The 139,545-nt window shown below is 45.9% G+C and overlaps 5 protein-coding genes, 3 long non-coding RNA genes and 42 other non-coding genes across 50 annotated transcripts; 2 read left to right on the plus strand and 48 right to left on the minus strand.

The window, feature by feature from the left end:
• Window positions 1-15,441: 15,441 nt before the first annotated feature.
• On the minus strand, window positions 15,442-19,531 carry LOC135387746 (THAP domain-containing protein 1-like). Its single transcript, XM_064616846.1, has 5 exons — window positions 19,458-19,531; window positions 16,400-16,592; window positions 15,962-16,171; window positions 15,865-15,903; window positions 15,442-15,495 (listed from the first exon to the last, which is right to left on the minus strand). Exons 1-5 carry the CDS (start codon window positions 19,529-19,531, stop codon window positions 15,442-15,444), a joined length of 570 nt encoding a protein of 189 aa, XP_064472916.1.
• Window positions 19,532-22,692: 3,161 nt separating this feature from the next.
• LOC135371221 (uncharacterized) lies at window positions 22,693-23,890 on the minus strand. Its single transcript, XR_010415536.1, has 6 exons — window positions 23,811-23,890; window positions 23,702-23,726; window positions 23,593-23,635; window positions 23,459-23,503; window positions 23,342-23,390; window positions 22,693-23,276 (listed from the first exon to the last, which is right to left on the minus strand). It is a non-coding gene; the product is annotated as an uncharacterized LOC135371221 (long non-coding RNA).
• Window positions 23,891-26,554: 2,664 nt separating this feature from the next.
• On the minus strand, window positions 26,555-26,626 carry Trnah-gug (transfer RNA histidin (anticodon GUG)). The gene has a single exon. It is a non-coding gene; the product is annotated as a tRNA-His (tRNA).
• A 127-nt stretch (window positions 26,627-26,753) lies between these two features.
• On the minus strand, window positions 26,754-26,825 carry Trnah-gug (transfer RNA histidin (anticodon GUG)). Its single transcript has one exon. It is a non-coding gene; the product is annotated as a tRNA-His (tRNA).
• A 127-nt stretch (window positions 26,826-26,952) lies between these two features.
• On the minus strand, window positions 26,953-27,024 carry Trnah-gug (transfer RNA histidin (anticodon GUG)). Its single transcript has one exon. It is a non-coding gene; the product is annotated as a tRNA-His (tRNA).
• Window positions 27,025-27,151: 127 nt separating this feature from the next.
• Window positions 27,152-27,223, minus strand: Trnah-gug (transfer RNA histidin (anticodon GUG)). The gene has a single exon. It is a non-coding gene; the product is annotated as a tRNA-His (tRNA).
• Window positions 27,224-38,982: 11,759 nt separating this feature from the next.
• On the minus strand, window positions 38,983-39,054 carry Trnah-gug (transfer RNA histidin (anticodon GUG)). Its single transcript has one exon. It is a non-coding gene; the product is annotated as a tRNA-His (tRNA).
• Window positions 39,055-39,181: 127 nt separating this feature from the next.
• Trnah-gug (transfer RNA histidin (anticodon GUG)) lies at window positions 39,182-39,253 on the minus strand. The gene has a single exon. It is a non-coding gene; the product is annotated as a tRNA-His (tRNA).
• Window positions 39,254-39,380: 127 nt separating this feature from the next.
• Window positions 39,381-39,452, minus strand: Trnah-gug (transfer RNA histidin (anticodon GUG)). Its single transcript has one exon. It is a non-coding gene; the product is annotated as a tRNA-His (tRNA).
• A 126-nt stretch (window positions 39,453-39,578) lies between these two features.
• On the minus strand, window positions 39,579-39,650 carry Trnah-gug (transfer RNA histidin (anticodon GUG)). The gene has a single exon. It is a non-coding gene; the product is annotated as a tRNA-His (tRNA).
• A 127-nt stretch (window positions 39,651-39,777) lies between these two features.
• Trnah-gug (transfer RNA histidin (anticodon GUG)) lies at window positions 39,778-39,849 on the minus strand. The gene has a single exon. It is a non-coding gene; the product is annotated as a tRNA-His (tRNA).
• A 781-nt stretch (window positions 39,850-40,630) lies between these two features.
• Window positions 40,631-40,702, minus strand: Trnah-gug (transfer RNA histidin (anticodon GUG)). Its single transcript has one exon. It is a non-coding gene; the product is annotated as a tRNA-His (tRNA).
• A 127-nt stretch (window positions 40,703-40,829) lies between these two features.
• Window positions 40,830-40,901, minus strand: Trnah-gug (transfer RNA histidin (anticodon GUG)). Its single transcript has one exon. It is a non-coding gene; the product is annotated as a tRNA-His (tRNA).
• A 5,404-nt stretch (window positions 40,902-46,305) lies between these two features.
• Window positions 46,306-46,377, minus strand: Trnah-gug (transfer RNA histidin (anticodon GUG)). The gene has a single exon. It is a non-coding gene; the product is annotated as a tRNA-His (tRNA).
• A 781-nt stretch (window positions 46,378-47,158) lies between these two features.
• On the minus strand, window positions 47,159-47,230 carry Trnah-gug (transfer RNA histidin (anticodon GUG)). The gene has a single exon. It is a non-coding gene; the product is annotated as a tRNA-His (tRNA).
• A 1,177-nt stretch (window positions 47,231-48,407) lies between these two features.
• Trnah-gug (transfer RNA histidin (anticodon GUG)) lies at window positions 48,408-48,479 on the minus strand. The gene has a single exon. It is a non-coding gene; the product is annotated as a tRNA-His (tRNA).
• A 127-nt stretch (window positions 48,480-48,606) lies between these two features.
• On the minus strand, window positions 48,607-48,678 carry Trnah-gug (transfer RNA histidin (anticodon GUG)). Its single transcript has one exon. It is a non-coding gene; the product is annotated as a tRNA-His (tRNA).
• Window positions 48,679-48,805: 127 nt separating this feature from the next.
• Window positions 48,806-48,877, minus strand: Trnah-gug (transfer RNA histidin (anticodon GUG)). The gene has a single exon. It is a non-coding gene; the product is annotated as a tRNA-His (tRNA).
• Window positions 48,878-49,658: 781 nt separating this feature from the next.
• Trnah-gug (transfer RNA histidin (anticodon GUG)) lies at window positions 49,659-49,730 on the minus strand. Its single transcript has one exon. It is a non-coding gene; the product is annotated as a tRNA-His (tRNA).
• Window positions 49,731-49,857: 127 nt separating this feature from the next.
• Trnah-gug (transfer RNA histidin (anticodon GUG)) lies at window positions 49,858-49,929 on the minus strand. Its single transcript has one exon. It is a non-coding gene; the product is annotated as a tRNA-His (tRNA).
• A 127-nt stretch (window positions 49,930-50,056) lies between these two features.
• On the minus strand, window positions 50,057-50,128 carry Trnah-gug (transfer RNA histidin (anticodon GUG)). Its single transcript has one exon. It is a non-coding gene; the product is annotated as a tRNA-His (tRNA).
• Window positions 50,129-50,909: 781 nt separating this feature from the next.
• On the minus strand, window positions 50,910-50,981 carry Trnah-gug (transfer RNA histidin (anticodon GUG)). Its single transcript has one exon. It is a non-coding gene; the product is annotated as a tRNA-His (tRNA).
• A 326-nt stretch (window positions 50,982-51,307) lies between these two features.
• Trnah-gug (transfer RNA histidin (anticodon GUG)) lies at window positions 51,308-51,379 on the minus strand. Its single transcript has one exon. It is a non-coding gene; the product is annotated as a tRNA-His (tRNA).
• Window positions 51,380-52,158: 779 nt separating this feature from the next.
• Window positions 52,159-52,230, minus strand: Trnah-gug (transfer RNA histidin (anticodon GUG)). The gene has a single exon. It is a non-coding gene; the product is annotated as a tRNA-His (tRNA).
• Window positions 52,231-53,674: 1,444 nt separating this feature from the next.
• Trnah-gug (transfer RNA histidin (anticodon GUG)) lies at window positions 53,675-53,746 on the minus strand. The gene has a single exon. It is a non-coding gene; the product is annotated as a tRNA-His (tRNA).
• Window positions 53,747-53,873: 127 nt separating this feature from the next.
• Trnah-gug (transfer RNA histidin (anticodon GUG)) lies at window positions 53,874-53,945 on the minus strand. Its single transcript has one exon. It is a non-coding gene; the product is annotated as a tRNA-His (tRNA).
• A 779-nt stretch (window positions 53,946-54,724) lies between these two features.
• Window positions 54,725-54,796, minus strand: Trnah-gug (transfer RNA histidin (anticodon GUG)). Its single transcript has one exon. It is a non-coding gene; the product is annotated as a tRNA-His (tRNA).
• Window positions 54,797-54,921: 125 nt separating this feature from the next.
• On the minus strand, window positions 54,922-54,993 carry Trnah-gug (transfer RNA histidin (anticodon GUG)). Its single transcript has one exon. It is a non-coding gene; the product is annotated as a tRNA-His (tRNA).
• A 326-nt stretch (window positions 54,994-55,319) lies between these two features.
• On the minus strand, window positions 55,320-55,391 carry Trnah-gug (transfer RNA histidin (anticodon GUG)). Its single transcript has one exon. It is a non-coding gene; the product is annotated as a tRNA-His (tRNA).
• Window positions 55,392-55,518: 127 nt separating this feature from the next.
• On the minus strand, window positions 55,519-55,590 carry Trnah-gug (transfer RNA histidin (anticodon GUG)). Its single transcript has one exon. It is a non-coding gene; the product is annotated as a tRNA-His (tRNA).
• Window positions 55,591-55,916: 326 nt separating this feature from the next.
• On the minus strand, window positions 55,917-55,988 carry Trnah-gug (transfer RNA histidin (anticodon GUG)). The gene has a single exon. It is a non-coding gene; the product is annotated as a tRNA-His (tRNA).
• Window positions 55,989-56,115: 127 nt separating this feature from the next.
• Trnah-gug (transfer RNA histidin (anticodon GUG)) lies at window positions 56,116-56,187 on the minus strand. Its single transcript has one exon. It is a non-coding gene; the product is annotated as a tRNA-His (tRNA).
• A 127-nt stretch (window positions 56,188-56,314) lies between these two features.
• On the minus strand, window positions 56,315-56,386 carry Trnah-gug (transfer RNA histidin (anticodon GUG)). Its single transcript has one exon. It is a non-coding gene; the product is annotated as a tRNA-His (tRNA).
• Window positions 56,387-56,712: 326 nt separating this feature from the next.
• Trnah-gug (transfer RNA histidin (anticodon GUG)) lies at window positions 56,713-56,784 on the minus strand. Its single transcript has one exon. It is a non-coding gene; the product is annotated as a tRNA-His (tRNA).
• Window positions 56,785-57,110: 326 nt separating this feature from the next.
• On the minus strand, window positions 57,111-57,182 carry Trnah-gug (transfer RNA histidin (anticodon GUG)). The gene has a single exon. It is a non-coding gene; the product is annotated as a tRNA-His (tRNA).
• Window positions 57,183-57,309: 127 nt separating this feature from the next.
• Window positions 57,310-57,381, minus strand: Trnah-gug (transfer RNA histidin (anticodon GUG)). The gene has a single exon. It is a non-coding gene; the product is annotated as a tRNA-His (tRNA).
• A 127-nt stretch (window positions 57,382-57,508) lies between these two features.
• Window positions 57,509-57,580, minus strand: Trnah-gug (transfer RNA histidin (anticodon GUG)). The gene has a single exon. It is a non-coding gene; the product is annotated as a tRNA-His (tRNA).
• Window positions 57,581-57,706: 126 nt separating this feature from the next.
• On the minus strand, window positions 57,707-57,778 carry Trnah-gug (transfer RNA histidin (anticodon GUG)). The gene has a single exon. It is a non-coding gene; the product is annotated as a tRNA-His (tRNA).
• Window positions 57,779-59,250: 1,472 nt separating this feature from the next.
• Window positions 59,251-59,322, minus strand: Trnah-gug (transfer RNA histidin (anticodon GUG)). Its single transcript has one exon. It is a non-coding gene; the product is annotated as a tRNA-His (tRNA).
• A 127-nt stretch (window positions 59,323-59,449) lies between these two features.
• On the minus strand, window positions 59,450-59,521 carry Trnah-gug (transfer RNA histidin (anticodon GUG)). Its single transcript has one exon. It is a non-coding gene; the product is annotated as a tRNA-His (tRNA).
• A 126-nt stretch (window positions 59,522-59,647) lies between these two features.
• On the minus strand, window positions 59,648-59,719 carry Trnah-gug (transfer RNA histidin (anticodon GUG)). Its single transcript has one exon. It is a non-coding gene; the product is annotated as a tRNA-His (tRNA).
• A 127-nt stretch (window positions 59,720-59,846) lies between these two features.
• On the minus strand, window positions 59,847-59,918 carry Trnah-gug (transfer RNA histidin (anticodon GUG)). Its single transcript has one exon. It is a non-coding gene; the product is annotated as a tRNA-His (tRNA).
• Window positions 59,919-60,244: 326 nt separating this feature from the next.
• On the minus strand, window positions 60,245-60,316 carry Trnah-gug (transfer RNA histidin (anticodon GUG)). Its single transcript has one exon. It is a non-coding gene; the product is annotated as a tRNA-His (tRNA).
• Window positions 60,317-61,854: 1,538 nt separating this feature from the next.
• On the minus strand, window positions 61,855-61,926 carry Trnah-gug (transfer RNA histidin (anticodon GUG)). The gene has a single exon. It is a non-coding gene; the product is annotated as a tRNA-His (tRNA).
• A 9,293-nt stretch (window positions 61,927-71,219) lies between these two features.
• LOC135371226 (uncharacterized) lies at window positions 71,220-72,419 on the plus strand. Its single transcript, XR_010415537.1, has 3 exons — window positions 71,220-71,440; window positions 72,241-72,306; window positions 72,365-72,419. It is a non-coding gene; the product is annotated as an uncharacterized LOC135371226 (long non-coding RNA).
• A 71-nt stretch (window positions 72,420-72,490) lies between these two features.
• Window positions 72,491-73,477, plus strand: LOC135371232 (uncharacterized). Its single transcript, XR_010415540.1, has 3 exons — window positions 72,491-72,761; window positions 72,831-72,899; window positions 73,041-73,477. It is a non-coding gene; the product is annotated as an uncharacterized LOC135371232 (long non-coding RNA).
• Window positions 73,478-77,660: 4,183 nt separating this feature from the next.
• On the minus strand, window positions 77,661-79,475 carry LOC135371239 (uncharacterized). Its single transcript, XM_064605316.1, has 4 exons — window positions 79,125-79,475; window positions 78,816-79,037; window positions 78,425-78,577; window positions 77,661-77,759 (listed from the first exon to the last, which is right to left on the minus strand). The coding sequence occupies exons 1-3, from the start codon at window positions 79,298-79,300 to the stop codon at window positions 78,430-78,432; spliced, it is 546 nt and encodes a 181-aa protein (XP_064461386.1). The 5' UTR covers window positions 79,301-79,475; the 3' UTR covers window positions 77,661-77,759; window positions 78,425-78,429.
• Window positions 79,476-88,382: 8,907 nt separating this feature from the next.
• Window positions 88,383-89,813, minus strand: LOC135387761 (TNF receptor-associated factor 2-like). The gene has a single exon (XM_064616868.1). It carries the CDS (start codon window positions 89,811-89,813, stop codon window positions 88,383-88,385), a length of 1,431 nt encoding a protein of 476 aa, XP_064472938.1.
• A 23,104-nt stretch (window positions 89,814-112,917) lies between these two features.
• LOC135371249 (uncharacterized) lies at window positions 112,918-116,062 on the minus strand. The gene is made up of 5 exons (XM_064605329.1): window positions 115,092-116,062; window positions 114,478-114,684; window positions 113,933-114,386; window positions 113,489-113,664; window positions 112,918-113,414 (listed from the first exon to the last, which is right to left on the minus strand). Exons 1-5 carry the CDS (start codon window positions 115,217-115,219, stop codon window positions 112,943-112,945), a joined length of 1,437 nt encoding a protein of 478 aa, XP_064461399.1. The 5' UTR covers window positions 115,220-116,062; the 3' UTR covers window positions 112,918-112,942.
• A 180-nt stretch (window positions 116,063-116,242) lies between these two features.
• On the minus strand, window positions 116,243-117,955 carry LOC135371253 (TNF receptor-associated factor 3-like). The gene has a single exon (XM_064605342.1). It carries the CDS (start codon window positions 117,800-117,802, stop codon window positions 116,372-116,374), a length of 1,431 nt encoding a protein of 476 aa, XP_064461412.1. The 5' UTR covers window positions 117,803-117,955; the 3' UTR covers window positions 116,243-116,371.
• Window positions 117,956-139,545: the final 21,590 nt, after the last annotated feature.

Raw genomic sequence — 139,545 nt, forward strand, 5'->3', positions numbered from 1 at the left:
GAGTGCAGCGATTGCTTCCTCAATCCTCCAATCAGAAGTCTTTCCGTCCGGCTCGCAGCCCGACCGGTTCTGGCTGTTGCTGACTTCTGCTTTCCATACTGGCCTGTACCGGCTACCCCTCACTTCTATGTCTACTAGCTTTCGTGCACGTCGTAAAGTTATTCCGTGATTCCCAAACAACTGTGAAAAAGTGTCGTAATGAACACATTTATTTATACTGACACAATCGGCAGGTTGACACATATACATGCACTGAGCGTACTGAGTCCATTGTGTAGCACTTCCTAGCACACTGGAACAAAGTTCAAACTTGCAAAATATGCATATCGACACAGCTTATTCCCAGTAACGAACAACTGTCACATACTTGCGCACAATCGCCTGATAATCATGTCCTTGCCTGCTACACGTCAAACATAAAATGTTGCTTCATTAATCGTATTTTCTTGTCACCGCTATGCAGATCTGACGGCGCTCGAACATGTTCATCGAGCCACAGAATTCACGAGAACACTTCAGTTTGAAATCCGATTGGCTCTTCGTAGACCGATGCTTGTGGCGAGAAACAGTACAACACGATCAAAGGCACCATAATACATGGATAAAACAGCGATCGGCGAACGCACTTGCCTCCCAACGAAAGACACCGCCAACGCGGCGCCCACCGTTCAGATTTCAAATGAAACCGCCGAAGGAGAACGCAGCACGCAGGCGAGGAAGCGCGAAGTGCCGTTTTCAAATTCTGGCAACCAATCCGGACACGCTTGTGGCGTCCGACCAATAGAGAGGCACGGATTGCTTCGTGCGCAGTAACACGCATTTTGATACAGATTTTGCGAGAGCTGTGGGGGGCTGCTTGAGTTGCCTGCGGAGGAGTGCAACACGCTTAGATCGTTTTCCTTTATGCCCAACAATAGACCTCTCCCTGTTTGTAAATAAATGACGTCATAGTGTTCGACAGCGCAAAAATTTGGTAGAATTGAACTACGCTCGAAGCTAGAGGTGAACAAGGTCGCGCCCGAAAGCCACAGTCTTGAGGGGATTACGACATGGCCCCTTGAATGAATGAGACCCTCGGTCCTACTTTTCTTTCAATGGGAGACAGCGAACAAGTGCCCGTTCGTGGAACCCAGCCGTCCTTCCGCTTTGTTTCGGTTTCAGTCTGTCTACAATATGTCATGATGACGTTTCTCTGGTAGAGGTTTATTTGAACGCTTTGCATCTTGCCCCCTGTGGGCGCACAATGGTTCAGCTTTATTTCAATGGCAGCAGTTCTTATTTCCTGAATAAAATACTGACACTCATTGAATATCACGTTTTATGGCAAAATATGCCATGAAGGAACCGGAGAGAAAGCAAGAAAATGTGTGGACGTGAGTGAAAAGCGAGTTAAAAGCAGGGTGTCGAACCGCAAACAATACGGGTTCGGTTCGGGTATGGGTTCGCGTTGCTTTGATTTCGTTCCGGTTCAGTTCCCGTTCGGCCATGCCAAAAATCGAACCGGTTCGCAAACCGGTTCTCAACCTCGAACCGGTTCACGAACCGGTTCAACGCTTCTATTTTATATGTTCCATAAAACTGCTTCTATCAGGAGATGCGTGGCTAATAGGGTACCGCCGTTGTCTGCATTGACGTTTTTAGCGGTCAGGTTTTAGCGAGAGAAAGGAGAAATGGATGAAGCGTCGTAGACCTGCTACTTTCTGTTCCTAAAATCTCTTTTTTCACACGCACAGTGCCAGCAAGATACACTTAAAGGAAGCCTGATAAGATGGATAGCGTTACATAGACGACGGTACTTGCCGGCAGACTACATTCGCAGCGTGAATCGATCTGAAACCGTACGGAAGCATGTCGAAAATAAGCCAGCCAGCCTTAATCTGTCCGAGCTCACAGCAGTGTACTAGTTAATCCACAACACAAAGGCAAAGGCAAGACAAAGGCAAAGGCAACAGGCGACACAACTGCACTACCAATAAGCAGAACTGCATTTACTTTTCAAACCACGACCAATTAAACAGGCACTGTTCTGCGTACGCCGCTTCTCCACTTCTCATGTTTCTAACTTGTGTAATTTTTACTGCTCGCGTGTAAAGGGAAATGTTGGGAGCTTACTTAATCACATATTCGTTCTATAGAGCTACATAACTGGCGTACTCCATTCCTGTTTCATTCGTCCGCTTGGCGCCTCGTCTCTGAAGAGTAGACGCCGCAGCGCGTGCGTGGGGCGCTAGACACGGCGCTCACAAGGACAACTGCGCTTCAGCGTGTTAAAAAGACGCTGAGAGTATACTTACTATATGTCCTCGTTTGTCTGCTAGGTGATAATTTCCGAAATTAATGATGTGGACGTGTGATGATGATACCAATGTGTCTTCGTTCTGGGATTGAGAGAAACTCTTATGCTGACTTCTTTTATGTCCGAACCGTTTTGTTGCGAACCGGTTACCGCTATTATTTTTTACGGTTCTGCTTCGGTTCGGATTCAACAGTGTCATGAAAATTTCGGTTCGGGTTCGGGTACGGTTCCGGCAAAATTAACGGTTCGGGTACGGTTTTCGGGTCGGGTTCGGTTCGACACCCTGGTTAAAAGTAACCTGGAACTTAACTTAAGTTACTTTGACAAAGTTACCAAAAAAAGGAACGAGTTCCTCTGAAAGTTACCACGGCGCAAAAGTACCGAGTTACGTTACAAGTTACCAAAAAAAGGAACTTAGTTACAGTAACGAGTTACTTGTAACGAGTTACCTCGAACTCTGATTTTACGAGCTGCTGCGTACCGAACGATCCATAGACGCTGTATGTGTCGCATAACCTCTTCCTCAATTGCTGCCTTTCGCCATATTTCAAATGATTTCGACGGGAGATATACGACGTCATTGTTGTCCAAACCGAAACCGCCGAAACCATGCATCCACGTGGTCCGGCGAGGTGTGACCTCCTCGTCGTTCACAGTTGGCTGAGAGGATTGGATGGCGATGACGTAAGCCCACTTCGAAGGCAGCGGTCACGCCCTGCTATTTTTGTCTGATAACTGCGCCCCCGTTGTACTGAATACGGTTAAAAGTCGATGTGTGTACGATAGTGATGCATCATGAGAACGGTTTCCTGCAGAGTACTCGGAATTCTCGAAAATAATTTCATGGTCCCTTTAATTACCTATAGTAAGAGCTCAGTGTTCAGGTTAAAGTGAATGAAAATATTTTGTTTCCATTTTGCAACGATGCTGATATTATTTGAAATAATGTCCTCGCTTTTAGGTATTAGACCGGAATTATGACGTTAAAATTGGATTGGGGAAATCATATGAATGACATTTCTTCAAGGGCAATGCGCAAGTTGTGTATACTGAGGCGAAAACTTAACAATGCCCCAGTTAACGTAAAACTATTCGCTTACAAATTTATAATAAGGCAGCCATGAAATATGAAAGTGGTCCCTAAAAAGGCTTCATTGTTTAAGTGAAAAATATACAAAAGCCTGCCATAGGGCTCATATTCTATGTGCACAATAAACTAGTATCACTAATTTAATTAAGACGTAGAGCACTAGAAAAACGCAGAATGCTTAATGGACTTCTTTAAAATTTATAAGCATGACTTGGGTATCGATGAAGAATAGTACTGGTACCTAAATTACAGGGAATATAATTAACATTAGTCCATCAGTGCACGTTAAAACCCTTCCGCCAGGCAGAGCAAGTTTTCATGCATACTAAAAACACCGAAGGAACGGAACGCACTGCCTGCTGACTTGATGGATTAATTAATTCATGAAAGAAAAATGGTTACAGAGAGGCACTCATTACGATCGCCTGTCTTCGTTTTGGAATGCTGCTTCCTGTTCTAAAGCTCTTGAAGCCTTAACATGAAACTGATTTGGGCAGAAGCTCGTGTTATGTGGCTCGTGCATTGACGTCGTATCCTGAACATACAGGGTGCCCCACCGAAAAAGGACCAGGAACTAAAAAAAAAACAAGAAGAAAAAAAAACGGAGTGCTGAACACAAATGGAACCAACTGTACGTGTTTGGCAGTTGTGTGGTCTATCCAAAAATATTCTTTTCATCGCCCCTTGTTAATTAATTAGCAGAAACTAATTTTCTAACTTTTTAATTATAAAAGCTACGAAATTGTTCCAATGAGAACATCTGATCTCTTCGGTCGCCTGATACCAAAGCCGATCGCCGTTCGATAGATCGTCCGCAAAAAATTGGTGAAGGAACACCATGTTTTTTCTTTATTTTATTCATTGCGCATCTATATAGAGACGCGTCTTTCCTTCACCCCTAAAACGAGACGATGAAAGAGCACACTATCGACTCTATCGTCCTGGAAAAAGATTAAAAGGAAACAGAAAATGCAACCCAAGATAAGGGCAGTTGCGATAGAGTCACCCGATACATTTTTTTGTTTTGTTTCCGCAAGTTAAAACTCATCTACGACGCATGAGGCGGCGCTATGCTCCTTCCCCATGTCACGCTATGGATGAAGGAAATACGCGTCTTCGAAGATGCGCAATGAACAAAATAAAGAAACAAAAGTGTATTCCTTAACGTTTTTTCTTTTTTAGGACGATATATCGAACGGATTTTTGTTCTGAAAACTCAGCATCATCCGGCTTCGATGGTCTGAACACAAAAATACTAAAAAGTACGAAGTTCACATCATGTTACTTCCTTACAGATATTTTCAACCAATCTCTCTCAAGTGGGGAGGTGCCTAGGGACTGGAGAATTTGTAAAGTTATTCCTCTCCATAAAGGTGGTTCTAGAACTAGTCCGCTTAACTACCGCCCTATATCAATCATAAGTACCCCATGCAAACTATTAGAGCACGTGATCTTTTCGAACCTTACGGATTTCCTAGAATCCCGCTCTTTTTTCTTCCCTTTCCAACACGGTTCCCGTCGCGGCTATTCGTGTACCACTCAACTTGCATCGTTCATACACGACCTTCATTTTCATCTTGATAAGGGTATAAGCAGTGACGTTATCTTCCTGGACTTTAAAAAAAAGCATTCGATAAAGTTCCTCACAGCAGACTGCTTGCTAAACTATCCCCAAGCAGCACAATGTACCGAAAGTCGAGTGCAATAGGGGTGGACGGTATGTGTCTTATCAGTGTTCCTTAGTTACACCAGTTTGTTCAAGGCCTTCCACCTACTCGTCCACCCCTATTGCACTCGACTTTCAGTACATTGTGCTGCTTGGGTCTCAACTAAATCTACCGGACAATCTAATGCAGTGGTTGTCAAATTATCTCCTCTCACGGATGCAATATACACATGTTAACAATTATTCTTCCTCTCCTGTTAAGTCAGGCGTTCCTCAAGGCTCTGTCCTGGGGCCTTTACTATTTCTCATATACATTAATGACATTTCACATAGCCTCAGCTCCACAGTTCGCCTTTTTGCCGACGACTGCGTCATTTACAGACACATGAATAATCCAGCTGATCGAACACTTCTACAGAACGATCTTCAAGCTGTGGAGTCCTGGTGCTCCACATGGCTGATGCCACTTAATCTGTCTAAATGCACATACCTTCACGTTGGGAAACATCAAGATGTCTTCCCATACACACTCAGCGGCACACCTATCACTAACAGTTCATGTCATAAGTACTTCGGTCTTCACATTACGTCAATCCTCCAATGGCATGCTCACATTAACCATGTTATCAATGATTTGAACCGATGTCTAGGGTACCTCAGACGCAATCTCCGTCATGCACCTCCCCAAGCGAAGCGTTTGGCGTATACAACGCTCACCCGTCCAAAACTGGAATTCGCCTCATGTACCTGGCATCCTCACCAATCCTTCCTGTCTCGATCCATCGAATCCGTCCAAAATCGTGCGGCTCGATTCATCGCCAATGACTACTCCTCTTCCACTAGCGTCACCGGTCTGAAATGCAGTTTTGACCTCGACCCTTCAGAGCACCGCCGAACTACTCAAACTCTAGATTTATTTCATAACCTTTTCCAGTCTTCTGTACCCCTAACCTTCCACATTCGCCAAGCTCATTATACGAGCAGGCGTGTCAACCATTCCTACAAGTGCGAGCCATTTTTCTGTCACATAAACGGATTCTTTCACTCCGTCTACCCGCGCGCCATCTAACTGCGGCACTCATTGCCCGAGGGAACGGCATCCATCCATTCATCCTTCAAATCTGCAGCAGCGCATCACCTTTCCTCGCAGCGAAACTAATCATCTTATTTTGTACCTTAAATTTTGCACTTGTCTGGACTGTTTGGCCTCCCAGTCACATTGTTTATTCATTATTGTTACTGTTATTATCGTGATTGTTGTTATAATTTTCTTTGTATTCCCTTCACCCATGTAATGCCGTCTGGCCTTTGGGTTGCTAACAATGAACAAATAAATAAATAAATAAAAACTGCTTTGGTATCAGGCGACCGAAGAGGTCAGACGTTCGCATTGGAACAACTTCGTAGCTTTTATAATTAAAAAGTAAGAAAATTAATTACCGCTAATTAACAAGGGGCGATGAAAAAAATTTTGGATAGACCACACAACTGACAAACACGTACAGTTGGTTCCATTTGTGTCTAGCGCTCAGTTTTTTTAGCCCCTGGTCCTTTTGCGGTGGGACACCCTGTATATGGTTTGTAACCTATTGTAGGTACGTAAGTAGGAGTGAGGTCCATTCAAACAGCTCTGTCGAGACGTGAACCTTTACTGACAACAACTTTCAAAATACAGCGTTCCACCACAACTCGGTACACGCCCACTGCACCTGGCGCGCCACAGATATCCCGGTCGCGATAAGCCGCGCATCGACGCTGACGATGACGGCGGGATGCTGACGCGCTGACGATGACAGACATCTGTACGCCGCTACACCATGAAGCATTTTGTGCAGATTTTAAGTACTCCAGCACAAAACATATGTTAAGTGTCTTCTGTACCTGGGGGTAAGCGCGAATAATGTACACTTATCTGCGCAAAACAGAGCTATATGAGGGCATTGCCGAGCACATTTACAACGAATTCAGCGAGGACTGTTTATATGCTCTGGCGGACAGCGCGTTTGCAACGTCGGCAACAATGAACTTGTGCCTTCGTTCCATTTTCCTTTCCACTAATGGCGAGCGAAGGCGCATCACCTGGAGCTGCGTCCACGAGGCCTCGTGTCTTTGGGCCGCAACTGTCTCGTGAGCGCATGGAGGCGCTAATCTCACACCTAGAAGCCAACAGGTTCTTGGCAAATCCCGCGGACGATATGTCCGGGCGTCCGCGTGGCGGTGGGGGCCTTGAGGCGAGCCTTGGCTGACACCCTCAACCAGGGTCAGTCATACCGCCGCACGGCCCAGCAGTGGCGGACGGTGTGGCTGAATAAGCGCCGCCCCATCAAGCTAAAATATTCAGTGTGGAAGGTCGCGTGCACCAGGACCGGCAACGTGAAGACTTCCGAGGACGCCGTTGGTGAGTTCACCGACATCGACGCGCGTGCTCTGCAGCTCCTGGAGGCTTGCAGAGTGGAGAGCTTTTCATCCAACCGACGTCCCCCCAGCGGCCTCGTAAGTGTCGTTTTGTAGCTGTGTGTATTTGATAGTTTTCGTCGACGCGATATTTTTTGTAATGATATATGTTACCGCAACCAGTGCAGGCGTCCCGAGCCTGACCCAACGCAGCCCAGCTCGTCATCAGCGTCACGTCCGTCGTCGGAGCCGCTTCCGAGCACGTCATCGTCGTCGGCGCCCAGTACATCTGGATGTTGTGGAGGATGTCGAGTCGGACGAGGAGGACTGGTCCCTTCCATCAGTGGAACCTCCCCGACATAGCTTGACAGGTGACAGTATTTTGAGGATATTCCACGTCCTTTTTATTCTGACTATATAGAAAACAAACACACACACTCTATGCTAAATGATGTAGGGCATTTTTTAACGCAGACAATTCTTTTCGCAGCCTCCCCTGACAGCCCACTGCGTCCCCAGCCTGGTCGACTGCACGCTCGCATTGACGAGTTGACGGCTGGGGCCGCGCAGGACACCCGCACAATGGGCCGTGTCCTAGAGGTCCTCGACGGCATTGGGACGGCCGTTACCGCCTCCCTACGCCAACAAGAGGTCCATCAGCAGCAGGTAATCATTTGCATCGCGTGCGTAATGATGTTTGTGTGTGTGTGTGTGTGTCGCCGGCTGCACGCAGGGATTGATTAATTAATTAATGGCTGCGGTCGCGCAGCATACCCAGGCCATGGAGAGGGTAGTGGCGGGCCTGGACAACGTCGCGGCGGCTATCCTCGCCTCTGTACGCCAGCAAGAGGATCACCAGCTACGGGTAATCATTTGCATCACATACCTTATGACGTGTCTTGGGTATCCTCTAACACTGCATCACATGGTTAAAGAACGAAGCCATGTTCCGGGCCTTCCTGGCTGCCCTGGCTAAGAAAGCGACTCCACGTCAGGGAACGTAACTACGCACCACGGCGCGGAGACGTGTATATAGTGTATGTAATGTATACAGTGTATATAATGTATATAGTATATATCATGTATATAGCGCCGAGCTCAAGAGTCCCAAGTAGGACGAGACGGCCGTCCTCGGCTGGGAGTGCACGATCAGCTGGTAAACATAGGCACAGCCACGTGCAGCCAGCACAGAGCATACTCTCTATGCCGACCCAAGATTGTGTTACTTCCCTGCGTCGGGCTGAAGAGTCCCAAGTAGGACGAAACGGCCGTCCTCGGCTAGGAGCGCACGATCAACTTGCAAGCATAGTGCATATATAGTATAGTATACAGTGTACATATGTATACAGTCTAAACTCGTTATCCTCACTTTGTGACCGGTTTTCTAGGGTGCCGTTTTTTCCCCATAGAAACACCATGTAACTCACCCTCGTTATTATGACAACTCGTTAACCCAAGTGTGACCGAAATTTTGAGGACTGACCAAGAAGAACACGTGTATTCTGCCCTCGTTATTATGACCGCCGACTGTTGACCTCGTCGACCATGAACAAAGTTTCGAGAACGAACGGCGGAAAGCCCCGGTGTTCTGTCCCAATTGTGACCACCGACTGTTGACCCCGCGGCTTTTGTGATCCACCATATCAGTGGCCCCGTGTGACGCATAGGTGGACAATGTCGTACAAAGCACACCCCCGTCTTTAGACTTCGTTAGTGAGTCATAGTCTTGCACCGAAAGCAGCGCTTAAAAGGCCAGGACGTTTCCTCCCTTGACCATTGCGTTTATCGTGCATACGGGCAACGCGATGAGCATGGCTGGAAACAAGCGCAAGCGGACAGAGCTGACTGCAGGGACGAAGAAGCATTCAAAATGTGCATGCTATTTGTAACGCAATAGAGAGTGGAGAGCTTGCAAATCGAAAGTGCTACGAAACAGACAGTTCTGACGGATTTCTTTCGAAACTAAATTGTAAATCAGCAACTGAATCGTCTTCGTTTTAGTACAGCATGTAGCAGTAGATGCACACAGGTGTATGTGTGTGTGTGGGGGGGGGGGGGGCGTTTTTTCCGTGTGTTTCTCGTTAATATGACAATTTCGCTTTATGACCAAAATCCGCGGGAACGGACTTGGTCATATTAACGAGTTTAGACTGTACGTGGTTGAAAAACATCTGCGCGAGAATGGAATGGAGAAAGAATTAAGCTGGTGGAGTGGATTGAATGATTCGCTGCATACTCTACAACTTTCCAATTTACGTCTTTGCTCTCATAGCAGTAATTAAAAAGGTAATTAGATATTCAAACTAAATTGATTAATGAGACGCAATGAATTAAAAATTACTGGTCAACGAAGCGTACGAGTGTAAACAACCACCCGTTGGTCCCGACGGCGTAGAGCGCCTCTTTTTAAAACTTTGTCGAACTGAGGTGGGATCAACATGACCTATGGACAGAGAAATCCCGCTTACTCGTCCACGTGACGTAGCAACCAAGAGTCAGCCAATCCGGGTGGTGTTTTCAAGGGCGGTGACCAATCACGAACGCCCTTTCAGCGGTCGTAGCCGTGGAGACGAACCACCGTCGTCTGCCAGTATAGTGATGAAACGTCCTCGCGTACTAAATGGGAACACTTTAAAATAAAGCGCAATATGGTCCCATATTTTCCGCAAGACTGCTTTTCTGGAAAGCGTGTTGCACTCTTTGTCTACAGATTCAGGCCTACGGGTTTCAAATTGGCTGCGATCATTTGGCGAGTTGTTGATTTCGCAGAACACCGATTCGCAGTATCAGACGATTTCTGACTTTATATGTCCACGTAGCAAAGGAGGGAGAGGAGGCAATGGGCATGCCTTCTGTAGGTAATGTTGGTTGAGACACCATGTATTTGTATATACTGAATTGTAAATAAATTTCTCAGTTGCTGCTTCCCGTTAATTCAGTACCTGTCTTTCGTTTCTTTTGGGCTGTGTATATAGCCCGTGGATATGTATGCAGACCATAGTGTAAACAGGGTGTGCGACGAGAACATAGCGGCCATTTTGGTTTTGCTCCCCCTCTATGAAAGCGCGAGTGCCCCTCTCAATCTTGTACGGTGCATTCTTTTGTTCAAAGAGGAGCAATTTCTTTGCCGCGGCACTTTCGATGAGTCGTACTGCCAGACGGAAACAGACGTTCCCCAAAAAGTTTTACCGAAAGCAGACATAGGGCTCGTACGGTTAATAATAATAATTGGAGGTTTACGTCGCGAGGCAACTGAGATCATGAGCGACGCCACAACGGTCGGTCTGTGGATTGCTTTTGCCCACCTGAGGGTTCTTTAACGTGCGATGAAAGCTCATCACACGGCACCCGTATTTAACGTCCCCCGCGGAAGACGGCGTGTCTATGCAACTTGTACCCTGCCACCAAGTTGCTGGCGTCCTCGGCCGGGTTCGAACCCGCGATATCGGGATCAGAAGGCGAACACGCTACCGACTGAGCCACCGAGGCCGGTAGGGCTCGTATGGTCTTACCACACATATTTGCGATACGTATGCGCAGTATCTGTTGTATGGCATTGTCTGACAAATTCAGTGCATTAAAAAGCCCGTAGAAGGAATACCAAAGTCATTCAGGCACGAATCAAGAGGAAGAGTTCCATGTCGCTCTCAGGTTAGGACCTGTTTCTTAGAAGCCGTAGCTACGTTGTTTTGTCTGCTGACTCCATATGTGAGGGTGATCTTCGGGGGTTTCAGTTGTTCCATTAAAATTTTCTTAAAGTCTGAGTACTCTTCCCCTCGTGTGTGCGTTGTTCTGGCTTGTTTCGCAATCTTAAAACGTGTAACGTAATAAGGTGCTGGAAAGCAACGAGAATTCTTGATATTGTGAAATGAGACAACGTTTTCAAGTGCTTTTATTATTAGTTGCAATAAAGCGACATGTATTATGGAGAGACACGTCGCAACAAAGCCTACAACTATTCACCGCAATTTCAGCATGTGCCTGCCGTGGCAGACTTTACAGACACGCGCGAATGATAACTGCGAATTGATAATTCGTGACTTTACGTCTCGAAACTGCTGTAATCATGATAGCGACGTCACAGTGGTCGCATCTGTGGTTTAATTTTGCCCACCTGCTAATGCTACAAGGAGCGCAGTATTTAACGTCCCTCGCAGAAGACGGCGTGCTGAGCAACTTGTACCTCGCCACGGAGCTTCCAGCGTCCTCGGTCGGGTTGGAACACGCGACTCTGGGATCAGAACAACTCCGAACTATGAAAGGAATAGCGTGGAGACGTGGCTCATAATATGCGGGTGCTTTTCACCATTGTGCAGTGCATACTCTTGCGCAAAATAAACTACCCGATGACGCTCGACTCCAACAAGTAGCGCCTAGGTGGGAGGCGCGCTGACTCAGTTACCGAGATACTGCTTCGATCCATCTAACATCTTCTTTGATAATGAAGGGTTCGCAGTCATTATTTATGTTGATTTACGCGCAAGGTGTTCAAAAGAGCGACACGGCAAATGAGCAGATATCCGCCATGCGCTAACTCTCGACTCTGAGCATACGATGCGGGCTTAGCATGCTAAGCTTCCGCGCCAAGACCGCGGTGTCTCGTGTTCGAATCCCGACGACGGCTATGATGTCGACGGTTCCTGCGGGGTATGCCACAGACAACTTCAGACAAGAATATCCTCCCTGTTTCCTTAGTAGTCGGCGAAGCACGCAGGCTGTTGCTATGGTGGTCGGTCGAGTAGCATGGGAATTCACTGGCAAAGCAGGACCACCTGAGCGAGAACGAGACACGTTAATTTAAAAGACCAAAGCAAGAGGAGAAAACCAACCTCATACAACCCCAAAGTTAGAGACGCGGCCAGCGCTGCTTACGCTCGCCACAGGTCATCAATTAACTGTGCTCGAACCGCAGCACCTGCCTCGTAAGTGTCTGTTTCGCGAGGGGGCACAGGATGGCTAGTGGAATCGTCGCTCGCCTCGCCGTCATCGAGGTCATCTTCACGTTGGGCATCAGCGGGGGGCACGCGCCAGTGCATGCAGGTGTTATGAAGCACTGCGCAAGCCACCACAATGTTGGATGCCCTATGGGGGCTGTAGTGTAGACCCCTGTAGCGCTGCAGACATCGGAACCTAGCCTTAAGGAGGCCGATGCGCCTTTCAACTGTGCTGCGTGCACATCGGTGTCGACGGCTCCTGTTCGCCTGGCAAAGGAGTCAAGAGCCAGGGCTCCAGCTTCTCCAAGACAGTGGACGGGAAAACACGAGTTGACCGTCGACTTTGACGAGTACGGGCAGGAAGAAACGGCAGAGTCGGCCGTCGGCGATCGTCCGAGGCCTCATCCAGCGCCCAGTCTGGACGGGAAAACACGAGTTCACCGTCGATTTTGACGACTACGGACACAGTGGACTAAAAGTCTCTCTGGACAAGTGGCCCTTTTTTTCTACAGTCCATTAAGTTTCTTGGCTTCGTCATGCCAAGTGAAGGTCATCGTCCAGACCCCGACAAAGCTTCTGCTATGAGTCGTATCCCAACTCCTCGCACTCAGAAGCAAGTTCTCTCGTGGGTTCAAACTGCCAGCTTCTACCGTCGCTTCATCAAGGACTTCGCTAACATTGCCGCCCCCCTGCAGGCCCTTATTAAGTCCAAGATATTCTACTGGAGCCCCGAGTGTGAAGAGGCATTCCAAACGATACGCAGGGCCCTCACGGAGCCTCCACTTCTTGCACATTTTGATGCCAGCGCCCCTACAACAGTAACCACGGATGCGTCAGGCTCTGCCATAGATGCAGTGCTTTCTCAGATACACCACAACAAAGAAGTTATCAGCTATGCCAGCCGCGCCCTCACGCTAGACGAGTGCAACCTACACAGCAACGTGTGGGAATGTATAGCCGTTCACTGGGCCATTACAGCGAAGTTTCGGCATTATTTCTTTGGCCGAAAATTCATCCTCATAACAGACAATTGGACGGTAGCATGCCTGACAAAAAGTGTAAAGCCTTCTCGCAGATTCACTTCTATGATAATGGAACTGGTTGAGTTTGACTTTTCTGTTCAACACCGCCCTGGTCGGCAGAACGTGGTGGCAGATCACTTGTCTCGTTTGTCATGTGCTGCCACACAGTCCTCTCAGTCCCTCTCTACAATGCAGCAGGAAGATCCTGAATGCCACGCAATTCTTCAGGACCTTTCCAATGAAGAGGAATCGTCAGAGTTCAGCGTCATAGTCAACATTTTGTACCGTCGCACTTCGCAAGGCGTATATGTCATTGTCGCCCCAGCAGCACTACGCCCTGCCGTTTTTCAAGCGCTGCATGACTCTGCAGGACATTTCGGTACACAGCGAACACTTCAAAAGGTGCAAGCCCGCTACTGGTGGCCGAACATGGAACAATCAGTCGAAAGTTATGTGTCATCGTGCCAAATCTGTCAGCAGTACAATCGCCCGACATCACGCAATGTCGGTCACCTTGGCAGGATGCCGACGTCTGACGTCCCTTTCTCAAACATTGCCATTGACCACGTCACCATGCCGCCCAGCTCGTCTGCTGCAAGTGCATTTTAAACGTCATTGACTTTGCAACTTGCTTCATTGCACCAGCTGCAGTTAACTCCACTTCAGCACAGGACGTTATAAAGCACTTGCATCACGTGTTTTATACCTATGGTACATCAGACCACTGCCTCTCCAGCCACGGCTCAGCCTTTGAGTCGAAAGAGTTCAAGCGTTCCACTGTGTAGAGCTTCACTAGTCCACAGCATATGGGCCAGAAGGTAATGGCCTTGTCGAAAGATGCAATGGCACTCTCCTCTCGGTCTTACGCAAAATCTGCGCTCTACAACCCCTATCCTGGCCCAAGAAACTTCACGAAGCTGCCTTCGCTATCAACACATCAGTGAACTCAAGCACGAGCTTCACTCCATTTCAGCTGTTGTTTGGCTGTGTGCATAAGATACCTCTACAGCTCCATCGCCCCACTAAGCAATCGAACTTTGCTGAACACATACTGGATGTTGCGACGCAACGGTCCGAAGCAGCCGCTAATTCCGAAGCAGCCCAGGCTTCACGGCAAGAAATCTATGACCGCAGCCACCGCAACTTCAGTGTTGGTGACCTTGTGTGGGTCAAACGCCAAGTACTCATGCCACGTGGAAAACTGTCACCTCGTTTTAACGGTGTGTACCGTTTCGTGGAACAGCTGACCCCAGCACACCTCAAAGCTCTTCATGTGTCAAGTTATGGGCCACGACTCTTGAACCAGCCACGAACGGTGCATGTGTCACAGATCAAGGCATACAACCCCCCCGTGTCGCCATTCCAGAACCCAACCACGACACACAACCGGCAGATCTTGGAGACACTCAGGCTTCTTCATTGCCTTCTCATTCGAGCAGCGAGCACCGCCCTCAACGTTCCAGGAGATGCCCATCTCATCTTCAGGACTATGAACTTTATTAGTCTTTCGTGCAGCATTTTGCACTTTGCGTCTCGACCAAGAGACTTGGTCTTTTTAAGCACCGGAGGGATGTGAGATTGTACAACTAGACAGACTCAGCCGAATAGCTCACACAGACGCACACAGAATCGGCACGCAAGGATCAGATAACGAGAGCAGACAGGCATCCGGTATTTTGAACACCTGTGGTCGCTCTTAGCGCGCTCTCAGGTTTCCGGACGGCCGATGAGAGAATCAGTTAGCGTCTCGGCCTCGAGGTATTAGGCACGAGCCATATGTACTCTTTAAGTAAACTGTTAAAGTAAACTGTTCCCCTGCCTCAACTCATAGGTGTCACATCAAAAGTAGCACCTGGTTGTAACTCATGTGCAACGTAGGATTTAGGTTTAGGATTATTGCTCTCTTCATGAACAGCTCTGGTCAGTTTTTAATGTCGCACACTATATACACGTGACATGCAAGCCAGGCAGGCACCGAATGTGTAAGTGCACGACAGGCACAATGCATCTGTGGTTCATTTGTTTATGCTGCTGAGGCTTCACATTGAAGTTGTGGTAGGTGGCTTAGTAGTGAAGCCTGAGCTGTTGATTCCCTACACACGATTATGAGTAAGAGCATAACACCTTGGGTCTAACTTCTGTACAGCCTGAAAAAACGAACCATGACACACTTGGAGAAGACAAAGGGATACCAGTGTTTGGGCAACCACTGCCACAGAGCAAGTGGCTCAATTCTGAGTAAGACCTAGTGGTTAACTGGGGATGACAATGAATAGGAAGCTTGCTAAACAACTCAAGGACTAGCATGGGATACAGTTCATCTTTCACTCCACTAAGTGTAAGCAAGACTGAGAAATTGATTTATCGTATAAAACAAATAAAAACATGAAGGCAGCACAAACCCATAACGATTTACTCGTGAAACAAACTGTGCGGTTAATGTTAAAAAAAATGATACCTACCACAGCAGACACAACAGGTGTGCTTGTAGTTCCGTCTACCTGCAACGGCATACTATTGTTCGGCATCACATTTGAAAGCTTTCAAATATGTGCTCACATGGGTTCGCTCTGGTGTCTTTGGTTCGAGCAGGCCCACATCCATTGGCTCTTGAGTGTCAGATCCAGGCATGCTCACTTCAATCTCCTCCTGTGTGTCAGGCTCAGGCAGGCTCACGTGAATTTGCTCTTGTGTGCCGGGTTCAGGCGTGCACACGCCTATTGGTTCTTGCCCGCTAGGTTCCCGTCTGGCTGGCAAGTCATGCTCCTGCTGACGTGACAACTAACGAGTTGTATTTACCAGACTTTTAAACACCAAAGACACAAAAGAACTGGTGAACGTATTCTGTGGTCAAAGGGCCTGACCTCGAGCAAATATATACTTGACAAATTTGACCGCTAACATGTCCCTTGCATTCATTCCCTTCGTACCCAAGCTCTGGGCCCATAGTGTGGCTATATGCAATTGACTATCGACCATGATTATAGCGAAACGTACCTGGTGAACCTGAACCGACGGATGTGCGACAGGAACGGAACCCTCCCGCAGGCGCACGCGTGTTAGCGACGTTCTGTCGAAGTCCTCGTTCCTGAAGTGTTTTGAGCACACTCGGCTGTACTTCGTTGGCACCCAGACCGGTCTCCCGATGGCATTCACCCATTGCAATCCTAAGGACTCGTCTCGGGGAAAGCTAAAACGTACCGCCGAGAACAAACAAAGGCAACAATGTGAGACGAATCACGACGAATCGAAACCCAAAGCACAGGAGTATATACATACATACATAAACATTTTATTTCTATCAGTAGATGGGAGGAGTCGAGGCTAAAAGCCGAAGGGCTTGAGACTTACTATACCTACTGGTGGTACGTTATGCCAGATTCTTTACTTGCAAACTCTGAACGATTAGCGCAACCGGAATAACAACACACTACCATGGCCTGTCACAGAAGTGGCATATGTGGCAAGCAAATGCAATTCAATAGCCAAGCACGCGAAGTCAAAGCGGACGTCGAAAGCGGCGAAGCAGATGACACGGATCAGCTGAGACGGAGAAACAAACCATAATAAAGAAAACCAGCCAAGCCGAGATATGATTGGGCGATAGTTCCGTGACGTTGAACACAACAAGATGGCGGTTTTGCGTAAAGGTACCGCTAGGGGGTAGTTACAAAAAAGGCGGCTTTCTGGCCCCCCTGTGCCGCCGATTCCCCATGCGGCGACCCTCTCCCCGTTGGTGAAGAGGGCGCCACTGCCCGTGAACTCGCTGTCGTCTGCTATGGAAGTGGCGCGAACTGGTCCGTTTTGGAAAAATGCGGTGCTGTCTTGTGCCATTCTGCAAGTCTAGTTCAAAGAAAATGGAGCCAGGTTTGTCATTTCATGAGGTGCCTTCCGGCCTCGAATTGCGAAAACAATGGCTTAAAGTGATTTCAAGGAAAAACTGGGTGCCTAACTCAACCTCCAACTGCTCGGTCGTGTGCGGTAAGCACTTGCTGTTAAGCGACTTCAATGAAGGTGGGAAAATCCGCTAACTGAAAAAGAGAGCTGTGCCCACTATCTTTCCTGGATATCTCGCGCACATGCAACCCATGCAATGCACCGTGCTCGTTGACAGCAACATTAGAAAGCGGAAGCTTGATCAGCCGACAGCGGAAAATGGGCGTGTGAAACCAAGCTTGTCCTCGTCCTTCTATTGCATTGCGACCATTGCGACTGATACGGAGCACGGTACGGAGGACGATAAACAGCAGCAGGAGCAGCCAGAGGTGGGGTCTATACGTGAAGGTGCTCCGGTGCTTGCAGCTATGGAACCTCAATTTCAATCATCCCAAGTCGAGTAGCGAGAGGACTCCGTTGCCGAGGGCCCGAGTACATCGTTTGCCGCCCTCCGTAACAGCCCGAGACCATCCTATTCTCTTCCAGCCGGAGTAATCACAGCGTCCTGCACACAGACTCGACCAGTGTCCATCTCATACACAGAGCGAAGGAACTAGCGTAAAAAACAAATGCGACTCATGGCGCGCATGCGACATCTTGAGCAAACCGTCGACAAATATAAAACCGAGCTGAGAAGACTGAAGGAGGAGTGCCACGTCAATTCATGTCTGGACGTTGTGAACGATTCTGAGGACAACAACATCCGCGCTACTCTCCTTCTCGACGAGGTTGTCAACTATAACAACAAGAGGCCGACATGGTCGGAACCTACCATACGCTACGGTATAATATTGAGAACGTTGTCGCCAAAGTGTTACGAATATATGAGGGAACATCTCTTCAAAATGCCGTCGAGAACGACCTTGCCGAGGTATACAGGGACAACGTGTGGTGACGTTGGTGTCAGCCGTTTAGCACAAAGCCGACTTCGAGTGGAGTTACAGGCGCTCACCACTCCGCAGTCTAAGCTCTGCAGCCTCGTTGTTGACGAGATGAAAATAAAAGAGAAGTTAGAGTACCTTAACGTGACACCTTCTTAGGCGACGAAGACACGAGTGCAGAGCTAAGTACCTACACGCCAATGATGACGAACTTGCAACTCGTTGCTTTGCTACCTCCTATGTGGACTCTCCACAAAATTTAAAATACCTGTGGGATATTTCCTGACTCGCGGGAGTAGCGGAGCGCAAATAGCAGAAGCCACAACTCACGTGATAAGAAAGGTGGAAGAATGCGGATTTGAGGTTGTGCGTCTGGTGTCAGACAACCACAAAGCAAATGTTGCAGCGGTGGACATTTTATGTGGTGGACGGGCAGCACACTGTGTACCCCACCCAGCTGACCGTCGCCGAAAATTATTTTTCGCATTGGATCAGAGCCATATACTCAAGCACGTGAAGTCTCAGCTGCTTGCCAGGGACATTGAGGGCAACGGAGAAATATCTTCCCGGTTCCTCAAGGAACTGTACAGGTTACAAAAACAATCCGTTGTAAAGCCTGTCCGATTTCTCACACGGAAACATATCTACCTGTCCAATGTTGAAAAAATGAATGTACGGACAGCAATCCAGATATTTTCTCCGCAAGTGACTGCAGCCCTTAACTACATGAAGTTACAGGCTGGGCACATCTGCGATCCACTCTTTGTATCAGCTGGGCAAACAATACAATTCATGGAAACCACCTGCAGGTGGTTTGTTTTGCTAGACGTAAGCAATTGCACCCAGAACATCCACCAAAGACACCCTGACACGAAATAATTCAGAGACGTAGGGGACCCAAGGCTGCAGTGGCTGGAGACCACGTTTCTGGATTATATCGAAAATTTGCGGACTGAGAGCTCACCGCAGAATTTTCGAACAAAAGAAACACACAACGCTCTGGTATTTAGAACACATTCTAACGTTGCCTGCATCCGCTACCTCCTTGCTGAAAACCAGTTCGCGTTTGTGCTCAAGAGAAAAATTTTCTAGTGATTCAATAGAAGCACTCTTTGGGTTTTTGCCTCGTACAGCGAGGGATGGACATAAAAACAGTGCTCAGCGGACTAGAAAAAATGCTGAAGACAGGCATCGTGGCATCCTGGCAAGCAAGCAACGTGAACAGTTCGGACAGCTACCTGAGCGCAGTTCTTGTTTCGACGACCATCGAAGCCGGTGTTTCACAGGGGAACCCCGAAAACAGGAAGTTCATGGTTGATGTCAAGGCGAAGTTGAAGGAACCGTCTCTGTCTACTGTGACTTATCTTCCAAACCCCATCGTTGCCAGCACCGCGTACCTAGGAGGCTACATTGCTCGTGTTGTCGCAGAAAAAGTGCCGTGCGAAAATTGCATTGCGATTATGCAGAAGTCAAATGGAAATGCTGCAACAGAAGGGCTCATCTCCTACCAGGACACAGGGGTCCTACTCTACCCGACCCTGGAACTTGTCCGCGTGCTCATGGCGTTAAAACTTCTTTTACAGACAGAAAAAAGTTTCAAAAGCCTCGCTGTCGACGGCAGTAACAAATGCGGTTGAGGTACTCATTGATCTTCCAGTTCCCGTTTGTGAAAACACAGACATTAGCCACAGGAGGGTACTCCTCTAGCTTGTGTGCGAAAAGTTCATGCGTCCTTTGATGGCGAACTACGCGTTGGGGACATCACAGACAGAAATGCTGTTGTTAAGATGTACAGCCACAAGCCACTGTCACGGAAGCACTTAAGGCTGTAACATACGGAAGATTCGCACGTATAAATCTTATCTATTGTCATGTTCATCGGCAATAAATATGTTGTCGTATTTTCCGCTTCGTGCCACGATTTGGGAGTGCAGCGGTCGGTCCACGGTTATACGGTACGCTGAATATCGCCGAATAGTACGCACCGCTACCCCTTGTGGTCGAGGTGCACAAGTCACACGCCCCGTTATGTATGCCTCCGACGAGCGCGAGAAGTTTGCAAGACAATCTTGCCCCATCTAGGATTTTTGAGCCTAGCGCACCGCCCACTGCAAAAACACATGCAAAAACAGCTGAAACCCTCCTGGGCGACCGGTGACGCGACCACACCGCCAGGAGAGCTGCGATTGGCTGTGATGTGCTATGACGTAGCGGTTCTGTTCACTGGAGGCGCCGTCATCTACCGAATGTGGAGCAAACGATTCCCGCAAACTGACAGGGTTTATATGTAATATAGGAGGCGTTGGTCAAACACACTAACAGACATACATAGCTAGGGCTGACACAACACAAGGTTCGAGGTGCCAAAACACAAAAACAATGTATTTACAGAATAATACCCCAGTCAGACAGCATGCTCGAAGGACTTCGGGGAATTTTCATTTGCAAAAAATGACCACTCAGAGCCGTGTCAGACGGCAGCTCAAAGGACCTTTCTAAGAAATGACCATCAACGCGAAAGGAGGCCCCCAACGACATTTGAGGTGCAGAAAGGAGCAATCTCGATAACAGTGTTATGCCATTGTACCCTCGCTACCTTCGCAGCTGAATGTAGGAAAACCTATAAAATGCGGATGATGGAGTGTAACTGTGTAAACGTATTTAAATCCTATTTAGAGAAGTGCATATGACTTCTGCATCTTGATTTGTGGCGCACAGACCAGCTTCAAATTTCCACAACAGACAGGAAAAACGAAACCGAAAAAGGGAGCCGGTAAGGGCAGTCAGTTGAGGAGCACTCCTTTCCCGCCTGTCTGGCAGGCGACCCCGAACAAAGGTCATTTGAGAGGCCGAAGGCCATTTCTCGCAATTGACATTTGAAATGCTGTCTGACTAGGGTATAACTCAGGAATACGTCTTTATTTTTCTTTTTTGCTGTGTCGAAAAATAGTAATTGGTAATAGACCTCTCCCTGTTTGTAAACAAATGACGTCACAGTGTTCGACAGCGCCACCGGTTTGGTAGAGTCGAACTATGCTCAAAGTTATGGGGCGAACAAGGTCGCGCCCGAAAACCACGGTCTTGAGGGGATTACGATGATCCCTGAAAGGGACGCGACCTTCGGTTCTACTTTTCTTTCAATAGGAGGCAGCGAACAAGCGTCCATTCGTGGAACCCAGTCCTCCCCTTCCGATCTGGTTCGGTTTCAGTCTGTCTACCAACCTCATGATGACGTTTCTCGTGTAGAGGTTTATTGGAGTAGTTCACACTGTGTCGATCATGTTTCAAGCCGTTGTGTGCCTATTTTTCTGCTCAAGTAACCACTCGCGCTATTGAATTCAAATATAGGGAAGTCGTACTTCACCTCTCCTTCCTTACTTGAAAGTTACTTCAATTTTTGCAAAACATATTTGAATATTGTATGTACTTTTTGAGTGTCTGGTTGGGTAAAAATATATAATGAGCAAACTCTCCAACAAGGTACAGGAAGGGTTTACCCCAGTTCGGCTTGTCGTCTGGGGTATGCCCATTTCGACCTGAGCAGGAAACGCATTTATACAGTCTGTTTATTTTTTATCCTTTATAAAATTTTTATAAGAAAAAGCTATGAGAGCAGCGCAGATGCCGTTTTTTCAATTGAGTTATACGGTCAGGTGGATATCCCCTCAAAGAAGGTGTGCAACCACAAGATGCCTATTTACCTAAAATTCATTAATTAACTCTCGAATTAGGGGACTTTGGATAAAACCGGGATAGTAGAATGGGAGACTTTCTCGTTCAAAGCCATTCCCCGGGGAGTCTAACAACTCCTGAAACACGCACGTGCGTTAAAATATCCATCTCCAAATTCTCATATGCAAATGAGCCGAAACTGAAACCGCAGAGATCGTAAAACGCCGGGAGCACAGCCAGAGCCTGCCCTTATGAAAATGGGTATTTAGTAGCTGTTAACTTTCTACAGACCAATGTCAACATGGAAAACAAACATTCTTCAGAGTTTGTGTTGCTTTCATGTTTACATCATGTGTTTACTTCTTGTTGACTTATGGCCCTCAACTTTCTGTAGACATTTGGCTACAGAATAGCTGTGGATTTTTTTGTTCTCTTTCTGTGTACTGTCAACATAACTCTGGTAACACCATCCCGCGTATGATGTGAAGACTTTTTGTAGACTTCCTGTGACTCCACTCTCTTAGAAATGAACTTCACCGCATAGCACACTCCTGACCAACCATCATCTCGAATATCGTTATCTGCCTGAAAACGGGAGGTGTACGCCATTTTTGTGACAATTATGAACAGCGTAAGTATCACAAAAAAGCCGTGCGCCTACCGTTTTGAACAAATCAGGTCACATAGCGATATCATTCGAGTTGATGGTCGGCTAGGAGCATGCTATGCGGTGAAGTTCATTTTTAAGAGTGCATATGTTCACTTACTCGGAACACGCATAAAATACACGAAATGAAGTACTGCAAAATTAAACATGTATCTACTTTATTCCGAAAATGCATACCTTGAAAGTGGTATCGAGTGTCGACACAATCATACAAAACATCCCGTGCACACAGTAGTTACGTATTTCACACGTACTTATCCTTCGTGCCACAGTGTCGCGACGCACAATTGACAGTCAATGATCTGCTGTTCTTCTGGCGACCCACGGTGAAACAGCTGGAATTTCGGCGCCAGTGACGTCTCTGAAGCGCTGGAGAGATATGTGTCTGAAATAGGGCGTGCAATCGCAAATTAGTAACGTTCAAACACAAGTGAGTAAAACGGAGCAATACGGTCATATCAACAACAAAGTTGGTTCACCCAGCTTAGTGTTCAATAAAGTAGAGCCTGCATGAAGGAAAATGAAATTAGCAGAATCAACACCAGCCACGAAGTGTACACTTGCCTGACGGGACACAAGACTGCAGCCGCTGCTCGAAACAAACAACAAAACGCACAACAGTCATGGTGTGAATACATGTGAAGCTTAATCACACACTTCGATCACACAGCTTACCCATTACGACGCAAATTCATATCCTCATTTGCTCTCTCATGGTCTGCAACAACGAGAATGAAATTAGCAGTAGCAACACCGGCCACGAACTGATACTTGTACACTTACCTGACGGGACGCAATACTGCAGCCGCTGCTTCGAACAAACAACAAAAACCTACAGCACAACAGTCATGGTGTGAATACATGCGAAGCTTAATCACACACTCCGATCACACAGCTTACCCATTACGACGCAAAACAAATCCTTGTTTCTTTCATGGCCAGCCGCTGCTCGAAACAAACAAAAACATAGAGCACAACAGTCATGGTGCGAATACATGTGAGGCTTAATCACACACTTCGATCACACAGCTTACCCATGACGACGCAAATTCATATCCTCCTCCGTTCTTTCATGGCCTGCAACAACGAGAATGAAATTAACAGAACCAACACACCGGCCACGAACTGATATTGTACACTTACCTGACGGGACGCAAGACTGCAGCCGCTGCTCGAAACAAACAACAAAAGCCAACAGTCATGGTGTGAATACAAGTGAAGCTTAATCACACACTTCGATCACACAGCTTACCCCATACGACGCAAAATCACGGCCTCCTTTGTTCACGAATGGACGAGCGAGCGCGGAGACCGTTCAAACATATTGCAACCGTTCAACGACATTCCGATGATGCTAATGGCGATGACTCCTTCGTGACGAGGCGAGGGCGAAACACGGAGGCGCAGAGTCAAAATGTGGAGCAAACTTGTCGCATGCGCATGATCCTCATGTGGCCGTATAAGTTGGAAATATATTGCATAATAAACTGAAATATAAATAATACGAGGAAGCGCCTTCCCAAAGCCAACGAAAATGTATTTAGATCTTCAGTGTGCAGGCTAAAAGGTGGCAAAGTGTCATTTAAGCTACATTTGATCATAAGTTCAGATTCAAATACCGCTTTGTTTAGTGGAAAGACGGTAACACTGATCTGTCTACCTCCCGGGAGGGGTGTATACTCAACATGTTTTTTTTTTAACTCACCCTGAAATTGCTAATATTACCCATACAGCCTGTCTTCCAATGAATAGATTCACAAATATGCCTCTATACATATATTCCTGCCACCCCCCTTAGGAAATGCTCGGTACCCCCAGAGATCGACCTCTGGGACATTACTGGCTGATAATGCAGTAATTAATAATACAAAATCCATCTATAAAATAAAAGGGTCGAAATAAATACTCATTACACAGGTGCACAGAAAGTCCACAAAGCGTCAACAACGACACCTATGTACATTGTCCACACAAGGTACACATAAGGTATTTCAAAAGATTGTCAACATGATGTCAACAGCAATTCCTGTTGACTTGATCAACAAGAAGTCGAAGTCAACACACTGTCAAGACAGGAAACAAGAAGTCCACAAGAAGTCTGCAGAAAGACAAAATGCATTTTCATACGGGTGCGCATTGCCTCCTCTCCCTCTTTCAATTAAGACTCAGAATTCGTCTGCTACTGCTATTCGTCGTTCTGCGAATCTCTACCCGATAAACGTCATCATGACGTTGGTACACAGTTGAAACCGACACAAATCGGCAGAGGCGGGCTGGGTTCCACGAATGGACACTTGTTCGCTGCCTCCTATTGAAAGAAAAGTAGGACCGAAGGTCGCGTCCCTTTCAGGGAACATCGTAATCTCCTCAAGACCGTGGTTTTCGATCGCGACGTTGTTCACCCCCAGCTGCGAGCGTAGTTCAACTCTACCAAATTGGTCGCGCTGTCGAACGCTATGACATCATTTGTTTACAATCAGGGAGAGGTCTGTTCAAGAACCCGCAAATTGCAGCTCACCTGGAATCTGCAGACCTAAATATTTAGACAAAAAGTGCAAGACACGCTTTCCAGAAAATCGGTTTTGAAGAAGATTGAGACCGTTTTGCGCTTCATTTCCAAGTTTTCCCATTTAGTACACGGGGACGTTCAATCGCAACTCGCAGACGGCGGTGGTTCTTCTCCATACTCACGACCGCCGAAAGCCCATTCGTGATTGGCTACGGCCATTGAAAACACGGTCCTGATTGGCTGACTGTTAATTGTCGCGCCACGTCGACGAGCGCACAGGCTTTCTCTATCTAGGTGGTGTTGGCACAGCGCTCATTTCACGTCAGAGTGGCACGTGATTTGAAGCAATGGAGATGATTGGAGTAGGTGCCGCTAGACAAACCGCTTTCCGGCGTCTAAGGGAACTGTGCACGCACAGAAGCCGGAAAGCCCAGGACGCGCATTCCCCTAGGGCGTTAGTTGTGACGTTGCCCACCACTGTGAGACCGGCAACGGCGACCCCTTTCACCGCCACCACCGCAACCACCGGTTTTCGATCCAGATGAGCCTCCGTCGGCGTAGATGATGCGCTCTTCAGGAGCGCTTTTTCGTTTTCGGCTCATTTGCATACTGACATTCTGCAATGGATATTTCACGGCACGCGCTCTTTTCTGGATTTTGAAAAGATAAAATGGCTTTCAACAGAAGGGTGACCTAAAAACCTGCCATTTTTGTAACTACCCTACAGCAGGTGCTTTTTGCAAAACAGCTATCTTGTCCTGGTCGCACGTCATAGAAAACATCCTTTTGAGGTCACGTGACTTTGTTTACGTGTCACTTTAGCGCTTGCCAACATATAGACCTCTACCCGAGAAACGTCATGACGTTGGTAAACAGAGTGAAAACGAAACAAATCAGAATGATAAGGTTGGGTTCCACGAAATGGCACTTGTTCGCTATACCTCCTACTGAAAGAAAAGTAGGACTGAAGGTCGGCTCCCTTGCAGGGACCATCGTAATCCCCTCAAGACCATGGCTTTCGGGCGCGACCTTGTTCGCCCCTAGCTTCGAACGTTGTTCAACTCTACCAAATTGGTGGCGCTGTCGAACACTATGACGCCATCTGTTCACAAATAGGGAGAGGTCTATTCCCGTCGGCATAAAGCAAAGAGATGAACGTATTTTGTCAGCGGAAATTATACGGTGCTTCTTCAGCGATATGTTAACCAATTTCTCCTTAGTTTAATTGCATCGCATGCGCTCAGTGCGTCCTTACGCGGGACCGTCGTCACATCTTCGTAAGTGGTCAACAATACGAGGTCTTATGTGCAAAACTGCCCGCCTTACCACGAGATTATAGGATAAAAATAATTAACGTTCTAGAAAGACGTACAAAACGGTACCCAGAAATAGCAATTGATATAGCGTATTCTGACCAGTAACAGTATTATTTCGTGTTCTGTTTGGAAAGGAATGGGAACGCGATAAGAGGAAAAACAGATCCAAGTGGCCGTGACCAGGGTTCGAACCTGGGTTGTTGCGGCCACAACGCAAAGTACTAACCACTATACGATCACGGCTGTCGGGACGAGTGCTAGAGGAGTAAGATGTTGTTATGATGACGCACTATTCTGACGAGTAACAGAATTATTTCGTGTTCTGTTTGGAAAGGAATGGGAACGCGACAAGAGGAAAAACAGATCCAAGTGCCGTGACCAGGATTCGAACCTGGGTTGTTGCGGCCACAACGCAAAGTACTAACCACTATACGATCACGGCTGTCGGGACGAGTGCTATGGAGTAAGATGTAGTCATGATCACGCACTACTCTGACCAGTAACAAAATTATTTCATGTTCTGTCTGGAAAGGAATGGGAACGCGATAAGAGGAAAAACAGATCCAAGTGGCCGTGACCAGGGTTCGAACCTGGGTTGTTGCGGCCACAACGCAAAGTACTAACCACTATACGATCACGGCTGTCGGGACGAGTGCTAGAGGAGTAAGATGTTGTTATGATGACGCACTATTCTGACCAGTAACATAATTATTTCGTGTTCTGTTTGGAAAGGAATGGGAACGCGACAAGAGGAAAAACAGATCCAAGTGCCGTGACCAGGATTCGAACCTGGGTTGTTGCGGCCACAACGCAAAGTACTAACCACTATACGATCACGGCTGTCGGGACGAGTGCTATGGAGTAAGATGTAGTCATGATCACGCACTACTCTGACCAGTAACAAAATTATTTCATGTTCTGTCTGGAAAGGAATGGGAACGCGATAAGATGAAAAACAGATCCAAGTGGTAATTCTAAACAGAGCTATCAGAATTACATTTGGGTTACCGTTGCTCGCTCATGTCCCATATCACGAAATTCGTATTCTTACAGTTCATGACATAATCTCTTATGGGAGGCGCTAGATCCTGAGGGGTATCATTCGTTGTGTTCGTACGCCTCGGCGGCGGTGGCTATGAATGTAGTGCCCTGGTAAGCGCATGAAGACATCAATTGTTCTCAGTCGTCGGTTTCGCGCTGTCAAAGGTGGACGTGTGTGTGTTGTGCTTCTTGTTTCATGCTTATTACCACATGGAGGTAAGTAATTTTAGTTCCTTGATGTTTGTACTCCCGAATTTTTAGTGAAACATTCGCGCCCTGTTTCAGCTGTGGTGAAATCAGTTAAATAGGTTCAATATCAGAAGATTTACCGTCAACAGTGCCGAATGATACTCCGATCAAAATTGGACAATCAAAAAACGTATATCTGTTCTCATATAGTCTTCGATAGCTTATAAATAGCCTCAGTGAGTGATTTAACGTGTGATACACTTCGAATTTAGCGCTCAAAACCCTGCAGTCAAGCAGCAGTTACGAATGATACCCCTCAGGTTTTAAGCTCCGATCAAGTTGCAACAACCGTACGACGTTTTCCTGTTCTCGTACAGCTTTCGATAGCTTATAAAAGCCTCAGTGAGTGATTTAACGTGTAATACACTTCGAATTTAGCGCTCAAAACCCTGCAGTCAAGCAGCAGTTACGAATGATACCCCTCAGGTTTTAAGCTCCGATCAAGTTGCAACAACCGTACGACGTTTTCCTGTTCTCGTGCAGCTTTCGATAGCTTATAAAAGCCTCAGTGAGTGATTTAACGTGTAATACACTTCGAATTTAGCGCTCAAAACCCTGCAGTGAAGCAGCAATTACGAATGATACCCCTCAGGTTTTAAGCTCCGATCAAGTTGCAACAACCGTACGACGTTTTCCTGTTCTCGTACAGCTTTCGATAGCTTATAAAAGCCTCAGTGAGTGATTTAACGTGTAATACACTTCGAATTTAGCGCTCAAAACCCTGCAGACAAGCAGCAGTTACGAATGATACCCCTCAGGTTTTAAGCTCCGATCAAGTTGCAACAACCGTACGACGTTTTCCTGTTCTCGTGCAGCTTTCGATAGCTTATAAAAGCCTCAGTGAGTGATTTAACGTGTAATACACTTCGAATTTAGCGCTCAAAACCCTGCAGTGAAGCAGCAATTACGAATGATACCCCTCAGGTTTTAAGCTCCGATCAAGTTGCAACAACCGTACGACGTTTTCCTGTTCTCGTACAGCTTTCGATAGCTTATAAAAGCCTCAGTGAGTGATTTAACGTGTAATACACTTCGAATTTAGCGCTCAAAACCCTGCAGTCAAGCAGCAGTTACGAATGATACCCCTCAGGTTTTAAGCTCCGATCAAGTTGCAACAACCGTACGACGTTTTCCTGTTCTCGTGCAGCTTTCGATAGCTTATAAAAGCCTCAGTTAGTGATTTAACGTGTGATACAGTTAGAATTTTGGGCCTCGAAACCCTGCGGTCAAGCAGCTGTTACGAATGATGCCCCTGAGGTTTTAAGCTCTGATACAGTATCAACAACAGAACACAGCTTTCCTGTCCTCATATAGCCTTCGATAGCTTATAAAAGCCACAGTGAGTGATGTAACATGTGATACAGTCAGAATTTAAGGCTAAGAAATCCGCAATCAAGCAGTGGTGTCGAGTGATACCGCTCAGGTTTTAAGCTCCGACCTGGTTTGAACAACCAAACGTTTTCCTGTCCTCATATGGCCTTTGATAGCATAGAAATGCCACAGTGAGTGATCAGATGGTTTTCTTTTCAAAAATTGTAGAGGATTTTATAAATGACACTGCCAAAATTTAAGGCTTGCAAATGATGATTACGGAGAGTAAAATGCTATCCAGCATGTTAAAAGCTGCAAACTTGAAGCTTTTTGTTGCCTAAATACATTTCACCCTGTTGTTTCCAGGTGGAACCCCTGTAGCTGACCAGAAAGGCCAGGACTGTCAGATGCCATACATGAATTGGGTATGGGATAGAGAGAGAAGTATTGGGATTCTATTGGAGAATTTGCATACCCCTGCTACCCCTGCTTATGCTAGTCCTCACTAGGCCAACTAAAGCAGGCACACAATTGTTCTCGTGCTGAGCTGACAGATTTGTAACTGACACTGTTTACTTATAATTCTCAGTAATTTCACACTACTCACAATTATGTTTTACTTTCAGTTCAAGGTCTTCAAACAGAGCTGACCCAGCAGAAGGCCTCTGGTGGCATACTGTGATCAAGTGCGCCACTCCCACGGGATTATTGCATTGGCCTTTTGCATTCATGCCTGAAGGCTGTCCAGGGCATCTCACAGGCACCAGCTGCGTGATGATGCCCCACCCCACGGATTGTCTTATGCCAACAGCGTGCTCCCGTAGGAAACTATGGACTGTGGACATGCTAAGGAATTCTTCAGTAGCTTCATGGTGCACGGGAGAAGAAACAGCAGACCTGGACGAAGTGAACAAACGGCCCTTATCAGGGCCACCATATGTCTGCCACAATGGCTAGCGTTCTGCTGATAGAACAAACCCTGATGGTGATAGAAGATCACTGAACCTAACCATAACTCAAGCACGATGGCTACAACAGTGCTGATAGAAAGCAATCATTGCAGTTGCAAATGCCATACATTTCGTTAAGCACTATATTTTTGATGACAGTAATTTAGAGTTGAAGGAGTCATGTTCTGCCACTTTTTGGATGGTCAAAGTATGCATCACAGAACATATTGCTAAGGTGAACATTATGTGGAACCGACTATAACTCCTGTTATTCATTCGCACAGAAAATATGAAGCAGAAAATGTCGAGGTTGTTGCGAGAGACCTGTACTATGTCTTTTGCAAAAGCTATCACCATTTCTCGACAAAAGTGACGTGGAGAATGTACTGGCCGCCTCCATTTTCCCCCTTTCTCTCCGTACTATAAAGGGAGTTCTTTTTGTATAGTACAATAATACGAGAATTTGAAAAAAAAAGGTCTTTGGGTGTACTTGACATAATTGTGTGCCAGTCTACATCATTGAACCCCCGTGGCACTGAGGACAAAACTTTACCGAGACAGTATATTTGGGTCCGAAGAACGCCAGTGGAGCCACAGGGCACATTGACTTTAGACCACATCATGGAGGGCCACAAGGAAAAGAAACGATTGTAGCTACCATAAAACTTTGGTATATCATACATAACATTGTACACAAAAGCAGGACCGACATTGTTACTGTGGAGCCGAATAGTGGATAACACCAAAAATTAATGGGCTAACTAGGCTAACGCCAATAAATGGGCGGCCTTTCAAATAGAGTGCTGAAAGTATGAAAAACTATTCTACCTTCACAAAGGCTTAGGCGAATGTTCAGTAGCACTCCAAATTATCCATTTACTTACTGTATTGCTGCCTTAGCTCACAGTTGGAAAAATAAGTATAGAAAATCAAAGAGAAAGAGCTAGCTGGCATATTTACAGTGGGTTATGACTTCGGGTTTGCTATGTTGTGTTTAATGAGAAGTGCAGAAATTTGGGCCAGTTGGTACATAACTGCAAAAGGGAATAAGAGTATACAGATGGGACAATGGAGGGACAGAGCTGCTTACAACTAAACTATAATGATAGGAAACCCGACGCAGTCATGTGCGCAGGTGCATTGCTATCCCACCATGTCAAAACAACAAGTACAGCGCTAGACAAATATTAGAGAACATGCTCCGGTGCATTCCTTCCTCAGAGTGACAGCAAATGGGACCATACAGACTTAGACATGTGCGTATAGGTAGCCCAGTCACCTGTATGCAAGTCCGTACGATACCATTCGCTGCCAGCTTGTCACTCTGAGGGAGGAGTGTGCCAGAGCATGTTCCGTAAACTTTTGTCCAGCACTTTACAAGTATAAAACTGATTAACAATGTAGAGTAGGCTAGTTGGTATGACATTTTAGACTATGGAGCTACAGCAGACAAGGACAATGCACCACTCCATAATCAACTAGTTTATTTCTGGAAAAAGAGAAAAGGAAGGTTGAACGTTGGGATGGGGGGGTTTTGAGACGACCTGGTTAAAAAGGAACTTTACACCTAGTGGTGATCTTTTCCTGCTGTCCTTGTCTGCCATAGCTCCGTAGTCGAAGTCTGTACAAGTATGTCAGACAAGACCCTCAAAATGACAGTTTTAAGCATGTGCAAACAAAACCACCATGGTGATAAGGGGTGACACAAGTGAAAAAAAGTCCTATGATGTGAATAAAAATTCAAGTTCCTTATCCATCAGACAAATAGAAGCTTCATTAGTACAACTGGAAGAGCCACTTCTTATTTCAGCCACTTCGACTACCTCTCTTTCGAACTGACAGTTTTTTTTTTTTTTTTTGCCGAGTTCTTTCAAAAGCCGGGTTTTAATGTCACTGTTTGATATAGTATAAGAATTAGGATGGACAGAAGATCGACTCAATCCTCGCACTAGCTACGATGTGCTAGTGTACCATACCGCACGCGAATACCAGGTTGCCGTGTCCTGTGTGGTTTTTTTGGGTTCGAGAGCCACAAGAACTGCTCGCATGCAGTGTATTCTACCTAACATGGACAGCGCAGCAGCAGTACGGCGGGCCAGGCTGAAAACAATGCCTGACAATCTGTTCTGCTAATTCGTCTTTAAATTTCGAGAGGGTAGCTTCGTTCTCTTTGGTGGCCAAGAGGCCGCGTGTTTGAGATCCCTGTAGATAGGGCAATCGCTTTCGAAACTAAACAACAAGATTCAGAAACGTAACGCTGTCCTATATCTGCGCAAAAGCACCATAGCTCATGTACAAAGCAGGTCTTCCAAAGACATGAACGGGTTTTTCCGGGGAACCACCACCGTGGGAAAACAGACACAAGTGCAGGTGGTAAGTGTGAATCATGTGTCGCCTCCAAGATTTTTCTAGAATTTCTTTGAGAGATGTTCAAAATTTAGTTTGCAGTTTATTGAGTTTATATACGTATATCCAACACCGCAGGTCCCGTGATTTCTGTCCTTTTTTTTTTCTTTCTTTTGTTTATGATTCATTTGGTACAGTAATTCACATATAACATCGACTTAGTGAAAGTATATGTAGTAATTGTAATTTTTAATGCTTTTCATATCTTAGGGCTCCTCTTTGCTCGGTTTTTCGATACTGTCTTCCGACTTTCCAGCTTTCTGATAGTTCGGTCTCATGATTTTCGGCCTTATATGATTGCCACTGCTCTTGGACCCCGGATCCCGACAGCCTCGAAATATCCTTATCTCGTGACCACTTCTCCTTCCAACTGGTTACAAAAAGTGAAGTGTCCATAACCAAAGTATATTGATATGCAGATTAAGTAGAAAGGAAGAGAGGCAGATAAAAATGACAAAAACATAAGAGAAGGCGACAAATTGTCTTCGATCAAGGATACTTCTTTATTGATACTAAGGTCACAAAATGATCACGATGATCGGGTATGTTTAGGGTAAATCGTGCAACACAGTCCCCAAAGAAAATGACAAAAATATATACACAGTACCGAGAGGATAGAGAGGTAGCAAGCGAGCTGGTGGTATACGTAGATCCATAACACAGACAAGCTTGTCGTGTTTTGTCCCCCAGTCTCGGGTTTTTAATTTAGAGATAACCATATATAAAGTAATTGAACCTCTGTATGCAATAAGCAATCCATGCATGTAATGCAATCCCCTTTCGTGTATTTTTGCTGCAATGACGTCCACATACCAGCATGTACCTGCCATAGAAAATTTACGACCGTATTGCAATTTATTGACCTGTTACAGGAGGGTAAGAAACGAGAAATGTATATGTGTATTAATAGGATGGGCAGTCAGGTCTTGCCCCTTTTCTACACACGCATACAAATGATAGCTTAAATTGAACTGCGGCTTCCACTCGAACATGTTCTTCCTAACTAACACGACTGTGTCGGCAGTGATACTGAGCGTTGTAATCGAAAAAGAAAGAAGAAGAAAAAAAACGTGAGCACTAAGCTAATAAGTCATATTATGCTGGTCACCTACGAGATATTTTCAAGATTGTGCTCGTTTAGCAGCACGATACGCTCGACCCAGACTGCTCTGCAACCGCACAGGTGACTTCACCCTACCTGGTTCTTCAGCAATCAAAGTACGACTTGTGAAAGCTGCTGTGTATTTGCGCGATAACCCTGTGTGCATGCGGTGTTACATTGAAAAATGATATATCATGCTCACGGACAATTTCTGCTAAGTCACAGACCCAAAAAACACAAACATATATGTACACATTTTCCATTGCATTAGTCGAGGTAACCCGGCTGCAATTACTTTACCAAATACTCACTTGAACTTTTTTCGGTTTGGGATTTTTCGACTTATCCCCTTCTTGCATACAGGGGTTCAATCGTCAACTGAAGGGAAACTATATACATGCCATCAGCACAAAGCTTGCCTGTCTGTATTTAAAAGAAACACACGGGGCACCAAATTTATGAACCAGAGCAGGATGAAGAATATGTTAGCAGTTAGCAGAACAATGTGCTTCCCATGGAGAAACACGACATTCCTATACCTAAACGTTGTTCGGCCTATAGTTGGGCCGAGCTTGCGAGGGTTCGGCCAAGCTTTGATTGACATCGGCCTTACTCGGGCCAACTGAATACCGCCAACTTTGGGCCAGTATGTGGCAGACCGTTCTAACAAACACGGGGACCAGCATGCATTGCCGTTGGGGCCATTGTAGAACCAATCTTGATTTCTAGTCGGGCATTAGTTGGCTAGATAGCGTCCCATGAGGCACCAGCAATGATGGGCCAAGTATGGTCCAAATCTAATAAGATTCTCAACCAAGCATGGTTATGAGGTATCCCATGCAGCTTCTGCACCCCTCTACGCGATGTTCTATCCTATAACACCAGTGTGCCTTACAACTATATCTGGCAGGTGTGTATATTGCAAAAATCAAATCCAAAGGTTGAAAGTGCTGCTGCTGGTCGTGTGTGGCCTGTCTTAACGTCGTTTTGCCGCTATTGGAATAGATATGTATACGTACCAACCTGCTCGATAGCTGTTATTGTCAAAGGTTATACACATTACAAACGAGTAGGAAATGGAAATTCCTACTCGTTTAAGTAATGCTCTCCGTGTCACTATGGCTGAATGTATGAAGCTGGTTTTCACCTTGTCTGAAAATAATTTTGCAAGCTGAAGAAAAAATGTAGAAATGGACTTGTGTACATCTAATTGAACTACATAGACTAGCATCGTTGCTTTGTTGTTTCGAACAGCAGCTGCTGTTTGGGGTTTGAGGGTTTATCCCCCCCCCCCCCCCCAAATTGTAAGTTTGATTAGTGTATTTAGAAGGATGATAATGAAATCCTCCTCACCCATTTAAGTCCACATAGAACTCCTCCAGAAATATTTTTGGACTAGGCCACTGCTTTGAGCCCAACGCAGTTTACGAACTGCCTTCGCAGGTGATATGACGACGTCAGCCCAAGTTGCAACGACTTGTGCCAACCAAATACCGATCTCCGGCAGATTTTCGGCAATTTGCACTTGGACTTTTTGTCTAGCTGGACACAACGCTATTGAAAGATGTAACATTACCATGCGGCATTCCTTTCCTTGCCTTTTCTTTTTTTTTTTCTCTCAATAAACTTATCCCCCCCATCCCCTTGAGTTTGAAGAACACAGAAGACGACGAGGACGATACAAGACTCAAATACGAACTAAAAAACATGTTATCGAGTACATCAGTTCTCTTGCACATATTAATTTATTCATACATGATCATTGTTTTCAATATAGTAATGTGGTATTGCAGCGAAATTCTAAAAGCTCCTCGTGACATATTGCACCCGGACTGTTTCCACACGCATGTCAACTTGTATTCTTCGAAATCTGAAATACTTTCCTCATATTTTCTTGATATCTTTACATTTTTACTGCAGGACCGGTTCCCAAGCGTAGGAAAGTGTACAGTTTGGTGAAAGATGCCAGAAAATTGTAATTGCGGGAAGAATCAGATAATGACAATAATTGTTGCATATGTATATTTTTCCTTTTATTAAATCGGTTAGACGTTCGGCGTCGTGGTGTGTATCTCACTCTTTCGTTGTGCTGTTTTTACAGCGTACAATCTACCCCAAGTGTCTGCGTTAGTTTGGTTACATTTGTAAATTTGAAACTTCGTGTGCTTCATTATTCATCTCTAACTAACTGTCATTCATCTCTGAAGCTAACCTGACACGATATACTTTCAGTGAATAGCAGCAGGATGCTCTTAAGTTGACCACCTGGCCATGTTTTCTATCGAATTCCCCAAATTTCTGGATTCTGCAGATGATTTGACAAACCCGGATTTGAAATGGGATTTGATTTGGCATGAAAAAGGGCAAATAAGCAAGAAAGATGCTTTCACTTTGTTTTCCATAATATTAAACGGGCATAGTACTCGAGTTAAAAGGGGTGCATACAGATTCGCCCTACTTTGGATTGTGCATGTACAGTACGCGATCCGCCCGAAATCTTTTTAATGCAGGAACTATAGAGAGGGTTCAGAATATTGCGGCTAGATGAGTTGCATGGATGTTAGTATAAGCGAGATAAAGTCAATATTAGGTTGGGATAGTTTGTCGACAAGGAAACAACAGTTACGTTTGCAATTTTTAGATAAGATTACTAATGATAAAATTAGTATATGACAAAGGAACCTCTTCTATAATTACTTGGAACCTCCATCGTACATCTCATCGAGATTGATCATCACAGGAAAATTTAGCCCAACGGATGTATAGAGCTGATTTGTTCAGGACCTCAGTACGTATTGTTTTATACATGCGTGCTTTTCAGTCTTTCTTTTTGTATGCTGACTTATTGCTTACTTTAAATTTATTTGTATACAGTAATGTCGTAAGGCGTTGTTGCGTAATAGCAGAAATAAATAAATACAGAAAAAACTAATTCTGGATACATAATGATTTCACTTGCTTCTCGAAAAAGAGTTGACTTGAATCCCATTTGTTTCATCAAATTCATATCACTGGCGTAAGACGCCTCATGATGACCCATGAGAAACACAGCGGTGATGCACAGTACCCCTGACAAATTACAAAGTGCTTCGCATGCTTCAGATCCACTTTCAACGTTTCGAATATGAGCGGGCTTCTGTAGCCATGACGGCTTCAACCGGTTTCACTGACTTCAACCTTCAACACACAAACCCAACAAACTACAAAGCAGGCAAAAAGTTCCCAGTATTTCAACAACGCGAAAAATATCGTCCGTGCAACATTCGTGTGAAAGAACAGGCCTATTAATAAACAGTACAACAAAAATAGTTGAAATTGAAATAATGGCTTCATTTTTCCCGCGGAGGCAACTAGAATGCAAGGCGTCCCACACAGCAGCCAATGAGAAGTAGGAGCTACATTTTTGCGCGGAAGCACCTGGAAGAGTGAGTGACGCGGCAATGATACCCCTCAGGATCTAGCGTCTTGTATCTCTTATAGTATCCTAAGCCTGACCTACCGTATATTACAGCTTAACCTCACTTTGCCAAAAATAAATTTTCTTCACCTTCGTTCAACCCGGTGTACTAGGGCAGGAGCTGGAGGTCTATTGAACCTACCTACGTCTAATACTAACTATGGGAAGCTGTCGTTTTTGTTCCGTGCAGCTTGCGAGTGGAACCAACTAACACGTGACATAACATGCATTCGTTCTTATCCGCTATTTAGAAACAAACTAAAGCATGTGTTATTCCATAATGCATCTCGTTTGTAACCACCTTCGTTTCTTTGTATCATCTATCTCCGTTCCACTTGAATTTTTTTTGACAATGATATAAGAGTGTTGTACAATTGCATCTGTATCATCATCAAGTGTATTGTATCATCTTCAATTGTTTTGATCATTGTGCTCTGTTATAATATCTTCATTTTGCGATTGATGAGGAACCTTTAACCGGGAGTACTCCCTCTGGTTCCTCTATGTGTATATTCATCTATGTATTTTCATTTGTTTTGGTAGAATAAATAAATGTCAATGCCAAAATGCCGTGACCAGGGTTCGAACCTGTGTTGTTGCGGCCACAACGCAAAGTACTAACCACTATACGATCACGGCTGTCGGGACTTTTTTTTCTTTTCCACCTTTATTTTTCAGAGCTTACTACTCTGAGTCACGTCGACTCAATACCTCACAATACCATACACAATACGACAAAATCACAGAGAGAGAATACGATGTTTCTCCTCTATACCGGACACGTTAATAACACAATTTCTACAAAACATTCAGCCTTTCGCAGACTGTATCTAACCACTCAGGCACTTCTAAGAGCTGAGTACAAGCTAACTTTACCTGCAGTAGTTCGGCTTTGAAATATTTCATAGGAGGACACAAGGGCTCTTCGTTCCTATCGGCCATACGAAGCTTCCACAAACAGTACATGGCAACAAGAAGAACGATATCGTATCTCACATTTTCACCGGGGCGTAATGGGAGGAAGCGGATAGTGTGAGGATTAAGCGAAAGTCATCCCAAAAGAATAAAGCTTCTGTGCAGTCCAGAAAAAGGTGATCGACAGTCTCGGGCGTGTTGCAAAATGTGCAATTCACGGACCACGGAACATAGAATCCCTTCTGTTGAAGCCAAGCTTTCACGGGCAGTGTGGACGTGTGTAATTTAAAGAAAAATGACTTCATGTTGGGCTTGACCGGCATCTTCCTGACTCTGCACAATACATCCGTGCCGTGCCATCCGGAGGGGATTTGACGGTAGATGGGCACAGGAAAGAGTACATCGAGAAGATGAGCTACCAACGTTTTCTTGGCGACAGAAAAGAGGTACTCTAAGCTGAATCTAGCCTTCAAGAAGTTTAGGCTCTCGACAACCTCTTTGTAGAACCCGCTTAAGCGTAGACTTTCTTCGTGAAACCCAACATATATATCGGGAATGTGGTTGTACGCAAGGGCCCGCTTGATGGTTTCCAGAATCGGGTGTGAACTCTGCCTATAAAAAAACAGTCTCATGACGAGTTGCTTGATGTAGAGATGCTGTAAGCCTAGTCCGCCGTCCTTGACTTTCTTGAACAGGTTTTGTCTTCGCATCCTTTCGAACGTTGAACACCATATTCTGGTGGCAAATATGCGATGACAACGATGTATAATTTTGCGGGAGCATTGCAGGACTTGCAAGAGGTAAATCAGCTTAGCGGTCAGAAAAACATTGCACACAGAAGCTCGTTGAAACATTGAGAGATCTTGTTTTTTCCAGGTCGAAGCATGTGTCCTAATGTTTTGTAATCGCTCCGACCACAAGGAGGTCGTGTTACAACTTTTGTCTAACGGGACCCCAAGGTAGCAAGGACCACGGGTTTGCCACTGAACGCCACAAAAGAATTCCGGGGCTGTTCCCCACTGACCGCACCATATCCCCAGGCTGTCGGGACGAGTGCTATGGAGTAAGATGTAGTCATGATCACGCACTACTCTGACCAGTAACAAAATTATTTCATGTTCTGTCTGGAAAGGAATGGGAACGCGACAAGAGGAAAAACAGATCCAAGTGCCGTGACCAGGATTCGAACCTGGGTTGTTGCGGCCACAACGCAAAGTACTAACCACTATACGATCACGGCTGTCGGGACGAGTGCTAGAGGAGTAAGATGTTGATATGATGACGCACTATTCTGACCAGTAACAGAATTATTTCATGTTCTGTTTGGAAAGGAATGGGAACGCGACAAGAGGAAAAACAGATCCAAGTGCCGTGACCAGGATTCGAACCTGGGTTGTTGCGGCCACAACGCAAAGTACTAACCACTATACGATCACGGCTGTCGGGACGAGTGCTAGAGGAGTAAGATGTTGTTATGATGACGCACTATTCTGACCAGTAACAGAATTATTTCATGTTCTGTTTGGAAAGGAATGGGAACGCGACAAGAGGAAAAACAGATCCAAGTGCCGTGACCAGGATTCGAACCTGGGTTGTTGCGGCCACAACGCAAGGTACTAACCACTATACGATCACGGCTGTCGGAACGAGTGCTATGGAGTAAGATGTTGTTATGATGACGCACTATTCTGACCAGTAACAGAATTATTTCATGTTCTGTTTGGAAAGGAATGGGTACGCGACAAGAGGAAAAACAGATCCAAGTGCCGTGACCAGGATTCGAACCTGGGTTGTTGCGGCCACAACGCAAAGTACTAACCACTATACGATCACGGCTGTCGGGACGAGTGCTTGAGGAGTAAGATGTTGTTATGATGACGCACTATTCTGACCAGTAACAGAATTATTTCATGTTCTGTTTGGAAAGGAATGGGAACGCGACAAGAGGAAAAACAGATCCAAGTGCCGCGACCAGGATTCGAACCTGGGTTGTTGCGGCCACAACGCAAGGTACTAACCACTATACGATCACGGCTGTCGGAACGAGTGCTAGAGGAGTAAGATGTAGTCATGATCACGCACTACTCTGACCAGTAACAAAATTATTTCATGTTCTGTCTGGAAAGGAATGGGAACGCGATAAGAGGAAAAACAGATCCAAGTGGGTAATTCAAAACAGAGCTATCAGAATTACATTTGGGTTACCGTTGCTCGCTCATGTCCCATATCACGAAATTCGTATTCTTACAGATCATGACATAATCTCTTATAGTATCCTAAGCCTGACATACCGTATATTACAACTTAACCTCACTTTGCCAAAAATAAATTTTCTTCACCTTCGTTCAACCCGGCGTACTAGGGCAGGAGCTGGAGGTCTATTGAACCTACCTACGTCTAATACTAACTATGGGAAGCTGTCGTTTTTGTTCCGTGCAGCTTGCGAGTGGAACCACCTAACACGTGACATAACATGCATTCGTTCTTATCCGCTATTTAGAAACAAACTAAAGCATGTGTTATTCCATAATGCATCTCGTTTGTAACCACCTTCGTTTCTTTGTATCATCTATCTCCGTTCCACTTGAATTTTTTTTGACAATGATATAAGAGTGTTGTACAATTGCATCTGTATCATCATCAAGTGTATTGTATCATCTTCAATTGTTTTGATCATTGTGCTCTGTTATAATATCTTCATTTTGCGATTGATGAGGAACCTTTAACCGGGAGTACTCCCTCTGGTTCCTCTATGTGTATATTCATCTATGTATTTTCATTTGTTTTGGTAGAATAAATAAATGTCAATGCCAAAATGCCGTGACCAGGGTTCGAACCTGGGTTGTTGCGGCCACAACGCAAAGTACTAACCACTATACGATCACGGCTATCGGGACGAGTGCTATGGAGTAAGATGTAGTCATGATCACGCACTACTCTGACCAGTAACAAAATTATTTCATGTTCTGTCTGGAAAGGAATGGGAACGCGATAAGAGGAAAAACAGATCCAAGTGGCCGTGACCAGGATTCGAACCTGGGTTGTTGCGGCCACAACGCAAAGTACTAACCACTATACGATCACGGCTTTTTTTTTTTTTTTTTTTTTTTTTTTTTTTTTTTACCAACTGAGCTTTTATTGTGTTAAAAGTGGATTATTTACAGATCACGTCACGACAACGCTTTGCTGGCGCCTACTTTGGCACCACGTCATCCTTGAGTGTAAACCTTCACGAGATGTACCAAAGCAAGGTGTCACCGGCACTGACTGGGTGTATGGAGAAGTATACAGGATGTACGGCAACTTCAGCAGGACATACAGGGCACATGTAACATCTACAAAAGTCACACGGCTTGTGACTAAAACAAGGAAGAATAACCAACATATACGATAAACAGTCACGTCTGACAGTGAATGTGGGCCCACATCAGAAAATCGTTACTAGCTGTTGAAGCAATCTAAACTGAACACAAAGACAGCATGATTTCAGTCCTCGCATCACCTCCACCGCATATAGTGATCTAGGTGTCCTCGTACAGCGACCAAGTTAGACCGCGTAGTTGACTATGCAAGAACCAACACTACCTCAGGAAGGATTGTTGCATGCACTCTCAAAGAACATTGTCCAAAACACCTCTTACGGTACTGGCAGCATGTTGTGCAGCGCATACGAAGCACTTTGATGAAACGACACTGGCTTTAGATATTTTTCTAGCTCCTTGGGGAAAGCGTTCCTCAATGTATCCCGCGTATTCGTTGTTCTTCGCAACAGCTCACCGTCTGGCGCACCTTGCTCTTTGAGGGCACTGACCGACCAATCCAATTTCGCAGCAAGTAAAACTAGAGGAATCCGTGGTGGTGTCTTGCAGTCGGCAACATCCATCCTGTGTTGCCACAAAGCATGTAGCCCACAGATATAGAGGAGCCTCAAGGAAGGACCCTTGTCCTCACGGACGTCCAAGAACTTCAAACGGATCCAAGTTATGTCTTCTTCGATGTCAAACACTGCCCTGAGAAATCCCCAAAACTGTATTGCATTCCTGCATCCGATGAAGGTGTGGATCAAGGTTTCTTGCCCTGCGAAGCACATGTCACAGGTACTGCCGCGTGGTACCGGGAAGCCTTTACCTGCGAGCCAGGTTTTCACTGGTAGTGTCTCCGTGTGAAACAACGTGAAGAACCTTTGCGTACCAGTAGGAACAGGTAGTGTCTTCATCACTTTCAGAACCTTGTCATTCCCTCGTCCTGGGTATAGACTTCGATATAATGGCACCGGAAATAAGATGCTGATAAGGTCCCAGTACAATGTGCGCCTCTTAACTGTGATTAGGTAGTCCCAGGAGAACCTGCTCGTCAGGAATGTCACGGATTCAGCCACTTCCTTGTAGAATGTAAGGGTCCTCTTGCGCATAGGTGACATCCCTGTCGTTACTGTGAAGGCTGGCATGAAAACGGAACCCAGCACTTGTAGGGCCCATTCCAAGACATTGTGCTTTCTCTGGCGAAAGTAGAAAAAACGGTGAACGACTACTTTAACTGCCACGTTGATCAGTCCGAATCCGCCGTTCTCAACACTATGAAAGATGTTCGTTCTTCTCATTCTTTCCAATGGCGAGTTCCAGATAAAAGTAGCGAAAATCCTATGTACTCGGTGCGCGCTGGAAGCAGGGCATGGGGTAACCTGTGCACGGTAGAAGAAAATGGGGTACACAGAAGTATTACAAACGTATGCTCTCGTTAAGTAAGATATGTTCCTGCCGGACCACTTGAAGATCGGGCCTCGAAGATGATCCACATGAGGACGCCACTGCTCGGTGATTGGCTTAACTGACGCGAAGGCAATGCCGAGGTATCTGCTCACCATCTTGTCCCACTTGATCCCGAGAAACCACTCTGGTGTGACATCCCAAGGCCCCAACCAGGAACCAGACGTCTTATCTAAGTTAATGGAGGCACCAGATTCTTTGCAGAACATTTCGACGTGTTTCAGTATGACAGGCACTTGCTCTATTGCAGAGAAGATGATCGCAATATCGTCCGCGTAGGCCAGTACACCCAGATTCCCGTTAGGCGTTTCGAGCCCTGTTAGCCGTCCATCAGCGATGAGGTTCTTGCACAGAGGTTCCAAATACAATGCAAAGAGTATAGGAGAGAGAGGACACCCTTGCCTGACTGAGCTTAACACGGGAATAGGTTCACTTGGGCTACCATTTACCAGAAGCGTAGCTGATAAGTCCCGGTAGCATAGCCTAACCCAGCCTTCCAGGTAATCGCCGACATCACACCAATGTAGAAGCGCAAACAGGAAGTCGTGTCGAACCTTGTCAAAAGCGCGCCTTAGGTCTATTTGAAGTACTCCCAAATGTTTCTGCAAAGCCTCAGCCACTTCGTACACGGTACGCATCAGGTGTAGGTTGTTTACAAGCGATCGGCCCCTGAATCCGTAAGGCTGATGCACACCGACTACCGAACTTAGAGCCAGCTCAAGTCTTCGCGCCAATATCTTTGCAAGGATCTTATAGTCGGTGCACAAAAGACTAATCGGTCGGAAATCGCCGATTTCGTAAACGCCGCTGTTCTTTGCCTTTTTCCTGATGAAGATCACGTGTGCTCGTCTCATCGAAGGAGGAAGGAGCTCCCTTTCATGGATGTCCTTGAAGACAAGTTGTAGAATGGGCGCGAGGCGTTCAGAGAAAACCTTGTAAAAGGCGGTGCCGAAGCCATCTGGCCCCGGAGACTTCCTCGGTTGCAGTTTTTTAATGGCCCAAGCCACTTCTTCTACAGTGATTTCTTCTTGCATCCTCTCCTTTAACTGCACAGGGACTTTGGGTATATGTTCGAACACAGTTGTAGACGAGACGCTCATCGATCGCCCAGATGGCGCAAAAAGCGCCTTATACTCTTGTACAAAAGACTCCTCTATCCTTTTCCTACTACGTATTATGCTGTCTCCAATGTTTATAACAGTGATGGCATTATCCGCAACGTGCTTCCTTTCCAGTGCAGCAAACACTTTTGCTGGACGTTCTTCTGTCTGGATAACTTTTACTCTACTCCGTATCATAGCACCAGCGTATTCTCTGTTCAACAAGGCTTGCAGTTGTTCCTTGCATCGTCGAATATCGTCTATAAAGATGCCGGGAGTCCGCTCCTCTTCGCGAATTAAAATCTGGAGGGTACTGACCAGCTGTTTCTTCTCTTGCTTGGTCCTAGAACTCAATAGTTGGCCAGCCTTAATCGCAGCTGCCTTAAGGCGGCACTTGAGAAACTCCCAGGAAACGGCGTCAACTTTCTCCTGTGCGACATATTCGTTCAGCATATTGGCGGTCTGCATGCGAAACTCTTCTGTATCCAAAAGGGCTTCATTGAATCTCCAGGGTGTATCTCTCTTAAAAGACTTGTTGTTTCCAGCTGTCCAGGCACACGTAAAGAGCACCAGAGCGTGGTCCGAGAAGCTACTTGGCTCGACCACATATCGGCCCCTTGAGGTGTCGATCTCAGCAGAAACATATATACGATCTAGCCGAGCATGAGAGCTACCCTGCCAGTGCGTATATCGAAAACTCTCATGTTGCGCTCCGTGGGTCACGTCGACCAAGTTGTTTTCGTGTAGCAATTTGCACAACTCTGTTGTGCTTGCATCCTTCCAACTTGTACACGACGATTTATCAGTTGGAGACAGCACACAGTTAAAATCTCCTGCTAACACAATTGTACCCGGCACTTGTAGAAATTCACGCATGCACTTGAAAAAGTCTTTTCTTTCGGTCGGTCCATTCGGAGCATAAACCGAGATTGCGCGTAGCAACTTTCCTTCTATTAAGCAATCCACGAAGCTGACGCGTCCTTCGCGATCGTGTCCGATATCAGGGATTATCTTGATCCTGTTGCAGCGTTTAATAAATACTGCGGTTCCTGCACTGCCTTGAACGGCTTGTGAGTGGAAAACTTGATACTGGTTCTTGAAAAACAGAAACAACTCCTTTTCCTGCTCAGGATTATCAATTTTCGTTTCCTGCACGAATAAGATGTCGATGTTCTTGACCAGCAATATGTCAAGTAACCATTGTTTTCTCTTCCTGCTAACTAAGCTTCGGGCGTTGAAAGTTGCTACTGTAATTGCCATTATCAAGTGGTTTTGGGTTCTTTCAGAAAGTGACAACCTTTATCACGGGGGTCATACGGGATATTAGGGGTTGCCCACTTTTTACGTTTCATAGTGAGTCCAGGACGATGGGACTTCTCGGAGTCTGATAGCATCTTGCTAGTCTCACCATCCGCGTCACACATCTCTTGCTCTGTAATATCCGTTGCCACGACTGATGACTGCTCCCGCACCTCGTCACGTGTCTCTGTTTCTTGATGCTGTGGTACCATGAATTTATCATCAGCCTGCTGTCTAAAATCCGTTGCTAGTGTTGCTGAGCTTTGTTGCACGGGGAGAATGGCTGCTGAGTCGGAATCGTGAGACAGAACTCCGTCATTCTCGATGGCTTGTTCCGGTACGTTAGTCATAGCAACGTCTGTCTCATGTTGGTCCATGACATTCTCGTATTCCTCCCTGACTGGACGCGTCAATTGAGCATAGGACCTGATACATTCCTCTGCTGGGTGCCCGAAACGACGACAAGTTGTACACCTCGGTGTTTTGCAGTGCTGCCTTATGTGCCCCACTTCTCGACAACGGAGACACAATCGAGGCCTGCCGGGAACCGATACCAATACTTGACTTCCTCCTACCTTCATGAGGTGCGGAATACTTTCTGCCGTCACGTCCTCGTGTAATGTAAGCTTGACGAGCCTGGTTGTGGTCTCTACATGTCCGAAAATATCATCTCTCCACTTCTCTCGTTCTACGTGCCTTACTTTACCAAACCCTCCCAACGCGAGCTGAACTTGCTGGTTGCTGACATTATGCGGCAACCAAAACACTTTCAGTGTCACCTCTCTTTGTGAAGCATCGAGCACCAGGCATTTTTTCCCTTTTACAATGCATTCCTTCTGTCTGAGTAATTTTTCCTTCGCTTCCTGCGTGCAAGTTGTTATCAGCCATACATGATTCATCTGATATGCCCCAAATTGGGCGATGTCTTCTGGGTTCACCATCAACTTCAAGGCAGGTTTAAAATCTTGAATTCGGTAAGGCCTACCCGTTATGTCGGCGTGAAGAATAACTGCATTGCAGCCCAGAGATTCCTTGGGTAGCAGGGGAAGCACAATTCTGTAGTCCTGTTTCAAATTGACATCCGCTGTATCGTCCTTATCCAGGCTAGGGTTAGCCTTGTTTACCGCTCCGTGAGAGCTCATGATGCCACGTCCGCACTCTTTGACAGCCGGAAGTAGAATCGACTATACGATCACGGCTGTCGGGACGAGTGCTTGAGGAGTAAGATGTTGTTATGATGACGCACTATTCTGACCAGTAACAGAATTATTTCATGTTCTGTTTGGAAAGGAATGGGAACGCGACAAGAGGAAAAACAGATCCAAGTGCCGCGACCAGGATTCGAACCTGGGTTGTTGCGGCCACAACGCAAGGTACTAACCACTATACGATCACGGCTGTCGGAACGAGTGCTAGAGGAGTAAGATGTAGTCATGATCACGCACTACTCTGACCAGTAACAAAATTATTTCATGTTCTGTCTGGAAAGGAATGGGAACGCGATAAGAGGAAAAACAGATCCAAGTGGGTAATTCAAAACAGAGCTATCAGAATTACATTTGGGTTACCGTTGCTCGCTCATGTCCCATATCACGAAATTCGTATTCTTACAGATCATGACATAATCTCTTATAGTATCCTAAGCCTGACATACCGTATATTACAACTTAACCTCACTTTGCCAAAAATAAATTTTCTTCACCTTCGTTCAACCCGGCGTACTAGGGCAGGAGCTGGAGGTCTATTGAACCTACCTACGTCTAATACTAACTATGGGAAGCTGTCGTTTTTGTTCCGTGCAGCTTGCGAGTGGAACCACCTAACACGTGACATAACATGCATTCGTTCTTATCCGCTATTTAGAAACAAACTAAAGCATGTGTTATTCCATAATGCATCTCGTTTGTAACCACCTTCGTTTCTTTGTATCATCTATCTCCGTTCCACTTGAATTTTTTTTGACAATGATATAAGAGTGTTGTACAATTGCATCTGTATCATCATCAAGTGTATTGTATCATCTTCAATTGTTTTGATCATTGTGCTCTGTTATAATATCTTCATTTTGCGATTGATGAGGAACCTTTAACCGGGAGTACTCCCTCTGGTTCCTCTATGTGTATATTCATCTATGTATTTTCATTTGTTTTGGTAGAATAAATAAATGTCAATGCCAAAATGCCGTGACCAGGGTTCGAACCTGGGTTGTTGCGGCCACAACGCAAAGTACTAACCACTATACGATCACGGCTGTCGGGACGAGTGCTATGGAGTAAGATGTAGTCATGATCACGCACCACTCTGACCAGTAACAAAATTATTTCATGTTCTGTCTGGAAAGGAATGGGAACGCGATAAGAGGAAAAACAGATCCAAGTGGCCGTGACCAGGATTCAAACCTGGGTTGTTGCGGCCACAACGCAAAGTACTAACCACTATACGATCACGGCTGTCGGGACGAGTGCTTGAGGAGTAAGATGTTGTTATGATGACGCACTATTCTGACCAGTAACAGAATTATTTCATGTTCTGTTTGGAAAGGAATGGGAACGCGACAAGAGGAAAAACAGATCCAAGTGCCGCGACCAGGATTCGAACCTGGGTTGTTGCGGCCACAACGCAAGGTACTAACCACTTTACGATCACGGCTGTCGGGACGAGTGCTATGGAGTAAGATGTAGTCATGATCACGCACTACTCTGACCAGTAACAAAATTATTTCATGTTCTGTCTGGAAAGGAATGGGAACGCGATAAGAGGAAAAACAGATCCAAGTGGTAATTCAAAACAGAGCTATCAGAATTACATTTGGGTTACCGTTGCTCGCTCATGTCCCATATCACGAAATTCGTATTCTTACAGTTCATGACATAATCTCTTATAGTATCCTAAGCCTGACCTACCGTGTATTACAGCTTAACCTCACTTTGCCAAAAATAAATTTTCTTCACCTTCGTTCAACCCGGCGTACTAGGGCAGGAGCTGGAGGTCTATTGAACCTACCTACGTCTAATACTAACTATGGGAAGCTGTCGTTTTTGTTCCGTGCAGCTTGCGAGTGGAACCACCTAACACGTGACATAACATGCATTCGTTCTTATCCGCTATTTAGAAACAAACTAAAGCATGTGTTATTCCATAATGCATCTCGTTTGTAACCACCTTCGTTTCTTTGTATCATCTATCTCCGTTCCACTTGAATTTTTTTTGACAATGATATAAGAGTGTTGTACAATTGCATCTGTATCATCATCAAGTGTATTGTATCATCTTCAATTGTTTTGATCATTGTGCTCTGTTATAATATCTTCATTTTGCGATTGATGAGGAACCTTTAACCGGGAGTACTCCCTCTGGTTCCTCTATGTGTATATTCATCTATGTATTTTCATTTGTTTTGGTAGAATAAATAAATGTCAATGCCAAAATGCCGTGACCAGGGTTCGAACCTGGGTTGTTGCGGCCACAACGCAAAGTACTAACCACTATACGATCACGGCTGTCGGGACGAGTGCTATGGAGTAAGATGTAGTCATGATCACGCACTACTCTGACCAGTAACAAAATTATTTCATGTTCTGTCTGGAAAGGAATGGGAACGCGATAAGAGGAAAAACAGATCCAAGTGGCCGTGACCAGGATTCGAACCTGGGTTGTTGCGGCCACAACGCAAAGTACTAACCACTATACGATCACGGCTGTCGGGACGAGTGCTTGAGGAGTAAGATGTTGTTATGATGACGCACTATTCTGACCAGTAACAGAATTATTTCATGTTCTGTTTGGAAAGGAATGGGAACGCGACAAGAGGAAAAACAGATCCAAGTGCCGCGACCAGGATTCGAACCTGGGTTGTTGCGGCCACAACGCAAGGTACTAACCACTATACGATCACGGCTGTCGGAACGAGTGCTAGAGGAGTAAGATGTAGTCATGATCACGCACTACTCTGACCAGTAACAAAATTATTTCATGTTCTGTCTGGAAAGGAATGGGAACGCGATAAGAGGAAAAACAGATCCAAGTGGGTAATTCAAAACAGAGCTATCAGAATTACATTTGGGTTACCGTTGCTCGCTCATGTCCCATATCACGAAATTCGTATTCTTACAGATCATGACATAATCTCTTATAGTATCCTAAGCCTGACATACCGTATATTACAACTTAACCTCACTTTGCCAAAAATAAATTTTCTTCACCTTCGTTCAACCCGGCGTACTAGGGCAGGAGCTGGAGGTCTATTGAACCTACCTACGTCTAATACTAACTATGGGAAGCTGTCGTTTTTGTTCCGTGCAGCTTGCGAGTGGAACCACCTAACACGTGACATAACATGCATTCGTTCTTATCCGCTATTTAGAAACAAACTAAAGCATGTGTTATTCCATAATGCATCTCGTTTGTAACCACCTTCGTTTCTTTGTATCATCTATCTCCGTTCCACTTGAATTTTTTTTGACAATGATATAAGAGTGTTGTACAATTGCATCTGTATCATCATCAAGTGTATTGTATCATCTTCAATTGTTTTGATCATTGTGCTCTGTTATAATATCTTCATTTTGCGATTGATGAGGAACCTTTAACCGGGAGTACTCCCTCTGGTTCCTCTATGTGTATATTCATCTATGTATTTTCATTTGTTTTGGTAGAATAAATAAATGTCAATGCCAAAATGCCGTGACCAGGGTTCGAACCTGGGTTGTTGCGGCCACAACGCAAAGTACTAACCACTATACGATCACGGCTGTCGGGACGAGTGCTATGGAGTAAGATGTAGTCATGATCACGCACTACTCTGACCAGTAACAAAATTATTTCATGTTCTGTCTGGAAAGGAATGGGAACGCGATAAGAGGAAAAACAGATCCAAGTGGCCGTGACCAGGATTCGAACCTGGGTTGTTGCGGCCACAACGCAAAGTACTAACCACTATACGATCACGGCTGTCGGAACGAGTGCTTGAGGAGTAAGATGTTGTTATGATGACGCACTATTCTGACCAGTAACAGAATTATTTCATGTTCTGTTTGGAAAGGAATGGGAACGCGACAAGAGGAAAAACAGATCCAAGTGCCGCGACCAGGATTCGAACCTGGGTTGTTGCGGCCACAACGCAAGGTACTAACCACTATACGATCACGGCTGTCGGAACGAGTGCTAGAGGAGTAAGATGTAGTCATGATCACGCACTACTCTGACCAGTAACAAAATTATTTCATGTTCTGTCTGGAAAGGAATGGGAACGCGATAAGAGGAAAAACAGATCCAAGTGGGTAATTCAAAACAGAGCTATCAGAATTACATTTGGGTTACCGTTGCTCGCTCATGTCCCATATCACGAAATTCGTATTCTTACAGATCATGACATAATCTCTTATAGTATCCTAAGCCTGACATACCGTATATTACAACTTAACCTCACTTTGCCAAAAATAAATTTTCTTCACCTTCGTTCAACCCGGCGTACTAGGGCAGGAGCTGGAGGTCTATTGAACCTACCTACGTCTAATACTAACTATGGGAAGCTGTCGTTTTTGTTCCGTGCAGCTTGCGAGTGGAACCACCTAACACGTGACATAACATGCATTCGTTCTTATCCGCTATTTAGAAACAAACTAAAGCATGTGTTATTCCATAATGCATCTCGTTTGTAACCACCTTCGTTTCTTTGTATCATCTATCTCCGTTCCACTTGAATTTTTTTTGACAATGATATAAGAGTGTTGTACAATTGCATCTGTATCATCATCAAGTGTATTGTATCATCTTCAATTGTTTTGATCATTGTGCTCTGTTATAATATCTTCATTTTGCGATTGATGAGGAACCTTTAACCGGGAGTACTCCCTCTGGTTCCTCTATGTGTATATTCATCTATGTATTTTCATTTGTTTTGGTAGAATAAATAAATGTCAATGCCAAAATGCCGTGACCAGGGTTCGAACCTGGGTTGTTGCGGCCACAACGCAAAGTACTAACCACTATACGATCACGGCTGTCGGGACGAGTGCTACGGAGTAAGATGTAGTCATGATCACGCACTACTCTGACCAGTAACAAAATTATTTCATGTTCTGTCTGGAAAGGAATGGGAACGCGATAAGAGGAAAAACAGATCCAAGTGGCCGTGACCAGGATTCGAACCTGGGTTGTTGCGGCCACAACGCATAGTACTAACCACTATACGATCACGGCTGTCGGGACGAGTGCTTGAGGAGTAAGATGTTGTTATGATGACGCACTATTCTGACCAGTAACAGAATTATTTCATGTTCTGTTTGGAAAGGAATGGGAACGCGACAAGAGGAAAAACAGATCCAAGTGCCGCGACCAGGATTCGAACCTGGGTTGTTGCGGCCACAACGCAAGGTACTAACCACTATACGATCACGGCTGTCGGGACGAGTGCTATGGAGTAAGATGTAGTCATGATCACGCACTACTCTGACCAGTAACAAAATTATTTCATGTTCTGTCTGGAAAGGAATGGGAACGCGATAAGAGGAAAAACAGATCCAAGTGGTAATTCAAAACAGAGCTATCAGAATTACATTTGGGTTACCGTTGCTCGCTCATGTCCCATATCACGAAATTCGTATTCTTACAGTTCATGACATAATCTCTTATAGTATCCTAAGCCTGACCTACCGTATATTACAGCTTAACCTCACTTTGCCAAAAATAAATTTTCTTCACCTTCGTTCAACCCGGCGTACTAGGGCAGGAGCTGGAGGTCTATTGAACCTACCTACGTCTAATACTAACTACGGGAAGCTGTCGTTTTTGTTCCGTGCAGCTTGCGAGTGGAACCAACTAACACGTGACATAACATGCATTCGTTCTTATCCGCTATTTAGAAACAAACTAAAGCATGTGTTATTCCATAATGCATCTCGTTTGTAACCACCTTCGTTTCTTTGTATCATCTATCTCCGTTCCACTTGAATTTTTTTTGACAATGATATAAGAGTGTTGTACAATTGCATCTGTATCATCATCAAGTGTATTGTATCATCTTCAATTGTTTTGATCATTGTGCTCTGTTATAATATCTTCATTTTGCGATTGATGAGGAACCTTTAACCGGGAGTACTCCCTCTGGTTCCTCTATGTGTATATTCATCTATGTATTTTCATTTGTTTTGGTAGAATAAATAAATGTCAATGCCAAAATGCCGTGACCAGGGTTCGAACCTGGGTTGTTGCGGCCACAACGCAAAGTACTAACCACTATACGATCACGGCTGTCGGGACTTTTTTTTCTTTTCCACCTTTATTTTTCAGAGCTTACTACTCTGAGTCACGTCGACTCAATACCTCACAATACCATACACAATACGACAAAATCACAGAGAGAGAATACGATGTTTCTCCTCTATACCGGACACGTTAATAACACAATTTCTACAAAACATTCAGCCTTTCGCAGACTGTATCTAACCACTCAGGCACTTCTAAGAGCTGAGTACAAGCTAACTTTACCTGCAGTAGTTCGGCTTTGAAATATTTCATAGGAGGACACAATGGCTCTTCGTTCCTATCGGCCATACGAAGCTTCCACAAACAGTACATGGCAACAAGAAGAACGATATCGTATCTCACATTTTCACCGGGGCGTAATGGGAGGAAGCGGATAGTGTGAGGATTAAGCGAAAGTCATCCCAAAAGAATAAAGCTTCTGTGCAGTCCAGAAAAAGGTGATCGACAGTCTCGGGCGTGTTGCAAAATCTGCAATTCACGGACCACGGAACATAGAATCCCTTCTGTTGAAGCCAAGCTTTCACGGGCAGTGTGGACGTGTGTAATTTAAAGAAAAATGACTTCATGTTGGGCTTGACCGGCATCTTCCTGACTCTGCACAATACATCCGTGCCGTGCCATCCGGAGGGGATTTGACGGTAGATGGGCACAGGAAAGAGTACATCGAGAAGATGAGCTACCAACGTTTTCTTGGCGACAGAAAAGAGGTACTCTAAGCTGAATCTAGCCTTCAAGAAGTTTAGGCTCTCGACAACCTCTTTGTAGAACCCGCTTAAGCGTAGACTTTCTTCGTGAAACCCAACATATATATCGGGAATGTGGTTGTACGCAAGGGCCCGCTTGATGGTTTCCAGAATCGGGTGTGAACTCTGCCTATAAAAAAACAGTCTCATGACGAGTTGCTTGATGTAGAGATGCTGTAAGCCTAGTCCGCCGTCCTTGACTTTCTTGAACAGGTTTTGTCTTCGCATCCTTTCGAACGTTGAACACCATATTCTGGTGGCAAATATGCGATGACAACGATGTATAATTTTGCGGGAGCATTGCAGGACTTGCAAGAGGTAAATCAGCTTAGCGGCCAGAAAAACATTGCACACAGAAGCTCGTTGAAACATTGAGAGATCTTGTTTTTTCCAGGTCGAAGCATGTGTCCTAATGTTTTGTAATCGCTCCGACCACAAGGAGGTCGTGTTACAACTTTTGTCTAACGGGACCCCAAGGTAGCAAGGACCACGGGTTTGCCACTGAACGCCACAAAAGAATTCCGGGGCTGTTCCCCATTGACCGCACCATATCCCCAGGCTGTCGGGACGAGTGCTATGGAGTAAGATGTAGTCATGATCACGCACTACTCTGACCAGTAACAAAATTATTTCATGTTCTGTCTGGAAAGGAATGGGAACGCGACAAGAGGAAAAACAGATCCAAGTGCCGTGACCAGGATTCGAACCTGGGTTGTTGCGGCCACAACGCAAAGTACTAACCACTATACGATCACGGCTGTCGGGACGAGTGCTAGAGGAGTAAGATGTTGTTATGATGACGCACTATTCTGACCAGTAACAGAATTATTTCATGTTCTGTTTGGAAAGGAATGGGAACGCGACAAGAGGAAAAACAGATCCAAGTGCCGTGACCAGGATTCGAACCTGGGTTGTTGCGGCCACAACGCAAGGTACTAACCACTATACGATCACGGCTGTCGGAACGAGTGCTATGGAGTAAGATGTTGTTTTGATGACGCACTATTCTGACCAGTAACAAAATTATTTCATGTTCTGTCTGGAAAGGAATGGGAACACGATAAGAGGAAAAACAGATCCAAGTGGTAATTCAAAACAGAGCTATCAGAATTACATTTGGGTTACCGTTGCTCGCTCATGTCCCATATCACGAAATTCGTATTCTTACAGTTCATGACATAATCTCTTATAGTATCCTAAGCCTGACCTACCATATATTACAACTTAACCTCACTTTGCCAAAAATAAATTTTCTTCACCTTCGTTCAACCCGGCGTACTAGGGCAGGAGCTGGAGGTCTATTGAACCTACCTACGTCTAATACTAACTATGGGAAGCTGTCGTTTTTGTTCCGTGCAGCTTGCGAGTGGAACCAACTAACACGTGACATAACATGCATTCGTTCTTATCCGCTATTTAGAAACAAACTAAAGCATGTGTTATTCCATAATGCATCTCGTTTGTAACCACCTTCGTTTCTTTGTATCATCTATCTCCGTTCCACTTGAATTTTTTTTGACAATGATATAAGAGTGTTGTACAATTGCATCTGTATCATCATCAAGTGTATTGTATCATCTTCAATTGTTTTGATCATTGTGCTCTGTTATAATATCTTCATTTTGCGATTGATGAGGAACCTTTAACCGGGAGTACTCCCTCTGGTTCCTCTATGTGTATATTCATCTATGTATTTTCATTTGTTTTGGTAGAATAAATAAATGTCAATGCCAAAATGCCGTGACCAGGGTTCGAACCTGGGTTGTTGCGGCCACAACGCAAAGTACTAACCACTATACGATCACGGCTGTCGGGCGAGTGCTATGGAGTAAGATGTAGTCATGATCACGCACTACTCTGACCAGTAACAAAATTATTTCATGTTCTGTCTGGAAAGGAATGGGAACGCGACAAGAGGAAAAACAGATCCAAGGGCCGTGACCAGGATTCGAACCTGGGTTGTTGCGGCCACAACGCAAAGTACTAACCACTATACGATCACGGCTGTCGGGACGAGTGCTAGAGGAGTAAGATGTTGTTATGATGACGCGCTATTCTGACCAGTAACATAATTATTTCGTGTTCTGTTTGGAAAGGAATGGGAACGCGACAAGAGGAAAAACAGATCCAAGTGCCGTGACCAGGATTCGAAACTGGGTTGTTGCGGCCACAACGCAAAGTACTAACCACTATACGATCACGGCTGTCGGGACGAGTGCTATGGAGTAAGATGTAGTCATGATCACGCACTACTCTGACCAGTAACAAAATTATTTCATGTTCTGTCTGGAAAGGAATGGGAACGCGATAAGAGGAAAAACAGATCCAAGTGGCCGTGACCAGGGTTCGAACCTGGGTTGTTGCGGCCACAACGCAAAGTACTAACCACTATACGATCACGGCTGTCGGGACGAGTGCTAGAGGAGTAAGATGTTGTTATGATGACGCACTATTCTGACCAGTAACAGAATTATTTCGTGTTCTGTTTGGAAAGGAATGGGAACGCGACAAGAGGAAAAACAGATCCAAGTGCCGTGACCAGGATTCGAACCTGGGTTGTTGCGGCCACAACGCAAAGTACTAACCACTATACGATCACGGCTGTCGGGACGAGTGCTAGAGGAGTAAGATGTTGTTATGATGACGCGCTATTCTGACCAGTAACATAATTATTTCGTGTTCTGTTTGGAAAGGAATGGGAACGCGACAAGAGGAAAAACAGATCCAAGTGCCGTGACCAGGATTCGAAACTGGGTTGTTGCGGCCACAACGCAAAGTACTAACCACTATACGATCACGGCTGTCGGGACGAGTGCTATGGAGTAAGATGTAGTCATGATCACGCACTACTCTGACCAGTAACAAAATTATTTCATGTTCTGTCTGGAAAGGAATGGGAACGCGATAAGAGGAAAAACAGATCCAAGTGGCCGTGACCAGGGTTCGAACCTGGGTTGTTGCGGCCACAACGCAAAGTACTAACCACTATACGATCACGGCTGTCGGGACGAGTGCTAGAGGAGTAAGATGTTGTTATGATGACGCACTATTCTGACCAGTAACAGAATTATTTCGTGTTCTGTTTGGAAAGGAATGGGAACGCGACAAGAGGAAAAACAGATCCAAGTGCCGTGACCAGGATTCGAACCTGGGTTGTTGCGGCCACAACGCAAAGTACTAACCACTATACGATCACGGCTGTCGGGACGAGTGCTAGAGGAGTAAGATGTTGTTATGATGACGCACTATTCTGACCAGTAACAGAATTATTTCGTGTTCTGTTTGGAAAGGAATGGGAACGCGACAAGAGGAAAAACAGATCCAAGGGCCGTGACCAGGATTCGAACCTGGGTTGTTGCGGCCACAACGCAAAGTACTAACCACTATACGATCACGGCTGTCGGGACGAGTGCTAGAGGAGTAAGATGTTGTTATGATGACGCGCTATTCTGACCAGTAACATAATTATTTCGTGTTCTGTTTGGAAAGGAATGGGAACGCGACAAGAGGAAAAACAGATCCAAGTGCCGTGACCAGGATTCGAAACTGGGTTGTTGCGGCCACAACGCAAAGTACTAACCACTATACGATCACGGCTGTCGGGACGAGTGCTAGAGGAGTAAGATGTTGTTATGATGACGCACTATTCTGACCAGTAACAGAATTATTTCGTGTTCTGTTTGGAAAGGAATGGGAACGCGACAAGAGGAAAAACAGATCCAAGGGCCGTGACCAGGATTCGAACCTGGGTTGTTGCGGCCACAACGCAAAGTACTAACCACTATACGATCACGGCTGTCGGGACGAGTGCTAGAGGAGTAAGATGTTGTTATGATGACGCGCTATTCTGACCAGTAACATAATTATTTCGTGTTCTGTTTGGAAAGGAATGGGAACGCGACAAGAGGAAAAACAGATCCAAGTGCCGTGACCAGGATTCGAAACTGGGTTGTTGCGGCCACAACGCAAAGTACTAACCACTATACGATCACGGCTGTCGGGACGAGTGCTATGGAGTAAGATGTAGTCATGATCACGCACTACTCTGACCAGTAACAAAATTATTTCATGTTCTGTCTGGAAAGGAATGGGAACGCGATAAGAGGAAAAACAGATCCAAGTGGCCGTGACCAGGGTTCGAACCTGGGTTGTTGCGGCCACAACGCAAAGTACTAACCACTATACGATCACGGCTGTCGGGACGAGTGCTAGAGGAGTAAGATGTTGTTATGATGACGCACTATTCTGACCAGTAACAGAATTATTTCGTGTTCTGTTTGGAAAGGAATGGGAACGCGACAAGAGGAAAAACAGATCCAAGTGCCGTGACCAGGATTCGAACCTGGGTTGTTGCGGCCACAACGCAAAGTACTAACCACTATACGATCACGGCTGTCGGGACGAGTGCTACGGAGTAAGATGTAGTCATGATCACGCACTACTCTGACCAGTAACAAAATTATTTCATGTTCTGTCTGGAAAGGAATGGGAACGCGATAAGAGGAAAAACAGATCCAAGTGGCCGTGACCAGGGTTCGAACCTGGGTTGTTGCGGCCACAACGCAAAGTACTAACCACTATACGATCACGGCTGTCGGGACGAGTGCTATGGAGTAAGATGCAGTCATGATCACGCACTACTCTGACCAGTAACAAAATTATTTCATGTTCTGTTTGGAAAGGAATGGGAACGCGACAAGAGGAAAAACAGATACAAGTGCCGTGACCAGGATTCGAACCTGGGTTGTTGCGGCCACAACGCAAGGTACTAACCACTATACGATCACGGCTGTCGGGACTTTTTTTTCTTTTCCACCTTTATTTTTCAGAGCTTACTACTCTGAGTCACGTCGACTCAATACCTCACAATACCATACACAATACGACAAAATCACAGAGAGAGAATACGATGTTTCTCCTCTATACCGGACACGTTAATAACACAATTTCTACAAAACATTCAGCCTTTCGCAGACTGTATCTAACCACTCAGGCACTTCTAAGAGCTGAGTACAAGCTAACTTTACCTGCAGTAGTTCGGCTTTGAAATATTTCATAGGAGGACACAAGGGCTCTTCGTTCCTATCGGCCATACGAAGCTTCCACAAACAGTACATGGCAACAAGAAGAACGATATCGTATCTCACATTTTCACCGGGGCGTAATGGGAGGAAGCGGATAGTGTGAGGATTAAGCGAAAGACGGCGCTTAAGGACTTTGAACTGTAAGTCATCCCAAAAGAATAAAGCTTCTGTGCAGTCCAGAAAAAGGTGATCGACAGTCTCGGGCGTGTTGCAAAATCTGCAATTCACGGACCACGGAACATAGAATCCCTTCTGTTGAAGCCAAGCTTTCACGGGCAGTGTGGACGTGTGTAATTTAAAGAAAAATGACTTCATGTTGGGCTTGACCGGCATCTTCCTGACTCTGCACAATACATCCGTGCCGTGCCATCCGGAGGGGATTTGACGGTAGATGGGCACAGGAAAGAGTACATCGAGAAGATGAGCTACCAACGTTTTCTTGGCGACAGAAAAGAGGTACTCTAAGCTGAATCTAGCCTTCAAGAAGTTTAGGCTCTCGACAACCTCTTTGTAGAACCCGCTTAAGCGTAGACTTTCTTCGTGAAACCCAACATATATATCGGGAATGTGGTTGTACGCAAGGACCCGCTTGATGGTTTCCAGAATCGGGTGTGAACTCTGCCTATAAAAAAACAGTCTCATGACGAGTTGCTTGATGTAGAGATGCTGTAAGCCTAGTCCGCCGTCCTTGACTTTCTTGAACAGGTTTTGTCTTCGCATCCTTTCGAACGTTGAACACCATATTCTGGTGGCAAATATGCGATGACAACGATGTATAATTTTGCGGGAGCATTGCAGGACTTGCAAGAGGTAAATCAGCTTAGCGGCCAGAAAAACATTGCACACAGAAGCTCGTTGAAACATTGAGAGATCTTGTTTTTTCCAGGTCGAAGCATGTGTCCTAATGTTTTGTAATCGCTCCGACCACAAGGAGGTCGTGTTACAACTTTTGTCTAACGGGACCCCAAGGTAGCAAGGACCACGGGTTTGCCACTGAACGCCACAAAAGAATTCCGGGGCTGTTCCCCACTGACCGCACCATATCCCCAGGCTGTCGGGACGAGTGCTATCGAGTAAGATGTAGTCATGATCACGCACTACTCTGACCAGTAACAAAATTATTTCATGTTCTGTCTGGAAAGGAATGGGAACGCGACAAGAGGAAAAACAGATACAAGTGCCGTGACCAGGATTCGAACCTGGGTTGTTGCGGCCACAACGCAAAGTACTAACCACTATACGATCACGGCTGTCGGGACGAGTGCTTGAGGAGTAAGACGTTGTTATGATGACGCACTATTCTGACCAGTAACAGAATTATTTCATGTTCTGTTTGGAAAGGAATGGGAACGCGACAAGAGGAAAAACAGATCCAAGTGCCGTGACCAGGATTCGAACCTGGGTTGTTGCGGCCACAACGCAAGGTACTAACCACTATACGATCACGGCTGTCGGAACGAGTGCTATGGAGTAAGATGTTGTTATGATGACGCACTATTCTGACCAGTAACAGAATTATTTCATGTTCTGTTTGGAAAGGAATGGGAACGCGACAAGAGGAAAAACAGATCCAAGTGCCGTGACCAGGATTCGAACCTGGGTTGTTGCGGCCACAACGCAAAGCACTAACCACTATACGATCACGGCTGTCGGGACAAGTGCTAGAGGAGTAAGATGTTGTTATGATGACGCACTATTCTGACCAGTAACAGAATTATTTCATGTTCTGTTTGGAAAGGAATGGGAATGCGACAAGAGGAAAAACAGATCCAAGTGCCGTGACCAGGATTCGAACCTGGGTTGTTGCGGCCACAACGCAAAGTACTAACCACTATACGATCACGGCTGTCGGGACGAGTGCTAGAGGAGTAAGATGTAGTCATGATCACGCACTACTCTGACCAGCAACAAAATTATTTCATGTTCTGTCTGGAAAGGAATGGGAACGCGATAAGAGGAACAACAGATCCAAGCGCCGTGACCAGAATTCGAACCTGGGTTGTTGCGGCCACAACGCAAAGGACTAACCACTATACGATCACGGCTGTCGGGACGAGTGCTAGAGGAGTAAGATGTTGTTATGATGACGCACTATTCTGACCAGCAACAAAATTATTTCATGTTCTGTTTGGAAAGGAATGGGAACGCGACAAGAGGAAAACCAGATCCAAGTGCCGTGACCAGGATTCGAACCTGGGTTGTTCCGGCCACAACGCAAAGTACTAACCACTATACAATCACGGCTGTCTTTTTTTTTCCTTTTCCACCTTTTATTAACAAAACACACAAGTGCACACAACTACAGGTACGTCACACGGTCGCAACGCCGTAGGCCATTACAAAACGTCTAAAGAGGAAACTGAAGACCTTTTGAATTTGTACATTTGTACGATTTTACAAGTACGTAAGGGCATCAGACAACCAATCTGGCAGCTCTAAACATCGCATAAGGCACAGCTTAAGTTGATATATTTCTATCTTAAAGTATTTCATAGGAGGCATTAACGGTTCTTCGTTCCTGTCAGCCATACGAAGTTTCCACAGACAGTACAAGGCTATAAGCATGACAATATCGTACCTGACTGTTTCCCTCGGGTGTAATGGGAGAAACCGTATGGTGTGTGGGTTAAGCCGAAGTCGAGTTTTGAAAACTTTATACTGGAGATCGTCCCAGAAGAACTGGGCTTCTGTGCAGTCTAAGAAAAGGTGATCATGCGTTTCAGGAACTTTGCAGAACCTGCAGTCTGGCGACCAGGGCACGTATATGCCCTTCTGCGCGAGCCATGCTTTGACAGGTAGTGTTGACGTATGAAGTTTGTAAAAGGATGTCTTCATGTTTAGTTTGATTGGCATCCTTTGGACTCGAACCAAAACATCCCTGCCTGGCCAAGTGGGTGGAATATCTCGATAGACAGGCACAGGGAACAATGTATCGATCAAGTGGAAAAACAGCATGCACTCAACGACCCCCTTGAAAAAGCCTGTTAACCGCATCGTTCCCTCTGCGAACGTGACGTGTAACTCCGGGATGTAATTATATGTAAGGATGCGTTTTACTCCCTCGAGAACTGGATGCAGCTCCTCACGAATGAACCAGAGTCTCATGACCAGTTGTTTGACAAAGAGGTGCTGTAGGCCGAGGCCTCCATCACGAAGTTTTCGAAAAAGATAGTCGCGACGCATCCTCTCAAATGTAGAGCACCAGATTGTGGTGGCAAAAATCCTGTGACAGGCGTGCACTACTTTGCGCGGGCATCGCAAGACTTGCAAAAGGTAAACCAGTTTAGCAGCTAGAAACACGTTGCATACTGTCGCTCGCTGAAAAATTGAAAGGTCTTTCTTCCTCCAGATGAAAGCGTGTTTCCTTATGTTGTCGAGCATCTGGGACCACATTCTACTCGGGTTCCTGGTTTCTTGCAACGGGACACCAAGATAACGAGGGTTTTGTTCCTGCCACGGAATTCCGCAAAAAGCTCCAGGTGTTGTCGCCCAGTGGCCGCACCAAACGCCTAAGGACTTGTCTTTGTTTACACGCGCTCCAGACGCTTGGCCAAACAAATCAACTTGTTCCATGACATTCACTACGCTAGGTTTGTCCTTGACAAGGAATGCAAGATCATCAGCATATGCGGCCACCTTGATCACAGTACCGGCCAGTCGGGACGAGTGCTAGACGAGTAAGATGTAGTCATGATCACGCACTACTCTGACCAGTAACAAAATTATTTCATGTTCTGTCTGGAAAGGAATGGGAACGCGATAAGAGGAATAACAGACCTAAGTGCCGTGACCAGGATTCGAACCTAGGTTGTTGCGGCCACAACGCAAAGTACTAACCACTATACGATCACGGCTGTTTTTTTTTGTTTTTTTTTTCACCTTTATTTTTCAGAGCTTACTACTCTGAGTCACGTACGACTCAATAACTCACAATACCGCTGTTGGTTTTTTTTCCCTGTTTAAAAGCTTTTATTCCGCAAACCGCGTACGCTTGTACATGTCACAACACAATATTAATGTTAAAATATCTTGTGCACTCGTCATGCTACATCCAAGGAAGACATTGTTCATCACACACATTTCTAATGATACACGGAAACCATTCAGGCACATCGTCCCTGTATTGGGCTATTTTGAAAGTTTCTACGAGTTTCTGTCTGAAATACACAAACGGAGGCTTTAGAGGTTCCTCATGCCTGTCCCGAACTTTAAGCTTCCACAACGCATGAAGTCCAACTAGAACGACCATATCGTAACGTGCACCTGTTTTTCCAGCCAAGGGTAAAAACCGGATTGTGTGAAGATTTAAGTACAGGTTTTTCTTCAGCTTTCTTTGTACATCATCCCAGAAAAAGATTGCTTCTGTGCAATCCAGGAAGACGTGGTCAATGGTTTCCGGTACCTTACAGAAACGGCAATTAGCAGTCCATGGCACGAATATACCTTTTGAGGCCAGCCACGTTTTCACTGGAAGCGTACCCGTATGGAGTCGAAAGAAAAATGTCTTGATTTTCGACCTGATTGACATTTTCTTAACGCGACATAATATATCAGTGCCGTGCGTTATGTGTGGAGCACTACGATAGATGGGTGTTGGGAACAGCGAATCTATGAGATCATTTGTCAGTCTCTTCCTTCCGACCTCAAAAACATATTCAACAGAAAATCTACAGAGTAGAAAATTCAGACATTCAACAATCTCCTTGTAAAAGCCGCGAAGTTTAGGTCTTAGTTTTATCACCGACACAGCTACACCTGGCAGATATTCACCAGCTATGCATTGTATCATAGTTCTTAAAACAGGATGGCTCGCATTACGAAAAAAGAATAGTCGTAGTACGATTTGCTTAACAAACAGCCTTAGTGTATCTGGGGTGGCGACTCTGGAACGATAGATACTGTTGGGAGTCGGTAGGCTTTCGATACAGACTGGTGGTTATGATGCCATTATGTAGTTTAATTTCCACATCAAGAAAATTAATATCTGAGGAGGAGTAATTGAATGTAAATTTAATACTAGGATGCACTTGGTTAAAATCGTTAACAAGCAACTCAAGGTCACATTCGGAGTGGGGCCAAATAATGTATATATCATCTAGGAATCACTTATAGAGGAGTGGCTTCAGGGCACAATTTCTGAGGAACGGTTCTTCCAAGGATATCATGAAGATATTTGCATAGTTCGGGGACATTTTTGTTCCCATTGCTGTACCATTGACCTGTATGTAGTGTTTGTCGTCGAATTCGAAGTTATTGCATGTTAGAATCAGATTCAGGAGTTCCGTGAGGACGGACGTATCATAACCCTGATCGGGTTGATTCTTAAATGCACACTCTGCAGCTGCTATTCCATCTGAGTGGGGAATGTTAGTATACAGGGAAGTGACATCTAGAGTTGCTGACAGACAGTTAGGAGGAACGTTTATTTTACGTATATCTTGATGGAAATGGTTGGCGTCCTTAACGTATGAGTCGAATTTAGACGGGATGGGCTTGAGGAGATGATCCACGAATGATGAAAGATTCTCAGTGACTGTACCATTACAGGAAACAATCGGCCTTTAAGGGTGCGTATTTCGAAATCCTGACCGATACAGAAGAGCGGCGGCGGCGGCAGAAAATCCCGAAAACCCGATGCGTTTGATGTACGGACGCCGACGGCGGCTATTTGTAAATTGTACGCCTCATCCCCAGGGGCAGGGCGGAGGATGGTGAAATGTGCTGGAGAACAAGGTTAGGTTGGAACACGCACGTAATTTTGAAATTCTTTACTATGTGTTTGGATTACAAGCAAGGGTGGGTCAAATTTGACTACCCCTTGGACTGTAGATGAGGCGGAACGTTACGAAGTTATAGTTGAAACCAGACAGATATTCGGAGAATGTGTTACGCCATATACAACAAGAGGGCAACAACTGTTAATTGGAACGTTCAGAAACTGTAGCACAAGGAACAGTATGTCCAGTCGCTCTGTTAATGTCAATGTCGTTCTTTCCCTGTCTGATGTAGTATGTGCCTCGACCCACATTCGAAGCACATCAAGATAGTCTCTTGCGTCAAAACAGTTGTCATTTAGGAGCCTCCACTGATAATTCATATGCTGTGAGTAAACAGGGTGCGTAGAATTGATCCACTATACTGAACTGTCAGTACGATGTGTCATGCTGTGTGTTGCTGTAGAGATGTGTTATGCTAAGGCTGAGACATACACTGAAGGCAGGAACACAAACAGGCTATCTGCATTTCAATGCGAAAGTGAATACCGTGTTGTACTTATTATATCTCCATACAGATAATAAGTATTACAAATGTCAGCACACACTAGTAGACAGGTCCCATCAATAGTTATACTATAGGACATTTTTGTGAATTTTAATATATTTTGCAACATCAACAACCGGAACAAACTTGCAGGCGTGTCAATCGAACGACAGATGTGGCCTGGCTTGTATTGAAGGAAAATGATATTGTGTCAAAATTATAATGTAATGATTGGATATTTTTAATAAAGAGACATAAATTGTAATCGAGCAGCATCGCTTTGACACTTGCATGGGCGAGACTGACTTTGAAGCCTGGCTGTCGCTGCATCGAGCTCTTCTTCTGAATGGGCATAGAGGACCTACAGTCAGGAAACAAGTGTGTGTTGTTCACACTTGACACATGTATTTCAATCGAAACTGGCAAATTAATTCTATGTCTCTTAAACTGGGTTGCACTAGTGCAGATTAGACCTCCGTAAACTTGAGAGTGCAGTGCTATGGACTGTGCACGCAATGACTCATTTTATATGCTCGCTAATTCAATGAAAATTCTAACATTTAAATTTTATTTTGTGACACTTTTGGAATGACATGCTTTACGTATCGGAACCTTCAGTGAAAAATATTTCGGAAAAACTATGTAGGCAATTGGTGATTTTTTCAAGTTATCATTTGGTTACAGTTTACACATTGTTTGTACAGAGCAGTGTCCAATGCTCATCCGTCGAACAATGGCGTTGGGATGTCCATGTCAGTACCGTACTGGGAATTGTGGACCCAACATTCTCGTGTCGCTTACCGACATCTTTACCGCGCGTCATTAAGTCCCTCCTACATCGCTTACGGCTGAATGTTGCGTTTACGCCGTACTACCGTTACCAGACAGGGTGTGCCAGTAGCCCCTTGTGCCCGGAGTGTGGTGTACCGCGGACCATGTGATCATCGCATGTGCCACTTATAGGAGGGAGCGTCACTTGTTGGCAAACGACTTTGCGCGGATTGACAGCGGACCCCTTGACCTCAGACTCATTTTGGAACCATGGGACACACGAAGGCAGATGTCCGTCTTGCGACACTTCATCAAATTCCCGGCAACTACCGGCCAGATCGACTCTCTCTAAAACCCGGTCAGCGTCGTCAGCATCATCCTCATCACCGTCCTCTCATTTTCTCCCCAATAGCAATGGGGTAGCATTCTGCTCAACGAGCGGAAGTCATCCCCATATGATCGTCATCATGTATTTCTCTCTCTCTCTTACTCAGCTCACTTGACGTATCTATCGCAACAACAACAACAACAACAACAACAACAACAACAACAACAACTTTATTTTGACTTTGGAGAGTGGGGAGGTTCATCGCTAGAGGCGATACTCTACCCCATTGCTGGTGGGGAATAAAATAACGAGCCCCTTCACAAGAACGATCGAAGTCCGACGGTGTTCAGAAATGTCAAAAGAGCTTTGAGCGCAGATCGTTGCTGGGCTGGATTGGGCCAGGGACCAAGCAATTTCGATAGGGAGGAGGGGCGAGAGTCCAGCTGGCGAAGAGACTCGGAGAGTGCGCTTCGGGAAGGTTGGTAGTGGGGGCAATGAAGAAGAATGTGCTCCAGATCCTCAAGAGCGCCACAGTGGCAGCAGGTGGGAGAGCCAATTTGTCTCAAGTGTCTGGAACGGCGGTCTCCTCCCAGCAGAACAATACTGGTCCGTTTCCGATACGAGAGTGCTGCTTCTGCGGCGCTGTCGGCCTGCTCATTCCCCACGACACCACCATGGGCTGGAACACACTGGAGAACTAGCCTGTGGCCTGCTGCGTAGACAGTGTAGTAAGCCATTAACACATCTGTGACTAGGGGTGCGGATGGGCCTCATATGCCGGAATTTTGAATAGCTTGAAGTGCAGATTTGGAGTCTGTGAAGACTGTCGATTCCCGCGGTGTAAAATCAGCGGTGTGTTGTAGAAAGAAATGGATGGCACATAGAGTTTCGCAGCTGTGGAGGAGGAGGGATGTGAAAGGCGTCGTCCTTGCACTACGCCTTCGGATGGTATGACGGATGCTGAGGCGACTTGTTGTATCGGGATGCGCCATCTGTATACGATGCTGCCGTAAATGTAGAAAACTTCACGTCTACCAGAGAAGAAAAATGGGCTCGGAGGACCTGAGGGGGGACCTGATCTCTTCTTTCCAGAAGGTTTGGAAGGCTTACGAAAGTCGGCGGTACCGGCAGAGACGGGGGGCTTCCGGCGGTATGACGTCCTTATAGCTGTGAAGCCAGGGAGAGTCTTGCGCGTCCTCTGCGCTACTCGATAGAAGTTGCTTTCAGGGCGGTATCGAATTTTTCTGTGGAGCGGGTGACGGGGAATGTGAGCACGCAAACGTAGGAAGTGCCGAGCCGTTTCACGTTCACGTAGAACCTAAATCGGGAGTTCACCAGCTTCAGCCAGTACTTGCCGTGTTTCAGCCATTCTTGGAACTCCGAGCCAGCGACGAAGGCTTCGAGCAAACAGGGACCGAAGGGTGTTTAATGATGATGTTGATATACTGCGCAGAATAGGTAGGCTGTAAAGCACAGTCGCCCTCACCAACACCGCGTGAACTGCGAGCAGGGAACGCTGATCACAGCCCCATCCTGAGCCAGAAAGATGTTGAATTGCGGGGAGCCATCGCTGCACTTTAGTTTCAAGGTGTTTAATGTGGCGAGCGCAGCGCAAGTCCGAGTCGAGTACCACGCCAAGGTACTCGACTCGCCAAGGTACTCGCCAAGGTACTCGAAGGTGCAGGTATCTATCGCATGTTCATTTGTCTGTCACACAAACAGGGGTGACAAAGGATAAGAGCGTTCACACTGGCCAACTTTCTGCACCAACTGCACATTCATGACCGACTCAAATTGGAGGGAATCTGTCACCGAACGAAACCTTCAGAAATTGGTTGTGCATTGGCAAGTCAGCGAGAGGAGCACTGTCACATGACTTATGCCATCACTTCCAATGGTGATGATATTTTATTTGTGTCATACTGCCCTACTACTATTATTACATTGCAGGTGTAGCTGAAAAATAATAGTTCTTAAAAGGTCAAAGTCGCAGAAGCATCCCAGTTGGCATTTCTTAAGAGAATGTGGTTCTCTTGGTGAAATAACATGATGTGAGATTGTTTGTCTGCGGAGCTGCCTAGTTGGTACTTGTGTATACGCAGATGGCACCGCCTCGAAGTTGGTCTGTTGATCTCTGTGAACACTGCTTAAGGAACAGGCACAGGGCATGCTTTGGAATCCTTCTCTACTTGACTTGTAAACAGCAATGGCTATGATGTCGTTCCGCAGGTGAGACAGCACGTTTGCATCATGAGACGACGCGAGTGCTGTGCACCAGTTCGGTAGAGAAGACGAATGAAAAGCGCAGTGTATCTTCCATGTGACCCTTAATTTCTGCCCCCTATGTGTGAACCACGCGGATGAACACACAACTGACAGCAGCCAAAGAGCACATTTGTACAATGCTTCACGCAAGAAATATGTAAACAGAATCCAACTAATAACTCGAAATAGTCACTGAGTGTCAATGCAGTTCGTTCTCAGCTGTTGACCCAACTCTATTATTTGAAATGCTAGGCGGTTTCCCTCGCCTCTTTATGTCTCTCGTGCGTCGTTTACGACTTAGCGTCGCATTCACCCCTGCACTCCGGTATAGGCTGGGCCACAACAACACGGCGCTGTGTACAACTCTTGGTTTCCCGGCAACAATCCGACACATTCTAGAAGACTGCAGCCAGTACGTACGCGAGCGACGGGCCCTTAAATATCAACTTGAAATGCTGGATCAGAGGCCATTCAACATCTGCAAAGTTCTCGGTCCATGGAGTACCTGCTGGACATCAGTGCCGTCCACTTGGCGCTTTTCTTTCCTTTCTGAGGGCCACCGGTCTCCTTCAAGAACTGTAGGGATTTCCTTCCCTCGTCATCCTTTCATGTGAACCTTTTTGGAATGGGGTAGGGTCCTGCACTCAACGCAGGGAAACATCCCACATCACCATCATCATTCATTCATCTATGTTGTTGTTGTGGCCTATTGAAACTTGTGGTGAATTTTTCAAGCACACTCGACGGATCAGGATGATACGCAATATTATTTTTCTAATCATTTTGAGGAACCAGAGGTTATTACACAACAAGAAGGGCGAATTCAAGACGGAGTCTCTCCCAGAAGCGCGCGCTTTTAATCAAGAGCTGCTGCTTCTTCCAAGGTATATCCAAACTGGTACCGAAAAAAGCGAGAATACCAAATCAGACCCATCGGCAGGGGTACCATCATGAGAGGTGAGCGATCCTGGGTGTTGGCAGTAGAGGTACGATCGTAAACAACAAGAACAACAACAACAAAACTTTACCGCATGGGGGGTATATGTTTATTCACACAAAAGGAGATGTCAGCCAGGCAAGTGCCGGCTTGCTACTAAAAAAAAAGAAAGAAAAACAGGTGCGGGAGAAGCCGCGATGGCAACGATGTGCTGCCTGCGGTGAGGCTTGCCGCCTGTGCTTCTGAGGGTGGTCATCATTTCGGTGGCCTTGAGGTACTCGAAGAGTGCTCCCGTTGCCCTGGGCTCGGGACAGGCCCGAGGAGTGTAGCGAGCGAGAGGGGGTGCTGGCCCAAGGCTTGGAAGCGTCGGGCGACGGAGGCACGGGGCGCCGAGAACGTCGGGCACGTTACCAGGAAGTGGGCTACGTCAGCGATGGCGCCGCAGGAATCGCAGTTTGCGTTGCCGCGTCTGCCCATCTTGTGCAGGAGTGATGGAGTGTAGGCGACGTTAAAGGGACTATCGCATCCGGGAACGTGTGTATGAGACCCATACCATAATGTTCGGTATCATTTCACAATCTAGTTGGCCAAATTTCTCTTTCGAGAACGCCGTACATATTGAGTAAACGAATTTTAAATATTCCCGCCGCCTCTGAAGCTAAGGAAGCCCAGCGATAGTAACATCATGATGACGTAACGCAGCCGCACGAATGGGAGGGCTGCGCAGACGACAGTCTCCGAGCTCGTCTGCTTCGGTTTTGAGTCGCCATCGTCGCCATTTACCTCGCGAAAAGTCATCGATAAATACGCCGACTTCCGCTTGTGATTGCGAGTTCTGACGCGACCATGTCGCGTGAAACACGGTGTTACGTTCCTGGGTGTACGAACACTTCGGGCTCTAACCCAGAAGTGACATTCCACAAGCCGAGGGACAGTGACACGAAGCGAAAATGGGAGGCAGTAGTCGCCAGCAGACATCCTGACGTACGAGGAGAAATACATGTGTCCCGCGTTTGTTCTTCACACTTTGCGGAGGATGCGTACATGGAAACGGATGTTCTACAAATCCGACTTGGAGTTCCGAAACGAAAGCGGCTGAAGGCTGACGCCGTGCCCACAATATTTCCGGAACCAACTCGGCCGCGGTCTGCTGAGGTGGGTCACAGTTCTCGTATATGTCAAATGGGACCCCGCAAAAGGACATAATAATTGATAGGATCTAGCCCTGAAAAGCGTGCCTGCAACGCAGTTTACACGCTTTTCTCGGCATTGGCGCAGCCGGCGAAGTTCGATCCCTAAAACTAAGCAATGTGGGTTTTGCAAGGGAAACCCATGAGCTGAGATTGCCATTCTCGTAGTGCTTGCTGGAAATGTCGCTTACCGATGGGATGGATTATTATGAGAACATATATAATGAAGGGGCGTATGCACGTTTTCATTTAGCCGCGCGTTATATACGAACACGAACGGTACTTTGTCCTTTTGTGGGCTCCCATTCAGCGAGCAAATTTGCGCGTGAGGTTTCATTTTCTCTACTGCATTAATGCATGCTGGAAATACAGGTTGCATGTTCGAAAAACAAGTGACAACTTTATTTTGAGATTATGAATGGGGAGTTTGTCGCCATGGGCGATACTCTACCCCATTGCTTCTGGTAATGTGTGGTATGGAACAATATGAGTCCATTTTCATAAGAGGTATCTGTACAAGGAATGTTTTTTCTAGGCAGATTTGTGAAAACCAATCTATTACATATCTTATGAGATGTTGACTTATGAATTGGAACCACAAGTAAATAGTTTCGTTTACAGGTCCAGTCCACCAGCTTCACTGAAGCCAGTGCAAGTGGTACGTTCCGTAGAGAGCTCTTATTAGGCATTGCTGCACATTCATGCTCCCGCCTATCTGTTCCAGTTTAAGATGTTTTTGTCGTACTTGTCCTATACCAGCCTGTTACAGTGATAGGTGTGATAACGTGTTTGTATTGTAGACGTGGAAAGGATGGAATCAGCAAGCGATGCGGGTGAATGTTTCAGCCTACAACAATCCATGTCATCAGCGGGTCCGGAAAATGGTACATGCCCAATTCATTTATGCTCACTCTTGATAAAATCCATGGTGGTTAAAATGAATGCATAGGCAATTACTCTTGAGATTCATAGCTCCTCCTTGTAAACACAGGAGAGCAGTAATCACATCATATCCCATATTGTTTTTTCATAGCTGTATTGCATAATTGCCTTTCTGCATTTTTTGTATGTGTCATGTTGGTATTGCTCTATTTCTTCAGTGCTAGTGCTGGATGGACTGCCCCTTGAACCATTTGTGCCCTACCAGATAGTCAGCCAATATGGGTTCCATTACACATTAGTACCGCACAAGCCAGAATCTGTAGCGGAAAGGGTTCAGGACAAGGAAACACAAACAGCTATTCCGACATCCACGCTTGGTAATATTGTAATATCATTTACAGGGAACAGACCTTTTACACACGTAGCCTACTACCAATTTGGTTTGCAGGCACTCAAACTGGGTTCCACATGCAAAGTAGGGAAAGCCAGACAGGCATGAGCCTCCCCCCTTCCAGCTCCCTTCTGTTGACATCATCTGAACTAGCAACTTGGTGTCCAGAAGACAGCAACATTGAAAGCGTGGAGGTCTCTGCAGGACAGGCTTCCATGCAGCATATAGGTGCACCAGCATTTGAGGAACTGATGCCAACAGATATGCTTTACATGCCTCTTTCGCCCGTCCACTGCTCCACCCCAGCTAGAGAAGAACTTGATACAACCTTGGGATCTACATGGTATGCCGTAGTACAAGTGTATTATATTTACAGAAAATTGTTAATAGCTCTGGTGATCTAGTGATTACAAAAAGGAAAGCTATGACGTCCATTTAAGTTAATATGAATTACATTGTGACCATTGTGAGGCAAGTGTGACAGAGTTACAGCATATTTGTCTACCCACAGATTAATATTGCCTCTTGATGTGATTTACTATCCATGTGGGTGGTGAGCCTAAACAGCTTGTACCCTATCATGAAGTTGCTACTATCTGTGTCGGGGCTGAACCCATGATAATTGGGTCAGTAGGTGGACATGCTACCAATCAATTGATAGGAGTCACCTTGAAATGAATACCACGGATGCTAACAGCATATGTTACAACAGCAGTCAAGGTGGTGGATAAAGCTTGAAGATAAAAAAGCTTAGGAAGAACAACAGACATACACACGGATAGCTCATAGCAGCAGTATAACACGTAACACAGACATGACCGAAGTTATAACAACAAAATACATGGGAACAGAAGGGGTAAGGAAGCTGTGGCCAACAAACTAGGCCACCATGACCACGCTGGGGAACAGGTCATTTTAACCTTGGTGAAACAGACCTACAGGGAAGGATGTACAGGGATTTTATGAAAAAGTCATCCTAGAAACAGCACCGCAAAGTGTGCTGCCCTGACGAATAGGCCGTGCATTCCAAGACATAGATGCCTTCCTAGACTGAATAGCAAAGGCTTTCTACTTCACACACAGCATTGTATTACACATATACGTTTCGCAAAGGTGAATAACTTCTTTTCTTTCTCGATGTAGCCAGCCTGATCCGAAGGACGTGACGGTCCACTCATCTGAATTAACAGAGGGATCAGAGACTGAAGAGTAAGCTTTGCACTTGAAAGCCGTGGGAATTCTTACATTGCAACTATTTTTTTCCTAGTGACGAATATGAGAAGGAACATGAGGGACATCATTCTAAATCCCATGTGCATCGAATGTAAGTACAGCATGCTCCAGTATGCTGTGTTTTAAGACATAGAAATATGTGATTGCTTTTCAGGCTAAATCCAGAGGAACGTCTCTTCCTGGTGGCGGAGTCAAGTCTGCGAGAGCTCCTGTCACAGTGTCCTTGTGGCAGCAGCGATGCTGAAACAGACATCACAACAAGGGGCACATGGCTGAGAGCAGCAACAGCTTGCAGCTGTGGGAAACTGCGTACATGGTCCAGCCAGCCTTGGGTGGAAGACAGACCACTCGGAAACATTCTGCTCTGTAGTGCGATTCTGTTTTCCGGCGTGAACATAACCAAGGCATTTCGTATGTTTGCCATGATGAAGGTACAAATACAGGCACTTTTCTAGTGTTAATGTAACCAAGGCATTTTGTACATGTTCCATACGATGCAGGTGCCAACACTGACTTTGTCGCAGTACTTCAGAACACAGAAACAGCACCTCTTTCCTGCCGTGAATGATGTGAGTACATTTATAAAGTGTGTGCCTATTATCGTTCAAGAAAACAAGTAACATATCCTAGCGGTAGCTCGAAAGTCACAGAATGTTTTCACCCAATGTTCCTTTTAGTATGTGATCTTATCTTATCTACAACTGTTGTAGGTCTTCCTGAGCAGACAAGCTGAGCTACTGGACCGGCTCCGCCCAGTGCCCCTGACCCTTGCGGGAGATGGCAGATGTGATTCGCCAGGCCACACAGCCCTCTATGGCACTTACACACTGCTTGAGACAGTTGCCAATAGGATCATCCACTTTGAATTGGTCAAGATATCTCATACCAAATCTTTCTGTAACAGTATCGTAAACATTGCATCATGCAATTCATACTTTTTCGGGTAATACCCGATATTTACCCTCAAGCTTCCAATTTTCGGCCTTAATCCAGTTTCTCCCTAAAAAAAATGTGGTTCTAATTAAGTGTTTTTTTCATTGCGGAACTGGCAGAGCTTACTCACAATGTTGTACTAAAATCCTTAACACTACGAGCTCAGGACTAATTGCTGCTATTCAGAGAGTGGAAGAAGTGTTGACGCTGTACAGGCCTACAAGTGTTGAAGTTCCACAGCCTAATTGAGCACATCAAAACATAGCTCTGCTGTTTCTGTTGTCAAATGACCATACCTCTAGGGGGCAACACTACCCTGTATATGGGTATAACATGTGTAATACGTCGATCTTGGTGTTTTATGTAACAGTCAACAGAAGTCTCAAGCAGCAATGCCATGAAGGTACATGGTCTAAAGAACTGCCTTGCCTACCTTGAAGCACATGACATGGTTGTGGACACCATAGTGACTGACCGCCACACTGCAATACAGTCTGTGTTAAGGGAATTGTGTCCACACATCAAACACCGTTTTGACGTGTGGCACGTTGCGAAAGGTGAGCACTCTCAACAAGCATGGAAAGTTGCTTTCGGTATTCAAACTCATGTGGTAACTTTGAACAGGGATCAAGAAAAAGCTTGTGTCTCTCAGCCGCTCCACAAAGCACCACGTTGTGAAGTTCTGGATAGAGAGCCTTATCCGACACATATACTGGTGTCCAAAGTACAGTGGGGAAAGTGGTGACCTTTGTCTGGCGAAGTGGGTATCGGCAGTGAACCACATTGTCGATGTCCATGAGCATGACAACCCACTGTACCCAGTTTGTTATCATGGCCCAGTTTCAGAACCACGAGAATGGCTCAAAGAAGGTAAGTACAAATAAATAAACCAATGGGTGCAGTCAGGCGATAACTCAAGAAATCTCTGAGAAAACTTTAAATGAATATTTGGTAAAGTAATTGCATCTGGGTTTTCTGGAGTAACACAAATGCAAAATGTGTGACATATATGCGTGTGTCTACTCTACATGCATGCCCTGTTATCATTGTTTTGGGAAGTGTGATTTAGCTGGAACTGAACAAAATTCAGGAAAACTGCTTAACCCTTTCTTAAATATAGCACTGCATGTAAATGGTTTTGGTGCTTAAAAAATACAGTTCTCACAACTCAGACCTCAGTGGCTGAACGATGGCGATGACAGGCAGGGTGAAGTGACCCGACGAGGCTGATTGTGGCATTAAACCAGCACACTCTTGAAAATGGTGTCCTAAGATTAACTGTACAGTATGACTTTAATAAGTCACACTGTGCAGTTAATCTTAGGACACCATTTTCAAGAGTGTGCCTGTTTATGAATGCATTTTTTAAAATTATATACAGTGCTTATTAGCACTGCTGACACAATCATGTGAGGTAGGTTTTTTGAGTGGAAGCTGAAGTTAATTTCCGCGTTGTATCAAAATTTAAGCTACACCATTTTTATGCGCGTGTAGGAAAGGAGCCTTATTGCACTGTTCATCCCATTGACACACATGTATTTTTCATTGCTTGCCCTCCTGTAGAGGGCCCAATAAATAGCACTATGGTCCTAGATTTTCTTCGGCAGGCATGTACTAGTACGTAGACATAGCAACAAAAATACTAAAGAATGGACAAGTTGATTTATCCCTTTCTTACACCCACGAGTTCAGTCGTGTGCTATGTCGTGGTTGCATCTCCAAGCATCGAGCTTATAGGTAATTTTACATAATAAGTGGTCGAGCTGGTGGATGAACTCCAATGTCAGGAAGCCTGACCAGCGAGTGACAAGGGAAAGCAAGCACAACACAAGTGGCTTGTTGTGTCTGTTTCTTTTTTTTTCTGTTGTCGGTCGCTCGCGCTTTCTCAAGAAGGACTAGTAGTTTTGTTAACTTTGTTGACAGAGCTAGAATTAAGCTTATCATTTACAATTACAGATAGTGAGACGTACGCAAAGGTCAAGGACATCTTGACAGCACCCACACTGCTCAGGGATGTCCCTATGCTTTCTGCAAAACAACAGACATATGGCCTGGAGTCATACCACAGTGTCCTGAACCACTTTGTTCCGAAATCCTATTCGTTTTCTGATGAGGGGATGGTGGCCAGGTATTAAACCTTCATAAAATCATGTCACACATACAGAACCTGTACCATCTACATTACAAAACTGTGTTTTAGGACACAGTTGGCAATACTCCATTACAACGAGAATGCTGACCGTGTGCAAGGGGAAAGAGAGGGCTCCAAGCAGTTCCGACTGAAGCCATCCAAGCTGAAAAAGACGTGGGTGGCCGTACCCCTCAAAGAAAATGCTACCTATGGTATATTTTCACCACTGCGTGCATCATGTTCTGTGTCAATACATAGATGTAGTTATTGTGGCTAGTTTGAAGATAGTGCTAGTTATAGAGTGTTTTATCCTTTGCAGAATTTTTTTATTGAAAAGCTATGAGAGCAGCATATATAGATCTCATTTTTGCCTGATTACTTTAAAAAATTAATTAGGTGATTCCAGACAAAAGCAAGCGGAATGAGGGTATCCTTGTTTAGAGCTATTTCAGGTCTAACAAATCCTAAAATACACATGTGCCTTAAAATATCCATCCTTGAATATTGATATGAAAATGAGCTGAAACCACGCTGGCGGGGAATGCAGGAAGCACAGCGCTCACTTCATGCAAGAGCTCGACATAATTTGAAGTAATGGAAATCATCAGAGTAGGTGCTGATCTACTGGCTAAATAAACCACTTCTGTTGCCGTAGATGGCTCTTGAGGAGCACTTTTTCAGTCTCTCATCATCTGCATACCAAAATTCAGCAATCCCAGGCGAAAATTTTTTGAACTGGTACCAGTTGAACTGTGTTATCGAACAGGGACCAGTTCAACCGGCTCCAGATCAACTGGTACCAGTTGGGACAACTGGTCCCTGTTCGATAACACAGTTCACCCAGTCCCAGTTGCAACCGGTCCCAGTTGAGACTGGGACCGGTTAGAAACCAGTTGTGCCAACTGGTACCAGGTGAGACCTGGACCGGCCAGAAACCAGTTGGGCCAACTGGTACCAGTTGATCGAACTGGTCCCTGTTCGATAACACAGCTCACCCAGTCCCAGTTGAACTGGTCCAGTTGCAACTGGGACTGGGCGAACTGTGTTATCGAACAGGGACCAGTTCGATCAACTGGTACCAGTTGGCCCAACTGGTTTCTGGCCGGTCCCAGTCTCAACTTATACCAGTTGGCCCAACCGGTTTCTAACTGGCCGCAGTCTCGACTGGAACTGGTTGCAAACCTCATTGTTGAGCTGGGACCGGTTGAAGTGGCTTCACTTAGAGAGGCCTGTTCGGACAGAGGTTAGCTTGTATGTAACCGGTGCCCCTTTGCAGAATCGCTGTTCCCAGCAACAGCAGATCCAAAGAACTGCGATGCAAAATTGCATTTTATTTGTAGTCAAACATTACACATATTCTAATGTACATGTAGCATAACTATAACATAATTAAATTATAGCAGTAGATGAACTACAGAGTTACATGGAATAGATAATACTTCATGGTTGATTGGTCCCTTGCTTGACTGCCTTGTGGACATCTTGAACCATTCAACAAAGTATTTGAGATGTTCTTAATAGCACACGATGCATCGATATTTTCCATTGAGACCCAGCAACCACCAACACCAAACGCAGTCAGCAGCTGCAGAAACTCGGCCAGCTCGTTCAGCAACATATGGTGAGAAGCCAACTCTTAGGCAAGCTGTGGAACAACACCAAACACGGTACGCAAAATATTGGTTCTACCAAGTTGCACCCAACCTGCTTGCTCCTGATGACTTAACTCTATTCTGGATTTTACATGTAGGTTCCAGAAGGGAAAGTAGGCCATGTCCACACCAGCTGAGGACCACGGACAGCTGGCCATCTTGACATATGACATCACAAACGGCCCTTTTCAGGGCCAACCAATGCTTTACGCAAAGACAAGCGTTGCTTGTAGATCAACCCACCTCATATGACATTGCATATTAATTCTCAAACCCATTTTGATAACTGCATAACTAAAATCATTAAAGGGACTATCGCATCCATGTGTGTACGTTAGTCGTCGCTTAACAGTTAACTTGGCCAAAATTCACTTCCATAAACAGCTGAAGACAAATTTGTCACTCTCAGCAACTATCAGCCTTGTGTGTGTGACGTTTGCTCCAATTTTCAGAGAAGGAATTTTGAAATACTCTAATATCCGTCATCCGCTCTTGCCCACATGATTGTCAGTGAGCAACGTAGAAAAAAATGTCACTGCAGTGGCACAATCAATTGGGACGGATGCAGCAGCCCCTTTAAGCAGTACCTGTTGTACGAAAAGAAGTCTTATGGATATGCTGAATTGCAAAACTATATTTTATTATAACCAAGTTAACATTTTTTTTCATTCCAGCACATGGGCAGTTCTGAGAAGACAGCAGCCTGGAATCTACTGAAATTGTGAACAACAGTATCATCACCATCTGTGCATGGATATTAAATACCACTGTAGCATTTTGTTATGTTTTGTTTTGTTTTGTTTGTTTTGTTTTGTTTTGTTTTGGGACTTCTTGTCATCAACAGGCCTCTCCACCCTGCTTTGATTACCGGACCCCTTATCATATCCATCATCATCTCTCATCACGCACAAGTGGCACTGGGGCAGCGCCCAGCCTGCTGGCCGGCATCAGCCCCATCTCATCATCGTATCTCTATTTGTGTGTGTGTGTTATGCAAAAGAAATATGAAAACGAAAAACACCAAAGAATTTATATTCGTGCTATCCGGGAGGTTTTTCGGTATGTGTGGTGCATGTACTGCTTTCGACACGGCAGCTTGTGGCTCTTGATTTTCATCACATTTGAAAAAAGGTACATGATCTTTTTATGAGCATTAGCTTAATGAGTTAGATGTTTCAAAAAAAGTGGCTTTGAAGCCTTACAGTGTGATAAATGTACAGGAATGTACACTCACGCCAATAATATCAGGTCGACACCCTCTAGCTTACCTACTCCTTTTATGTTCACTGAAGTATACAGCCTTGTTAATATGAAGGTATAACCATGAAAAGGGAATCAGCCAGCAGATGCATATAATATATGTATGCTGAAAACATACCATTCTTAAGAAAGATACCCTTGGTATGAAGGCGACGGGTGCTCCCTTCGAATCGCTCGCACAGCGCAGCCTGGAATTTGTCGCCTATTTCTAGGTCCGAGGTAGCCCCAGACCCAACTGGCAAATATAGAGTAGGCTGTGAACCTCAGACACCTATGTAAAGATATAAGTCAAGTCAATTTCAGCGATACTGCAGCAAAAAAGGATGACCAACTCACGTACATAAGAGGTGACCAAAAGACAACTGCAAATATCCTAGTATATTCCAACATATCTATAGAACACTGCATTAAAGGTTGCATTACAAGATGAAACTCCTACATATCGGTTAAAATACAGCTGTGGTTGCTGTAAGGGACTATTACCATACCCGCCCTAGGAAACGACATACCTGTTGTCTGTCAGATCCAACAGCCGCAGCCGATAGTCGTAGCGGCAGTACTGGCGTGCATTCACCGCCAGCATTTCCCTCCGCAGACAGAAGTCGTGGAACAGACGGTGCTCGGTGATGCACTGCACGCCAGCACTGTCACACAGAGCTGCAACCTGGCTCACTGAGGTGCAGCACAAGTATTCGTCTGGTTGCTCCGGACTGCAGACGCCGCACAGACACCTGTCGTTTTTCAAGTACCAGTCCAACAATCGGTTGATAGCGTAATTGCAGTGGGTGCGATGCGTACAATGTGATAATCTGACTTACCGAAAGTCATCGTTTTGCGTGACTTCGCGAACAACTGCATCCCTGTTGATCGGAGGATGAAGCGGAAGTGGGTCCGTTGAATACGGATCATCGTCTGACACCACGTCGTCCGAGCTGTCCTCACTGAATTCATCCAGCAGCGACGAGGAAAAACTTTCGCTTTCGACGTCCGACATGATCACAGCTAGGCTCTACGCGGTTTCCCTGGCAGACGACGTCCCGACAGTCGCTCCCTGATTGGTGCGGCTGCGTGACGTTTGCGGAGAGGGAATACCAGAAAACCCTCAACGTCCGTCGTCTGCTACGGCTATGTTTTCCATCAAACTGCACAGAAACTACTCCACTTCTTCGTGTCGGACTTTTTGTGTAATTGTTGGCGACGAACGACGAGTAAAACGGCGCTATAGATTCGGAATCAACCGGGACGGATGCGATAGTCCATTTAAGGCGGAGGCGATAAAGGAAGGTTTCCTCGGCCCTGGTAAGGTGTTGGGTAGGGTAAAGTTGCATCGCGGGGTCGATGGCTCGAAGAAAGGTGTTGCATCGAATAGCGTCTGCAATGAAGTGGCGGGTTTCAGAGGCACACCATCGACGGATTTGAAGGAGGCAAGATGATGCCGTGAGCGGTAGGTTTGCGATGGGGCTGTCACAGCTATGCGCGCGCCTTGCAGCAGCGTCGGCACGGGTATTCCCAGGGAGGCGTATGTGGCTGGGAACCCACTGGCGCCAGACCGTATGACCGGAAGCGAGAACGGAGTTGTATGACGAGATAGTCATTGCGTGGAGGTCGTTGATCGTCTGTGATCCGTGCGAGCTGATGACCTCTAACGCTGCCTTACTATACGCAAAGACGGACCTGTTTCCATGTGGCGAGATGGAAATGTGCTCAAGCGCCGCGTACACGGCAAAGAGTTCAGCCTCCGTGGATGACGTCTCGTTTGCAAGTTTAAAGGTGCGCTCGATGTCCTCGTGGGGCACATAAAATGCTGCGCTCGGTCTGTCAGGTACGACCGACCCGTCGGCGTAAACAGCTAGCCGCTGGTCATATAGCGTGGAGAGGTGCTCTAGGGCAAGCTGACGTGCGACAGCGGAAGGCGTGTCATTCTTTCGCCCAAGGCCGGGGATAGTGGAGCACACGAAGGGCCGGTCGAGGGCCCACAAAGGAGGGGCAAAGGACACGGTAGAAGAGGGCTGGGGCACAAACACCCGCAGGCTGTCGACAGCGCCACCAAAGGCAGAGTCGGTGCAGTCACTTCCTATGAGTCGGAGATAGTGGAAGGGGTGCCGCGTTAGGGTCCGCGAGTAGACTCGAAGTGTCTCCCTGTCACGCAGGATGTTTGCAGGTGGTTTACGTGCCTCTGCAAGGACTGAGCATGTTTCGGTCGTCTTAGGCAAGTCCAGACACACTCGAAGGCTGCGACCTGGATATTGAGGAGCTCACGCTCGCCAGTCCTACTCATGCCGCGCAACGCCGGGAGGCTGTAGCGCAGCAGGCGTAACACGAGGGAGTGGCGTACTCGGCGCAGGTCGTCACAGGACGGACCCCACGACAGTCCAGAGACCCGTCGCAGGACGTACGCAAAGTTGGACGTCTTGGCCGAGAGAGCGTTGCTGTGGTGGGAACATGACAGGCGTTTGTCAACGATTACGCCGAGATATTTGCAGTGCGGCACGAATCGGAGAGGGGTTCCAGAGACATGAAGAGGGTAGCGGGCGAATGACCACCCGGTAAACGCCATACCGACTGTCTTGCTCGGGGAGACACGTAGTCCCCTATCGGCCAGGTACAACACGATGGTGTTCAGGGAGTCTTGTAGGCGATGGGCTTGAGTATCGGCTAGGCGTGTGTGTGTACTAATAGGTTATTGATAATTTCAATGTAGAAAAAACATCGTGCACATATACGGAATCATCTACCACCCGAGTACATTGCCGTATCCTGCTCCCCTGCGCATGTGTCACACAGTGGGCTTGTTTATCCGTGCACCTTTGTATCCTTATCGTGTGTTCGTGCTTTGGAATACGGAGTTCGTACACTTTTGGGGCTAAACAGGAAGCGACGTTCACATCTCGGAGCTGTAGACCAAGATTAACACGTGTGAACAGTGAGTGCTATGCATCCTGTGTTTCTTTTGCCAAAAAAAAAGAAAAGGTTTCGTCATTGCAAGATCGGCCAGGATAGCGTGAGTGTTAGCGAATCAGCTGTGCACCAACGATGCCATGCTTTTTGCAACGGACCCATTATGACCGCTAATTGAAGAAATGCAAACGTGTAATCGCTACGTATACATATAGCTCTAGGTTCCTAATTTCTGTGTGGTCATCACGATGCCCTTCTGTTTGGAGCTGTCAAAATATGTGATAACTGTGTGTATTTCAAATTAATATGTGTCATCAAACCTGACATGATTTATTTTTCTCTATTCTCCCCTGATATTCTTGCCCTGGGTGATTAGTATGGTTCGGTCAGGAAAAGGGAAAGGACATACAACGCAAGCGAAGTGCGCGAATGTAAACCTGCCAAGGCTAATTATTCACTGCTTATTATTCATACTGCTGACGTCATCTCTGACGTCATTTATTTACAATCGTAGTAGTCCGCGCAATGGATGGATGGCGCTGACCGTCTCTATCATGGCATAATTCTGAAGACGCAGGGGCCTATGGGAGTTACGCTACCTATTTAGATATAATTTGCTTGTTCTCTCTCACACTTATGGGCAAGAGAAGAGCACAAGGGCGCGTTTTCTTATTCAACTCGAGTAACCCGCGTGTTGGAGATCACGTGGTGTGACGTGACCCTAGTGTAGCTACCTTCGACAGGAATTTTCGAACAGCTGGGGTTACTCTGCGCTCTCTGCGCTGCAAGATGAAGAACGTTGAAGTTTCGAAGAAGTTCGAAGCGTCGATTTCAGCCATATGTAATGGCCATTCAGGAAGTAGAATGAGGACAATGTGGCATAGTGAAGGAGTGTGTGGAGGCGGGGCAGTTAATGTACATTCATCGTGATTAAGCAGCACAAGGACAAAGAAGGAAGACAGGACGACTGCTAACTCTCAACTGGCAGTTTTTACTAAACAAAACATGTTTATATACACAAAAGACTGTCCCGTCTTCCTTCTTTGTCCGCGTCTTTGTGCTGCTTAATCACGATGAATGTGGCATAGCTCGGGGTTTCGGGCCTTCGAACCCCACGATCACAATCCTCTCATAAGGCGTGAGCTCGGGCCTTGCTACGAGCTCACGTGAAGGTCGACATGGCGTATCAGTGAGATCATGCCGCATATTGGTGCACTCACCGGATAACATCACATTGGTAAACAAAGTACCCTGTCGAAAAAAACCATACTGCCATCTGTATGAGTAATCATATGAGGCTTGTATATGTGTTTATTGTATGAGCAATCATATGAGCTCCTATGAGCATGTATGAGCTATATGAGCATGTATGAGCTATATGAGCATGTATGAGCTATATGAGCATGTATGAACTATATGAGCACTCTCTCAAACAGCGTATGAGCTATATGAGCACTCTCATACAGCGTATTCATGTGCATGAATGCACATGAACCGTCTGAGCAAACATGCAACATGGCGTGATTAAGCGAAAATGACAACACGTGATTACAAAATACCGGTTTATTCAGGTACTGGCGCGGCGTAGGTCCCTCAGAAAGCTTGCCAAATGCTTAAGATGAGCTTTTTCCGTTTCTGTACAGGCACCTCTGATGTCGAAGATGTTGTCTTTGATGTCGAAGAAGTCGAAGCTGTTGAAGAGAAAGAACAAAATTAGAACTGCGCTAAATTTCTGCGCCTACAAGTATTCCAGTTCCCACAACTTATACAGCCGTATGGGTTCATGCTGAAATGGACACGACTGGGGCCTGTTTCTCATCCCAACGCGTAGATCACACCTTCAAAGCATTAAGTTGTATTTAGTCAGTCAGAATAACGCACGAGGTCATTTTGCCGATTAAAATTGAACGTAACCTTCCTCTAATTCTGGTGATGTCCAATGAACGCGGTTCTGAAACATCTGAGTAGGTTTTCGTTGTGCTTGCAAAACTGAGAGCATGTACTTGTTCGTTGCAGCAACGGGTTACTGACACAGAGTGTTCGTGGCTTGCTTCACTTTGGGGAGTCCAATTACACTTTTTTTTTGCATGCTAACGTGCGATTTCGGTATGTCCTGGTGCACGACTTTATTTTAAACACACTATACACACATGCAAAGGCTATCAGCGAATGCTTTCCACAAAAAGTAAAAAAAGGCACGAATATTGTAGTTGCAGACAGCTCACCCGACTGACATAAAGAGCGATAACGGAAAAACGGGACTGCAACGTACCTGTAATGCGCACACACCTGCCACGGCTTCTGTAGGTTGATTCTAAGGTACACACACAAAACACCTTCAGTGATAGCTGAAACGGCACAAAGACACAGTCACAGCATGGAGACGGCGACGAAAATATGAGTCCCACGCAGAGCGGAGCGAAATACGTCCAGACGGCTCCGAGAAGCAGGGTAGAATAAGCAAGTAAGCGTCCAAACACTGAGATGGCACACGCAACAGCTTGGATGAGAATCCAGGAGCCAAAGAGAATGTTGTAGGACACGATCGGAACGGGAAATATGCATCTCAAATTTGAACAGAATCGGACGAAAGGGAATGGAGCTGCGACCGTTACGGCCCGCCGACTGTGACGAGCGTCTCTTGAAAGGCCATCACCAGACGCTGTGGCGCCAGCACTTCTAAGTGAATAACTGGTTAACTAAACGGTCAGCCTTCCTCATACTTCTCATACTGCTCATATCTTTCTCATACTGCTCGAAATGCAGCTCATACTGCACATAACGTTGCTCATACTGCTCATTGCTTTTCTCGTATTGCTTATATCTGCGCACATAGCGCGTCGTTGGCCCTGCCGTGCGGTTCATAACATTGCTCATACTGCCCATAGCGCTGCTCATACTGCTCATTGCCTTTCTCATATTGCTCATTGCCTTTCACATATTGCTCATTTCTTTACACATAGAAAGTTATATGAGTTTTTTCAACGGGGTAGGTATGATGTTATCTGGTGAGTACGCTAACATCCGGCATCATCGATCTCGCCGATTTGCCATGTCGACTTTCACGTGAGTGCATATCAGGGCCCGAGCTCACGCCTTATCAGATGATTGTGATCGTGAGTTTCGAAGGCCCGAAGCGCCGAGCTACGCAATGTGGCTCTGTTTTCTCCAGAATCCGGGGTGACATCTAACAGAGCTCTTCCTGCCACCCCTCTGCCCCTAACGATCTCTGTCTGCTTCCTGCACATTCGTCGGTGGCGTTATGTCCGTACCCGGCAGTTCCGAGCGGACTCTACCTCATATCATCATTTCGTACGCCTCATTGACCCCATGCAGGACTTCACTATTGCCTGCCGCTGCAATAGAGCTGAAGAATCACTCCTCCACCGCCTTCGAATGAATGTTGCACGGACACCCTCACTCCTGCATCCAGACGAACTCCCCCGATTGCACAACTTGTTATGTGGAAGCCGACATCGAGCACTACCTCCTATCCTGTAACCGGTACCTCCCAGAAAGACTCGTCCTCCAACGCCACTTGCGACAACTTGGCTACCCTAACGTCTCTTTGGCCACCCTGCTCGGCCCGGTCCTGCACAACCAGGGGGCAGTTACGACTGCCCTCTTGAGCTTTCTCCGTGCAACCGGTCTCTCGACCAGCCTCTAAGGCCCTTGTGTATCTGTCTGTGTGTATGTGTGTGTGTGTATTCCGTTTTCTTTCCTTTTTTTCGTTTCTTTCTCTTTTTCGTTTCTTCTTCTTTTTTTCCTTTTTTTCGTTTTCTTTCGAAAGGAATAGCAAGTCGGCCTTTGCCTGACTAACCTTTCCTTGTTTTTTTTTTTCTCAATAAACATATCCCCCCCCCCCCGGGGTGAAATCGGGTGCTATTCGGTTGCATTTAGGCCTTATCGTTTGCTCTTAGATTAGATTAGATTAGCAGTTTTCGCTTCCTTTTTTTGATCATGCGTTTGTTAGTTGCTCTGTATCAAGCGGCCCTCAGTAAACGATGCATACGCCTGGGGGTCGAGCTTGAATTCATTGAGAATTTAGTCACAGGGGTTGTAGTTCGTCATCAGGACCACGGGGTTTAAAAATTAGCAAAAACAAAAGAGTTTCAAGCGTAATTAACGCTTTTGTATTCCGTGTTAGCGCCGCGAAGCAACTGCGGCTATGAAGGGCGTGCAGATGTGGACAGATGGAGAAAGGACAGCAGGAAGGAGCGGGGGACAGGGGGAAATTATTGCTTAAGCGAGTGAAAGAGGATCATATACGGAAACTAAAAAGATAACAAATACAAAGTTGTGTGGTCTAGAACCTTTTATATGCGTTTGAATAACACGATCTGGAGCACTTCTATACAGCAGGAGAAACACTGGGTTCCTAAGCCTAACGGATTTGGAGGTTGCCATTTTGCGTACCGTTAGGAACCATTAGGTGAGGTTGGCGGTTAGTCTAGGGCAGATTCGAGGAGGGGGTCTGCCGAGATGGTCTCGAGGCTGTTCAAGTGCCTGTTCAGGTTGTGCAGGCACCTGCTGGCACCAGGCTGTGCAGCCGAAATGTCTTTACCTCATCAGCAAACATGGTGGATCATCTTGAAGGCATCTGCAATAGGAGCCATTTTTATGTGCTTCACATAACATATGACAATCACTTTTGTTTCGTATCCTCCATTATTTGTTCCTCTTTGAGATAAAAACAAATAGTTTACCTGGCCATTTTTTCTTTACGAAAACTCAGTTGTCGAAATTCCCATTGCAAACTAAACTGCTGGAAGTAAATACACTGAACCCTTGTTGATGTGACCCTTGCGTTTGCCTTTTGTCTGTGTTTGTGGCTGCGGCGTTTTGAACTTGCCTCCTCTCCCTCTTTCAATTAAGAGTGAGGATTCGTCTGCTACTCCGCTTCACCGTTCTGCGAATTCAAGAACCCGGAAATGATTGCAGCTCATCTAGAACCTGCAGACCTAAATATTTCGACAAAAGGTGCAAGACGCTTTCCAGAAAATCAATTTTGAGAAAGATTGAGACCGTTTTGCGCTTTATTTCCAAGTTTTCCCATTTAGTAATCGAGGGCGTTCAGTCACAACTCGCAGACGACGGTGGTTCTTCTCCATGGCCATGGCCGCTGAAAGCACGTTCGCGATTGTCTACCGACGTTGAAAAAACGATTCCGATTGGCTGACTACAAGACGAACTCCAGTTCGCTTGAACTGCAGTGTTTTGAACTGTTATGTACCGACTTGCACCGAATGTACCTTGTACACATGTACACTTGTTTGTACCGAATGCGCAGGCTTTTTCTGTCTAGGTGGTATTGGCAGTGTAGTGCTTAAAAATGCAGTGACCACTGGAACAGGTCACACTGTGCCGCTGCTGTCATGCACGTAAGAATGACCGGAACGAAGCGGTCCCTGAAGTCAGCGGAGGGTAAGGTTCTCGTTAGCATCACAATTCGCTTTATCACAAAAATGTGCGGGAACGGTTGTGAGTGAGTGAAAAAGAAAAAAAAAAGAGAGAAAATTGGCACCACCAATGTGGGAGCCGGCTACTCCATACCAAGTAGACAACTCAGAAAACATACCAATAGTCACACAAAGTCAAAACAACGAGGAAAAAAAAAAGAACAGTAATGGAAACAAAGGCACAAAAGTCAAAACTTATCGTCGGCACCAATATCATACAGGAACGCGACCAAGGCACGCAGCGCAACAAGACTTTCATGCGGGGGTCGGGCACCCAAAACCGTAGATAATCCAAGAAGGCGACTGTCTAGGGCCACGAGCGAGCGCTGAAGTTTCGACCGGGCATCAGAGTGACGGTGGTAATCATACTAGCGAGGGTTCACTGTGCTTCATGGTCCCTTGATCGAAAATAAGCTGTCTAAAATGCACGCGTCAATGCACTAAAGCACTGCGTCAATGCACCAAAGTCGCGCGGCAGAAATTGCCAGTAGCGAACTTCGACTAACCTAGACATAAAAAGCAAATACCAAAATTGAACTAACCTGACAATAAAATAACCATCCCGGTGTGTCCGCCCACACACACACAAATAGAGATACGATGATGAGATGGGGCTGATGCCGGCCAGCAGGCTGGGCGCTGCCCCAGTGCCACTTGTACGTGATGAGAGATGATGATGGATAGGATAAGGGGTCCGGTGTCCGCCCAACAACAACAACAACATAGATGAATGGATGATGATGATGTGTCCGCCCAGCTAAGTATAACGGCCGCCAAAATGTGGCTTTCATCCGCTATGAAGACTTCGACAGAAATCGAACGCTCGTGAAGCTACCAGGTTAATCACCGATATGAGCTTCTTAAACACGGAATATCATGTTACGAAGCAATCGAGCATTTTCTTAGTTTCAGGGCCGTGAATTTTGAGATCAGGAATTTCGCAACCGGGAATATCGAGGTCCTACCAAATAATCATATCCTATGAGTAAGAGCCACGTGCTGTATAACCCAGCCTGCAGTGTTGCAAAATACTTGCCATTCCAGTTGACGAAAAAAAAAAACAAAAAAAAACACGGCCTACGGGTACACTGTGTACGTGTTGAACGTTCTCCACCTTTACGATCCAATCTTCTAGTAGTAGTAGTAGTAGTACTCTTCAAACAGGTCACAGAGATAGCACAGGAAAATTTTGGTAAACTAACTCTAAACGTAAAGCTTTCTAAACTCGGTGAAGACCAAGCAGAAGAAGGCCAGCTGCTCTGTGTAGCAGACGACAAAGCAGCAGGCGCATGTGAGTGACGTCATAACCCCAAGTACCATGATTTGGAGCAGAGTCGAAGAGAGTTGTTACCGGTTAGCTCTGGCTATTAAACGGTAGGAACAAGTTATTTATTTACACATGGTAAACAAGACTTTCGTATGACGAGTCTGCATTTCAGGTCCGTAGCTGAAGAAGTGCAGTGTCGTGAACGAAAGTCTTGTTTACCATGTGTACATAAATAAGTTGCTCCTACCGTTTAATATCACTCAAAGATAAATGGCGAAATACAGGCAATTTCCTATTTAAAAAACATGAAATCTGACAAGAGCTAGCGTGGACATTCTGCGTTTAATAGACATACCTACACCAGGTTGTCAAGTTTCTGTAGTGATCGTATAGTTTGCGGTGATTAATAGCCACGGAGTCTGGTGCGTTGGGGGCATAGCTTGAATCTCGTACTACTCACGACTTTGGACAAGGGTAACTCCAACAATAATTGAGTTCTTGTGAACAAAGCCATCATTCAATGGATCTTCGAATTTGGACAACTTACTCCAGCCGTAGCCGACATTTGAACTTTCGATTGGCCTATTGAAACAATTAGGGGATTTGTGAAACCTACCCGGAACATCAGCAGTATGCTCGATGTTCTTTTTCTCGTCAGTTGGATGAACCAAGATGAGCTTATAAGGCGACAAGAAGGGCCATTTCAAGAGAGAGTCTTTGGGACCACGACAAATACACAGGAAGACACCTATGTACATGATACCATTATGTTCTTTGAACTGCACCTGTAACTTCATGGAATAGCCACACAGCGCAAAAACATCAGAGTAGGTTCTAGCAAATCCCTTCTCATTTGCTGTCTTCTTAAGGTCGTCGACGCCTTCCATGTGAAAAAAAGCAACATTGGTTCCATATCCAATCGAAGCCTGTGGAGCCTGGAGGGCATCTACTTTGCATCTCAGTTTGTCCCCGGTCGACGACGAAAGATCTTGTATGTGTTTCGACATCGCTTCAAGTTTCTCGGAGCATTGTTTCCAGCCTTCATTCCAGGTAACTGCATTCTGAGCTACGTCGTTTTGCAATCCCACAAGTGTACTTAGCGTCTCACCAGTGGCAATGACACGATTCTTCAGGTCGTCGGCACTTGCACCTTGGTTACCAAGATGATCTTCGATCGAAGACAATGTATTCGTAACTGTGCGGAAAACGTTAGACATCGTCACTGGGAAGGCGCTGTGTGCCTCTTGCAGAATACCCAGTACTTCAGCGTAATTCATAACGTACTCTTTCGTAGCGTCGATCCCTACAGCATGGCTATTTACCTGGTTTTCAGTGGCGCCTAGCTTATCTGCTATATCTGATAGTGAGGCGTTTATCTGTCTTCCAATGCCGATGAGGCTCCTGTCAATTGAAATATCTTCGCTCGGGCACAAAGTATTTTCAGCCCCGCACCGTTCTTCCATGTAATGGGTGATGATGTCTTTATGGGGCACGTTTGCACAACACTTTTTACACGCTAATGGATGAAAATCACAGTCCTTCAAGAAGTGAGATTTCATTCGTTCCAGCGATCCGACGAAATTACATCCGTGGTTGAAGTTGCAACAGTGAACAGCCAGTTTCTGAAGGCGCGTGGTTCTAACTGGAAATTTATGTACTTCACTTTCTTGAAATCCTTGCTTGTCGACCGGACACTGTCGGTGGGTTCGAAGAATGGTGTTATAACAGTCCTCACAGAAAGAATGGAAACACTCCAGCCTGAAGATATTTTGAGGAACGACGGCGCACAAGTCGCACGATATCGTGGATGGCAGATTCACAAATTGCAAGGGACGCCACGCCAGGGCTTCAAAGTGTCCACGAAGGTAGCAAATAGAAGACATTTCACTGTTGAAAACGAGGTCTTTCTCGAGTTTCCAGCCGGCAGGGAACGGGTACGTGACGAACACTGTTCTGTATCACCGAGTGTGTACTTTGCCACTGCAATCGTTGAATGCGCTTGTATGTACTGATAAAGGCGCACGCCGTTGTTATCGGAATAGTAGACAGGTTTAGCAGACCGTCCCAAGCAGCACGATTTACTGAAAGTCGAGTGTAATAGGGGTGGACTAGGGTTCGGAATGCCGAGCCGTTTTTACAATCCCGGAATTTCGAAGTTTGGATCCCGAAATCCCGGGACGGGTTCGGGATTTTTTCGAAACTATACCCAGGATGTCGTATAGGACTGTATCCACTTGCACAACCACGCTATCACAAATTGCGATATAGTTCCCGTCTTCTCTCATCCCCACGGAACATTCTAGTGAGAGAAAAAAAAGCGCAAAAAAACGGGGCAAAACCTGCACGTTTGCCTGCACAAACGTTGCCTGCCTGCGTACTGCTGATGAGGCCCAAGGAGGCCGAAACAGCTGTCCAGTACTGGCATTGCGACGTTTGACTTACAAACATGCTATCTTAGCATATCAATTAGCAGGAGCTCTTTGGCTGCACGTATAGCATATGTTTGTAAGTCAAACGTCGCCATGCCAGTACTGTACAGCTGTTTCGGCCTTCTTGGGCCTCATCAGCAGTACGCAGGCAGGCAACGTTGGAGCGGATGGCGTCAGAAGGTCACGTGGCACGTGATGCCTCCCGTCAGGGTGTCCTAAGACATATATATATATATATATATGTATAATGAGATGAGGAAAGAAAAGCCATTAAAGAAATGGTTTGCCAATTCCGAACGATGCGCAGCTACCCAGAGCTGACGAGTCGCAAACACGGCGAAACACGTGTCCTCTGGTGCTGTCACATCGTTCCATGAGTATATATATATATATATATATATATGCTGATATATTAACTGTTAATATTGATTAACGTAACATTTAACGTAATGTAACGTAACAACGTAACAATTAACGTAATATTATTAAATATATGCTGATATATTAACTTATTTGTTCTATATATATATATATATATACGTTTCGACAGTGGCACTGTCGAAACGTCGACCCCGTTTCTCATTCAACTTTTAATTTCTGCCCATTAAATGAACTAGTGTTTTTAACTTCCCTAAAATCTGTTGCCCGTGTCTTTTTCCTTCCACAACTGTAAAACTTCCTGGCCGTTTGACTTTTGTACTTCCCTCGACATATATATATATATATTGCTATGTGTCGCAGAATTTCGGGATCCCGGGCTCTAACCCCTAGGGTGGACGGTATGTGTCTTATCAATGTGCTCTACTTTCACGATTCTGTTCAAGGCTTTCCACCTACCCGTTCACCCCAATTGCACACGACTTTGAGTACATTGTGCTGCTTAGGGTTAATGGTAAGGTTATCATGTCTATCGGAACGAATCGCAGTCGTGTTTGACTCAGAATCTTATCCACTGATTGGTTCCGGTTGATTCGGTTCGACACGAGCCACGTTATGAACGGTTTGCAAAAGCTGTCTAGTGCGATGCGCGCCAGATTTTGATTATTGCGCAGATCACTTCGGAAAGGGCTTTCTTACGATGTGACGAAACAGCTTGGGATGAAACTACGGGTTTTGGCAAGGACGGTAATTTTGATCATATTTATTTTTTTAATTCCATGTTAGCGCCGCGAAGCAACTGTGGCCATGCGCGGCGTACAGACGTGGACAGATGGAGAGAGGACAGCAGGAAGGAGTGGGAGACAGGAGGGTTAGTATGCGTCCTGGGCCGACTCCAGAGGGAACTGTGCCGACATTCGTCTGGAAAGTCTTCGGGAAACCCAGGGAAACCCTCAGACAGCACAACCGGTGACAGGATTCGAACTCGTGTCACCTCCCAGTCTCTGCGTGGAAAGCGATAATGCTAATCACTATGCCACGGGAGCTGGTATATTTAAAAATAAGGAAGCAAAAGCAAGGAGGACGTGCAGGCAAGTATAAGCTGTCCTCTTGGTCAACCTTTGTGTCCTCCTTACTTTGAAGTATCCCCTCCCACATCTACTTGACGAAAAAGGAGATATGCGATCCATTCCACTTATCCTTGCATGGTGCCGTATCTGCTAGACGATCAGAGAGCGCAGTGACGATGACAACGCGGCGCGTCTTTGTCTTTTTATTGTTTGTTTGATTCCCTCCTGTTTTTTTTTTCTTCCGCCGTGATGCAACTGAAAGTACGGGACAAGGAATGTTATCTTTCAACCGAAGCACCTTGATTCTTTGTTCACTTTCGTCTCCGTACACGCACTCCTTGTTGGGTTCTCTGCAGGTCAAATAATGCCCTATTCCAACGAAGAAAGAGCTGACATGGTGCTTGCCCTAGACGCTGCAGAGAGCAATAAGAAAAAGGCAGTGAAGTTTTTTCAGATATGGCATCACGGCAGGAGACCAAGCCCTGCGACGATTGTTCGTCGGTACGAGACGCTAAAAGAATTTGGCAAGTTTTTCCGAAAGCGTTGTAGGTCATCGACACCTTCAAACGACGTTCGAACCAACATCCTGGCGTTCTTTGAGGCACACCCTTTAGCCAGCATCCGCGAGGCCAGCAGTCAGAGTGGCGTTCGGTTGTCGACGGTGTGGAGGGTAGCAAAAGAGGCCTTCCTTTATCCTTAATACGTTCAACTGCATCAACAGTTGCAGCAAGGAGACTTCGAAAACCGGTTTCACTGTGTCAACTGGCTTTTGCGCACTGCCGGTCAGAACCCGCAAATTTTTAGTAACGCCATCTGGACGGACGAGGCAAACTTCTCCCGCGATGCTCAGGTGAACCTGCACAACGCTCATTATTGGAGTACCACCAATCCCCATTGCCTTCGCAAGTCCCACCATCAATACAAATGGTCCCTTAACGTTTGGTGCGGCATTTGCGACGAGACCCTCATTGGAACCCGTCTTCCTTGATGGGGACATTGACCGCGGATAGATACCTAAATGAGGTTCTTCAGGGTCCCGTGGAAGAGTTCTACGCCAACCTCCCACTCGCGCGATATGGCCAGCTGTGGTTTCAGCACGATGGCGCTCCTGCACACAGCTCCAGCCCAGGTCGCGCCTATCTCGACCACGCGTTTCCTAACCATTGGGTGGTAGGGTTCGGACCAGTGCCATGGCCTGCCAGGTCCCCGGACCTTACGCGTCTGGATTTCTTCTTATGGGGATATGTGAAGGACCGCGTGTACGTCAAGGACACGACAACACCTGATGCCCTCAAGGCGAAGATCTCTCATGTTTGCCGTGAAATCCCCGAGGACATGTTGCGGAGGGCGATCGAGAACAGAATCAGGAGATGCCGATATTGTGTGATGACGCACGGCGACCTCTTCGAGCACCTGCTCTGGATATAGTTTCTGTTATGTTGGAGTACATGTGCGAAATGCAGGCTCACGTTGTTCAATCTTGCACCAAATCTATCTAACACCAAAAATCTTGCTCTTTTCTATTTTCCCTGTGCAGCACTTATGGGAAGCGTCATACCCGCTGGCTCTTCGCTGTAATAAAGCATTGCTTGTGCCACAAACCATTTTAGAGAGAGTGGCTGTAAATGAATAAATGCGTAAACGTTAAAAGAGCGGGTTAACAAATGCTACACCCGACAGCTTTCGTTGTGTTTCCTGGCTTGCTTGCTTTTTTTTTTTTTTGTAAACACATGCTACAGGTTCAAGATCTTCCGTGGAAAGATAACCTTCCCTGTCGCATACTTTGTGTTGCTTTACGGCGACATAATGAAAAAGAGGAGGAAGTCAAACAAACAATAAAATGACAAAGCGCCACGTTGTCATGGTCAGCGTGCCTTCTGATAGTGTAGCAGATACGGCACCATGCAAGGGTGATAGATAAGAGTGTAGGTCGAATGGATCGCATGTCTCCTTGTTCGTCAAGTGGACATGCGAGGGCTCCGCGATGGAGCGCTCTTTTGACGCGACGGAAAGATGCTCCGTCCAAGTTTCGGAAGTTCGGGCCCATTTCTGCAGACTCGGGGGAAAAAACGAGTCGTTAGAGCTCGAGTGTTGCAAGCCACTGGATTCGTTTTCTCATGGCATCGCCTACAACTTCACAATTGACATCTTCGTTGTAATCCTCGTAACTAGAAAGTTATAAGATTAATTTCCACTAATTAATTAATTAATTGTGGTACAAAAATACTCTGAAACACTTTAGGCTATTAGTAATACTATGCAGTTGGTTTCGTTGTGATGCAATGAGCCGTTATTTTTTAAAGGTGGGGTTCGAGTTAAACGAAACACCGTTTGTACCCGCACTATTCTTCCAGTCACCATTCATTCATTCATTCGTTCATCTTCGGGAGTTTCTTTCGTGTTGAGCCCACTGCGCAGCAAGATGGACGCGAAAGTTTTGGATGACGTGTTATTTTGGCGCAAGAGCGGAGACTTTTGAAACTCAAAGGCACCGATTTCCGCAACGTAGAGAGGCGGTGTATAAGACTAGTGACGAACTTTGCATTAAAGTCTTCAGTATTTGTGTTTCGTGTGGCTGTCTTTTTGCATCCATTATGTAACTAGAATATCTGGCATGAAAAAGTCAAAATCGCACAGTACGAGTTGCGGATGATAAGCAGAAACCAGTACCGAAATTACCTCGGAAACGGAAACGAAAACGAAGTTCTTAAAAGGAAACAAAAACGAAACTGCTACCGAAAATCATCCAGAAACGGAAACAGAAACGGCAGCGAAATGCCGAGTTTTTCAGTTACCGGAAATAATAACGTTTTCGGTAACCAACCCTGATTACATGTATCCATCCTCTTCTTCCTCCTGAGCGAGAACGTATCCGCGTACGAAATCTCGAAAGGAGCACGTACTTTGGGATAAAAATCGCCAAAGATCGATTTGCAAATAAGTTGAGACCAGAATTACGCCCTTCTCGAGCACAGAAACGATATGACCTCATGCTTATCTGGGCCAGAAAACGGTCTAGCTAGCCATCACATACGCTCCTACCACAATCAGCTCCACTGTTAGAAAACATGTGACCCTCTGACGCGTCGGTCCATTTGCTTTCGTTTTGATTCTGTGTTAGGTACACGAAGCAACTGTGGCTATGAGTTGCGCACAGACGTGGACAGATGGAGAGAGGTCAGTAAGCAGTGGCAGCCAACCGCTTGTAACAAAAGGTCCGCGTGGTAAAGAACGGCAGTCCATTGACGTCCTTGTCTAGGCAGAACTTAAACAGCTTGTATACGCACAGCGCTCGTGTTTGCTACGTTCCTCCTCTTCCATGAGCTGCCTGGAGTGTCTGCCAAGTTCAAAATGCCGCAGCCACAAACACTGACAAACGGCACACACAAGACAGGAGGAACTGCAACACTCGACTAACTTTATTCTTCTACACACACACTCTTAAACGCCGCGCTTGTGGAAGAAAAATCCAACGGGAAAAAAGATCCATCGGGAAAGAACATCCAACGGGGTCACGTGACAGATGGAAAAAAGTTCCAAAGGGGAAAAAGATCCAAACGAGAAAGGACATCCATGCGGAAGAAACATCCATAGGGAAAGAAGATCCACGCGGCAAAAAGGTCAATAGGGAAAGGGAATCCAAGCGAGGAAGCGCGTGAATGTGTATATCGGATCGAAAAGAATGCTTAATAAGCGGGCCATCGTATAGTACTGTCAGTTTGTATTAAGTTTAACCCGATATTTCCACGAAGACCGCAGGACCAGGGCGATCGGAATTAGTCACAACTATCACAGAACTTGTGAGAATCCGCCCGTCGAATCCCGCGCGCGAGGACTTGTCCAGGGCGCGACTTGTCCAATACACCAAACCGCCACGTCAAACAAAGACAAAGCGGAATGTTCTGTTTCTACTGGTGTGTAATGTGTATTATGCAGAGGAATCCGATTAACTGCACCCGATTCCATTAGATTGCACCAGAACTGGGTTGAATCAGATTCAGCTGAACCCGATTACACCCGAGTTATTGAGGAAATATATAACCCTATCCCCCCCCCCCCCCGATGTGTCAGGCCGTACGGCATATATGCTTTCTGTCAGATTCTCAAAAAAATTGGAGCCACGCACATTAGAGTTTTGCAATAGTCCCCAGCTTCATCATAATGAGAGAAGAAAATGCTCCGTTGTGAATCACCACTATTCGGACGCGAATTGAGAAGTGTCTCGTTTTGCAGCAAGGTGCCATTTAATTCTAACAGCCACAAAGTCATTTCAAAGTATCCCCAACTTGCAGGGAGCACGCCGATATCAATAATTGAGTCCAAGTAGTTCACAACATCAAGAAACGTGGGGACATGCTCTGCTACATACGTTGCTAATCTGTCCATCTCGGAAAGTACAGTCTGTTTCTCCGAAGCACGCTTGGGCACTGTGGTCTTCCTATGGTGAGGGGATCAAGCCTCAGAGCATGCATCCGACTCTGAGTGGCATGCTGCGAGGAGGTTCGAAGCCACTGCAACAACTCTGCCAAACTGGGGTGCCGCCTGTCGATTCGACTCAGTAGGCCGTTGTGTCAGTCTTCTATCATGTTCGTGGTTCGAGGCCCGGTATTCTTGAATTGACCCCATATGTCTTTGATGATAGCATTTTCGATCCAGAAGCTCTCGAAGTACCAGGAGAAGTACGGGTGATCGGAATCGCTTCGACTGAACTGACAGACACACAGGACAGGGAACCAGCAGACGGCTTGTTGGCGCTATTAGCGACATATTTTTTTTATGGCATCTTCCTTGCAGTTTACATTTAAGGATATTATTACTTATTATTATTTGCTTATTCTAAAAATATTGATTGTGAATAATTCATGAAATACAGTAAGCAACAACAATAACAACAAGTGCTTAGGGTACTTCGTTTTCGGGTTAAACCCGATTTTTCACGACAGTTCCGTCCCGAACAAGTTTTCAAGAATTCCGATAAAAAAATTCCGATGTCTACCCGAAATTCTTGTGGTTCTTCAACTTGTCGTTCTCTGTAAACCGTCGGAAAAGTAAATCATAATATCAGTTATTATAAGCATAAGACAGCTATTTGTGACAACCTATTTGTCCTCTATTTATAGGCCCGACGCACTCAAACTTTATTGGACAGCCAGCGCCGCGGCGTGGCAGGAAAGGGCATTTGCTAACTGTAGCTTTCCGGCGCTTCCCGGTTGTCACCGCCTGTTTGGGGAGTTGCAGCGCGTTCTTCGCCATGGAAAACGTCCCGCCTAGGCTACGATGGTCGTCAAAGGGAAAGTTTTGCTGCGTATAGGAATGCCATAACAATCAGTGGGACCCCAGAAATGCGGAAACACCTGTCATCTTCTACTCCTTTCCCGGCAAGCCATACGAGAAAGAAAGAAAAGAGCGTTGGGTAACTGCCGTGCGCAGGGCCAAGTAAGTGCATCCATTTATGTAGCATTCTCCACTAAACTTCTTTGTGGTCAAATATCGTTTTCTGACTACCGTATTCATTCATTCAGCCCAGAAGGCAGCTCGTGGAAGCCGAAGAAACAAAGCGTAATCTGCAGCGCGCATTTCGTTGGCGGTCGTAAAAGTGACAGCACAAACAGCCCCTCATACATCCCCACGATATTTCCAGATGCGTATCGGCAAAGAATGAGGGACCTGCAGTGCGCTCGGGGAAGACACGAAAGGTATTATCTGCTCCTGTTTTTGTTGCAAGATAGAGTTAAGTTGTCGAAATTCCTTGAACACACTCTTGAACACACCGTGGCAAAGTTTGCTTGTGCACTATTTTAATGAGGACTCCTTTCCTTATACTGTGCTTAGGTGGAGCAAGCGACACATACAATCAATGCAGCTATTAGCCGATGTACAGGTTCTTGATGAAACACAACACATGGCACTGCCTGAAGCTGAGGACACGAACTCCTCACTGGACAACACAGACCCTTAGACTACACGTGTACTATGATTGACTGTGTAAGTACTTCCGTGTTGGTAAGCTCCTTTACCCACATAACATGGTTCTATTGTTTCGTTTTCTGCAGGGGACACAAACTGAAGATGACCAGTCAATGCCTCTGTGCGGGGCAACCATCGCAACCTCATTTTCAGTTTTCCTAAGCACAATAACTAGTGATGGAGCGGCATCACAAATCTTGCACAAGACTACAAGAGATGCATCTACATCCCCTGCAGCAATTGCAACAGTGACCAGTTCATCCGGGCCAACAGAAAGACAATGTTGGTTTGCAGGATACGGAAGTGTGGCATACAATTCTGATGCACTTCATGGGCTCACAAACGTGTCAGCTGCTGTGTTTGCTCTCCTCCTCAGTGTACTGCAAGCTGCAGCTACAGTGCGTGAGGGTGATATAAGCCTTCCAAATAAGTTGCTGCTGTTCCTTATGAAATTGAAATTAGGCATATCGTTTGTATCACTCAGTTTTCTGTTTGGCATCCATCCATCCACAGCACCTCGAATATTCCAGTTTGTACTTTACAAACTAGCAAGTGCAACAAGAGACTGGATATTTGTTCTTAGCCGTGCATCTATACTGTCTGCAAGTCCACCTTCTTTCAAGCTTCACTGTCCCACGTGTACATTTGCACTGCGCATCTGTACATCTGCACTGAGATCCGAACGGAAACACCTCCAGCAGTGCAACAACAACGTGCCCTGTTTTCAGCCTATAAAAATGGTTACACAGTTAAATTCCTTGTTGGTGTTCTCCCAGATGGGATGGTAGCATTCATTTCAAAGGCATATGGTGAAGGCAGCAAGTGACTCATTCATTACTGCCAACTCTGGATTTTTAAATCATGTACAGAGAGGAGATGTTATTCTTAGTGACAAGGGCTTCCCTGAGATAAGGACAGACATGAAAAACTAGTGATGCCTCCGTTCTCAAGTGGAGGTCAATTTAGTGAAGAAGAGATGAGGACCACATATAATATTGCACAAGTTCGTATTCACGTGGAGCGAGTCATACAGAGGATCAAAATATTCAACGTCTTAAACACTCAGGTTCCAGTAACGCTCCTGCCACACATCGACAGCATATTTCACGTGTGTTGTGTGTTAGCAAACTCGCAAAGTCCTATCATCAAGGTTCAGTAGTCATGAAACTGTGCACACTGGCGGGGTAGACAAACGATATAGGATTATTTGTCGTGTTAATGTGAAATTGTGCTCTACATACGAACAGCCAAATAAATTTAACCCTTTGTAGTGTAGTTACCCTATTTACTTTGAAAATTGGTCGTGAATTGCGTGTGAATAGTAAAAATAAAGCACCACAGGAAAGTATTGGTTAGATGCTGCCACTCAAAAGCAGACTCGCTTTATTTTGCATTTATGCAAACCATAAATTACGTCAGCCTTTGCAAATAGTGTTCAAAATGAAACTTCTCAAGCTTGGGCACAACCTCACACAGGAACTATCCCTTTGCACTAGAATATCTGCCTGCTGCTTTGTAGTGTACACATAGAAGTGGGCCATCTGCACACCTGCAATGTACATCAGTAGCTGCACTTGAGTATAGAGTCTAGTAGGTATGACGCTGCTTTAAACACAGTTTGGCATCCCGGAACTCTAAATATGGGACAGATGTTGACTGCGTCTCTTCCCAGCAAAGCTCCTTTCCTGCTCTTGAGAACGGGCACTTTATTTCAAGCAGCAGTGGCTCACCCCCTTTCCAGATGATGCCGTCAGGGCTGCCACAGAGCCAAGGCTGGCAGATGCTGATCATAACACCAGTCTGCAAAAAGTCAATGCATCAGTGAGCTTGTAAAGTATGTGTTGTATGTAGGAGACCACACCTCGTACACAGGAGCATGATGCCTGCTAGCAGAACCCAGCCTCGCTTCTGCCCAGAGTTGTACACGTTACTCGGAAAATGTAATTGATTACAATTAGTGTTACTACTGCGCGAAAAGTAATTCTTTACCGTTACAAATTACTTCATCAAAAATGTAATACGTTACCGATGAAAAATGTAACGCATTACTTTTTCCGTTACTTTATATTGTGGGCCATAGCAAAAGCCAACAAGCCTGCAGTGAATGCAACTGTGCTTCTCTTGTTGCAAATTCTAAAATGAGACACCAACATATATGGTAAGTGAAATTCACAAGTACACTTGAAAGCAACATACAAAACACATACACGCGTTTATTACAGATTTGTTTGCTTAAAAGGGTTGCCATTCCTGAAAGAAGGTTAAAAAAGTAATCGATTACTCAGTAATGGATTATCGAAAATTGTAATCAGATTACTTGGACAATTACTTGCTCACAAAATTAATTGATTACGTTAAAAATTACTGAAAAAGTAATTGATTACTAGTAACGCAATTACTAGTAACGCGTTACGTACAACTCTGCTTCTGCCTCAGTCGAACTCCCTTTGGAACAATAAAAAAATGTTGTGCTGCAGGTGAAATTGACAGGCCAGCAAATGCCCTCACCATATTTTGTTGCTGCATTGCTGAAGTGCCTGCTGTTCAGCAGGGCTTGCACCAAACCACCTTCATTCACTGTCCTCGTCCATACACGATGTGCATTAGAGCTGGTGATCCTGCACCTACGCTCTTGGTGCCACCTGGAAGACAGATGAGGGAAAGAACAATGATAGCAGGTTATACCGCATGATAGATATTAGGCAACGTCGCTGAAAAAGAATATAAAAAAATACATCGTGGGGACCACCTTTCGCACATGGCTTGCTTTCTTGTTTCAATTGACAATTCAATAGCTTCCTCTTGTGTGACGACAACCCTCTCACTGTAGAATGACCACGCCGTTTCGCGGAGGCACACAATGAAATTTCGTTTCGTTACTGTAAGGCTCTGTGTTCTCGCAATACTTGACTCCATACAGTGGTACGTGTTACCAGATGGTGCACTATATAATTGTAGGAGCAAATTTCTGTCCAACTGCTCACTAACACTGTTTACGATACCACGAAGCAACGTTTCACATTCTTTTTCAATCATTCATCTCTGTTCGAGGTTCAACATCTGAACAAATGAGCCCTCAATGCCTGGAAAATGTTCCAGGATATGGTTCGTGCAAAAACGGTCAGCATCTTTAATTCGAGCTGCCCCCTTTGGATCTGGAAGGGGCATATTAAATAAACTAAAGTCAGTTTACTCAAATGGGTAGGTCTGCTTGTTGTAAATTCCATAAAGCTAAAAACGTGAAAAAAAAAAAAAACGCAACCAGCAACATGCTTCAGTCAAGGCTCACCTGCGAAAAGATCGCGTATCAAGAGCTGGTTGTCGAGCGCACGTCGTGTGGAAGGGCGTCCCCAAGCACGTGGACGGTCTGTGCACGACTGCATAACGTCATTGTTGATGTACTGGGCAACTGCAGCGGTATGTTTGCATTGCCCAGCGATTCCGCCTTTACAGCTGCACGATGCAGAAACGATAGCTCTTTCAGATCCAATCTGGCAACGAAAAAAAGCAAAATTCCAATTGCGGCAACGATGCAAGAGGTAATCAATGCAATATATCTTCCTAATACTGAGGCTTACCTCAATTAAGACATCGTATGAATGCCTGCTTGTCTGCGCAACGCATTTGCCAGAAATCGTGGCGTCTCGTCCAAGGGCTTCTTCCTTCACGCAGTACACATGTTCGGGCTCCAACAGTTTTCTTTCCTTTCTAATATTGCTGGCACGGAAAAACTGTGGAATGCCTTTTATCCTTCCAAACCCACAAAATATCACGTAAGCACTCCTTATACCCCGTCACAGGAACACCCGGAGTCAATCAAACACCATAAAGTACCGTACGCTGCGTAGTAAGTCGCAGAAATGGCAGAAAACTACAGTCAATCTGTTTTGGGATTTGCCACAGGTGGCGCTGCACGCAGGGAGCGGTTAGAGTCACTGTACACGGGGGAAGAGTATCGCAATCGCTTTCCCCGTGCCGCCGCCTTACTCATTCGCCGAGGCGCGTCACGTGGTGCGTTTTCCTCCTCTTTGCTTCCAACTTCCCGCCGGGTTTACGGGAACGCAATAGCTGGGACGCATGTGCGCGTACGTTCGTATGCTGCTCTTGGTTTTTTTGTACGTGAAGTGGATCTCAGAGAGCTGAGGAACTACGAACAACCATGTCTGGATGTTGTGCTGCAACGGGACAGAGTCAGGCAAAGCATTTTTCTGCATTCCGACGGGCAAAAGTGACGAGACGCGTAGATCGGCACAGAACCTGCCGGAAGAACTTCACGCCTAGAATAACACACGCTTGAGCGAGGTAAATTTCGTGGCGTGTTTATTTTTCATTGCAGAACCTTCGCACATAGTATTGAATAACAGTTCAACTGCATAGCTCGGCGCGATCATGATCGCGGCAGCCTTGCCAGTGCTTCGTGATCGCACTCATGATCGCGATCATCAAGCTTTGATAAGGCATTGCGATCATGATTGCGCCGAGCTATGTTCAACTGTGCGAAGAACAGCCGGGCGTATCAAAGTAGTGCTTGTTGGATCTTCCCATTGCGTTGGATCTTCCCTGTCCTGCGGTGCTAACAAAACGCCACTATCAGGACCACTTCACACGTCGCGACGACTTCGAGGACAAGGAGATTCGAAAGAAGTTGAAGTGGACGGCAGTCCCAAGCAGTTTTGCATACCGGACACCTACGAGGCTGAGGAAGGCTCCTATCCCCCGTTCTTCGCACGCAAAGTTCTCCGAGGAGTCACCAAAAGACAGGCACACTGAAGTTGATGACAACCTAATGTAAGATCAAGGGTAGTGGAGGATGGTAATGCGTCGAAATATATAAGTAGATGTGCACTATGAAAATTGTTGAAACTTACGAAAACTATTCCTAAATATTGATCAAGGGGCAGTGGAGGATGGTAATGCGTCGAAGTATACGTAGATATGCACTATGAGAACTATTGAAACTTATGAAAACTATTCCTAAATATTGCGCTGTAATTGTGAGTGAATCAACTTTGCAGAGGAAGACAACGCCGTCACAAATTTCTGTGATCAGAGCATCGAGGAATATGCGCAGGAAAACCTGCAGACAAGTCATGTGATGGTCCCCTCGACGAGGTCTCAGTCTTAAAAGGAACGAGCAAAGGCTGAGACTGAATGTAGTGACTTGAAGCTCACGGTCTACTCCTCATGGAAGATCAACTGCTTGCGTTGGAACGGGGGATTGGAAGAACAATCCACAGCACTTTACATGCGCGTGAAAAAACGTTGGCATTCACATAGCCATTGAACGTGTGAAATAGAAATTTTATTGCGAAGAGATGAGAATAAAACTGGTGGAGGTTATTTATGTCAATCTGGAGCTGCGCACACGAGCACTATATTTTTATGTCCACAAAACAAGTGAACGAAAAGAGAAAAAAAACTGATCTATAGAGCGCAAACGAGACTCGACGATGCCTTTTAGAGGCGAACATGCGCCAACATAGTTCGTCTGTTAGCTACAGAATAGAACAAACTATACTGTAGTGACGCTTGTGCCCTGTTTCATTAAGCATTAGCCGAGTCCCCACCACAGGAAGTCACAAACTTTTTGGTGCACAGCCGCGAAATCAACGCTATGTAACACTGACTACAGCTATCCTAACACGCGATCCGCGGCGGCTTGGAAGCAATATGGCTGCCGCAGCAGACGACGCGGAGCGGTTGCGGTACTCTTCCCCCGGTGCAGTGACTCTAGGAGCGGTGGTGCCGCCTGTCAAGCGCGTTGAGCCTCATAGGCTCAACGCTCTCCTGTGTGCGAAGGCCACCAGGAGCCGCCCTGCCAAGCCTAGGAATGACCTGGCTTGTTTTTTAGTGTGTGGCCTTTGCGCCGCACCCACCTTCTCCTGGCCACCACATCCTGCATGAGTCAAAGACGAGCTTTTGTGGACCTCGGGCAAGTGTTTGAACACCGCGGTCATTCACTGCCCTAGTTCCGGGCGGAAATATAAATATTCTTGTTTCTCGTCCCCGTGTCACAGCAGCGGCTTGCTTCATATGCCTTTCGTTTCACCCGAAACTTCCCTGGTGACGTATCAAACAGAGGTCATGGCAGGAGCCCTGTTGCTGTTAAAAATGTGATGAGGGCTTGAAGAGCCCGTAGCTGATTCGCTGGGTTGGCTGGAGGCAGGGGCGAATGCAAACCATGCCGTGGGTAGGTAATACATTACTTCTTAGGAGGAAAACATATACGCAAGGAGCCATGTCGCAATGCGAACCGCGACTGTACAACGCAAAGAAGTTCCAACGTGGTCACGTGACAGAGGGAATAAAGATCCATACGGAAGAAACATCCATAAGGAAAGAAGATCCAAGCCAGGAAGAAGATCCACGAGGCAAAAAGATCCACAAGGAAAGAAGATCCTCCCTGTGGATTTTTTTTCCCTTTGGATCTTTTTTCCTGAAATCATCAGCCACACGTCCCTCAACCCCTCCGACCTCCTATTTTAGATAACACACCTCCTCCTGTATGGGGGTGATAGAGGGAATGCTGGAACATTCTTCCTCCTTTTAACGGATCAGAAAGGCTTCATATATCTCTCTATCTCGCTGCAGTCGGAGGGTAACCCTGTCTGCACTCGACCCACTTGTTTTTCTGTTTGGTGTTGAACATCACTCTCTGTAGCCGCTCGTTCACCTTGGAGCAAAGACTATACAACTTGCAAGGGGCCGAGATACAACAACAACAACAATAAATGAAGAAGTGACGATGACATGGGGCCGAGGTAACTACACGAACCTTATGTCTAATACCTACTTTCTTTATGTTGTGTGCAAGTCTATGAAAATAGGGAACCGAGACCCGTCTACCCTTCACGCGGTTCCCACCAGGCTTCAGTAAGTCCTTACATTGCGTGAGTTGCAGTTCGTCCTGTCTTGTGTGTGCCCTTTGTCTGTGTTTGTGGCTGCGGCCGTTTTGAACTTGTTCGCCAACTTAAGACTCTCGAGTACCTGCAATCTAAAGCCGCGTCAGGTCCTGAAGTTTATCGCTACATGAACAACATGGAAATCGGAAAATATGTCACTTCCGCTAATTCTAGCTCTGTTTCCAGTGGCCTACACGTCCTGTTCGGACACTTTCACGGCCACTTTTCGGAAATCTTTTGTCGGTCAGGGCCGGCATATCCGGGGGAAGATGCTGTCTTTGAACATCTTCTTTCTCTGCCACAGCATCAAGGCGAAGCTTCATGCTTCGCATAAGCGCATTGCCCCGATAAATGAGGATAGCTAGATAAGGCGGGGGATGTGTTAGATAAGGATGAGCTAAAACGCATTAAAAGTTCGTCAGCGAGTAGGCTTACCTGATGGGTTTTATGTTGTATTTTGGCAAAGCCTTCGTGGGTTTCTTCTGCGTTTGTTCAGGAACGTTATGTTGTTGAACGAAATATCCCATTTGTTCACTCAAGGTCACATTGTTCTGTTGCCTAAATCAAGTGAGGATTCAAAAGACGTTTCTTCTTGGTGTCCTATAACATTGTCAGTGTTGTACGTAAGGACGATACAAGTATCGGCGTTACGGTAGTCGTTACTTTTTTCGGTGTCGAAGTGCGGATCGCGCTACTTGTTGAAATCGGCATCTGAAAAGTATTTTCATTACAAATTTATGGTGACGCGATCTCCGTACAGATACCAGTACTTCTTAGTGCCCCACCCTTTCTTCACCAAGCACATTTCTTACTCGTATTCATTGTCACTGGTCCGCCTAGCGCTCGACAAGAAGCCTGCCTGGACACGGTTATGTGCTCCGTAACGGAAAGTACACTAAACACATATTCTTGTTTTTGCTTCAGACGTGGACAAAATAACCACGCTGGACCCAACAAAAGAGTTGAGGTGAACGAACAGAGGTGAAGCGCGCTCTGGACTCCACTGCTAAGCTGCCGTGTCGCTTCAGTCAGGCTCGCATATACTGTTACGCGGGATACTTCCGCATTGTTCTATTCAATTCAATTCAATTTTATTCAATTTTATTTCCTTTCGGGTGGGAGAGAGTAAAAAGCCAGAAGGCTATGCTGTTCGTGAATGACCAATAAAACCTTTCTGCAAATGACCAGTGGTCTCCCCTCTTTAGCTGTAAAAAAATAAAGCAAGAAACAAACAAAAAAGGAGAATACACTGATTGCCTCATGCTCCGTATGTTCGAATCAAAAGTTACAGAAAAAGAGGTGCTAAGGACACGCTGCGAGCTTCGAACTCCCTTCGAAAAAACGTCTTTCGAACAGACGGCGTCGATCAACCGGCTTTCGACCGAACGGGTTGCGACCAAGCGGTCTTCGATCAAACGCCTTCTCCAAACAGCTTAGGATTTCGGAATAACTCCTTGAACTCCATCTTTATGTATAAATGTACAAGATAAAATGAAAGGAACTTGACGCGCGACGAGGTCTCGGAGCACGATTTCCGTCTCATAACGCTCTGATTATTACCCGGAAACTTCAGTACTATCCCAAGCAGCACAATGTACTGAAAGTCGAGTGCAATAGGGGTGGACGGTATGTGTCTTATCAATTTTCCTTAGTTTCAAGAGTCTGTTCAAGGTCTTCCACCTACCCGTCCACCGCTATTGCACTTGACTTTCAGTACATTGTGCTGCTTGGGATATTTTTAGACACTCCTTGGTTTTCACAGGGTACTTCACATTACACCAGGCCTTTCGTTCAGTGTAGACACTAGTTCAGCGGAGAATCCCCAGTGACCCGGAGCTTTTCCTTATCTTCCTTAGAAGGCCTCCCTTTGTGCGCAGTGCAAAGACAGACGGGTACAGGTTTGGGTCATCCAACGTGCAACTAGCAAGGATTGTCGAAAGATGGAAAATCCAGGGAACCGGTCTCGAAAAATTTACCGTATCTCAAAATATCGTGATCGAAGTCCCCGTTGCAAAATAAACTACTGTAAATAAATGTTATCTGGCTGTTTCTGCGCGGAAACTACAAATGCAAACACCGAACTTTTACTAACCTAATAATCAACTAACTAACGTGCTGTTCCGTCGCGCCCGTTTCATTGATCTCCTATTTATTTATTTATGTATTTTATGTATTTTTGGAATAGCAAGCCGACGTCCCGTTTGGCTGACCTTGAGCCAGTTTTTTTTTTTTCATTTTCGTCTAATAAATGTATCCCCCTTCCCTGTCGCTGTAGTTGGTTTTCCTTGCTATGCGAACGAGAATTTGGGTTCCGGAAAAGACTGTTGCTCATTGCGTGGGCGGAAATAATTGTGCAGCGGCCGCTTGATCGATTTTTCTTATTGGTTCACGTGGAGCGTTCATGAAAAAAAAATAATAATAAAGATAAAAATAATAATAAAGATAAAAATAAAAATAAATCGATCAATAAAAGAAAGAAAGCGAAACAACAAAAAAAGCTGCAGTTCTAAGTACCGTTATCCTAAGAAACATTTATCTGTGTGTAATCCGCTTGCTGGCTGTTTCAACATTACGAACATTACAGGGCAGTCCTGTTGAACGTTACCGGAATGTTTGTGAAGTCGGCCTTCCACTAACCGTGAATACGAGAGATTCTCGTTAGCCTTATGAGACAGTTGACTGAGTAAGCACAAACCCGAAACGGCAAAATCGAGCAAATTGACGTTTCATGTCAAGCTAATAAACTCATCTCACTTCTCTATAAGCGCACCGAAAAAAGAAGAGGTTTATTGGTCTTGGTGGCGGCCAATATGACCTCTGGTGGCGAACAACGGTTGGCGGCGCTCGCCAAAGTTGTCAACCAGGCTCACCGCGCCATGTTGGTCCCCACATTCTTTTCGTACAGATCACGGCCTGCTAGGATGGCAGAAGAAAACTTTGACAACCAGCTTGATATAAGTGACGCAAGGTGTCCGAGCTACACAATAAATATTTTGTCTTTTTACTGCAAAATTGTCTTCTCCCAATTTGCTATTACACAAATGAGGTGTTCACGTAACACCCCATCTCATCGTCATCGTCTATTGCTGTTGTTGTTGTCACCAAAATGGCAGAGTGGGCCTGCTGGTACATGACTGAAATAAAACTGGAGTACGAAACGCCGACGAAGAAACATACAAGACGTCTTATGTGTTTCTTCGTCCGCGTTTCGTGCGTTAATTCAGACCGTTGTTGTCACGTAAGCGGGTTTCTATGTTACATCATCTTCGTATTTCTAATACAAATATCGGAAAAGGTATGGTGTTAGTTTTGTAGTAACGGTAGCGGTAACGGTAGCTCCGTTACTTTAAAAAGAACTATGGATACCAGTATTTTAATACTTTTACTTTTAAGACTTTGATTTAATGCAAGCAACGGGGGGGGGGGATATGTTTATTGCAAAAAAAAGAGGCAGGTAAAAGGGAAAGGTCAGCCAGGCAGAAGCCGACTTGCTATTCCTTGTAAAAAGAAAAGAAACAAAAGGAAAAAGAAACAGAAAGGGAGAAAGACGCAAGCAACGGGTATCGGTATCGCGATACCATTTTTTGGTAACGGGCACAACACTGCACATTGTTAAATGCCGACTATACACTTTTCAAGTCGATTTTGTCACAAAGAATAGGGAGTGTGTTACCATTGTTTGTTCACCCGAATCAAGTTTGTTCTGCGGTTGAAAGAAATATGTACTCAGCTCTTGCGGGTGTGAGGGACATGATGGCGTAAACCAAAAACAGGAAGGATGCTCACATCCCAACAGGTCTCTCGGAACACCGTACTGGGCCTAACACCACACTCAGGTAACTATGAGAGACTCGGTCAAACGCTTTCGGCTTTTAACAGATGGCGCTTCCGGAAACGGCAAGTTAGAAAGCCTACATACGGGACTTCCGTCTTAGGGTGGTGTCAGCCTTTATCATACCGCATGCCGCCGCCGGCGCTCGCCAAGGTTGTCAACCAGGCTCACCGCGCCATGTTGGTCCCCACTTTCTTCACGGTTGCAGGCTTGAGCAGGCTGTCCCCGTCGGCTCTCGAATTTTGCTAACTACCGATTTACTCAGCATTGCATTCTTCATATTTGTAATTCTCCGGATTGATGGGAAGGTGAAGGCCCAAAATGCCCGGATGTTGCGCTCCACAATCTACGAACCACTGCAGGAAAGGCGTACGGATGTTCAGATTCCCGACCTGCCCTAACAGGAGAATTCGGTGGATTTCGCAAATAAAGCGAGACGGCTGGGAGCCCAGTACTGCTTCTCGCCTGTGCGCTGTGAGGATATCATTTGCACTTCACTTAACGGTTGTTCGCATGATGTTTTGTACACAGTTAAGCAAGCGTTACGCTCGTGACATTTAGCCTATTCATTTATATATGGAGACTCGTGTTGTGTGTATCTTGCCTCATTCTCAGGGTTCGGTATGGAGATTTGATATATGATGTATCTGTTACTGGATTTCAGGCACGCTTCGAGGAGATAAGCTTCGAACAAAACAGACAAGATTGCTTCAAGAAACTAAGGCCAGATGCCGTGCCGACGCTTTTCCCTTATCGCGTAAGTGTCGCAATACCACGGTTCTTTGATACTCTCTCTGGTCTCGAAACTCCGCCGGAAAGTTAGCCTAAGGACCGGAGCTGCCGCGCGGCGGCGCGCGCAGAAGCAGCAGGTGGTGACGGTCGCGTCTGGCGCATCGTGGCCGTATGTTCCCGCGTGGGCTGAGCTGACCGTTTTGAGTGGTTTTGAGCACAACAAGCCAAATAATGTTGTTCAACGTATTTGAATTTTGTTTTATTTCACACGTGCACGGTTGTGCAGCGATATATAGCTCCCTAAACAGTATAATCGGCTGCGGACGGTTTTCACATACCGACGTCCAAATGGGACTGATCGCAAATTTGCAGCGGCGCTTTGTCACTTAAAAACGCTGTGTTTAGGCAGTTATCTCAATGACACGTTTTACTGTAAGTGTTTCGATCACGTTTGATGTCTGAAAAAAATGAGAGACTCCACCTACGCTACAGCAATGAACCCAATCATCACTGCTCAACATCCAGGCCCGTAGTCTCCGTGTCTGTTTGGGAGTCCCCAGGACAACGGAGACGTATTCTGTCTTGGCAGAGGCGCGAGAGCAGCCGGTTCACATACTGCGGGATGGTGATACCCTCCGCGCTTATACACGCTACATTACACGGCACCCGCTCCACTCTCTTTGTCGCATTGATGAGGACTGCCCGGCGTCTGCTTTCGGCAGTGCCATTGCCCGCCTGAAAGGGAGCATTCCATCTCCCGCGTCTACACCATCCTATGCACCGGCGATGTGGACTCTTGAAAGACCCTGTATTCACTCTAACACCCCTGGACTCCAACGCAAGAAAGACGTCCCCACAGTAGTGGCCCACCAGCTCACACTGGAGCACCTCGCCTCAACACATCGACTAAGTCGCCATATATACACAGATGGCTCGGTAACCGAAGGTAGTTCGAGCGCGGCTTTCTACATTCCGGATGAAGACCTGGGCCACGGTTTCAAACTCCCCTATACAGTGTCCTCGACAGAAGCCGAACTGCTTGGTATCCTGGCAGCACTGGAGCATATTACAGAATCCGGGCACGGAACGTGGGTCATTCTTACAGACAGCAAGGCATCACTAGATATGTTGTCGTCATCTCGCCCCAGCATAATAAGCGATTTGCATACCATGACGCTTCAAAAATTCAATGAACTCTTCGCCACTGGTTACAACATCACGTTTCAATGGGTCCCTGGCCACGTAGGCGTGTATGGAAATACCCGAGCAGACGCAGTAGCGAGACGCGCTGGGTCTGATGACACTTTGGCCCTGGCACCTCTGCCGCTTACAGCCTCAACATGCCGTCTATACATACGCCGTCGGTGTGCCACATGTGCTCAGCAGTTCCGTGCCGAAACAACGATTTACAACTCATTCCTACGGTCTATCGACCCATTGATGGAGTTCGTCATCACTTGCCACCTCAGCCGTAAAGAAGAATCCCTTCTCCACCGCCTACGACTCAATGTTGCCCGTACACCCTCACTTCTCTTCAAGATGGGACGGCTAAATTCACCAAACTGTAATGTCTGTGGAGTGGAAGCGGACATCCCACACCAACTCCTGTATTGCCAGCAGCACCTTCAACATAGGGACACCCTCCGTTGCCGTCTGCTCCAGATTGGTTGTAACGACATTTCGCTGGCCGCTCTTCTTGGCCCCGTCTTGCACCCCAACCAGTGGGCTGTCACTGCCGCTCTCCTCGGTTTTCTCCGAGTCTCAGGACTCGTGAACTGCCTGTAACGTTGTGCTAATGTTTATTCTCTTCTTTCTTTTTGTTTCTCTTTTCTTTCTTTGTGTTTCTCTTTTCTTTCTTTGTGTTTCTCTTTTCTTTCTTTGTGTTTCTCCTTTCTTTCCTTTCGTTTCTCTTTTCTTTTCCTTCCCTTTCGTTCTGTTTCTTGTTTTCTTTCCCTTTCCTTTCTTTCTGTTGCTTTTTGTTTTTCTTTCTTTCCTCTGTTTCGATCCCCCTTTTTCCTTTTCCTTCCTTTTCTTTTTCGTTTGCCCCTTCCCCCTTTTTTTTTCGGAATAGCAAGCCGGCTCTTTGCCTGGCTAACCTTTCCTTTCTTTTTTTCTTAATAAACATATCCCCCCCCAATCATCATTTATTGCAGATTTACTATTTTAGGTAGCAGAACTCCACAGTACTGCTAATTCAACGTGTTTCCCACACCATGGAGGTTTTAATTAACTACATTTTATGATTGTATTATACATTTTATGATTCGCGAAACAACAATGATCACAATCAGTGGCACTGGCAATGAGGACTTTATATCACAGAACATCAATGGCCGTGAGTGACTGGGCTTTACATAATCAATTATGATAATCGGCAAAAACAATGTTCCAGGGCAACTCATGAAATGACCAAATGCCTTACGGCCTTGGATGGCCTGACTTATTTGCACTGTTCACCGACAGTGGTGAATCTTTCCTGCCACCTGCAGCAGGGCGTGATCTGGATGTAGCCAGGTTAAGCTTCTTGTTTTTCTTTCTTTCTTTTTTATTTGCGGGAAAAGAAGTGCAGCCTACATCTAAAAAAAATTAAGCTCTTCAGCTGTTTTCTTGATTTAGTGCGCACTGCATCCAACGCTAGGACCCGGACACATGACATATATGTGAGGTACATGTGACACCTTGAAGGTTGCACGAACCTGTGCCAACTTTCTCAGCAGGGTGTACTGCCTCTATTGTGTATCCCACAGCTTCCGCTTTATTCGGTCAAGTTCTGCTTTTATGCAGACATGTGAATCAGTGCGACAGGAATTGTTGCAAGCTTTACTGCAGGCTAGAAAAGATAAATTAATGAATGCGTGTTATTATGGCCTCTTGTTGGCTGCATTGCAGTCATATGCTACAACAGACAAGTTTCAAAGGGCTTCTATGAATAGTAACGCACATTCTACTCTGATGCGCCTAGATGTCTGTCTTGAACGCAGAGTTCTCCTGTTCCAACATCGATGAGAGGCGCCGAGCTTCTACCACCACTACTCATCTGTTTTCTTTTCGAGGACGGTTTCGCTGCTGGCAGCCTCGTCGTTGCGCGACTTATAGGCTTTGGGGTGCTCAAGTATTGCGGGCACCCGTCAAAAATTCGTGGCACGGCCTCAGGACGCAGCTTTGACCTGCCGCGAGGCATGGTGACCTTCTTCCTGCTTGCGGTGTCATTCAGAGCTTCGCGTGTCACGAGGAATTCGTCCGCTCTGACAATGTCGGATGCGTCAAAGTGCTTCTCGGACACGCGTGTCCACTTCGACTCAAAGATGAAACGCGAGTCCTCTTTCTGAGGTATCGAACGCTTCCACTTGTCTTACTTGATGGCATCAGTTGGCAACGCGAAAAACGATACCTTTTCACCAGAATTATCATATCCCGAGCGACATGCTGGGATACAATACGTCTGCGCCAGTGTTGTACCCGCTACCCGAAAAAGGTCGCGTAATACCGATACGCGCTACCTGAGCAAAAAGTAACGAAATCCCGATATCGTTACACGTTTCTAAAAGTAGCGGAATACCGCTACCGTTACCCGTAAAAAGTAACGCGATACTTCATGCGCTACTTTTTAGGAAAGGAAAAATAAGTAACCTGGAAGTCTCACTAGTAAGGCGTTCGATAAAAGGATGAACAACGCATAACTTTTTTTTTTAGTTTATTGAATTAAACATTGCGGTTGACTCTTAACAAGAGCTGTCGCTCAAAATTACCGTCAGTGATTTTTGTGCGCTTCTTTGTGAGCGTGTCTGCACAAACACTAAAAAGACGCTCGACTGACGCGCTAGACGCCGTGTTCGTCCTGATGAAAATACGGTGTACGTTGGGAAAGTTGGCCTTGAGGGAAGCAAGCTTGAAGTCTTCAGGGAGCAGGAGGAAGCGCGATAGTTCCTCGTCGTCGGGATTCGAGTGGGATGTCGCGTTTCCAAATGCGAAGAAGTCTTCTGCTGTAGCATAGTCGTTGTGCGCGCTGGATCGTTTGTTAGGCTGGTGGCAAAGTGGCTGACTGTCCATTCGGGCCTTAACAAGTTCGATGGTGATCTTGCGCCTCTCCTCCTCTGTGATCCAGGCCAACTTGAAGCGCGGTGTGACCACAGACGATACCAGAAGGGTATCATCATGCATGTGGTGTTCAAACCTGTCAACATCGCACATGTACTGTTAGCTTCACTCCGATGCTTGGGAAAACGGCACCTCATGAAACTCACTAACCTTTTGTGGAGACCGTCAAGAAGGGCAGCAGCCAGTGGACCACAGTATCTAAGCCCTTTCATAGCTTGATATTCAAGCATCCGCCTGAGGACTGTAATTGTTGGCAGCATGTACCCCATGTACATCGTTTTCTCGCCTTGTAGAAGGTCCAGGGCACGAGCTACAGGCTTCATAACCTATATGTGCAACACGTACGTCGTTTCTGAGGCACTGTGACGCGCTGAATAAACGTCTGAAATCGTGACGTGAAAACCCCAAGTAGTAGGAACCAGCAAGGACAACATATACATTCGTCTCATCGCTGTTTCTAATGTACTAGCACAAAAACGCTTAGGGATGACACTAATTTCCATAATAATGGCACGCTATGAACGGCTGCATAGAACGTCGTACTTGGACGTTCGTAGTCTAAAAACCACATTGAGTATCCTTGTTAACACTTACCGGGCAGTATTCCTCAATGAATGTCACGTCTTGTGGGCATTGGAAAAGTGGGAGTCCAAGTGTGCACAGCAAGGTGTTGAGGTCAACTCCCTGCCCCTTTAGCCTCAGAATACACTCGAGGGAATCGTACAGTGAATTCCATCGAGTGGCGACAGGTCGTACTAGGTATATACCGCAGTGCCTTTTAATGATGTCAGCTGCGGCTGTTGACTGACCTTGCCTATTCCACAGCGCGGTGCATTTCTTGATTGCGCTTTTCGATGCGTTGGCAAATTCGGCATCGTTCTCCGCGCGGGAAGCATCATGGGTGGCTACCAGGTTGAGCGTGTGAGCTGCGCAACGGTGATGTGGAGGAAGCCGGATGCCAGCATCTTCGGCGTCATCCATCAACCTGCCCACTTCCACTGGCTCTTCACCGGCGAAATCTGTCACCTCCGCTTCTCCACCATATAGCCTAATCATATGAAATCAAGTCAACTTGAAGGCCGTCGTACTTGAGCATACCTAAGGCTTAACCAGTTGCTGTTTAGAGAAGGCCATATTACCTGAAAGCTTTGATGAAGTTTGGCCCATTGTCGGTTATCACCTTTGTCACCTTGCCACGGATTTTGTATTCTTGGAACACCTCTGAGAGGGCATCTGCCAGTTTGTCGTACGTCACTCTACCGGTAAGGCGCCGAAGGGCCAGTGCAGCCGATCTTCTTTCTAGACTATCTGGCTCTAGCCAGAGTGCCATAACACCCAGGAGGGTCCTACAGTAAAAGGAACGATACATGTGTACGTGTATTACTGATACCGAATAAACCCCTTTTTACTAGTGGGCCGAAAAGTGCATCCTGCTACCAGTCGTCCTAATTTGCATGAGTTTGGTCATCCAAATATAACTTCCGTTTTTTACCCCACGAATTTGAAAAAAATCTACTTCCCAAAAACTTCTGCCCCTCATATAAAACCCGATTTCTCCCAGACTTCACTGCGATTCATGTAATTTATTCCGATATTTGTATGAATTCAGAGCTCAAATTTATTTCCCAGATTTTTACCCCCGAATTTGAAAAACAGTAATCCTGAAAACTTCTGGCACTAGTTATAAATAATCAGGTGTTCCTGGAAGTATACCTGTAATTCCCCCCCCCTACCCCACGCTTCCATAACATACCTGTGAAAGCTCGTCCAACAGTCTGCAGTGACTGCAACACATTCGACGGCATCGAAGGTTTGAACAAGATGTTCCTTCATATCTTCAAGCCTCTTATCAAGCCTTGTCATCAGGACTCGTCGCGTCATCAACTTAGACGTTGGGGCTAGTGTTTCCAGAAGCACACGGAACGCTGGTTCGTCCACTACGGAGAATGGCTGAGGGCTATCGATTACAAAGTTTTCCACCAGCTTGTCGTACTTTTCTTGTGGAATCCTTTGGCTAAACACCTCCAGTCGTGGCTGCTTTGATACGTTTTCCTTGGTTGTGTCACAGGAACGCTTCCTGCTGAGCAAACTATTCAGCTCCTCTAGCTTCGAAGGATGAACATTCTATATATAAAAGCAAAAGTGGTATTTGATAGTCAAACCTATAACACTGACGCACACGTTAATACGAACAGCGTCGTTGATGACGTACTTGAAAAGTCTCGTGTGGACATATATGCTACGCAAGTAATCATAACAAAATAATAAATTGGCATGCAATGAATGTGACACGTAGGTCTCCTCCAAGCTATAATTTGGAAAACCATTTTTACATATTTACTAAAGGCGTTTTGGTCGATATCTCGCATATCTTTTTCGCTTCCTCTGGAGCAAACAGAGCACAAAGCAAGCCTACCGCTAAAAATTTCTACAGCTTCGTTACAAAAAGAACTCAGCTTGGCCCGAAGCTAGCAAACATACCTTGATGTGCTTTTTCAAATTGGACGTATCAATGGACCGTGGTAAAGCTTTCTAAACTCGGCGAAGACCAAGCAGAAGAAGGCCAGCTGCCCTGTGTAGCAGACGACAAAGCCGCACGCGCATGTGAGTGACGTCATAACCCCAGGTACCATGATTTGGAGCAGAGTCGAGGAGAGTTGTTACCGGTTAACTCTGGCTATTAAACGGTAGGAACAACTTATTTATTTACACATGGTAAACAAGACTTTCGTGCACGAGTCTGCACTTCAGGTCTGCAGCTGAAGAAGTGCAGTCTCGTGAACGAAAGTCTTGTTTACTATGTGTAAATAAATAAGTTGCTCCTACCGTTTAATGTCACTCAAAGATAAATCGCCAAATAGAGGCATTGTCCTATCTAAAAAATAAATAAAATCTGACAAGAGCTAGCGTGGACATTCTGCGTTTAATAAACATACCTACACCTGGTTGTCAAGTTTCTGTAGCGATCGTATAGTTTACGGTGATTAATAGCCATGGAGGTCGGTGCGTTGGGGGCATAGGTTGAATTTCATACTACTCACGACTTTGGACAAGGGTAACTCCAACAATAATTGAGTTCTTGTGAACAAAGCCACCATTCAGTGCATCTTCGAATTTGCACAACGTACTCCAGCCGTAGCCCTTATTTGAACTTTCGATTGGCCTATTGAAACAATTAGGGAATTTGTCAAACGTACCCGAAGCATCAACAGTATGCTCTATGTTATTTTTCTCGTCAGTTGGATGAACCAAGATGAGCTTATAAGGCGACAAGAAGGGCCATTTCAAGAGAGAGTCTTTGGGACCACGACAAATACACAGGAAGACACCTATGTATATGATACCATCATGTTCTCGGAACTGCACCTGTAACTTCATGGAATAGCCACACAACGCAAAAACATCAGAGTAGGTCTCTGCAACCCTCTTCTCAGTTGCTCTCTCCTTAATCTCGTCGACGCCTTCCATGTGAAAAAAAGCAACGTTGGTTCGATATCCAATCGAATCCCGTGGAGCCTGGAAGGCATCTCTTATGCATCTCAGTTTGTCCTCAGTTGACGACGAAAGATCTTGTATGCGTTTGGACATAGCTTCAAGTTTCTCGGAACACTGTTTCCAGCCGTCATTCGAGGTAACTGCATTCTGAGCTACGTCTTTTTGCAATCCCACAAGCGTACTTAGCGTCTCACCGGTGGCAATAACGCGATTCTTCAGGTCGTCGGCACCTGCAACTTGGTTACCAAGTTGATCTTCGATCGAAGAAAATGTATTCGTAACTGTGCGGATAACGTTAGACATCGTCACTGTGAAAGCGCTTTGTGCCTCTTGCAGAGTACCCAGTACTTCAGCGTAATTCATAACGTACTCTTTCGTAGCGTCGATCCCTACAGCATGGCTATTTACCTGGTTTTCAATGGCGCGTAGCTTATCTGCTATATCTGATAGTGAGGCATTTATCTGACTTCCAATACCGATGAGGCTCCTGTCGATTGAAACAACTTCGCTCAGACACAAAGTAATTTCAGCCCCGCACCCTTCTTCCATGTAATGGGTGATGATGTCTTTGCGGAGCACGGTTGCGCAACACTTCTTACATGCTAATGAATGAAACTCGCAGTCCATAAGAAAGTGAGATTTCATTCGTTCCAGCGATCCGACGAAATCACATCCACGGTTGAAGTTGCAACAGCGAACATCCAGTTTCTGCAGGTGCGTCGTTCTGATTGGAATGCTATGCACTTCATTTTCTTGAAATCCTTGCTGGTCGACCGGACACTGTCGGTTGGTTCGAAGAACGGCGAGATAACAGTACTCACAGAGCGAATGAAAACATTCCAGCCTGAAGATATTTTGAGGAACGGCGGCGCACAAGTCGCACGATATCGTGGATGGCAGATTCACAAATTGCAAGGGACGCCACTCCAGGGCTTCAAAGTGTCCATGAAGGTAGCAAATAGAAGACATTTCACTGTTGAAAACGAGGTCTTTCTCGAGTTTCCAGCCGGCAGGGAACGGGTACGTGGCGAACACTGTTCTGTATCACCGAGTGTGTACTTTGCCACCGCAATCGTTGAATGCACTTGTACTGATACAAGCGCACGCCGTTGTTATCGGAATAGTAGACAGGTTTAGTTGACCGTCCCAAGCAGCACGATTTACTGAAAGTCGAATGTAATAGGGGTGGACTAGGGTTCGGAATGCCGAGCCGTTTTTACAATCCCGGAATTTCGAAGTTTGGATCCCGAGATCCCGGGACGGGATTTTTTCGAAACTATACCCAGGATGTCGTATAGGACTGTATCCACTTGCACAACCACGCTATCACAAATTGCGATATAGTTCCCGTCTTCTGTCATCCCCACGGAACATTCTAGTGAGAGAAAAAAAAAGCGCAAAAGAACTGCTCACAGGGCAAAACATGCACGTTTGTGCAGGCAAACGTGCAGGCTTTGCCCCGTGAGCAGTTCTTTTGCGCTTTTGCAGCAGTTCTTTTGCACGTTTTCCTGCACAAACGTTGCCTGCCTGCGTACTGCTGATGAGGCCCAAGAAGGCCGAAACAGCTGTCCAGTACTGGCATGGCGACGTTTATATATATATAAAGTGGTATATATATATATATACTAGAGAAAGAAAACATATAGAATAGAATATATATATATAGAATACGTAATGTTTACGTAATGCGTACGTAATACGCGATGTTTGAGTTACAAACATATGCGACACGTGCAGCCAAACAGCTCTGGCTATTTTTTCCTTTTATACTTCACTGGCTTTGCACTGGGCTTTCAGTGAGCGAGTTATCTCACCCTGACGGGAGGAATCACGTGTTACGTGACCTTCTGACGCCATGCACTCAAACGTTGCCTGCCTGCGTACTGTTGATGAGGCCCAACAAGGCCGAAACAGCTGTCCAGTACTGGCATGGAGATGTTTGAGTTACAAACATATGCTATACGTGCAGCCAAAGAGCTCTGGCTATTTTTTTTCCGTTTATACTTCACTGGCTTTGCACTGGGCTTTCAGTGAGTGAGTTATCTCACCGTGACGGGAGGAATCACGTGTTACGTGACCTTCTGACGCCATCCACTCAAACGTTGCCTGCCTGCGTACTGTTGATGAGGCCCTAGAAGGCCGAAACAGCTGTCCAGTACTGGCATGGCGACGTTTGACTTACAAACGTATGCTATTCGTGCAGCCAAAGAGCTGCAGCTATTTTTTTCTCTAGTATACTTCACTGGCTTTGCACTGGGCTTTCAGTCGTGACTCAGCTCACCCTGACGGGAGGAATCACGTGTTACGTGACCTTCTGACGCCATCTGCTCAAACGTTGCCTGCCTTTGTACTGCTGATGAGGCCCTAGAAGGCCGAAACAGCTGTCCAGTACTGGCATGGCGATGTTTGAGTTACAAACATATGCTATGCGTGCAGCCAAAGAGCTCTGGCTATTTTTTTCCTTTTATACTTCACTGGCTTTGCACTGGGCTTTCAGTGAGTGAGTTATATCACCCTGACGGGAGGAATCACGTGTTATGTGACCTTCTGACGCCATCCACTCAAACGTTGCCTGCCTGCGTATTGTTGATGAGGCCCAACAAGGCCGAAACAGCTGTCCAGTACTGGCATGGCGATGTTTGAGTTACAAACATATAAGGAGGTAGGTGAGGTAAAAGGATAAGGTGAGGTAAAACGATGATCAAACGGCCACGAAGTTTTACAGAAGTTCAAAAAAAGACGCGGAAACAGATTTTAGGGGGGTCATTCCAGCTCAAACGTCCGAGGTCGGTGGCTCGGTAATCAGGGATTCCGACGTTTTGTAACTTGACTTCCACATCCAAGAAGGTAACTGTGGAGGCGGAGTAGTGGGAGGTAAATGGAATGTTAGGGTGAATTTGGTTGCTCGACGTTTCGACAGTGCCACTGTCGAAACGTCGACCCCTTGCCCATTTTACTTTTTAACGTCTCCCTATGTAATAAACTAGTGTTTGTAACTTCCCTGGGTCATTCTAGCTCAAACGTCCGAGGTCGGTGGCTCAACCATCAGGGATTTCGACGAAAATTTTCTGTGGTGTTCCCCTTCACGTGCACAAGACAAATGCAAAATATTTCGGTCACAAAGCTAACCGCTTCTCCGCTAGGTGGCGCGAAACTTCCGCGTAATGAGCGAAACCTTACTCCATTTGCGCGTCTCCTGCGTGCCAACCGTTCAGCGGATCGGGAAAATTTAAAAGAGATGCGGTTGAAAAAGGGTATGTCTATTTGTGAGCGCGATTCTAGTGCTTTTGAACCTAAAATAACAGAAGAACGTCTGCCGGAGTTGCGCAAAACTTCCAATATTGATGAGTTTTTTATGCCCCGTTACGCGTCACACATCGAAACGATTTTTTTTTCAGGCGAATCCACATAGTATAGGCATTACCTCAAAAAAATTTCAAGCCCCTAGCTGCAGCCGTTTCTGAAATAAAAAATCCCAAAGTTCACTTTTTTCGCAAAAATGCCTAAGTAGAGACGGCAAAAATTCAAACTGCCGGACGGCCTAGAACGTCGAATGTGGTATCAAACTGTAGATCAAAGTATCTAGTTTGCAGGAATAGAAGATCTCGAGGGTGTTTTTCTTTGTTAGGGATACACATTTTTTTTTTGAAGTAGAGCAGTGTAGAGGCCACGCCGTAAGTGAGGTTTCCGGGTTCCGGGCGCTTCTCCCCCCTCCCCCTTTCCAAACACTTGGCTGTTCCACGCTTCTGCTGTAGCATAAGTGCTTGCGAATAAAGGAAAAGTGACGGGACAGCCGTCGCCCTTGAACGTGCCGGACACCGACTTTATGGCACCGTGGAAGCTAGCGCGACGTCAAGGTCGGTCCTTCGGATCCCCAAATCCGCGGTGCTGTGTAGTTCGCTTTTCACTTCACGATGGAAAGTACATCGGTCAGTAACCGCCGAGAAGACCTGGGAGATGAGAATGCCGATATTGCGCAAAGATGCTCATTTGGACCACAGAAGTGTAAGCCTTTCTACAGCATCAAGAGCATTCAGCTTTCAAGTCTCACGGAGGAACAGCAGTTCATAATACAGTCGACCCGCGTTTATCCGGTCTTCATTTATCCGGATCCTGCGCTATCCGGACTAAAAAGCATGGGGACGGATTTCTGCCCATGTATTTCGCCCTCGTTTATCCGCACTCCAGCTTCCGGACTCGGACGAGAATTCCAGGGAACAGAGGTGACTAATACCCAACAATCGGCTTCAGTTATCCGGTCATTGTCCAGGAATGACACTTGGCCCACACCTAGTCAAGCGAGGTCGAGAACCCTGGTCGTGGCCTTCTTTTTATTGACACAAAGACGGTGCTGTTAGGAAGAATTTTCTCCCTTTCCGACTTTACACGTTACACAAAAGTAATCTACTGAGCAGTCTGGTCATTTCAGACCGAGAAGGTCCGCAACGAGGACCCCTGCGCTGCAATCATAGATGCCGACATCGTCAATGTCGTCGCTTCCGATCAAGATTCAAGAAGAATCTCATGATGAAAGCGTGGATGCACCAGCTGTGACGGTAGAAAATGCGCGGGCGGCACTGAGAACAGCGCTATGATTTTTCGAGCAACAGAACAATATCTCGCAAGTCAATGCCATTCGCAAAGGTTTGCAAGAACAGGATGCGTGCATTGGAATGAAACTGGTGACAGTGTATAGTTTCTGTGTGATGGTCAATAAAGATGTCCTTCTAGGATCACTCTGATTTTCGTGTTTCACTTATCCGGTCCCCCCGCTATCCGGATATTTTCACAGGAAACGAAGCCGTCCGGATAAACGCGGGTCGACTGTATCGTCTAGATCTCGGCGCAGCGCTGTAACCATCAACGACATATGCGGATACCACTACTACCTCTACACTAGTAAGTACCCGTTTGCAATAGCATCCAGAAACTGCGCAGATCCTTTTGCAAATCACAGAAAAAAAGTTCGGGCCACAAAGAGCATTTCCGTCAGCTTAGCCCGAATGTTGACGTCAGTCGGCCTGGCACCTGGAGAGAAGCTCTGCCCGACTTGTTACAAGTCATGTATAAATGTCAAGGAAAGCGTCTCTGAGAGTGCCCCCGTAGCTTCTCCTTCTGCTGCAACACATGACGAGTCCGCGTCGAACGGCAACAGTGATTACGATACAGGGAGAGGATCGTTAGGTGCCTTTAATGTTTCCTTGGAGGCTATCGGCGAAACTCCCGTGAAAAAGAGAAGATCTATGACACAACGATATATTTACGCCAAGAAGAAATTGGTTAAGATTCAAGCCAGTGCTAAGTCTATAATAGAAAAGAACCTCGGAGTCAGAGCGCCCATTGAAGCAACAGACGAAATGAGTGCGCTAGGTGAGGACTACAAGGCGTTGCTGTCGCTGTTGAAAAAGAAGTACCAAGAGGAAGAGTCTGTCGCCAAGCGCACTTCAATACTTACTTTGGCACCTGCATCATGGTCTCTACGCAAAGTGATGGAGTACTTCGGAGCACCGGAGAGAATAGCTAGGAGATCTAGGGAGCTGAAAAATAGCAAGGGTGTGCTCGCAGAGCCTCTTCCTCGAAGGGGGAGACCACTACCAGAAGCCATAAAAGTCAACGTACAAAGCTTCTATGAAGATACCGCAATAACATACTGCCTCCCAGGCAAAAAGGACGTTCTCAAAGGGCACCAAAAGAAGATGCTTCTAGTCAACCTTCGTGAAGCATACTCTGAGTGGATGCAACGCAACCCGGATGTCAAGCTTGGGTTTTCCACGTTCGCATCCTTACGTGCGGAGTGGTGTGTACTGGCAGGCGCTCCTGGGACGCACTCTGTCTGCGTGTGCTTGTACCACCAGAACTTGAAACTCATGTTTGCTGCAGTGGGAGTGAGGCAGGAGTATAAGCACTTCTTAGAAATGATGGTATGCAGCATCCCTAGCGAAGAGTGCATGACAGGGACGTGCAAAAGTTGTGTAGGTGTCTCAAAGGTTCGAGAGGAGTTGGAAGAGGAGGAGATACTTCGTTCTGACTTCTGGGACACTGTGTCATTTCAACAGTGGGTACCCGGAGCCCAAATTAGTCTTCAGACGACGGTCCTTCCAGCAGAGGATTTCACAGAGCTTCTATTGTCCAAACTCGAGAGCTTGAAAGTGCACCATTTCATCAGTAAAGAGCAGTCCAAATATTTATCAGCCCTAAAGGACGACTTGCCTGCAAATGAAGCTGTAGTCTTACTCGACTTTGCTGAGAACTACAGCTTCATCGTTCAGGACACCCCCCAATCCTTCCAGTGGGAGAACACACAAGCTACTATTCATCCGATTGTGGTGTACTTCCTCACTACTGACAACCCCACCCTCCAACATAAATCGTATGCCATAATCTCAGATTCTGTGGCTCACAACACAGCTGCTGTGCATCTGTTCCTGAGGACGTTTCTCGGTCACTTTTTGATTCTTCACAATGACATAAAGAAGATCCACTACTTTACTGACGGAGCAGCCTCCCAGTACAAGAACCGAAAAAACTTCGCAAACCTCTGCCACCATGAAGAAGACTTCGGTGTCGCTGCCGCTTGGAACTTCTTCGCCACCTCTCACGGGAAGGGTCCTTGCGATGGGATAGGAGGAACGGTAAAGAGACTCGCCGCGAAGGCTAGCTTGCAAAGACCGCATGAATATCAGATCCTGTGTTCACGAGACCTATTTCTGTGGGCTGAAGAACATCTCCATGACATACATCCAATATGGGTGCCAAAAGAAAAGGTTTGCGAAGAAGAAGAGATACTCGGAGAACGGTTTCGGAAAGCTCTTTCAGTTCCAGGTACACGCAACTACCACCATTTTCAACCGTTGTCGCAGACACACCTGCGGGCATCGTTAACATCAGCGTCAAACAAAGGCGATATTTTCCGCGTTTTATGGTAGTGTCTTACCTGATTTGACGTTCACTGTGAGATGCAAACTTCTAGTGAAACTTTCCGCCGAGACGCAAGATAGAAACATGTGATCCGGTGGTAATTGTGCGTGTTATATTGAACTCAGTCATAATTTATTTGTTGTTGTCGTCGTCGTTGTATGTTGAACTCTTAAGCTCCGTGTTTCTCGTATCTTTAGGGAAGTGTCTTGCCACTTGTAATATTTTTTATGCGTTAGTCATTAAAGTGTATATGACGCTCAGCAGTTAAGAGCTGTGGGACGAAAGGAGCACCCGGAACCCGGAAACCTCACTTACGGCGTGGCCTCTACACTGCTCTACATCAAAAAAATGTGTATCCCTAACAAAGAAAAACACCCTCGAGATCTTCTATTCCTTCAAACTAGATACATTGATCTACAGTTTGATACCACGCTCGACGTTCTAGGCCGTCCGGCAGTTTGCTTTTTTGCCGTCTCTACTTAGGCATTTTTGCGAAAAAAGTGAACTTTGGGATTTTTTATTTCAGAAACGGCTGCAGCTAGGGGCTTGAAATTTTTTTGAGGTAATGCCTATACTATGTGGATTAGCCTGAAAAAAATCGTTTCGATGTGTGACGCGTAACGGGGCATAAAAAAATCATCAATATTGGAAGTTTTGCGCAACTCCGGCAGACGTTCTTCTGTTATTTTAGGTTCAAAAGCACTAGAATCGCGCTCACAAATAGACATACCCTTTTTCAACCGCATCTCTTTTAAATTTTCCCGATCCGCTGAACGGTTGGCACGCAGGAGACGCGCAAATGGAGTAAGGTTTCGCTCATTACGCGGAAGTTTCGCGCCACCTAGCGGAGAAGCGGTTAGCTTTGTGACCGAAATATTTTGCATTTGTCTTGTGCACGTGAAGGGGAACACCACAGAAAATTTTCGTCGAAATCCCTGATGGTTGAGCCACCGACCTCGGACGTTTGAGCTAGAATGACCCAGGGAAGTTACAAACACTAGTTTATTACATAAGGAGACGTTAAAAAGTAAAATGGGCAAGGGGTCGACGTTTCGACAGTGGCACTGTCGAAACGTCGAGCAACCAAATTCACCCTAACATTCCATTTACCTCCCACTACTCCGCCTCCACTGTTACCTTCTTGAATGTGGAAGTCAAGTTACAAAACGGCGGTATCTCAACCATCTTATACCGGAAGCCTACAGATGCTCAGCAGTACTTATCGTTCCGCAGTTGCCATCCAAGGCATACCAAGTTAGCCATACCTTATAGTCATGCATTGCGCTACCGCAGAATATGCACTAACGATGCCGAACTAGACAACCATCTCCAACGACTAGAACAAACCTTCATTGATCGTGAATACCCAGACAGACTTGTGAAAGACGCCATAGCCAGAGCAAGATCCGCAGATCGCCAACAATTGCTCCAAAGATCTCCTAGAGCCAATGGAAATTCTGCAGTAAATCTCACTATCACATTCAATGGCAGCGTTCCTAACATTAGCCGGATACTCAACCGCCACTACACAATTCTTTCACAATGTGATTGGATGAAGAAAATATTCTCACAGCCACCGCGCGTATGTTAACGCCGGGCGCGCAACATCCAAGACAGACTAGTAAATGCCAAAATTAACAAACGTCCAGAAAATAACATTGGTTGCCACCCTTGTAATGCAAGTATATGCCAAATTTGTAAATCAATGCAAGCCGCTAAATCTGCAGAAAGTACCAATTCTATTTATCGGGTCTACATTATTGGCGACTTTAACTGTAATTCTTCCAATACCAGCGGCATGGCCGAGTGGGCCAAGGCGTCCGCTCGTTGGTGGTAACCAAGGTCGTGCTGTAGACTGGGAGGTGGTGGGCTCGAATCCTACCGCCGGCTGTGCTGTCTGAGGTTTTCCCTGGGTTTTCCGAAGACTTTCCAGACGAATGTCGGCACAGTTCCCCCTGAAGTCGGCCCAGGACGCATACTAACCCCACTGTCCCCCACTCCTTCCTGCTGTCCTCTCTCCGTCTGTCCACATCTGTACGCCGCTCATAGCCACAGTTGCTTCGCGGCGCTAACACCCAATCAAAAAAAAAATTCTTCCAGTGTGGTCTATCTTCTTCAATGCAACGAATGCAACGCCCGATATATCGGACAAACAGCCACGTCATTTAGAATGCGATTCATCCCAGGCAGCACAATGTACTGAAAGTCGAGTGCAATAGGGGTAGACGGGTAGGTGGAAGGCCTTGAGCAGACCTGTGAAACTAAAGAACATTGATAAGACACATGCCGTCCACCCCCATTGCACTCGACTTTCGGTACACTGTGTGCTTGGGAATAACCAAAAATCTGACGTCGCGAAGAAATCTAATGTGCCAGTGTCGCGCCATTTCAGGAAACCAAGACACTCAATCACCAATATACTGTATAAGTAGTAATTTTCGCGAGGACCTATTTTTCGCGAAATTCGCGAACGCCCTTTTTTCGCGAATTTAAAGTCCCGCGAAATATTCGAACCAATGACAGAAAAATACGTGAAAGAAATATGTAAGAAATTTGACCCAGGACGCTGAGGCAACTTATGTATACGGTGTTTCTTACGCTGTTACACTGCATTGCCTCGCAAAGTGTTCAGTTCGCCGCTACAACTGGAGACTGTAGTCCTGCCTTCACGTACGAATCCCCCGCGGATGTAAGCCTCCCGTGATTCCGGTTCCTTGTAAGCCTGGATCATCCAGAAAGCGCGTATGCACTCTGTCACGGGTATAGACCTTTGGAAAAGTTGTCGCATCACTACCAAGTGCCAATCGCACCTGCTCGATGCGATGACAGGAATGACGGGAGACTTGGCAATTGGGCAATGGCACAGATACGAGCCGAGTAGGACCCCCTAATCGCATCCCTTGCAGTCAGAAGTGCTCAAAAGGAAGACAAATTGAACGAGTTACCTAGTTGGGATACCTCTTATTAGCTTCTTCCAAGAAGTTCAAGGTGGATGGCCCCTAAGATGCAGGGTGGACGCAGCGCGGTACCGCGAATTTAAAGTTCCGCGAATAATTGCCTGATCCTGGCTTCTCACAAATTCGCGAATTATTGAGCCCGCGAATTTAAGCACTTATACAGTATTTGTTAATAAATTCCCCTTTGTGTTTTCCTGTAAGCTCTTTGTCGTCTTCTGATTTGTCCTACTTATATATATACGTATTCGTGCGGATCAAAAGAACAAAAAGAGCAGAGAGAGAGAGATTCTGCAACATTCCTTGTGTTCTGACTGGAAGACTCCTCCTGATTTCATAGGAGTTTTATGCTATTTGAGGGCTGTTCTCCGCTACGGCTTGCGTAGTTCACACGAGTCAGAAGCTAACGTCGTTGTAATGATTCGTGGGCGATGAGGTTGGTTCGGTTTCGGATTGCAAATGATATTTTTTCGGGGAAAGAACGCTTGAAACAGAATGTGGGTTGGACACCGTTCTTTCCCCTTCATTCGTACCACCGAATAAATTTTGTCTTATGTTTGTGTTATTTTTGTCTTATGTCTTTTGTTTTATGCTGAAATCGCAGAATTTCGGGATCCCGGGCTCCGAACCCTAGGGTGGACGGTATGTGTCTTATCAATGTGCTCTACTTTCACCAGTCTGTTCAAGGCTTGCCACCTACCCGTCCACCCCAATTGCACTCGACTTTCAGTACATTGTGCTGCTTAGGGTTAATGGTAAGGTTATCATGTCTATCGGAAGGAATCGCAGTCGTGTTTGACTCAGAATCTTATCCACTGATTGGTTCCGGTTGATTCGGTTCGACCCGAGCCACGTTATCAACGGTTTGCTAAAGCTGTCTAGTGCGATGCGCGCCAGATTTTGATTATTGCGCAGATCACTTCGGAGAGGGCTTTCTTACGATGTGACGAAACAGCTTGGGATGAAACTACAGGTTTTGGCAGCGACGGTAATTTTGATCATATCAATTTTTTAAATTCCATGTTAGCGCCGCGAAGCAACTGTGGCCATGAGCGGCGTACAGACGCGGACAGATGGAGAGAGGACAGCAGGAAGGAGTGGGAGACAGGAGGGTTAGTATGCGTCCTGGGCCGACTTCAAAGGGAACTGTGCCGACATTCGTCTGGAAAGTCTTCGGGAAACCCAGGGCAAACCTCAGACAGCACAACCGGTGACAGGATTCGAACTCGTGTCACCTCCCAGTCTCTGCGTGGAAAGCGATAATCCTAATCACTATGCCACGGGAACTGGTATATTTAAAAATAAGGAAGCAAAAGCAAGGCGGACGTGCAGGCAAGTATAAGCTGTCCTCTTGGTGTACCTTTGTGTCCTTCTTACTTTGAAGTATCCCCTCCCACATGTACTTGACGAAAAAGGAGATATGCGATCCATTCCACTAATCCTTGCATGGTGCCGTATCTGCTAGACGATCAGAGAGCGCAGTGACGATGACAACGCGGCGCGGCTTCGTCTTTTTATTGTTTGTTTGATTCCCTCCTGTTTTTTCTTCTTCCACCGTGATGCAACTTAGAGTCACTAAATAAGCTACGCTCACTAAATAAGCGTAGCTTATTTAGTGAGCGTCCGTTTAGTGAGCGGCCGTTTAGTGAGCGTACGCTTATTTAGTGACTCTAATGCAACTGAAAGTACGGGACAAGGAATGTTATCTTTCAACGGAAGCACCTTGATTCTTTGTTCACTTTCGTCTCCGTACACGCACTCCTTGTTGGGTGATCTGCAGGTCAAATAATGCCCTATTCCAACGAAGAAAGAGCTGACATGGTGCTTGCCCTAGGCGCTGCAGAGAGCAGTAAGAAAAAGGCAGTGGAGATTTTTCAGATGTGGCATCCCGGCAGGCAGGGATGGGCAGTATTTAAATACATTGTAATTAAAATACTATTTAAAATACTAATACCTGTATTTATATTTTGTATTTAAATACAGGCTCCAAAAATGTATTTATAATTATACTTAAATACCAATTTTCGGGTATTTATTCTTATAAATACTCCTAAACACAGTATATACTGATTCATAACTTAAAGTTGCCCTGTATTTGACCTTTCAGGAAGAAGGGAGAGTTTGGGGCGCAGTTATGCCGAGTTTGCGCTACCATGCGCATGCGACAAACCCTTCTAGGTGGCAAGTTTTTCACTCAAGTTGTTGTTGGGGACAACGGTCGCGACTAGCCAATTACCTTGTTGTACAAAGCATCTTCGTCAAATTTAATACAAGCATTTGGTGTCGGAACCTGTGGAGATGCTGTTCTCCTTTACGAATGTGATTGTACGGCCGAGCAGAAGATGCCTAAAAGATGCAGTATTCGAGAAACTTCTAATATTAAAATTGCCACGATAATCTAAGAAATAAATGCTATTGTTCGTTGTTGATTTGTTGTTATGATCATCGTTATTTCTGTAATTCCAGATGACATTTTCCTCACAGTATTTATGGTAGTAGTTACGGTATTTAAATACTGTATTTATATTTTTGTATTTAAGTACTCACGTTGAAAAGTATTTATGCAGAGTATTTAAATACCTCTTTCAACAAAATATTTTCTATTTATATTTAAATACTCAAAAAATGTATTTATGCCCATTCCTGCCGGTGGAGACCAAGCCCTGCGACGATTGTTCGTCAGTACGAGACGCTAAAAGAATTTGGCAAGTTTTCCCGAAAGCGTTGTAGGTCATCGACACCTTCAGACGACGTTCGAACCAACATCCTGGCGTTCTTTGAGGCACACCCTCTAGTCAGCATCCGCGAGGCCTGCAGTCAGAGTGGCGTTCGGTTGTCGACGGTGTAGAGGGTAGAAAAAGAGGCCGTCCTCCATCCTTACCATGTTCAACTGCATCAACAGTTGCAGCAAGGAGACTTCGAAAACCGGTTTCACTGTGTCAACTGGCTTTTGCGCACTGCCGGTCAGAACCCGCAAATTTTTAGTAACGCCATCTGGACGGACGAGGCAAACTTCTCCCGCGATGCTCAGGTGAACCTGCACAACGCTCATTATTGGAGTACCACCAATCCCCATTGGCTTCGCAAGTCCCACCATCAATACAAATGGTCCCTTAACGTCTGGTGCGGCATTTGCGACGGGACCCTCATTGGACCCGTCTTCCTTGATTGGACATTGACCGCGGACAGATACCTAAATGATACCTTCAGGGTCCCGTGGAAGAGTTCTACGCCAACCTCCCACTCGCGCGATATGGCCAGCTGTGGTTTCAGCACGATGGCGCTCCTGCACACAGCTCCAGCCCAGGTCGCGCCTATCTCGACCACGCGTTTCCTAACCAGTGGGTGGGAGGGTTCGGACCAGTGCCACGCCTCTCGATTTCTTCTTATGGGGATATGTGAAGGACCGCGTGTACGTCAAGGACACGACAACACATGATGCCCTCAAGGCGAACATCTCTCAAGTTTGCCGTGAAATCCCCGAGGACATGTTGCGGAGGGCGATCGAGAACACAATCAGGAGATGCCGATATTGTGTGATGACGCACGGCGACCTCGAGCACCTGCTCTGAATGTCCATAATATCGTTTCTGTTATGTTGGAGTACATGTGCGAAATGCAGACTCTCGTTGTTCTATCTTGCACCAAATCTATCTAACACGAAAAATATTGCTCTTTTCTATTTTCCCTGTGCAGCACTTATGGGAAGCGTCATACCCGCTGGCTCTTCGCTGGAATAAAGCATTGCTTGTGCCACACATTTACAGAGAGTGGCTGTAAATGAATAAATGCGTAAACGTTAAAAGAGCGGCTGCACAAATGCCACCCCCGACAGCTCTTCGTTGTGTTTTCTGGTTTGCTTGCTTTTTTTTTCTTTTTGTAAATACATGATACAGGTTGAAGGTCTTCCGTGGAAAGATAACCTTCCCTGTCGCATTACTTTGAGTTGCTTTACGGCGAGAGAATCAAAAATAGGAGGAAATCAAACAAACAATAAAAAGACAAAGCGTCGCGTTGTCATGGTCAGCGTGCCTTCTGATAGCGTAGCAGATACGGCACCATGCAAGGGTGATAGATAAGAGTGTAGGTCGAATGGATCGCATACCTCCTTGTCCGTCAAGTGGACATAAGAGGGCTCTGCGATCGAGCGCTCTTTTGACGCGACGGAAAGATGCTCCGTCCAAGTTTCGGAAGTTCGGGCCCATTTCTGCAGACTCGGGGAAAAAACGAGTCGTTAGAGCTCGAGTGTTGCAAGCCACTCGATTCGTTTTCTCATGGCATCGCCTACAACTTCACAATTGACATCTTCGTTGTAATCCTCGTAACTAGAAAGTTATAAGATTAATTTCCACTAATTAATTAATTAATTGTGGTACAAATATACTCTGAAACACTTTAGGCTACTAGTAATACTATGCAGTTGGTTTCGTTGTGACGCAATGAGCCGTTATTTTTTAAAGGTGGGGTTCGAGTTAAACGAAACACCGTTTATATCCGCACTATTCTTCCAGTCACCATTCATTCATTCATTCGTTCATCTTCGGGAGTTTCTTTCGTGTTGAGCCCACTGCGCAGCAAGATGGACGCGAAAGTTTTGGATGACATGTTATTTTGGCGCAAGAGCGGAGACTTTTGAAACTCAAAGGCATTGATTTCCGCACCGTACAGAGGCATCTACTTGCGGTGTATAAGACTAGTGACGAACTTTGCATTAAAGTCTTTAGTATTTGTGTTTGGTGTGGCTGTCCTTTTGCATCCATTATGTAACTAGAATATCTGGCATGAAAAAGTCAAAATCACACAGTACGAGTTGCGGATGATAAGCAGAAACCAGTACCCAAATTACCTCGGAAACGGATACGAGAACGAAGTTCTTAAAAGGAAACGGAAACGAAACTGCTACCGAAAATCATCCAGAAACGGAAACAGAAACGGAAGCGAAAAGCTGAGTTTTTCAGTTTCAATAACGTTTTCAGAAACAATAACGTTTTCGGTAACCAACCCTGATTACATGTATCCAACCTCTTCTTCCTGAGCGAGAACGTATCCCTGTACGAAATCTCGGAAGGAGCACGTACTTTGGGATAAAAATCGCCAAAGATCGATTTGCACATAAGTTGAGACCAGAATTACGCCCTTCTCGAGCACAGAAACGATATGACCTCATGCTTATCTGGGCCAGAAAACGGTCTAGCTAGCCATCACATACGCTCCTACCACAATCAGCTCCACTGTTAGAAAACACGTGACCCTCTGACGCGTCGGTCCATTTGCTTTCGTTTTGATTCTGTGTTAGGTACACGAATCAACTGTGGCTATGAGTTGCGTACAGACGTGGACAGGTGGAGAGAGGTCAGTAAGCAGTGGCAGCCAACCGCTTGTAACAAAAGATCCGCGTGGTAAAGAACGGCAGTCCATTGACGTCCTTGTCTAGGCAGTACTTAAACAGCTTGTATACGCACAGCGCTGGTGTTTGCTACGTTCCTCCTCTTCCATGAGTTGTATGGAGTATCTGCCAAGTCAATATGCAGCCACAAACACTGACAAACGGCACACACAAGACAGGACGAACTGCAACTCTCGACTAACTTTATTCTTCTATACACACATTCATAAACACCAGATCAGCCACGGTTGTGGAAGAAAGATCCAACGGGAAAAAAGATCCATCGGGAAAGAACATCCAACGGGGTCACGTGACAGATGGAAAAAAGATCCAAAGGGGAAAAAGATCCAAACGAGAAAGGACATCCATGCGGAAGAAACATCCATAGGGAAAGAAGATCCACGCGGCAAAAAGGTCAATAGGGAAAGGGAATCCAAGCGAGGAAGCGCGTGAATGTGTATATCGGATCGAAAAGAATGCTTAATAAGCGGGCCATCGTATCATACTGTCAGTTTGTACTAAGTTTAACCCGATATTTCCACGAAGACCGCAGGACCAGGGCGATCGGAATTAGTCACAACTATCACAGAACTTGTGAGAATCCGCCCGTCGAATCCCGCGCGCAAGGACTTGTCCAGGGCGCGACTTGTCCAATACACCAAACTGCCACGCCAAACAAAGACACAGCGGATTCTCACACGTGTGTAATGCGTATTATGCAGAGGAATCCGATGAACTGCACCCGATTCCATTAGATTTCACCAGAACTGGGTTGAATCAGATTCAGCTGAACCCGATTACACCCGAGTTATTGAGGAAATATATAACCCCCCCTGATATGTCAGGCCGTACGGCATATATGCCTTCTGTCAGATTCTCAAAAAATTGGAGCCACGCAGATTAGAGTTTTGCAATAGTCCCCAGCTTCATCATCATGAGAGAAGAAAATGCTCCGTTGTGAATCACCACTATTCGGACGCGAATTGACAAGTCTCTCGTTTTGCAGCAAGGTGTCATTGCATTCTGACAGCCACAAAGTCATTTCAAAATATCCGCAACTTGCAGGGAGCACGCCGATATCAATAATTGAGTCCAAGTAGTTCACAACATCAAGAAACGTGGGGACATGCTCTGCTACATACGTTGCTAATCTGTCCATCTCGGAAAGAAGTCTGTTTCTCCGAAGCACGCTTGGGCACTGTGGTCTTCCTATGGTGAGGGGATCAAGCCTCAGAGCATGCATCCGACTCTGAGTGGCATGCTGCGAGGTTCGAAGCCACTGCAACAACTCTGCCAAACTGGGGTGCCACCTGTCGATTCGACTCAGTAGGCCGTTGTGTCAGTCTTCTACCATGTTCATGGTTTGAGGCCCGGTATTCTTGAATTGACCCCATATGTCTTTGATGATAGCATTGTCGATCCAGAAGCTCTCGAAGTACCAGGAGAAGTACCGGGTGATCGGAATCGCTTCGACTGAACTGACGGACTGTCATTCGGACAGGGAACCAGCAGACGGCTTGTTGGCGGTATTAGCGACATATTTTTTTTATGATATCTTCCTTGCAGTTTACATATTAAGGATATTATTACTTATTATTATTTGCTTAGTCTAAAAATATTGATTGTGAAGAATTCATGAAATACAGTAAGCAACAACAATAACAACGAGTGCTTAGGGTACTTCGTTTTCGGGTTAAACCCGACTTTTCACGATAGTTCCGTCCCGAACAAGTTTTCAAGAATTCGGATAAAACCCGATATCTACCCGAAATTCTTGTGGTCCTTCAACTTGTCGTTCTCAGTAAACCGTCGGAAAAGTAAATCATAATATCAGCAAAGACAGCTATTTGTGACAACCTATTTGTCCTCTATTTATGATGATCTCCTGTGTGCGAAGGCCACCAGGAGCCGCCCTGCCAAGCCTAGGAATGACCTGACTTGTTTTTTAATGTGTGGCCTTTGCGCCGCACCCACCTTCTCCTGGCCACCACATCCTGCATGAGTCAAAGACGAGCTTTTGTGGACCTCGGGCAAGTGTTTGAACACCGCGGTCATTCACTGCCCTAGATGCGGGCGGAAATATAAATATTCTTGTTTCTCGTCCCCGTGTCACAGCAGCGGCTTGCTTCATATGCCTTTCGTTTCACTCGAAACTTCCCTGGTGACGTACCAAACAGAGATCATGGCAGGAGCCCTGTTGCTGTTAAAAATGTGATGAGGGCTTGAAGAGCTCGTAGCTGATTCGCTGGGTTGGCTGGAGGCAGGGGCGAATGCAAACCATGCCGTGGGTAGGAAGGGAGTTGCCTCAGGACAGAAGCCGCCGATATTTTGAACAGAGACTGTTCTTCTTCTGGGCACCGTCCTCATCATTGGCATGGTATTTAAAGGGTTAGGTGTGACGTGTTTAAAGGTTCATGCGAATTGTGGGTCAACAGCCCGGAGGGAAGAAAGGGTCCGTGCGGGCTTCTACGGCCGGAGTGAATGGCTGCTTTGTTAGGGTGTGGAGGGGATTATGTGAACGTAGTGATCTAGGCTACAGACCGGTTACAGAAAATGGAAGGTTCACGAACACGTGGACGGAACGGGACAACAGGCAAGAATTGGCAAGCATAGCGAAAGATAAGGAGGTTAGTGGTTACGTGGGGAAAATTCCAGAACAAGCAAGTTTTTTTAAAAATAATATTTGTAATACAAAGTTGTGGCATGCAATTAAGAATGCAGAAAGCAATGGCCATGCAGAACATAACAGATGATAATGGGGGTAAAAGGGAAAAGCATATTTTATTTGTGAAGTGTTTCTAGGGTGCCTTGTGATTTGTTGATACCGGCCGGGTGCCCATGCAGCACAATGTACTGAAAGTTGGGTGCAATAGGGGTGTACGGGTAGGAGGAAGGCCTTCAACAGACTCTTGAAAATAAAGAACATTCATAAGACACATACCGTCCACCCCTATTGCACTCGGCTTTCAGTACATTCTGCTGCTTGGGTGAAGAGCGTTGAACTTGTATATGAGGTAAGACTCCCTATCACGTCTGTCACGTGTGGATCTAAACCCGGTTTCTAGAATATATAGTTTAATGTTGTCAAAATTGTGACCAGGAACGTTAAAGTGTTCGGCGACTGCTTTGGAGAGTTTGTTGGACGTGTCGGTTCTGTGTCCGGTAAGGCGGTTGTTCATTTGTTGGCCGGTTTCACCAATGTATTGCATAGAGCAGTCGCCGCATTCAATGCAGTATATGACATTGGAGCTTGTGCATGTGAATGCGTGGTTAACGGGGTGGGTGTAATTGCTCGCAGTGCTTTTGATGGAGTTAGCGTGTTGAACGTGCTTGCATGTTTTGCAGCGCGAGAGGTTGCAGGGCCGTGTTCCCGTGTACGGGGCGCTCGTTTTGCTGATTTTGGCATTGACGAAGGAGTCTGCTAGGTTTTTTGCTCGTCGGTATGTCACCTGTATGGGATGGGTGAATATATTGCTAAGTCGGTCACTGCTTTGGAGGAGGGGCTCGTGCTTCTGTAGAATGGCTTTGATGTTTGGAAGTGCGTTGGAATATCTTGTGATAAAGCTTAGTTGGCACGCGTCAGGATTTTTTCGGTTTTCCAGAACCTCGTTTCGATCGAATGTGAGTGCCTTGCGACGGAATTCGGTTAGGAGGGAGTCTGGATAGTCCCTTTGGGCAAGTGTACTGCAGAGTTCGTCAAGCTTCTCAGCGTAATCTGTGTCGTTTGAACAAATTCTGCGTAGTCTTACACTCTGCCCATTAGGAATTCCAACCTTACAGTGGCGCGGGTGGTGACCCTTGAAGTGAAGGTATTGTTGTCTGTCCGTTGGCTTTTTGTACAGGGTTGTGATGAGGTTGCCGTTGTCTAGTGATATTGTGGTGTCGAGGAAGTTAATTAAGTGAGTTGACTGTTGTGATGTGAACTTTATGGTGCTATGCGCGGTGTTCAGTAGATCTACGAACTTTTGAAATTCATGTTCCCCGTGTTCCCATATTATCAGTATATCATCGATGTATCGAAGGTACACAGTGGGTTTTAATGAGAGGGCGCTGAGAACTTTGTTTTCCAAGAAACCCATGAATATATTTGCGTATGTGGGTGCAACAGGTGTGCCCATACTCGGTACATACACGGTACAAGTATGGGCACACCTGTTGCACCCACATACGCAAATATATTCATGGGTTTCTTGGAAAACAAAGTTCTCAGCGCCCTCTCATTAAAACCCACTGTGTACCTTCGATACATCGATGATATACTGATAATATGGGAACACGGGGAACATGAATTTCAAAAGTTCGTAGATCTACTGAACACCGCGCATAGCACCATAAAGTTCACATCACAACAGTCAACTCACTTAATTAACTTCCTCGACACCACAATATCACTAGACAACGGCAACCTCATCACAACCCTGTACAAAAAGCCAACGGACAGACAACAATACCTTCACTTCAAGAGTCACCACCCGCGCCACTGTAAGGTTGGAATTCCTAATGGGCAGAGTGTAAGACTACGCAGAATTTGTTCAAACGACACAGATTACGCTGAGAAGCTTGACGAACTCTGCAGTACACTTGCCCAAAGGGACTATCCAGACTCCCTCCTAACCGAATTCCGTCGCAAGGCACTCACATTCGATCGAAACGAGGTTCTGGAAAACCGAAAAAATCCTGACGCGTGCCAACTAAGCTTTATCACAAGATATTCCAACGCTCTTCCAAACATCAAAGCCATTCTACAGAAGCACGAGCCCCTCCTCCAAAGCAGTGACCGACTTAGCAATATATTCACCCATCCCATACAGGTGACATACCGACGCGCAAAAAACCTAGCAGACTCCTTGGTCAATGCCAAAATCAGCAAAACGAGCGCCCCGTACACGGGAACATGGCCCTGCAACCTCTCGCGCTGCAAAACATGCAAGCACGTTCAACACGCTAACTCCATCAAAAGCACTGCGAGCAATTACACCCACCCCGTTAACCACGCATTCACATGCACAAGCTCCAATGTCATATACTGCATTGAATGCGGCGACTGCTCTATGCAATACATTGGTGAAACCGGCCAACAAATGAACAACCGCCTTACCGGACACAGAACCGACACGTCCAACAAACTCCCCAAAGCAGTCGCCGAACACTTTAACGTTCCTGGTAACAATTTTGACAACATTAAACTATATATTCTAGAAACCGGGTTTAGATCCACACGTGACAGACGTGATAGGGAGTCTTATCTCATATACAAGTTCAACGCTCTTCACCTAAGCAGCAGAATGTACTGAAAGCCGAGTGCAATAGGGGTGGACGGTATGTGTCTTATGAATGTTCTTTATTTTCAAGAGTCTGTTCAAGGCCTTCCTCCTACCCGTACACCCCTATTGCACCCAACTTTCAGTACATTGTGCTGCATGGGCACCCGTCCGGTATCAACAAATCACAAGGCACCCTAGAAACACTTCACAAATAAAATATGCTTTTCCCTTTTACCCCCATTATCATCTGTTATGTTCTGCATGGCCATTGCTTTCTGCATTCTTAATTGCATGCCACAATTTTGTATTACAAATATTATTTTAAAAAAAACTTGCTTGTTCTGGAATTTTCCCCACGTAACCACTAACCTCCTTATCTTTCGCTATGCTTGCCAATTCTTGCCTGTTGTCCCGTTTCGTCCACGTGTTCGTGAACCTTCCATTTTCTATAACCGGTCTGTAGCCTAGATCACTATGTTCACATAATCCCCTCCACACCCTAACAAAGCAGCCATTCACTCCGGCCGTAGAAGCCCGCACGGACCGTTTCTTCTCTCCGGGCTGTTGACCCACAATTCTCATGAACCTTTAAACACGTCACACCTAACCCTTTAAATACCATGCCAATGATGAGGACGGTGCCCAGAAGAAGAACAGTCTCTGTCCGAAATATCGGCGGCTTCTGTCCTGAGGCAACTCCCTTCCTACATCTCTACCGGTTCGCTGGATTTCTACCCACCTACATGCCGTGGGTAGGTACTACATTACTTCTTGGGAGGAAAACATGTACGCAAGGAGCCATGTCGCAATGCGAACTGCGACTGTACAACGCAAAGAAGTTCCAACGTGGTCACGTGACAGAGGGAATAAAGATCCATACGGAAGAAACATCCATAAGGAAAGAAGATCCAAGCCAGAAAGAAGATCCACGAGGCAAAAAGATCCATAAGGAAAGAAGATCCACTAGTGGATCTTTTTTCCCTGTGGATCTTTTTTCCTGAAATCATCAGCCATACGTCTCTCAACTCGTCTGACCTCCTTTTTGAGATAACACACCTTTTCCTGTATGGGGGTGATAGAGGGAGTGCTGGTACATTCTTCCTCCTTTTCGTGGATCAGAAAGGCTTCATATATCTCTCTATCTCGCTGCAATCGGAGGGTAACCCTGTCGGCACTCGACCCACTTGTTTTTGTGTTTGGTGCTGCACATAAGTCTCTGTAGCCGCTCGTTCACCTTAGGGCTAAGACTATACAACCTGCCAGGGGCCGAGATAACTACACGAACCTTATGTCTAATACCTATTTTCATTATGTTGTGTGCAAGTCTATGAAAATAGGGAACCGAGACCGGTCTACCCTTCACGCGGTTCCCACCAGGCTTCAGTAAGTCCTTACATTGCGTGAGTTGCAGTTTGTCCTGTCTTGTGTGTGCCCTTTGTCTGTGCTTGTGGCTGCGGCCGTTTTGAACTTGTTCGCCAAATTAAGACTGTGGAGTACCTGCAATCTAAAGCCGCGTCAGGTCCTGAAGTTTATCGCTACCTGCACAACATGGAAATCGGAAAAGATGTCACTTCCGCTAATTCATGTTACCTGTCAGATAGCTCTTTTTCCAGTGACCCAGACGTCCTGTTCGGACACTTTCACGATCACTTTTCGGAAATGTTTTGTCGGTCAGGGCCGGCATATCCGGGGGAAGATGCTGTCTTTGAACATCTTCTTTCTCTGCCACAGCATCAAGGCGAAGCTTCAAGCTTCGCATAAGCGCATTGCCCCGATAAATGAGGATGAGCTAGATAAGGCGGGGGATGTGTTAGATAAGGATGAGCTAAAACGTATTAAAAGTTCGTCAGCGAGTAGGCTTACCTTGTGGGTTTTATGCTGTATTTTGGCAAAGCCTTCGTGGGTTTCTTCTGCGATTGTTCAGGAACGTTATGTTGTTGAACGAAATATCCCATTTGTTCACTCAAGGTCACATTGTTCTGTTGCCTAAATCAAGTGAGGATTCAAAAGGTGTTTCTTCTTGGTGTCCTATAACATTGTCAGTGTTGTACGTAAGGACGATACAAGTACCGGCGTTACGGTAGTCGATACTTTTTTCGGTGTCGAAGTAGCGGATCGCGCTACTTGTTGAAATCGGCATCTGAAAAGTATTTTCGTTACAAATTGATGATGACGCGATCTCCGTACCGA

The sequence above is a fragment of the Ornithodoros turicata genome, chromosome 1 (genome assembly GCF_037126465.1).
Source record: "Ornithodoros turicata isolate Travis chromosome 1, ASM3712646v1, whole genome shotgun sequence".
Taxonomy (NCBI): Eukaryota; Metazoa; Arthropoda; class Arachnida; order Ixodida; family Argasidae; genus Ornithodoros; species Ornithodoros turicata.

Excerpts from the sequence above, each read along its gene's own strand:
- LOC135387746 (XM_064616846.1), bottom strand. The coding sequence starts at position 19,531 with ATGAACTTCCTGTTTTCGGGGTTCCCCTGTGAAACACCGGCTTCGATG. Across the intron at positions 16,172-16,399 it reads CGTCGGTTCAGGTTCACCAG|CAGGAGCATGACTTGCCAGC; the intron begins GTACGTTTCGCT and ends TTGTCACGTCAG. Across the intron at positions 15,496-15,864 it reads CACCTGTTGTGTCTGCTGTG|GGAATCAACAGCTCAGGCTT; the intron begins GTAGGTATCATT and ends AATCGTGTGTAG.
- LOC135371239 (XM_064605316.1), bottom strand. The coding sequence starts at position 79,300 with ATGTCGGACGTCGAAAGCGAAAGTTTTTCCTCGTCGCTGCTGGATGAA. Across the intron at positions 79,038-79,124 it reads ACGCAAAACGATGACTTTCG|GTGTCTGTGCGGCGTCTGCA; the intron begins GTAAGTCAGATT and ends GAAAAACGACAG. Across the intron at positions 78,578-78,815 it reads TTGGATCTGACAGACAACAG|GTGTCTGAGGTTCACAGCCT; the intron begins GTATGTCGTTTC and ends ATCTTTACATAG.
- LOC135387761 (XM_064616868.1), bottom strand. The coding sequence starts at position 89,813 with ATGTCTTCTATTTGCTACCTTCGTGGACACTTTGAAGCCCTGGCGTGG.
- LOC135371249 (XM_064605329.1), bottom strand. The coding sequence starts at position 115,219 with ATGACGCGACGAGTCCTGATGACAAGGCTTGATAAGAGGCTTGAAGAT. Across the intron at positions 114,685-115,091 it reads TGTTGGACGAGCTTTCACAG|GACCCTCCTGGGTGTTATGG; the intron begins GTATGTTATGGA and ends CTTTTACTGTAG. Across the intron at positions 113,665-113,932 it reads TCATTGAGGAATACTGCCCG|GTTATGAAGCCTGTAGCTCG; the intron begins GTAAGTGTTAAC and ends TTGCACATATAG.
- LOC135371253 (XM_064605342.1), bottom strand. The coding sequence starts at position 117,802 with ATGTCTTCTATTTGCTACCTTCATGGACACTTTGAAGCCCTGGAGTGG.